General features: G+C 39.8%; 2 protein-coding genes across 2 annotated transcripts; one reads left to right on the top strand and one right to left on the bottom strand.

Annotated features, from left to right (window-relative positions):
• The first annotated feature begins 25129 nt into the window (after positions 1 to 25129).
• On the top strand, positions 25130 to 97001 carry LOC133010710 (uncharacterized). Its single transcript, XM_061078329.1, has 5 exons — positions 25130 to 25387; positions 32340 to 32461; positions 38759 to 38806; positions 89434 to 89639; positions 95301 to 97001. Exons 1-5 carry the CDS (start codon positions 25330 to 25332, stop codon positions 95521 to 95523), a joined length of 657 nt encoding a protein of 218 aa, XP_060934312.1. The 5' UTR covers positions 25130 to 25329; the 3' UTR covers positions 95524 to 97001.
• A 25425-nt stretch (positions 97002 to 122426) lies between these two features.
• lmo4b (LIM domain only 4b) lies at positions 122427 to 130072 on the bottom strand. Its single transcript, XM_061078483.1, has 4 exons — positions 129942 to 130072; positions 128073 to 128313; positions 123658 to 123754; positions 122427 to 122588 (listed from the first exon to the last, which is right to left on the bottom strand). The coding sequence occupies exons 2-4, from the start codon at positions 128306 to 128308 to the stop codon at positions 122427 to 122429; spliced, it is 495 nt and encodes a 164-aa protein (XP_060934466.1). The 5' UTR covers positions 128309 to 128313; positions 129942 to 130072.
• Between the last annotated feature and the right edge of the window lie 14107 nt (positions 130073 to 144179).

Raw genomic sequence — 144179 nt, 5'->3', positions numbered from 1 at the left:
CAAATGTAGGTGTGTGAAGACAGTTTAAAATAACTCTGATAGTCGAGGTTAGTAATCAGATCTGTCGCCGATAATGTTTTAAAAATGGCTCTGAAAGCACAAAGCTCCTGTATGAACTTTGAGTGCATGATTTACATGATATAGTAAATCGACTCAAGGACAGCACACTAAACGAGGCGTTACCTTCTCCAACAGTGTGTTTAAATGTGGGGGGAGATTTCTGAGAAGTCTTTGGAGATTGAATTTTGTTAATTGCCATCATCCATCAAGCATAACATTCATAAATGGAATAGCCATTGGACATTTAAGATAATGCTGGACCAGTATGATGGATCACGGTGTTGGTGGTCGTGTTCAATCTGGTTAATGTCTGAGATAATAATTGAGCTTTAATCTGCCTTATTTTGTATATTCGAAATTGCCACTTCTCCTTGAGGCAAGTTGTTCTTGTGGTCTTCAACTAATTATTAAAAAAAATGTATAGCACACATAATATACCTACTATAATACATTGGCCATACTTTGTTACTTTTTGTAACAATTGCACTTTCATATTTTAGAGGGCAGGATTATAAAGGTATATTTACTTTTTAAATTTGGCTCTCACAAATCAGGGTTCCGTATTTATCTCATATAAATATGACATATAGAGTATCTGACAATTATTAATAATTAATGTAGACCCATTATAATGCACTATGGATCAATGTATCTGCTGTTAGTAATAGTAATTAGTAAGTAGAACATCCACTCCACCTAAGGCCTACTTAGGTAATTAAGATTAGCTCCTCACCAGCTACAACATTAATATGCTGCTTAAACAAACCGTACGTGCCAGTATTTGTACTTCATAGTTTAACAAGAAAGTATTGAAAATTTTGTATTCTTTCTTTTCCAGCTATAGTTGCGAGTTACTTTCCAGTATCAGATAAAAATGTTAAAAGCACAAAAAATACAATACTTATTGCTGAATACAATTAACTATACACATATTTAAAGACATATCATCAACAAGTTAGTATTGTAGTATATGTTGTATGCAGTGTTGTTGAACAAGTGCTTTGTGTAGACATCATGTGTTTAAAAGTAGACAATAGTGTTCTTGGTACTCTCCAGTACTACTAATATATGAACAACAATGGAGGTTAGAATGATAAATTGGAGAGGATCAGTACTTGTAAAACATGGACTACTTATGTATGCCTGTGTTGGGACCTGCTGCCTCCACTCCTCAGTACTTTTTTCTGAGTTGTGTGGTAAAAGTCATGTAATTGCCCAAAACTAACAGACATTCTACAACAACAAGTTCACTAACTGTTTCATTTAATCATCAGAGACATTGTTTGTTTGTGTGTTTGGAGAAAATCATTTTGTTATTACACAGTCTGGTCTCAACATGGTTGTGACTAGACTATGTCATCAAATCGGACAGGCAGCTGAATCCACTGGAGAGTGATACATTTTTGGTTGTGGACTGCTTGTAGAGTTCAATGCCTCTGATTTCAAGACAGTGTCTGACCAAAAACTAAAGTAAAACAGTGGCTACTCATTATGATGCCATGGTGCTTGCTAACTAATATTATACTTATTAATTTCATCATCCAATGTCAGACTGATAAACTGAAATTAAAGTGTAAATATCTTTCTTTCATTTTAGTTTGTATAAACAATTACCCTCAAACCAGGACAGTTCCTGAGTTGACTTTGACTCTATTTATCATCCATCTTCAAGGTCAAGAACAAAGTTACCACCACTGAGGTGCCCTTAGGCAAGGCATTTAACCCCCTCCTGCTCTTCCTAATGACCAACATCTCACACTGTAGATGTTTAAAATGTAATTATGGCTTGTTAATCCTGTGTAGTACAAAATATTCCATGTAACATTATGGTTGTCCTCCTTTTCTACAGATGTACATGGCAGCTGGTGTGACAATGTTACAAATTTGAGGGTTAAATAAAGCTTTTAAAAAATAAATAAAACTAAGGTTTATTCAATGCAGACAGGATCTTTGATGTGTTATTTAATTTAAACACTGTTGAAACAAACATGTGTGACAGGAAATAAAACAGAGTTTAGTTTTACAATATCAAAGAACTGGATTTGTTGCATCAGCTGTTTGTTAATCCAGAAGTTTTTCTTGTATGGCACATTTTTTATTAAACAATTCTGCACCACTCAAAGAATGTGTTAGCTAGTAAATACTCTACTGATGATTAAATCCACTCTGTAACCTTCACTGCATAACCTTTAAAAAAGCATTTAGTTATATCTGCACGATTACTGCATGTGCTTGTATATTCACGTCATGTTAGTAGTATTCATACAGTGTAGTGTTGGAGGTGAATTGATTGAATGGATTGATCATGCTAACATCTCTGGTGTTTACTAATTTCTCAAAGCATTGTTGATAGAAGGTTTTGCGGAGGAACGTTGTGTTACTTTTAATGCATATGGAATGTCATATTTACTCATAAGGGCTTGACATAGGGAGGGAGGGGCCTCCACACAAGATTATGCATAGGGACCTGAAAAAGCTAGGAACAGTCCTGGAAGGGATGCATCAGTGGTGTGTTGTAATGAACTATGAAAAGTGTTTATTTGTGCATTTTATCTATTTTAAGATACAGAACCAAAAGAAATCACAAAAATAGTCTATTCATATTTGTTGCATATTGGACAGTGATTGGCTCTAGATGTCATTAAATAATGACATGTCATTAAACTGTGACGGTTCCCATCGGGAAATGAATCTGTCTTTTTAGTCTCAAGGTAAAGTGACAGTGGAGGTACTCTGGAATGAATAACGTTTTCTTGTAACGCAGTATTTTTGTGGTATTGTTTATTCTGTGATTTGCTACTTATACAAAGGAGTAGGAGCTGATGTTTCTCTCTTTCTACAATATCTGCATTTAGAATAGTTGGTTAAATGATACTAAGATTTAAAAATGAAACCGGATGACCAGTACTCAGATCATAATGCAAGTTGTTTATTTAATGCATCTTTGTCTTTATGTTGATATTTGATTCATACTGTAACACAATCTATCAAGGCTCACAGTGGACTTTCAGCTAGTTTCACCTGGACTCTGACTTTCTAATTGATTTTTTTGCCAGGCTCATGGTACAGTGTAAGTAGTGGGGGTCACAGGTTACATAATATACACACCACCATCCTGCGCTCAACTGTCAATGTCAATAAATGACAAGCAGGTGGAGCTGTGAGCAAAGTTTAGCGCAGACAAACTCCATTAGCATAACATTTTATTCTATTTTTTTCCAAAGAGACAGACATTTGTTGTTGCTTTCTTCCTGAAAGGTTCCTCACAGATATACAGAGCTTACTACTGTGCGGCCTACTTCAACACAGCTAAGTGTGTGTAACATCAAGATCTTGCCTCTGCACTTACTCCATATCTGGCATCACTAGAGGCTAGCAGTCTCATTTTAATTGATGTTACTTCCACATCTCTGCTTCTTCCTGTGTATTCTGACATTACTGCTGGTTGGTGCTGTAAGTGACAACGTGGAGAGGCGCTTCTAATCTGGAGGTGGCAAATAATCAGAATAATTTGGGTGCTCTTTGTGTGTCTCTGTGTGAGTGTATATATATATATATATATATATATATATATATATATATATATATATATATATGTGTTTGTGTGGGGTGATGGCCTGTATGTACCACTTGTCATTTTTTCAATTACTCGAGCTGTGGTTAAATGTTCATTTTCAGCAGTCAGCCCCGGAGCGAAAACTACTGAGCCCCATTAGGTTTTACCCACAGCCTCACACTCATTAGTTTTCTCCGGTCAGACGAAAGTGAGGGAGATGCTGGGCCGGCCTCTCTAAAGAGGTCAGGGTGGAGTCTAGTGCTCTGTACAGCTGTAGGAGAGATTGTTGAGGAGTTTGCAGCCAGTGTCTTACAATAGGAAGAATGCTGTGAAGACTTGGGTGACCTTTTAAGACAAATCAGCGCAAAGTCCTAATTGACCTTATCTCTTCCTCCCTTTCTGCCTTTCTCTCACACGTGCGGGGAACCACTGACCTATGAGGGAAGTTGATAAAGTATGATTACGTTTACATCCCGATACCAGGAAAACTATTAGATATGTACATCCTCCCCACTGCTAATATAGGTACAGGGGCTTTTCTCTCGCTCTTGCACCTAGCGTGATGCTTTCAGAGCAGTACAGGCCTCATTAACCAACGTCCTCTGTCTCCATTGACCTGAGGGATCCTGTCTTGATTTTGTGCCGCTACGGCTCTGCCAGCTAAATGGAGGTTACTGCGAGATGGCATCCATTATTGAGGTATTCAATTCAAATGTCACCGGTTTCCACTTGGCGCTGTTTTCTCTCCCCTAATGTTTGCTCGGGGCATGGGGGAGGGAGGGAGGGAGCGGGACACCAGTTTTTGTGCCTTGTTGTCTCAGCACTGGGAAGGGGGGGGGGTTGTTTTAGCAGACATTAGTGGGGACGGATGCAAGGTGACACCGTTGTAAGTCTCACCACTTCACCTTGCACTCTGACACGTGGACGTTTGCTGGCACTCTGCATGGTTAGTATCCTCCCGAGCACAAGCCTCTAAAACAAGGCTGATTGTAACTATTCATCATCCAGACTCCACTTAATTGGACCAAAAGTAGATTGTAGGAGGGGGGGGGGGGGGGGTTCACAAGCCTCTCATGTGGGTGTGGACAGAATACAGTTCAGACAAGAGCTGAAAATACTTGAGGTGCTCACATGGAATAAACCCACTCTCTCTCTAAGTGCAGGTTACTTATTTGGCCACTACAGACTCAGCTCTCATTACCCAGTTACCCCCCTGTCACTGTAATTCAGTCCTATCATCCCTCAACCCAGTTGAAATTAACAGGTAATTTGTAAATGTCACTTTAGGTTAGACACCTCATTTTCTTCCTTTTCCAACAATCCAACTCCCACCGGCTAATTTTTCTTGTCTTTTGAATAAGATTTTCATTCACAAATAAAGTTATGGTCCACTAAATAAATGAGAGTAATTAATGAGAGGCGAAAAAATGTGACTCACCGTAACCTATTAGAGTCAATCAATGACACAATAACCAGGACTCCTTCAGTTAGCACAATGTCGTATGTCTGCTGAAATTCTTAAGACGTTCATTTGAGAAGTGAAATGATTCGTAATGAGATGGTAGAAGGATCATATGAGCTGATGAATTTATTTTCTGCATTCAAACACCCACCCACACAAACTCTCTCCCATAATTTATGAAGTCAGGCACACAGGCACACAGGCTTCACCTAAAGGGAACAGTATTGTAGATCTCTCCTACATTTACACTCACTCTGTTGTCTCAGACTGTCAAAGGGCAGCTCAACACTCTGTAGTAGTCAAGGCACATTTAGCCTATTTCATACATCCATATAATTCAATATGCTTTACATCATATAATCAAAACATTCAACAATGAGACACAGCAAAACACATTATAATGCAAATTGATTTGTTAGAAACTGTGTTGAAATAAATTAAAAAGGGGGAAAAAATGAAAAAGTAATGTGCTTAACTTTCTTTAGCTTGTAGCAATAATTTTGTGTACTCTCTGCCGGTTGCTTGGCAACTGCTCAAAGCAGCAACTAGGTGATAAACATAATGGAGCACTTAGAAGCTAAAGACAGATATTTGTCTCATGCCGTTGGTGGAGACCAAAGCAGAACTAAAGGGAGATTTTGTCTGATCACCAGTCAGAAAGGTGGCAAACAAGTTTATCATCATTTACTGGTGTAGTGTGCCTGGCTTGTTATTGCTCCCCCCAAGTTGTCACAAACAATAGCCCTCAATCAAGGTTGATAAATTTGACCACTAGTTTTTGAGCAGCCAATGTAATGTTTGTAAAGCTGTAGCTAGCTAACAAGTTCTCTGGAGCTGTATATCAATGCATCTGTTCATCCCAGATAAACTGGCTGCAACAGTTGGATCCTTCCAGTCAAACTTATCCAAGGATTCATGGCACTTCGATGACGAACCGCCTTTGTCACCGGCAAGCGACGAGATGTCCAGTGCTTGAGTATAACACTTCAACTCAACCATACAGCTAATGGTACGGATGGTAAAAAACCAAGGGGCATTAAAACTTTCTAGTTGTGTCCAACTTCAGCTTTGTTGCTAGGCAACAGCAATTAGGACAAGACAAGCTTATGATGCTGATCACGGAAACCCTCCATTGACCAGACCGTCTCCTCTCTGTCTATTGGGCTCATGAAGACCGCCTCCTTCTTTGGTTGCTTGGGTCACGTCCTCATAAATAAAACCTTCTAAGGACTTGCAGGTGACACTAGGCTAAATAAATAAACTAAATTTTGCAAAGATTGTTATAATGTACATTTGTATCTTATATAGACTCTTTATTTCAGACTAATACGTTATTAGATTATTCTTTATTGTAGCAACAGATTATTAAAGAGGATGAGCACATTGACAGATCTGTAGATGAAATGATCTTTCACAGAATCCTCCGCAGAATCATCATTGGATGGTTTCTGGTTTGATTTATGTGTGTGGGATTGTGTTTTATTGTGTATCCAAACAGAGATCATAATAGTAAGTCTCTGTTCAAATATGTGGTGGCATTTAGGCCTCATGATATTGACCAAATCAGATGCTACCACCATGTTACTATTAGTGTGACAATGTTTTTAGGACTGCTGTTGGTGCTCTCCTGAGATATGAAAGGTTTTGGTAATGATAATGAGCAATGCTGAGATGATGACTGAGAAGGCAGATGGATTCATGTTTCATTTCACTCAGCTAGAGGAGTCTAATAAGGAAAATTGTTCCATTAGCTTCAAGGCAGCTGATAGGACCAGAAAAACATTTTGGCAACATCACAAAATTGCCAAAATCCCAGATAATATCAACTCTCATTTGATGATATCGTAAGATATTGATGCATCGTCCAGCTCCAGGTGGCACAAGCTCAACAGTTTTTGTTAGCAATAACTCAAAACAGATAAAGTATCATTGGCTTTCATACATAATGTATGAGTTATCAAGGGAGCAAAATGTTTGAGAGAATTTGCATAAAGAAGCATGCTAACCAAGAATAAATGAGAATTAGGTCAGTTTATCTCTCCACGTTTTCAGTTTTTGGACTTCAAATGCATTTCTCATATAGATGTCTCTGAGCTGTTACTTGACCATCACTCAAAATAGCATTCAAGCTAAATCCCAATCAGTCAGTGCACCGGCTAAGTGGAATTCAAGACTGATTTTACCATGTGATACTCATGTGTCTCCAGCCTAAAAGCCTCTGTGTGATTGATAAACACAAGAATTGAGGAGACATTTAGACTGGGAGAAGGCTTCTCTCATTAAAAATATGGTGTTTGTAATGAAGAGGAAATAGAATTAGCACTGAGAAGGATGAAGGGGAGCAAATTGCTGTAAATATTGTAAAGACTGATTGGCAACCTCCTCCTCCAGCCACAGCAGAAAGTCATTATGTGGGTTTTGGATATAGGTTCCCCATGACCGCATATTTATTATCTATCTAAATAGAATCACTTACCTCTGATGCTGCCTCTGATAGCCAGTCACCACAAGTATCAGTTCCCCCGGTGCCTCTGCCGGCAATTTTACATAAGGCCAAATGATTATGCGTGCAACCAGACAGAATTGCATTTTGCTGTTAACTTGATTCCTGTTTTCCTATGAGAAATAAGCGTTTGTGGGGGGATTTTTTTCCTTTTAAGCGTGTAAATTCCACTCTGTTTGACATGCTCTGTGGTGGAAAATGAGGTCATAGGTAGAAAGTCACAATACTTTTTAATACGAAAAAGCCTCCTTGTATTACCGTGACTGCGATGTGGCTCTAATCTTCCTCTATGATCCCATATCTTTATTCACTGCCCCCAGTATGGTGCACTTCAGCTGTATTTTCATTTCTTCCCGTGCAGCCATCGTTCAGGCATTAAGAGTTATGGCAATAAATATATGTATTACAACTGGGGATGCGGCACAATGCCTATTCATGAAGGCAACATATGCAGTGCTTAAAAGCATGTATGCACATAGGTATTGGCCCATTTGTCAAGCCAGGAGAGCTAATTATCTCATGCCGTGCGATATTGTTTTCAAGCCATGCATTTCATTTTGCAACATTAAAACATACGTGGCGGAGGCAGCAGAATTGGTTTCCATGAGTATGAATGCATTACAAAATTTTGGGAAGGGATGTTGTATTAGAACTCCACAGGGATATCAGCATGCTACACCTCTTTTGGTTTGTCATTCATCTTCCTCCGTGAGGGTGGAGAAAGAACCAGTGGGTAGTGACGCCCTCAGCCAACTTGGCAGGTTAATGAAGGTAATTTGATTTCATACATAATGGCTGCCCATGCCACGCGGGGCTTAATTGCACTCTGTGTCTTGGCGTTATTTCGCGGTACCAGCCGAGGCCATGTATTTCCTGAAGGTTGTGCAGCGGCAAACAAGTTCCTGATTCAAGCGAGATGGAACCGATAGCTCTGTTTCATCTACTAATAGTTTATCTTATTTCCCAGGCAGCTGTGAGCTCTGCTGTCACAGTGTGGCGGCGCTGGCTCGGTCTTAGTGAATCACGCGAGTTCATTACTACATTGCAAACAAACACCGTGGTAGACCGTACAGTCCTGAGATGACTCCAAAGGAACATGCGGCTGCTAACACTGTCATATTTGCTAAACCTTAATTTGATATTATCCATGTGGTATCAAATTTTGTGTGACTTTGCTTTTTGGGTCTGGAGCGTTCAGTCGTCTCAGCCTGTGTTTCAGAACGTTTTAACTTGATAAAAGTGAATCCAATATGTTTTTTAAAAGCAAATACCTTGAAGATTTTTCTTTTGTGTACATCATGTGGCAAGGTTTATATATATGGGAGGTGCTGTTCAGAATGTGCCGTTGAGAAATGCTGTTAGTACCTGATTGTTTTTTGCTTTTCTTTAATTAATTAACTTTCCAAGCTCCATTTTTGCTGCAGTGTTAACTAAACATTGTGTCGACATGGTAACCCAAATTGGTCAATCTAAGAATAATAAACAAAATACTATAAAATAATTAGTGTCTTTAATAAATACACTAAAATACATGATACAACCATTTAAATGTTCAACAACACTTTAGTACTGAGCTCATTATTATACGTGTATGTAAATATTTTTTTCACAATTTTTTTTTCCCAGGACATATTTACTGGGTAAAGACAACATGCTTGTAAAATTGATATTTTTGACCACTGTCTATTATAAGGTTTTGTTAAAATATCCCAACACAACTATACTTTTTCACCATAATCAAATGAATACACCATTCTAATATTCATTACCCTATTATTGGATCCTAATCAGCACCAAGGTTCAAGCTATTTTCCTGAGACCTCTTCATTTGATCATTATCTACAAAGCCGTTGTAGATATTATAGGCCATATTCCTTTACTCTGCTATACAATCTAAATGGATCTTGTTTCAAAGCCTCAAGGACAATCTGTGATGAACTCGGCTAGATTGCACTTTCCTGCCTATCTGTATCTACAGGGACGTCTGTAAACATCATAATGCAAAGATTTAAAAAAATAATGTTGTGTTCCATGAGTTACGAATAAAGCTGAAGTTGTTCATAGCAAAGAAATTCAAAATATTATAAAAAATATAACACGGATTGCTCGAAGATCAGAACTGTTGTCTTAGTGATTACTTTTATATTTGTCATTGGAAGAAGTCCTGTTTTCTTCAGTTTTTTCATTGTCACCTCTTTACTGCTTCACATGAGCAGCCTTGTTATTTTGATCTTGAAGCATCTCTCCCACAGGTCGAAACCCACTAACACCCACTAACATGTGACTTTTGCCTGCAGTGGGAATGGATACGATGGGCATTTCCTCCGAGGTGAAATGACTCTGCTGCAGACACAGGTTTTAATTGGCTCTGATCGGCAGTGATGGAAACAAGACACCTGGGTGAACACACTAATTTGGTAAGACAGCGAGGTGAGAGAGCGCCTCAGTTTTTGATGCACTCGTGGCGTCGAACATGATGCGCCAGGGATAACAAAACAAAAATCCACACTCCACGACTGGCAATGGGAAAGAATAGCCTTTTCATTTCAAAAACCTACGCCTTCTTGCTAATGTTTGGGTTAAAGATGTATAAGAGAACTCAATTATCTGGTAAGACGTCAAATGTCAGTGGACCCATAACTACTATGCTAGGTTGTCACTGCTCCATCCATGGCCGACAATAAACAGTACTATGAAACTGTACAGCCACGGAAGGCTACAACACATTTGAATGATGTGGAAAGTTATAGTAGATCAGAGTCTCTGAGATATATTTTTGCCGGTGTTTTGTTTGGAGTTAAAACAAGAATTTGAAGCTATCGAAATGATAATGGCCGACTGGTTAATCATTCAAGTAGTATTGTGGCTACTGAGGAACAACATTAGTGTTTCCCCTTGTTTCATTTGAACCATTGCGCAATATAGATACAGATGCTGCAGACCTCATTGAAGGATACTTCTCACTGATTTATTTGTGGTGACCCACCACAATATCAACTATGACCGCAACATATTGATTTTTTTTTTCTTTTACTTTTATTAGTTGAAATAAGTAAAATACTTATTTGATTGTATAAGTGTACAACACATTGATTGGCTGAGCCCCTCCTTGCCCAGCTCTCTCTCCAACATACATCAACAGTCATAGTCTAACTGACTAAAAATAATAAATATTTAGTTTTTGCAAACAAAAATGACGTAGCCCACGCATTTGTTAACAGTGGGAAAGTGATATTGTATCATAAGTGGTCCTAGTATGTATTTTTCAGTGTTCAATTGTATGAATATGGCCCACAATTTGCTGGAGCTTTTACAGACAGTTGTGAATTAGTTTAAAGAGTGCTACTGTTGTTTTGGATTAACACTGAGGCGATGATGTTTGCAGGAGCAGAGCTGCTGCTAAATGAACATTTGTTCAACAAGTAAACAAGAGTTTAGAGCCAAAGCTGCTCATATGTACAGACCCATGTGACCTTCGACCCCCTTCAGCCAGGCTCAAAACCAACACACTGACAGTTAGCACTGGCTCATCTCATTGTCGGCTTAGTGCATAACAATGTTCAGCGAATGCCAGGCATGGAATAGAAAGCCCCTGGACTCAGAGCTCAGTGGATAAACACAACACTGCTGAAGATGATCATGATATCAAGCTAAAAGCCTTGATCCTCCTCACCTCGCTGCCTTCCTTTACTAGTGGCTGAACATCTGGCAATAACAATCCACCACTTTGTATGTGTTTGTGTTTCTTTGTGTGTGTGTGTGTGTGTGTGTGTGTGTGTGTGTCAGGCCCGACATCAAACCATATTTTCTTTCCCGCACACTTGTTTTATTTGGGTTTTGGCAGGTGTGAGTTTATCGACTATATTTCGACCCAACCTACACAGAGCAAATATATCCTACTAAACCTACAATTCCACATTTCAGTTCCTCGACATCAAGGCTCTGGCAGTAAAAAAAAAGTAGAGTAAACCTCATTTTCAGCTTCTCTATTGCAGGTTGAGGGTCATGGTAGAATGAACACGTAACAGAGCAGTCAAAAGGATTTTCAGAGAAGATTTTAACACAAAGTATCTCTTTTCAAACTCATAGTATTACATCATACAGAACACATTTAAGGGTAGGGTTGGTCTTTTGTTCATCTTCACATACAGATAACCATCAATAAGTAAAGAAGATAACCCTGTGTCTGTTGCACTCACAGGACAGTAATAAACAGAAACTATAATTTCATTGGATCAAATGAAATTATGTAGCCTGCTCTTGCTAGCTTCTCCAGGATTACCAACCCTGGCTTTAGGTCAATAAAACAAGCAGAAGGACTATGACAACTATGAAGTATTATAACTATGAACCAAATTTACCTTTTCAACATCTGGTGATGTTAGAATGATTAGAGTGGCAAGCAGAAAATAGTAAGTGTTTGATAAATGTGATTAAAAAAAAAAGTAAACATGACAGGGGCTTTGCAATGGGCAGCAGCTTTCACACTGGTATTATCTCCTGTTTTCTGCAGCCAAGTGAAGTTGAAGTGGGAGTGTTGAGTGGGTTGTTGGAATCAACATTCTTCTTTTTAGTTGAATATCACCAACCTGAATGTACACGGCCTAAAAGAAAGGGCTCCACGGTATAATAATAATAATAATATTAATCAAATTGAAAATTTCATTTTCTTTTTTTAATGAAAATAGTTTATGTCCCTTGCAGATTTATTTTCTGGGAATATTTCAGGCACATGTTGGACTCCTGCATCTTGTTTCAAGAGGGAATATTACTATGAATTGTGCAACAAAGTGCTTTTACGTATTCTTATCCCATGCATTAGTTTATCAATTTTTTTTGTTGTATTTGTCTGTATAGTGGGCAATGTTTGTGTTTAGTATTTTCCAATCATTCTTCCTGAATCTGAATTTGAGTCCTTTGCTCTGTGACTGGGTGATCACGTCAGACTGTTTTTCAAATATAGAAACTTTCCTTTTATAAGGTCAACATTCATGGTCGTTTGCCTCCATAATCTACCATCAAGCCAAAGTCCACTTCTGAAAATGGCTGATTAAGATTTTGATCAATCTTGTGCTTTCGGTGAGACAGACTTAGGAAATGCCATCAGAAAATTGCATTTCCAAATGACATTAGGCGGCCAGTTGACCATCCAATTCCATGTGTTTTTATTGAGATGTTAAGATCTGATATCATTTGGGTCAGAAAACTGGCTTTTTTTCTCTAAGTGAGGCAATTAAATTTCCTTGATGGCCTCTGAGAGCACTTAGCTTAAGAGAATACACTTCTAAATCAAAAAGCTTTCAATCATCTAAAATCATATTTGGTAGAAATCTGCCCCCGAGTGTAGTGTCAGATGCAATGCGGTTGAGGATGTGACAGACTCGTGCTGAGACAGGCGATGTTGGGAAAGGTTATTGTGCATGTCTCTGTGAGCGCTGCATTGGCTGCGACATGTTGTTTGACGCAGTGACTGTGTGACTTCATATCAACAATGAGACGGGACGAGAGAGGACTTAGCCAGACTAAGACAGAATATATCACAGGACACAAATAGGAAGAAAGATGATCGTGGGATGCTGATTTTATCACATTTTTTGTTTCCCTCACACAGTTCGACAGTTGATACATTACATTAACAATGAAATAGTGGAAGATTTAAACAATAATCCAAACAACAAATGAGATTGAATTGGCTCTAAAACATGTTACGGTCACAAGCTCTGCCATGTATGGATAAAGTAGAGGCCATACAGATTTATATTTCTGACAAAAATATACAGATTCTTCACTTAACATTGCAGGATTTGACCAATCACTGTGAACATCCCCACTTTTTGAAAGAGTCATTTGAATTATTACAATAGAAGAACTAACAGCTAACATAGGAGTTCAAAGTTATGATTTACTATTTGCAGTTTTGAACTAGTTCCGCCAATTATTTTGATTGCTCCAAAATTAAATGGGTCTTTCCTTTGGTCAGGCCCCCACTCACCACACTCAACAAGTACAGACACCAAATGTCTGTACTTGTTGAGTTATTCTGCTGAGGGAAAATCGAGTACTTATCATACCTAGTGCAAAACATTTGGGTTAATATGAAAATTATACTTATTATCACACAATGAACTTTTTTTCAAACATTCTAGTTGTTGTTTGTGCATAAACACCGCCCTTTAGTGTTATTTATTATTGTTTCACTGTATGGAGCCCCTAAGGTGACATGGGAAAAGAATAAATACACAAAAGTTTCCGGTGCTCACCAAAGTGAGGGTGGTGGTCTGACCAGGAGGAGACCATTTATGTATGTATCGATATGGGGTACTCTACACTGTGCAGCTGTACACCTGTGATGCTATTGGATATTTTTGCAGTATGTGTTTTCAGCACTTTGCAGACGGTCCCTTTCCGCTCATCTCGATGTCTACTGTGCATAAAGACAAATCGTTTTCCTCCTGATCCGATTTCTGCTTGTTTGATGAAAATAGATCTGTAGCTGGTTCTGTACATTCATCTGATTGGAAGGAGGGTTCGCTTGTGTTTTAAGGACATTTTGTTTATTTGTTATTAAAAACACTAAAAACTAAGATTTTAGGTTTTTAGACCTCTAAAGGGCTCCGTCCTACCTACGTGAGTATTGTTATTGTTTTTGTCCTTGCTCTGCTTCAAACTGATTTCCCCCAGTGGGCCAATATGACATATTACGTGTATACGTTTCCATTTTTAAACAGCATTTTTCAATAAAAACAATATTCAGGATTTTTTAGCTATGTACTAAAATGGATCTGCCTCCATACTAACACAGCTGAAACAGTTAATACTAATCTGGCTTTTCATGAATTAACGGTCATTTACAGACTTTTTTTTACTTTTTAGTTAAACTTACTGAATCTGAGTAATTTGTATCCTGGGAACTGAATCTGTGAACTGCTTTTAAAAAAATTTGGGGGGCAAATTCAGTATATCTCTATATATAAATATAGATATATATTTTGACTTAAATAGTTCAGTGCTATAAATTCAGTGTTGTTTGAATTTCAACATTAAGAGAACATTTCAAATTAAAGTTTTCAGGTTCTTACTTTCTATAGTTCTGTCAGTAAAATAAATGTATTATCTTTTTGTGACAACATTATAAGTTATATTAAATGAACGTAGGATATAAAAAGCTTTAGTTAGCGAAGGTGAGAAAAGGCAGAGAGGCCATCTGGCAAGTCCGGAATTAATGACTTCATTCCCTAACTACCTGTTCACTGGTTTACCATTCTGCTCTATTTTACGACAGCTAATTAGGCAGGTTTTATAACCAGGTTTACTTAACTCTGTCATGCAAGGATAAATTACCATTTTGCACTTCTCACTTAATCATTCTAATTACCCCAGGCAATCTATCAGGCTGTCTTCAGGGTATGAATAATTGGAAAGATTATTAGATGAGAGTCTACGCTGTATATATCAGGATATGCAGCGTTTATGTCAGAATTTGTTCACGCTAAAGTTTGAGGAGAATCTGATGGGAATATAGAATATGAATTTCCGCAACATATTAAAATACAATCCCTCATATAGTGGGATGTGTAACCACTTCACAGTTCTTTGCAGGGATCATCAGCGAGAGACAGAAGGCTCGCTGAAATGGAGGTTTACACATTTTAATGCTTATGTGCATTGGGAATGGGTTTGGGAGGAGCCGGCTCTTTGCTGACTTTGTCCTGACATTCATTCCCACACTATATCAGCAGCGAGAGAGGGATGCACCAGGTGCCCCCTCCACACAGATCAAAGAGGGGTGTGCCATGCTGCTGTGGGCTTACTTGAGAGACTACCGACATGAAAATACCACATCCCAGTCCTCGGTGGGGGGCCGGTCTGTAATTGTGTCTTGTCAGACCTCCAAAGTCCCCCTCACAGCTTCCTACCTGACATTTTCCTCCAATGAATTTATTTTCCGTTGTTTGGTATTTTGGCAGTGGTGCCACTTGTGACCAGATTTAGCTCTCTTCTCCAACCGAGTGTACTGCGAGCCGGTGATACAAGTGTGTGGAAATTGCATTGCACTTTTTTTGTGAAAAGAAAATGTTAACCCCATCAGGAAAAGGTCACAACGAGCAACTGATGAACGGCCGGATGCATCAGTGTTGTAGACTTGTAATTCATCTGGTTACAGGGAAACATTTAGCGAGAAGAGGACCTGCATGGAATTCTGAGTATGATAGAGAACAGGCATATCGGTGATCCATCTCCAGAATCTAATTTACCATGAAGCCATTTCATGTGATCAACTAAAACAAAGAAGAAAAACATCTATGTGGTATTTCACTGTAAAAGTCACTACTGCAGATACTTGCTTCATCAAATATGACACACGATTTTGAGCTCTATCCAACCCAAAGGAATTTTAAAATGGCAAAGAAAAGTATGTGAACACTTTTATGTATACATTTGCCTTCAATTATTGTCTTGAGATATTGCCAGATCTTCATCTAAGTTTCAAAAGGAACAATTACAGTCTATCACTCATTGAAGTGGGGAGGGGCAGCAAGGTGGTGTGGTGGTTTGCATTGTTGCCTTCCGGTGTGATCGAGGTCTTTCGGTGTGGAGGTCGCATGTTCCTATACGTGGGTTTTCCCCAGGTACTCTGGCTTCCTCCTACAGTCCAAAGCCATGCAGATCGGGGTTTGGTTAATGGGAGACTCTTGTCTGTTGGTGATGTGAGAGGGAAATGTTGTTTGTCTCTGTATTTTGGTGACATGTCCAGGGTGTATCCCACTTCTCACAAACATTTGAAGTTTTCTGTTCTCAGGAAGCATTCCTACAAGACGTTCAATATAAATAAGAGTTGTTGAAGCTGGAATAAATAATAAAGTCATTTTAAAGAGTTTAGATCTCTATCAGTCCACCATCCGATAAACTATTAATTGAGATGATTTAGTTCTGTGGCCACAACCTCAAAGTGGAAGTCGAGCTAGAGTGATCAGTGAGGAAAAAAGCTAATGGTTAGATAGGGATGAGCGAGTACAGCATTATCTGTATCTGTATCTGTATCTGTTAACCATATGAATTATCCGTAGCCGTACTCGGAGTGGGCGGGGCCTAACCCGGAAGTGGGTGTGATTTAACCCGGAAGTGGGCTGGTTCAACATAACTTTCTTTTTTAACTTTGAATTTTTTTTATGATTATTTTATTTTTATTTTCTTTTAATTTATTTCCACACCAGGTGTGTGTGTGTGTGTGTGTGTGTGTGTGTGTGTGTGTGTGTGTGTGTGTGTGTGTGTGTGTGTGTGTGTGTGTGTGTGTGTGTGTGTGCGCGTGTGTGTGTGTGTGAGTGAGATGCGAGGGACGTTCACTGTCTCCCGGAGAAATGAACACTCTGTGTTTTTAGTATATAAAGACGTGAATTATATTCGTTCACAAGTCATACAGACTGGTTTTGTTATTTTCACTTTACATTAACACTTAAAGTTTAGTGCAGTGTAATTTGCCGTGATAATTAAATGCCAGTGTGATAATAAATGACAATTTCAAACCATACAAACTGTCATGTTGTACTGTATTTAATAGAGGTTTACTTTACTGTAAAGTAAGTGTAAATGTAAAGTGAAAATAACAAAACCAGTCATTATGACTTGTGAACAAATATAATTCACGTGTTTCTATACTAAAAACACACACACACACACACACACACACACACACACACACACACACACACACACACACACACACACACACACACACAGTCCCGATGCGCAGTGAACCTGAGTGACTGAGAGACAGAGAGCTGTTCTGTGAGTGAGTGAGCAGAGCCGTGTGTGACGGGAGGAGCGCTGTGACGCTGTGTGTGAATTTTCATTCAGTCCGAGCACAGATAATGACTCCGATTACTCGTATAATAATCGTACTCGGCAAAAGTGCTTTATCCGTACCGGATACTCGTTTCAGCCGAGTATCCGGCTCATCTCTAGTTAGAAATATTCACAGCTTAACTTGATTTAATTTAATTTATTATTTAGAGTTTTTTGTCACAAGTAAGATCTCCTTATAAACGTTAACTTTATATTCATTTTGTCTAAATAGGAGGCTACAACACATGGAGTCCTAATTGTGTCCCCTCCTTCAGTTTAACTTTGCTGGCTCCCTGACCAGAAGGAGAGCCTGAGCAGGCAGCGAACACTGGGACTGTGTTCATCAGATGAAGCTGAAATTACTGCTAGAAAATGTGAATAGAGACAGCTCTAAATTTTTTTAAACTGTCTCTGCTGCCTGGTGCAGGCTCACACAGTCATTACATCTGCAACAATTTAATATAAAGTCACCCGTCAACAAAACATTACATCATAATCACTACAAATTAAAGAAATCCAATAAACAAGACTACCATCCACCCGCTCCTTCTTTGACTTGTACTGGATTTGATGAGCTACATTACAGCACTCTTTCAAACAGGAGAAGCCAAAAGCAGCTTTTTGTTTTCAATTTGTGAAAACTTGTGCCATTCGTCAAAAGCTTTCATGTTAGTTTTCTGGGTCATTTGGTCTGAGGGTTAGGGAAACTCCCCAACACCACATTCTGTTTTACAAAGGAAAAGGCAAGATTTTGGACTCATTACAAAACGTATTTTTCAAGTACAGTGCACAATACAATGAGTGCAACTGAACTGCAATCTCCTCAGCCCTCCACAGCCATCTGACAGTGTAACAGTTTGGCTGTTTACCAAAGTTTTGTTCAGTCTAACGTGTGGGGGTGTTGCCACTAACCAGCTGACTGAGTTACTGCAGCGAGTCGATCCTTCGCTGACTCCCATTCCTCTCTCATGATCATTTTCTCTGACTGTTCACATCTTTTCAGACCTAAGTCTTTCTGAGCTCAGCATCTGTGACAGCCGTAATTCTGGGCTGTTTGACGGATTTTCGGGAGTTCGGGAGACGCTGAGAACTCGTTTCCACTCATCATTCATTTATTTCCTCTGTGGTAGCTGAACATATTAACACCAGCCTTCAGAAAATAAAACACTCTGACTAACTCGGATAGACTCAACCACAGACGGACTTGAAAACACTTGCCAGCAACATTAAGGATACAGACAGCCCATAATGCAACACTCTGTAAAAGACCAGTAACTCTTGTATTCTCTAAATTCAAAAATAATATCTAATGTAATGGATATGTAGTTGTCTAATCCTTAAAAATGAGATGACTCCTCTTTTCAAACCAAATTTTAAAAAATTGGGGCCAAATTGTGTCTCTCTTCTTTTGTTATTGTTCATTTGTTAATGTGCTGCACCAAAGTTTTATAATGGTAACGAAAAAGTTCCTCCTCAACTTATTTTTATGATTCATAATTTAATGATATTTAATGGTATTTAATTTAATTTTAATTAATTCAACCATGTATTTTATTTTATTATCTACAGAGAATGTCTGAATGAGCCGATGTGAGAACACAGCAGGAGATCCTCCACAGGAGTGGGGGGGTTGATGAAGCTTCTAACATACGATAGACGCAAACCTAGAAAAAACTAAAAGAAAACAAATATGTCAAAATGAAAAACAGGACACATAAATGTCGAAGACACAGACGAAGAGTTTTTGTTGATGAGGGCTGACGCAGGCATTGATGTGCAGTACACTTAAACATTGGATCTCCACAGTTACCTTTACCTCCTGCCTCCTGTCTGCTGCACCACTCACCTGAACACTACAGAGAATTATGTGCTGTTTTCAACAAGCGTGGTTCATGTGTGAAGGACAAACTCCGGAGAAAGACTGTATTCAATTTTGCGGACATTCTCCGGAATTGATGTCTGAAAACGGCCTATGTTCTGTTGAAAAGTGCTATATGAATGACGATTATAATAAAATTAGAATAAGAATAATAATAATTGCTATAGTAACTCTGGTTTTAAAGAATTTGCTGTAGGCCTAAGTAATACGAACCATAAAAATAAAACAGAAATGTTGAGTGTATCAGCTCAATGTCAATGATAAGTTCAGCACACACACACACACACACACACACACACACACGTCTCAGACAGCTCAGTGCTACACCACTTGCTTACTGTAGTGCTCCTTGAAATCTCCCCCGTGCTAACATGCTGTATGTTGCTGAGAGGACTGAAGATTAGCATATGACATGACAGATTACATTAAATCACGTCTGCGCTGTACTTTATGACATTAGCCTCTTAGCCCAGGCATAGATGCATGCAAATGCTCCCCCAAACCCTCTTATTTAAATCTGCTGCATGACATGGCACCTTTGATATGATTATTAGTCATCTAAGCGACTTGACTTCACCCTCATCAGATGGGAGATGTCAGCGAAGGTGAGAAATGACGGCTAGATGAACATGAACCTTGACAAGCTGCGGTGGAACACTGAAAAGCACAGGTCTGACTGGTTATACTATTTGACAAAGGACGTTCACGTTGAGGGAGGTTTATCTTCATTTTGTTTTCCTCTTAAAATATCTGAAACCAAAAAAGTAGCACAGACTTGTGAAATATCAAGAAAGAAGAAAGTTGTTGAGAGTATTATTGTTCTTTTCGTGCTGTCCAACTCATTACCGACAGAAGTCAGTCTGTCTCCGTCATCACTGCGGCCCAGATGGCTCTCCAATCTGCCCCGTGTAAGGAATGAATCATCATAATCACACATAATCTGCTGTTTAACACATGGCGTTTTGCTTCAATTTTTAAAAATTATACACTACAGTAATACATAAATCAAGCTCTTCCTTTGTTAGATCCTAAAGTGACACAGATATTGTGGGCTATCACGCGGTCAAATAGAATTCAGCGTTCATATTTAAAACCACAATCCTTCGTCAGTCACATCCATGTTTGCATATTGTGATGCCCAGTCTCCTACTCTTTGGGGAGGTAGGGAGTGGAGATCCTTCTCTTCAATTATTCCCAGTGTCATTGGAGAAGCCCCCAACACCACTCTAGTGTCTTGTCTCTGCTCCGTGGTCTTTAATCTTAATTATAAAGCTATCATTACAGCATGAACCCTGGGCTGCCAACAGTGGAGCCCTGGGCTCATCTGCTCTGAATCAATCAAACTAAGTTCTGCACTAGAGGACTTTTTCCTCTTTTTTTTCAGTCGGGTCATTTTGTTTCTGCCTTATCTCATTTTCATAATTATGCTTTTCCCTTCTCTAATGGAGTGAGAATGCTCTACTTCCAGAAACTTTACATGGAGCAGTCTGAATATTCAAACTGCGTTGCAACCTTGAACGTCTGACCTCGCTTCAGAACTTTGTGATGGTGACGAATCCAGAAAAATATCCGTATTAGTTCCCTGCATTGATTGTTAACAAAGGCTTGTTAATAGAGGAGGCTGAGACATGAACAAAATAACTCCTTGGGTTTATTGTTTAGGAGAAGGTGTTAGATATGGAGTTATGTGTCTGCGGAACGCCCTCATTCACACTCAAATTGTCAGCCTCTGCTCTAAATCAACGCTGCAAAATTGGATGAGTGAGAGAAAGTTGGCAGTAGTCAATGACAAATTCTCTGAAACGCAGCTGACGTCTTAAAGCTGTGATCAAGTGGAACGATCAAAGACGCTCAGCACTCCATTGAGAAGGAGCTGCAGTGTGTGTTTGTGGTGGCTGATAGAGGGGGGTTGTATAAAGTCAGACTGAAATTTAAATGATTTTCTTCCTAATGAAATCTGCCAAGATACCCTGTGTATTTGTTTACGTTGATAATGATCTGGTGTCAGTGAGCATAGCTAATATGAGACAACATCCATACCACTATACATTTACAGATCACCTCTGCTATCGATACGCCTTCTGTTTAGAGCCGATTAAAGTTCAATAAATCTTGCTTGGGCCGTTTGTTTGAAAACTCCAGGGCCGTGCTTTAGTCTGTAGGGGCAGGAATGGAGATTTTCGGAAACGATGACGTTGCAATTAACAACTGCTTGCTTACTGGGTCTTTACATTAGCGGCATTAGCCTCGGCTACCAGTCTAGAACCCAGCATGGATAATCCTTTAGAAGCGTTGCTGACCTTGTTGTATAGGTTACCAGCTTACATGCATAAGAGACAACCTATTTGTTTGCATACTCATTTGTAGCCTAGCTCTCTCTGTAACTTACAACTGAAAGCCCAGTGCATGTGAGCATGTGGGTCACATGACAATGTTGTGTTAGTTAGGGAATAAAAAAACTGCTAAGAGCCAAAACTTTTGTGGACAGATATTGTTTTAGTTCTAAAACGCAATTTTTAATAGTGTGGAATTAGCCTAAAAATACTGCAGAATAAATAGACCTTGGAAGTGGACAATGTGTCCCAGGGAAAGGCCAGCTCTCAAATGTCCGTCAGCCGCTGCCAAGGGAAACGTCCTCCCAGGGGCATGAGGCTCAGTTTCCACAGATATGTCCAGAAACACTTTTGTCTTCTTTTGAAAAGTGAAAATGTATATATGCACAATGGCTTCAGTATCATTGCATTTTCTGTTTCCTTTTACACTCAATGAGAATGTTTATAATATCTGTGGGAGTCAGAAAATCAGAAACAATTTGTTCTGCAGCCTCTGATGTGAGACTTTTGCTAATGACTGGATGAAGTCATTAAAAGTTGGACATAAGTTGTTAGTTTTTGAAAATATAGTGTGTGCAGCATAATTCTGTATTAGCAGCACCAATCTTCTTTAGGATTCTAGTCATATTTCATGAAAGATTCAATATCCATGTACAGTTTAACAGATAAGTCTGTGAACTTGTGAACTTGAGTCGACGACGGAGAAACTCAAATGAAATCTAACACAAAGAAAAGCTGAAAGTCACATCATTCATCATTAAAGACGATGAAACAGATCAAAGAGCCGATGAACAGCTTTTCAACTTTGAAAAGGCGCTGCAGGTATGGTATAGCTTCCCACTGTCCATGCCACGAGTACAAAGGGAAAAGAGCCTGACAAGTGAGCATATGACAGAAGATTATGTCGAGGTTCATGGGTCAAATTTCTTTAATGCGTAAAAAACCTTTGAAATACCTTTTTTATTGCCGTCTGAGAGAAAGCGAATGCCTCATTTTAATGCCATTGAACGGAGGTCCTCATCGGCTTTAAAATATGCAAAGAAGAACATGCTAACATTAACCACTGCCTACATTATTTATCCTCTTGAAAAGTGTTTTATCAGCACCCGGCCTGCTTTACTTTAGTTTTAAATATTCAAATTAGGGCGAAACTGAAATGTCTACTATGCAAAACAGCTCTTTTACATTTCAAAATTAAGCTCACAATTCTCACATGTTTGGTTAAAGATGGCCTTGTTAATTGCAAATTCTGCAAAGTTGTGACTTTTAAAGATATTGCTGAGGGCTTAGCTATCCACAATGATCAATATTTTTCCCATGTGGCTCACATTTAATGAAGAGGCGACGAGTGTTCATCTTATACTCACAACGGCTTCTATGACATGCTCAGTTTTGACCAAAGACAAGCTTTACATGATGGATGGATGGATGCATGCATGGATAAATAGATGATCCTTCTTCTATAGTGCTTAACTAAAATACTGTATAATATTGTATGGTCTAACTAATGTTAAATGGCAAAAAATACTATTTTTAGCACCGTTATTGAAAACGAGGTTGAAGTGTGATACAATTATGTGAATTCTCAGATTACTACTTGATGTAACATGCTCATCACTCTCCATAAATGTAGTTCCACTTTGAGCACTTACTTCAGAATCTTTGTTGGACGTTCCAGTGAACTATAGTTGTAAGTGAAGTAAAAGCAGTGAATTTTTTAGTGTAAAAAGAAACATGGCGTTAACAGGAACACCACAAGGTCACAGACTAGCAGATTAATCTCTCACAAGTAACTTTGTGTCCATTTATTCGTTATTGCTGGTTGAGTCTTCCCCTGCTGTGGACGTTAGTTGCATGGCAGGTGGTTTTAGAGCGAGAGGGAAAAGCTTTTACTGTGGTTTACATTGGCCATGTATCATTGGCCTTCCTAAAATCCTAAAAGCCGTTCCTTGCTTTTTAGCACCAACCCCCCCAGCTCTTTATTCCCTAACACCCATCACAAATTTGGTCTGGTATGTGACTGCTAATTTATCCTTTCAATGTATGATACCCTGTCATCTCCTCATTTGTCCCTGAGTGTTTCTAATCTGAGATAATCCCAGTCAAATCCTTTGATTGTGTGTTTGGACCTGATCCATCTCGGAAGAAGCTATTTTAATGGGCTTCATGGCACTTGGTGTAAAGTCATTTATCTAGTGGATTGGATGTGAATGCTTGTTTTAATAAGTGCTCTTCATGAATAGTAGGAGACGTGCCATTTAATTATACAGAGTAGACCTATTCCATTGCTACAACTTCTCCAAGGTTTTTTTTATATTTGGAGCAGAGTGCTTTGATTTAAAAAAAGAGAGTGTGGGACTTTAGCTGTGTGAAGAAAAGCCTGTGAGATGGTGCGGTTTTAAAAGAACTGGGGAAAAAAACCTTCCTTTCAATGTCAGTAAACACTGACATTGAAAGGAACATTAACTAAAATAAAGAACCTTTGACACTTAACACATGTTAACATATTACAAACAATCATGTCACAAAAGCAAGGCACTTTATTAAATACAGGGCAGTTTTATAGGAAGAGATTTACAATTTATAAAGAAATGGCATAGCAGGTTTTTGTAATTCAACTAAACAAACCGACTGCTGTTGTTTTGATTTGAGAAGCCAGATAGACAGGTGTGCACTTTGCTCTGATTACATGATACCTATAGATTTCTTTGAAACGGTGGGTTCGATTTTACCAAGAACTAAAAGCGAGCTTCTCATGTGTCGGTTTTATCAGGTGAACGAGGCAGGAAAAAAAGTTTGTATTTTTCTGAAATGGTATTCAGGGTTAAGTATCATGTATTCTCATGTACAATTGTATTGTCGTGTGTGCCATACACCAGTGAAAGATAAATTTCCATGAATGCAGGCATTACTGGATAACAAACGTTCACTCTTGAATCTTAAAATGACTGTAAAGTAGATTGTAACATTGATTTTAAAAAGTGATAATAAGATAAAGCACAGGATTTCTAGTGACAAGATCGACCTTTGCTTATTTCTGTACATAATATGTTTTAATTTACTGCAGCTTATACAATACTTGGTGATTTTTGCCACATCGCCCAGCCCTGGTTTTAAATGTGACCACATAGAGTGATAGGGAGACAAATTTCCACAACTCGGACAACATGGGGAAAGATGTGTTGGGAAATTCCAAAATCTGTTATTCATTTCCCAGCAGTGACGGTTTGTGATGCAACAGTTGTTTTTATGTAAGTATGACACTCCATGTTTATGAACCCTAAACTTTATACATTTTCTCCTCTGTGGTGTGATACTATTATAACTTTCTCCCCCAGAACATCTATATTTAGACAGTTTGACAGAGAAAACATGACGCCTAGAGCCAACTATTTTCTTTTCTTCTCTATCATTGGGTTTCCTGCTCTGACATGCCCCAGTGTGCCGCTGTGATTGGCCGCTCACTTTTTGACTTCCTCAAACAGAGTGACCAGCTGACGGTGGAGTGCAGGAGCAGGAGGTATAAAGTTGTGAGTTTCCGTTTTCACACTTTAATTTGTCTTCAAATGTCTGCGTAACCCCGGCAGGAGAAAGAAAGAGGAATGTGAGCAGGAAGTGGAGGAAACTGCTGGGATCTGGAAGTACTCAGGGTGGGTGGAAGAAGTCGTTTCTGAGCCACAACAAAGAGTGAAAATGGGCAGCGAATACCAACTACTGTCTACAGAAGGGTCCTGCAGGAGTATATTCATTGGTGAGTTTTACGTCTTAAAGTATTTCATGAGCGACATGCTGTTAGTTATACTTTGACAACAGCGTCAGCGGTGGCAATGTTTTCCTCATCTGGACATGCCTACTCTACCTTATCCAGATGTTGCTGCACTGAGGGCCTCTTGTCAACATACTACACTCCCTCCTAGGAATTGTGAGGAATGCTACTGGGGCTAAAACACTTCAACCTCCTAGAGTAGAAAATGAATGTTGTTTACGAATTCTATACACAGGTTTTCAGCTGTAAACCAGGAATACAAATTATGTATTGTTGTTAAAATAACATACTTATCGCAAGATTTATTGACCCTCAATAAAGGAACTTTCCAAGTTGTCAAACTGCCAAAGTTTCACAAAACAAGCTGCGAACGTCACACTGTCTCAGAGGCAAGTGACATATACTGAAAGTGAAAGTAAGAGGAAGCTTATTTTTTAATGTCTGCCTGTTAAAAATAAGCCTTTCAGCAACTGTTAATGCTCCGTTACTTGTTCATTCACATTTTGATTTCATAAACAGGATAAATACATAGATAAAAGTAATTGTAGAAAAGTTTGGGCACCCTATGAAATTAGTGCTTGTAAGCCCTTCTATCGCTCTCCATTAGCAAGTAATGGGGGTGTAAACAGGAGGGAGGCAGTCTATAAATAGCCAAAACCTTTCATACCTTTAATCTAAAATTTCAGACTAAAAACAAAACAACCTCAACAAGACATATGATTTCAGCCTAACATGGTTTATTGACTAAGAAAAATGCATTATCTATTAATTCCATAAATTATTGTCTATCTGTCTGTCTGGATGTAAAACACATATCTCAAGAACTGTTCATTTTATCAGCTCCAGCATGCTTCCTGTTAAAGGCCCAAGGAAGTGCAGTGTCACATGTGGTATGATATATTATTATAACTTTTACAGGGTCTGGCTGAGACTCATCAACTATGTGATGTTGTGATCTACAACCACGATGTGTTCACAACAATGGGCGTGTTCACAACAACAGCAACAACACCCTGATTCTCCAGTGAGGGCCTCTGCGTATTGAGTTGAGCTTCACTGAACTTTGAAAAAACAGGTGAACAGCTGCAGGGTTCTGTGGACTGAGTGCTGCAGGCGGCCTTAACTTCCCACGACTCTATTTCTGCAGGTCACTTTAACAGATTCAGAAAGTAAACTGTAACCAGCATCGCCACAGTTCAAGCAGCCAGAACTGAGACTGCATAAATTAGAGGCATTGCAAGGGATAAAACTACTGACACGTTTCCAGAGATCCAGGCCTTCTCCCAATCACGATAACAATAAAAAGCTGCTGAGCCCCTGGCCTGCTCCATTAAAGATTTGTCGTTTAATAAATTGCTCAGCTTAAATCTCATAATGATATTTACCAACAAGCAATTTGCATAGTAAGCTGTGTGTAAACATGCTCACATTAAACAGCACACATTACATGTGTCTTGCACCACTGATGATGCATGTTGTTGTCCAGTGACCGGTGTCACTCACAGCGGCGCTGACCACTGATGGTACACATTTTTTTTATTGACCTCTCGAGTAAAGTGCAATACTAAACTGACTCAACATAGGTGCACTAACGTTTGGAGAAAAACTAGTCATTTCTGAATTATCAATAAGTTATGGGGAAATACACTGTAACAATATGAACATGTCTCTCAAATATCATAGAGGTGAAATCTATAGATTCAACTCATTACCTCCAACAAGGAGTGGTTTTTATCTGCGTTTGATTGTTTGATGGCAGGATTATGCAAAAACTGACCGGACCAATTTCCATGAACTTTTGTTGAGGGGTGGGAAATGATCCAAGAAAGTACCCTTTAAATTTTGGTGTTTTGAATCTATATTTGAATCACTTTCTATAAATTGCAAGACAGGGGATATTTTTCAATATTTCTGTTGATCTTTAAAAGATCTTGAAGAGAATCAGGCAAGTGTAGAGGACTGATATTTATGTGTGTTGGAAACTTGGTGCAGATCCAAATAAAATCTGGATCTAGTGAATTTAAACATGTTTTTATAAGGGAACTGTTTGGCCTTACAGAGTATGTGCTCAGTGAGTGTCAATCTTGATCTCATTTAGTTGTGGACGCTATAAACCCAAATCATAACAGTTTCAAAGTGCATTTCTTTGTGTCCAGTCACGTGAGGTTAATTCACATGAAGGAATTATTACTCTATTGCTTGTTTCCTTTCATATAATTTAAAAGAAAGGTTGTGCATAAGGAGAAAATAGAAGTCGGACATGTGTTTTGCACCTCAGTACGTGGAACATGTGTCTAATAATCTGAGCCATCGGTCCTCATCATCTCTGTAATCTCATTTAGTGACTTGGATTGTGTTTTGAAGAGAAAAACAAAAGGTGAATTCTCATTGGTCAGCAGAACACTAATCCCTGCTTCCATCTAGAGGTGCTCGAGCCCTGCGCTTGGAAGTCGACTGTGGTGTTAGCTTACCATTCTCCCAACCCCCATCCAACCCCACCCCCCATTGTAGCCAGATGGCTGTCACGCAGGCGGTTCCTCGCCCAGACCATGCTGATTTCCCATCATTCTTTTGTTAATGAGGTCGTTAGCAATGCAACAGACAATTAAATTATCCCAATCTGGCATTTTCCTCATTGTCTTACTGTATAGTTTACTTGTGGAGTGTCTCAAACCGGTCATGTGCCACTGCTCAGTGTTACCGCTTCTGTTGTGACGAGGGCTTCTGTACTGTTCTGTACCATTTTGTTCCTTATTATTCATGTCAGTGTTACACTGTGCAGCAGTGAAAGTGAAAGCCAGCTCCACCAAGTCGAGTATAGTGTAAACAGCTCTTGATGGAGCTGGTGTTAGTATTCTCCTCTGTGATAGCGGGAGATCAGTGTCGTCTCCAACTGACAAACTTTGTTTTAGTACATTATCAGCCTGTATGGAAACAACACAGCCCTGAGCCGTTGTTGCACAGAGGAAGTTTTGTTTGCTGTTAAATCGTGCACAGAGGGGGCGACTTCAGCCCGTTAGTCGAGCGCTCACCTTCATGTGAAACGCCGCCGAACACTGACACCGCTGACAGTTAATTATGGGAGTCACAGATCATGCAGACTTGTCAGCTCGGCTGCGATTGACGTGCCGCATGTTTACATCTCTGTTGTAATGTTGTTCTCTAGTTATTCTCACAGCAGCAGTGCATCCGTTATTTAGTTCCTGAAGTGCCTTGGGGCTTGCCATAATGACCGTAAATGCAGCACAGATTTGGAGGAATGAAATGTTAAAAACGACTTGTGGGTATAATTGGTGAACCTGCCATCACGGTAGCTTTGGAAATATTTTTGGTCAGGCTGCCGAAACACGCCGACAGCCTGTTAACTAGACCGTCATAGTCTATAGGTATGTCTGTACATGGCTTCATTATTTTCCTCAAGCCCCTCCACACACACACACACACACACACACACACCCGCAACACACACAAAGTAATAGTGACAATGAGTGAAAACCAACTAAATCTGATATATTGTTAGACAGGCAGACGAAAAGGAAGCAAACATATACATTTTGACACACACTGGTATTTGGAGAGTGCCTCACAGAGTCATTTCCATTTCTTGGCCAGGTGGTTTGTGTGGGTAACAGTCTGGTAAAGCAAGTGGCAGCCAGATACCACATATATATCTAAGAATGCCTTATGATAACATACCTACTTCCACAAACGTGTGTCTTTCTGTCAGTCTGTAATTTGGTCATACTGTATGTGCGTCATTGCAACAACATTCATAGAATCACTTCCTGTTTGGAAATTTGGCTTAACTGCAAGAGCACAACATTTGTTTTGCAATGCTTTATAGCGAGCTGAATTAGAGCTTTGATTTCAAAAGCTGTGAACTGGGGTCTGAAGATTGTGTCGATTGCTTAACAGATCTCTGATAAAGCCAATATCCAAATACCAATTAGTTTAATCATTCAAACATATATATAAACCACACATGTGAACAGCAAAGTCATTTTCATTAAAAGAAAAAACATTATAAAATCATTACGGCAGATAAACCAGGCAGGATGAACACAACGTTTTCTAATTTAAAACTACACCACAGACAAAAACATCTGCAAACGATGTCCAGCACACAAACAATAAGAAGTGACAGTATATTGAGGAGGACTCACTAATGACAAGGAATAATTCTGAAGTAGCTCCGGAGCATCAACAGACGACAAGAGAACAGCCCATTCCAAACAGGCATGTTTAGAAAGCACACTGCACCAGTATGTAAAAAATACCTGATATTTAACTTGCCAAAAATTAGTAATAAGAAATAAAAGTGAATCTGCTTTCACTAGTTTGCAGCTGTTGTCAGATATTAATGCAAGCAGAGATATATGCCTGGTCAGTAATAAAATCTGCTTACACAGATACTGATGGGTTACATTAAAAACCCACCCTCTGATTAAAAGATTCCTCAACTGAAGATAGATTTTCCACCTGAAGCAATGCGGCTCACAGAAAGCCCCCAAAGAGACAGGCGCTTCTGAGGCAGCACTTTATCCCCCCCTCAGACGAGCCCACACATGACAGCTAGCCCCCACTGATGAATCCCAGTGTTTTATGGCATGAAACCAACAAATCTGGCTCCCAGCTACTGTCCAATATTTAGCGTCAAAGCGCCTCATCACTGACGATGTATTGCTGTTAAATCAGAGATGCTGTTTGCAGCACAATGGAGCATGAAACAATGGATGCGTCTTGTGGCTAACCCCTGGCCTTGGGCGAGGACGACATGCCCGGCAGCGAGCACATGATGTATTCCACCGCTCGCGTTTTATGTCCGTTCCTAATTGAACCAGGATGGATCCTTTTACTGCTCGACTAGCTTGAGTTTAAAGCAGCTATTTTCACTTGTGTCAAACAATGTGTTGTCATCAGCAGTTAACAACTCCTGATCCTTATTTTCACCCGAACACAAACACAGTCTCACATCAGGAGACTTCACACATTTGACTATTTATTAATGTTGAAGAAAAGCTGATGTAGAAAAATTGTGAAATATCCACAACAACAAATCGGTGGAAAAAGAACGTACCCTGCCCAGTGCCTTCTGGGATATGCTTTGGCCCCATGCAACCCTGCACAGGATAGATTTTGATAAGTTCTCCTTTTAGGGTTTCCTTTTTTGGTAACTATGTGACTTTTTCTTTGTTAACTTGTAAATACATGTAAATATAATGAATTCGTATCCATGTAAACTTTGAAACTTGTGATAAAAGAGGGAAAAAAACAGGATAGGTCAGACATTTATACATCGTCCATCGTCAACATTCCTGTTTAACTGAAACAAGTTTCATTCTTTTCATCAAAAGTATTCTAAACCAGAATAACTTCACCACATTCTCTGTGAGGATTGATGGTTTGGTGTGTGGCACTTAAAGTTGCACAGATTCCTTCTAAAAAAACAAAATGGGTCAAATGGCCTGTATCCGTATTGTAAATGTTTTAGCGTCATTAAACGCATTGTTTTGGTTTTATCGCCCATGACTCCACTGTTTTCACTGCCCTCCATCAAGCCCTGCCGACCACACTGTACAGAAATGCCAGACAGACAAACTAGTGACTAGCTGGTGATTACAGACCACAACAGAGTAAAAGGCGAGTGAATATTTGGGACATTTTACCGGGTAGCCAACACAATAACAACTTTAGATGGTGAAAATCTGACAGTGTTGTATTTTCAGTTTATTGAGCTGCACTAAAAGGGTTCCAAAGAAAAATCTACCAATGCACCTTTATAAAAGTGTACTGCTCTCAGCGCCTCAGTGGTTGTAGCTTGAAAGATTCTTGAATGACACATATGCTGTTTTAGTTTCATTTATGTGGTCGCTCGTCTCTTGATCACTGTAAATCATTTGTGTGTGTGTGTTGGATTGGAGCTGCCCAATGGAAGTTTTAGTCCAGCTGTTTACTGGTAGGAACACAGTCTTGTACCTTTTAAGCTGCTCTAACTCAAAACAAAGCAAAGTCAAACCTGTACAAATGCTGGTTTAAATGACTCAGTCAGATGTTTCCCACTAAAACAGCCTATCACGTATCAGATCATAGGGTCATAAAGTAGATCGGCCCATCTCTGATTGCTCTATGGATGATACAGGCTGACAGCATTTACTTTATTGTGTCATCTCTGTGAGTCAGATAAGACGTATTTTCTATATTGCCTTGAGCTTATCATGAACAAATCACAAGTCCAATGTAAGCCATCATGCCTGTTAAATTGAATCTTCAAAAAAAACCTTCCTTAATGCATAGATCATTTAAATAAAAATGAAATGAAAATGTGCAGTTGGTTCTTGGTATCTGGACAGTGAAAATACAGTCTTGTAACGTTCTCTGACATGTGGACATCCAGTGTCTATCTATTAGTAGAAAGTAGTTTCTACACAACACAGTATTTTATTCTATAAAACACTAGATATAGATCCCGGAGGGTCAAGATTGGCAAAAGAAAATATTCCCAATAATGACAGGGAATAATAATAATAACAATGCTAATAATATACTTCTTATAATCATTATTAATAATAACAATAATATTAATACAATAGAATACTGAATCCTTTTACTCAATATCTATCTATTTATATCTATATCTATATTGTCTCACATTTTCATTGTTCTCTTTATTGTCTGTAATGTCAAACTGTTGCAATTACTTTTAAAGCCCAGAAACACGTTGTCACTCTCCCAGTAGAACCAAAACAACCATAGAATGCTCAGGGGAGCTGTGCAGTGTGTTTTGAATGCTGTGATGGGAAGAAAGTTGCAGTGAGGGAATATTTAGTCTTCCTCTAAAGCAAATACACTGATACAATGACCAGTTAACAATGTCCTCACGAGCAATGTGAAATCAGTGCTCAACCATTCACAACCTCTATCTTCTCCTCTTCTGTAGAAACACCAGATTGCTTTATATGCCGGGATGTTGAACTTCAAGCCAGTGACCCGCTGAGGAATTTCTGCGACTGCAAAAGTCTACTTGCCCACCATGCCTGTCTGTCCACATGGATCCAGAGGGTAAGAAGGACTCTCCATGTAGGGAATCTTGATATTTAGAATAACTGCTTTTATCTAATCAGCCATTTGTCAAAATATATAGGGGTATTAACGTCTGTGTTGAATTTCAAACAGTCTGGTGAATAAATGTCTTTGTCATGTGATCATTCCTTATTTAGACAAAACACTGCTGTTTGCCTCGAGCTAATGAGCTACCTTTCAAGTAGCAATACCAATTAGTTTTAATGAGGGTTGCTAACAATGATAACACGTCATCGTTATACAGTTGAAGCACGGAGGCTGAAACAGTGAGGAGAGCCTCGTAATGGACTGGCAGGAATCCAGAAAGCCATCATGCACCTGACACCTGTCACCCACTGCAAAATAGCTCATTAACATCTGTAGTGCTCCTCCAACCAGCAGTTGTACAGATGTGGCGGTCACCGCTGTCGTTCTGTTTTCACAGCGCAACTTCCAAAACATCCCTAATACTGTTCTCTCAGTTCATGAAAAGTGCATTTCTGTAGGTGGTGTACGTACATTTCTTTCTGTGCACTCATGATGCTCGGTCGCTATTTGTGCTACTTACTCTTCTACCATTAATTCCCAACAACTGCTGCAGCTGCCAGAATAGAAAATATGTATAATTACTGCTGTATACCAGAAAAACGACAAGAACAAAACACAAGCAAAAGCCAAAGTAAAGTGAAGAGATGTGTTGGTGTGTAACTATAAATTATGGGAAAAGTTAAACCCCAGCTGAAATTGTTTTCTAAAAATGATTTACCTGGACAGATAATATTAAAACACTGTTCATGTTTACATCATGTAATCACTGCTCTGCTTAGTATTGAAGAATATAATATGCCATATTCAAGTTCAATGAACAGGGGATAAAAATTGTAATTTAAAAATAGTCATCAGAGTGGCGAATCCAGAAATAATTGTCAACTTTACTTCTTAGTTCTACTTTTTTTTTTTTAGCCTTGTTTACCTTTACAACTTTACTTGGCTGTGATAAACCCTGTTAAGCACAAAACACCCGGTCAACAGCTTCACCAGACACTGTTGCTATACATTCCCCAGGAGTAGGTGGAAACCAAGGCAAAGCTGAAAGGAAAGTTATTGTATCACCTTGATTTGTCAGACACATGACTGCAAATTAATGCTTATGTGGCTTCACATATGACGCTAGTGGTTCAATTGCTAATTCCAATGTCACAACCCAGCTCAAGTCTGAAAAATCAAATGACAACCAATGCTCAATGCTGTGGAAGCCATGAGAGAGAGAGGGAGACTGACTGAATGACACCAGCTTATATACTGCAGCCAGACCAGGTGAGGTGAATCTCCTTGACCACCAAACTCTTCCCATCAGGCTTCTGCAGGGAGAGGCCATCGTCAGATAAGCAGTAAGCCAGTTCAAGGCAAAGGCTGAGAGTTGTATAATATGTTTTGTGGCTGCAGATGAGTTTTTTTCATGTAAAAGAAAAAACAGACCTTGATAATGTCGTCGGGTTTTTTCTGTTCTGGGTCCTGGAGACCACAAATCTATTAACTCAAAAGCCTGAGTTTCAAACTGAGGGCATAATTCAAAACATGGGCACGGCAACAGACTGGGAGGACCTGACAAAGAGACACATTGGATTATGGTCAACACAGGCTCTAGTGGGGAGCTTGAGCCATTCTAGGGACTTAGACGTACAATATGCAACTTTGTGCATAGGCGTCTCTTAATCAAAGCTAGAACAAAAGACTTAGTTTGATGACATTGTGATGCAGTGTGGTATCATGGGAGTTCACCACGACATGCACATGAAAATCGAAAGTATCCGACGTTACTCAAGTTTAAGGGGCTAGCAGCGTGTTTTACCATTATCGTACGTAAATATAGCACAGCCAGACAAAGCCACACCCAGATAGCATATGGATGTTGAGACATGGGACCAAACATGTCCAGCAGTTGAACTGCTATTGGGTTTAAAAATTAAAATTCTTTCAATTGAAGATGTTATGATGTATTAATAATAGGGGGGGGCTAGGGTTAGGGTTAGGGGTTAGGGGTTGGGGGCAATCAACACAATTATCTCCTTCAATTTAATTAAATAATTATTATAGCAAATCCATGACACTTACTGTCTTCCCACTACATCTAAAACAGTATGTCCACAGAGATGGCTTCAATCACTCATGTGCGATTAAAATATGTTTTAATAATTAAAGCTGGTTTCAGCAAAAGAAAAACTCTCAGAGCAAAGTTTATTTTTTATGACACATGCATATTTCATAAGGTTTCAAAGTTGTGTCTCAACATTTTGTCAACACCGTCATTAGGCAGTCACTCTGAAGGATCCATTTTCCTATATGCAGAATGCATCCGTGGCAGACAGGGTCAAATATGGTTTATAGTTTGAGAGTGTTTAAATCTTAATGGTAATATTTCCTGTGTCACCAAAAGTCACCACCATCCTTGTATTCTCGTGAAGTAGTTTGCATCGAGCATCAAGCTGAAGAGAAAATGGCTGCTACATCAACTTCATTTGTTTTGTGAATAAAATGGCAATGGTGATGACAGGCAAATTACGTTGACATTCAATGGGATGTTTTTTGAGTAATTTGAGTGAAATATAGAAATGGATTATAAGTTTGTCTGATAATATATAAATGCTACACACAGAATGGTGAAGATGGTTAATATATAAATAAGATGAATAATATTGAGAGTGTTCTTTTTGTGTTTTTGTCACCACTGTCAGATATGAGTCAACTCCGTCAGGTCTACGTCACATCCATCAAATTAATATTTTGATTATGTTTCAGTATGAATTGTTGGTCATATGTGAAAACTTGTCTCCTAACATGTATCAATCTTATTAGTTTTTTGTTAAGGGTAAAGTTAAAACCTCTATCATACTCTCCGATAAAAAAAACACAGATAAAAATCTTTATAATATAAACATATATACACATTGAAAGTAATTTTCTTGAGGGCTCTGTCAGCCTTGGTGAACAATATTTGTTGTACTATTTTTTAAAGGTCGAGCATAATGTGAATGAAAAGTAATTTGTGTTTTTGGTGTCTGATGGTGTTGACACAAAATAGGTGAGGCAAGAAAATAGCAAATGTGGCCCAAAATGTCCCAAATCAGATGTGGACCTTTTTCTTATTTCACATCTAGGTAAAGTGTAATCTGGGGTAAATGGTAAATAGCAAAAAACTAATTTGATCCACCTTTGGTTGACACGCGGTATTGCTATGGCTTACCCTGGCCCAGATCTGGCAAACAGGAGTGGACCACCCAAGTGCCATCATTCCATGTGGTGTGTGGGCCAGATGTAGAGCCAAAAGTGGACCAAAACTATTTTAGTACGTGGGCAGGTAAAGTGAATATGACGCAACTCAAAGGTGACCAAAATAAAAGGTCCCGAATTGGGTTCAAACATTGTTGGAAACATTTTGGATAATGTAAATACACTACGATACAATACATGTCATATCTTTAAAGTCAGGATTTTTGTCATCATTATTAAATTGCTATCTTGTGAGTTGTGCTTTATGGAAGTGAACCCCCAAATTGCTCGAGTACCCCATTGACTATGCCAAAGAGTAGATAAACTGAAAATTAATCTTAGACTAGACAATATCTGCACTTCCTTTCAGAATTGCTGCTTTCACATGTTGGTTTCAAATGAGGCACACGCAGTGCAAGTGTAAATAACCGAGATCTCACTCTGTATCACAATGTACTGCATCTGTGTGTTGCTGTACTGTGCTGTGCACAATATGAGTGGGTTGGTTATTGTCACATGCAATTATAATCAAAGATAATGTGTCTGCTGTTGAAGCGTTTGCTGTGGTGACGTCCACTCTGGTGAGCTTTGGGTCTCTTCGGATCCTCCACAAGTGGTAGACAACATGCTACAGCAGACCTTTCATCTGCACCACCCAGCTGTCAGAGTGAAGAGCCACTTCCATTAAGTGTGTGTCTCCCCACTATACAATTATATACAGACACACACGCGAGGACACACATACACACACACACACACAGTGAGCCGCGCTCTCTTGCTGTGAGTGTGTGCTGTTGCTACAAGACTACTTTAGTTTTTGTGTGTGAGAAACACAGACAGAGAGAAAGAGAGCGGGGGAGAGAGAGGGAGAGAGAGTGCGACCTTTCAGAGTGCTCAGGGTGGGGAGCCCCTTTCCCTTTTACGGAACAGAAATCAGCAATTGACCTGTCACTTTTGCTCTGATAGCCATCTCTGGAAAGCAGGTCATGCACATATGACTAAAGTGCCTCTTAACCGCATTTTATGAAGCCAGAAAATGTAATCCAATAATGATTTGACTTGCGAGAGAGAGGGAGAAAGGGAGGGAGGGACAGAGAGCCAGCTGGGAGTGATAGCATGCACTGTTACCACTCCTAAAAGCAGCTCCAACTAAAAAAATATGGGCAAATTCCAAGTCTTTATTTAATTTCAGCCACAACAGTACGACACAGATGTTGTCACTAAACAGCGGGCAGACTGAACTCAAACACAGCAAAACAAGCGCTGGTATTCATTTCTGTTGATACATACTTCAGCGTGTTCGCAGCACAGGGCTCTCTGACTGGTCATCATCGGCGCTGAGGCAAACCATACGCTGTTTTTCGAACTGCCTCATTTGTGTCCCCCGCCCCACCCCACCCCTCCCAGCCCACCCCTCCCATCCTTCCTCATTCAGGTTCCCAAAGACAAATAGCATGGCACAAAACTAATTAGTAACCAGGAACTAGTTAGGAGATGCCCTTTTAAAAAACATGTCCTGAGGCAAGATTTAAATATAGGGACAGAGTCAGTGACTGAGCGTGCCTAGGAGATCCCGGCCTCCAGGCGCGGCAGCACTATGACCCCTGACCCTCATTATAGGGAGTGCATTCCTAGAGGGGTGAAACCCCTCGCAGCACAGAGTACAAGGGCATGGGAGGACTGTATGGCTCGTACCACACCAGCCCAGCACAGCCTGGTGTGTCTCACTGCCCAACCCAACAACAGGCTTGAGAAAATACAGAGCAAGGGCGCAGGCTTTCGGAAAATAATGGTATATGTTCAGTTACCCGGCAGATAAATACATTCTTAATTTTTATACATTTGGTTTCACTCTATTGAAGTTAATGGGAATGGTATTCTGCAAGAAAAAATGCTCTAAAAGATTTTGTATTCCCATCCATCTGAAATAGAATATATAGTCGTTAGAGGGGCGAAAAATAAGTGAGAAGAGGAGCAGTGAGAATGCTAACAACTTGCTCGCTAAACATAGCATTAATGCAGTAGAGAGCGAGGCACTGACCAAGGTGTGAAGAGATGGAAAACATGAGAGGATGAGTTTACATGCTCACGTGTGTTAGATATGTTTTTTCCTATGTGATAAAGTGTGTGTGTGTGTGTGCTCGTGTGTGTGCTTATGTATGAACAAGCATGCCCTTGACTGTGTCCACGCCTGTGTTTCCCTTTAATTACATGCGCACACACACAAATCCCACACACACACTCTGTCTCCCTCTCTCATGGGTTGTTGTTGAAAACAGACTTGGTTTACATTCATTAGTTCAACACTCACAGCAATCAGGCCACAGTGCCAGGGGCAATGGTCCTCTATAAAATCACATTGCCTAATAGCAGTGTTCTATAATTATATACCATTAACATCTATCAAAATGTGCTCCTACATGCCTCGCATATTAGCAGTGGATCTGGCACTTAGTGTTCGAACAAATGCAGCTCTTGTTATTAGCATCTTCAGTTCGTTAGCAGCAGCTTGAAGATTATTCCCAGCGTGTTGTTTGAGTTTCTCTGTGAAGTGGAACACTTAGTGTATGCATTAAAATAACGTTTAGTAATGTATGTTTAACTATTAATTACTATAAAGTTCACTGCAATGTGAGATCGCCTTGTGTTTCTTTTTCTTAAATGTCTTATTTGGGCTTGTATTTTTGTTGTTGTGTTTTCAGTTTTTTTGTGATCTGTTGTTTTTGTTGTTGTTATTGCTGTTTGGTTGCTATGCTTTCTGAAATCTTGTGCCTTTCTTTTTTTTTTTTTTTTTTTATCATATTGTTTGTCCAGCATGTTTATTCAGGTTTGTAGTACTTTAATTAAATTAGCATTATTATGCACAATGCATCTTTGTGTTAAAATTAAATGTGTTTTCAAACATAATTAGTTTATTGATCAAAACACAAACAAACATGTTGTCATTTGGCACTAAGTGCAGTTTTAGATCAGTTTGTTTGGTGGTTCACTTTCACTAAATTACTTTAAAATATTGTTTCTTTACAGGGATACGGCTGTGAAGACCGACTGCGATGTATCCTCTGCAAAGCCAAGGTATGTGTAATGGTGGGTGTGTGTATGTGTGGGTGTGTGTGAGAGAGAGAGAATGTTGTGACAAATTTGATGATAAATCTGATGATGTCTCATTCTTTTAATCTTCCTGTGTGAAATGTAGGTAGTGAGCATTTAAACAAACACCCTTTAAGTCATTAAACAATGGCTGCATCTCACAAATCAGATTTAAACAGAGCAGATCCATAATACTAATGAGCAATCAGGTCTTTGTTTTGCTCTGTGATTTAGCTGATTTACCAGCAGTTGTGTTGCTTATGAGCTGTAAGCTGTCTTTTATTCCTTATTATTGCAGCAGAACACTTGCTGTGGATAAGGAGCGAGAAACATTACAATATTTGGCAAAGGATACAAGCCATGTAATGACAAAATCTGTATTCATTTCATGAGCACAAATTAATCATGCTTTCCTTTGGTACATTCATAATGCAAATTTCCAATCACACATTTTGTCTTGTATTTGTGGGTGTATTTGTTTAAAATGGTGGAGCCGATGTGTCATCACAGATGGGGTTGCATGCTGGATAAGGTGGCCACATTACTAACCATCTCAGATTAGGAAGTGTGCTGTTGATGTGTTGTATGTATTCATGCTTGGACTGCGGGTCAAAGCATCACAAGCTGTCCACCGAGTGTTTTATTCATTGTTGGCTCTACAGCAATGGGTTGAAAATGTGATTTGCTGTCTGTTCTCGTGTATATGTATGGGAGAGATACACTCCGTGGAAGAAAATGTCACAGTTACTTTGACAACAACCTTTCAGGATTTTCAGATATTTTAAACATGAAACTGGGCTCACACACCTAGCGCTTCACACACCGATCAAAGCTCAATGAATCATTTAGTCAGTGGGAAATGTCAGATTGTTTTTATTCATCTAGGAATTTGTATTTGTGTTTGTGTCTTCATGAAGGGTCAAAGAGCAATTGGTCCCGAGTTATGATATTGTTTTCTTTTACACATGACAGTGTGTCGCTAGTTTGTTTCCAACAGGGGGGTGATGATGATAATGTTGTTATAGTCCAGGTGTTTAAAGTTGAAATGAAGTCAGTTTCAGTGAATATAAACTATGATGATTCCATGGGTATTGTGCATAATGGATAAAACGATGTTTGGACACACTCGCAGAAACAGCATTTAAGATTAAAGGTATGGTTGGGTATTTTGTTGTGGCTGACTGGTATCTGAAAGCCAGGATAGCTAGGAAACTCGCTATGGTGCCGTGAATTCAATCACACATCCTATAACAGCGGATAGAGATCCACATAGCATATAGGTTCATGTATTTGAGGGAGACCCATCATCAGAATCAGAATCAGAATTATTTTTATTGCCACGTATATTTGCATATATTGGAAATTGCCATGGTGTGGTTGGTGCACTGTACATAAAACAAAACAACAATATATACATTAAGAAACAATAAGTTATGGAGATAAATTATTTGCGAGGGGGGGGCAGAGTCCGTGTCATGCAGGGGGGGGGGGAGTAAACACATATCATGCTGTTTACTCTGTATTTCAGATGGCAACCTAGCTACGCTCAGTAGCTTTCCAGCCCACTTTCTAACCATACACTGTAGATTACATGAACAACATAACAGAACCTAAATTGAAGCAAAACTTTCTTGATTGCCCTCTGGTCGCTGGCAGCATAGTATCAAAACGAAACACGCCCTCTTCCATGTTAGTGGAGAAGACATGGACCAGACTAAGAAGTCCACGTCAAATATTTGTTTGTGTTTATCGGCAGGAACTAAATACCGTTGGTCCTTACTGCCATCACTATTGCACTGTCTCTGGCTCGAAATTACATTAAAAGTGCAAGATGGTGGCAGGTGTATCCCCAATATTTTGTTTGACCTACAATGTGGAGAAAGATAGCTGCGGCATCCATCTTTATATACAGTCTATGCTTCCAGCTAGCTTTCATTATTCAGCCTTGCTTGGCTAGTTAGCTTTCTATTGGAACAAGCTCACTAGTTCAAGCTCACTAGTTCTAGCTCAATATCCAACATTACATTAAATTCAGGTGTTTGTCAGAATCACAGACTGTATATGATAAATGACGCCAAATATCTGGGATACAAACACTTCCATCTTCGTGCATTTGGAGCCAGAGTCTCCCCAGAAGCGATCAGGGTTAGAGCAATGATATTGAGGTACTGTTGACATTCATGCTTAATATATTTAGCTCTAAATCAAACTTCCAACCCATTTTTGTACCATCAAACTTACCTTAGTTGCTATATTTAGGAACATTTTTATTTGATGTAGACTTTTTAGATAGGTCTTTGTCCCATCCACTACCATGGAGTTTTTTTTTTATTGTACTGCAGCCAGCCTCTAGGAGGTATTCAAGTCGTAATAAATGCACCTGAAACCCATTGCTATTGTTGAAAGTGTCCTCTATTAATAAGAAAAAATAGAACAATACAAAAGTTATTTATCAACAGTAACCATGGTAACAATATTCAGCAGGGGTTTTTGCAACCCCTGCTGAGTCATTGGCATTCTTTCAGTGCTATATTCTTCGCACATTATAGACAAGAAGTGTGACTCCAATAAGGGTCCAGATGGTGATGATTAATGACCAGACTGTCAAAACTCCCAGCAACATAATTTCAATAACTTCAGGTTTCCAATTACAACATGAAGAAAGGCAATTCGTGCCTGTTTATAAGCTAGATTAAGGTAATTATCATTTTTATCCAAGTAGACACAAACTCTGTGGATATACCAATATTTTGTTAAAACTTATAGCTTTCTTAATAAAAAAACATTTTAACTTCAGATCCACGCTAAGCCCAAAACATTCTGCACTATCATACTGAACCAAACTTTACTGATTCTGTGCTGCAGATTGTCTGGACAAAATGGTGTCATGGTGTATCAAGAGAGATTGTGGAAACACTAGCAGAAGCTGTCGTGCTAACCTGCAGACTGTCCCCTGACCATATTAATGTGAGTCAGTGTTGTTTAAATTGAGGCCATTTTCAGTTTCGCTGCCAGTATTTGGCTGCAGGCAAACACATTTGTTAGGTGTTACAACCAACTCTGCTCCTCTTTTACCTACGAGGGGACATTTCTTACACTTTTGCAGCATCTCCAAGTGTCTGTTGCACTTGTCTTCGTCCATTATACCAATGACATCGTCGTCAATTATTAATGGCGAGCAGTGAATGTCTGAGAGACATCCCACTGAGAGGCCAAACAGCCATGAACAGGGGTTAGTGGCAGGACTGGTGATCGCTGCAAGTGGCAGCTGTGCCATTTGCAGAATGATTGTTGGGAAGCTTCTACTGTATATTGATATGAAGTCTGCTACAGTAAGTTAATGCATCAGTATAATAACATTTTAATGTCTGCGGTGGCACAGTCATTTAATATTTGTCCACAGAGAAATGTATATGTAGATCAGCAATGACTGTAATGATGATAGTGATAATCATTTGGTCCTGCGCCGCTATCACTCTGTTATGCATTACTGCAATCACCCTTGGTTAACATTAAGAGGCTTTAGCCATTAAGACTTTGAGCAAGCAGTGCTCATCATCCAGAGTCTGGTTCAATGTGCCATCCATTTCATTTTCTACCTTCTTTTGTGCTGTTGATGATGTTGATGAGGCTTTTTCCTGCATGCTGTTTTCTCTTTTTGCAACAGGGTCTCAAATGTGGGCCGTTTGTATGAGTTATGCTAATTTGTTGGGGCAATGAATGCATTAATTTCATTAGCACATGGCCTCAAAGCAATAATTACCAGAGTAGGTGTGTCACAAGCAATCATGTTAAAATTTGCCAGTTAATTATTAAGATTTTGTTCTAAGGGGCCTGGATTTGACATGAGTCGCCGAGGGGGGGAATAGAGAGAGAGGAGAAAGTTAATACATTCCAGTGGCCGGGGCTAGGTGCTTGTTGTTGAACTCAGTGGGGGTGGCCGTGGCATTGTGGGCCTACTGGCACGGTTTTTGCATGTTGACAGCTCACATTCTGGACTAATTACTGCAAATAGCAGAGGGCTAGCTGGTGCTCGGTCAATCCAGGAGGGTGTAATTATAAAGAAAAGGAGGTCCAGAGCTGCCTAATGGCCTCTGCTCCCTTTGATTGGAGTCCGGTGGAGAAGGGCTTGGTGAGTAGTTGTGAAGGAGGAAGAGATTTACAGCTCCCTTCCTCGGCCCTGATTAGCCTTGTCCGACACAGAGCTGGGGTCAGGAGGACAGACTATGCGTCTAATGATGCACGCTTAATAAAAAATAGAATAGTGATTCTTAGCAGGAGTGGTTTCTCACCTGATAACTGCAGGAGCCATATTGGTGTAAAAGCCGGGTCGTCTTTAATGCCCTTTTGATTCTGTGTCTCACCTCTAAAATATTGAATTTGAGTTGAACATTTCTATCACAGAAGACTTTATAACATATAAAAAAAATTGGCAAATCAGAAATTTGGTTTAATTGGTGAGACTACAAACAATATTAGATCAGTAACACAAGAAACTGACTGTCAAAATCTGTAGAAGAGGCTCACAGTTTTTATCTTGTGATTGTGGTGATTATGAAAGAAATCATATTGCCAGTTATTTTAATCCATTTCATGGCAAAAATGGGAACACTTTAATCTTATTTATTCATTGCTTGAAAATGTAAGTGTTTCTGAAAATAAGCCCCAAAATTTCAATATGCTGCAGGCCTGGTTTTAAACAGACTGAAAGTGATCATGGAAAATATATTTTATCATATTTGTCTCTTACAATTGAGTCAGTGTAGAATTGTTGGTGTTTATACTTGATGTTAAAGTAACTCAACTTTACTGTGAGGATGTGGCAAATAATGACAAAAACATAATTATAAAATGTAGAGTGTAGTCTGTTAATAATGTTAAAACACAAAACTGATAGTTAACATTTTCCCTCCCCATGTTTTATCATTGTCAGTAACTTACAGACGGATGTACTGTACTGTTCTAAACTGTTTCTACTCTATGCTAATGCAACTTTAAATCTCCTGACACCATTTTCAGACCTTCTCCGCCCCATGTCTCTCAAGTGTCTCCTTAAAGGTGGTAGCATTTACACTCCCGTACCCCTCCCAGAAAAAAAATGTTAATCATCACTTGATTTTATATGGAAAGCAGATTATCGTTGATTTTGATGAATACAGCAGCTGCCAGACTCTTCATTTGACTAAAAGCAGGACATTCTGCCGAAGCCTCTCATATGTCACTAAGCCTCTGTCAGGACAGTGCTGTGACGGGAGATGACACATGAAAGGAATTCCTCCTCATAGCTTTCCCAGGACAATGAAACATGGCCTTGAGGTAGTATGTGTGTGTGTGTACTTTTAAAGATATCTTTGTAAGGACCATTTTGAGCCTTCAACCTACAGAGTGAGGACATTTTGGGAAAGTGAAGATATTTTTGTCTGATCCTCACTTTCCGACCCACTTTTAATGGGCTGTTTGAGGCTTAAGACTTGGTTTTGGGGTGCAGGTTAGAATTAGGTTTCGGTTTGGATAAGGGTTAGGGTTAGGCCTTTAGTTTTGATGGTTAAGGTTAGGGTAAGAGGCTTATGCGGTCCTCAATAAGATAGACATGTGTGTTCAGTTCAACAAAGGACACACAACAGCAGGAAATAGTTTTTTCTGCAACTCTCTTTAAAAAATATTTTTTATACAGTATTGTATAAACTGTATTAAAACTGCAGTCATTGTAAGTCATTTTTCCAATTTTTTTCAAGAAATAAATGTTAAAATATGTGAGATTGCTTTTGTCACCAAGCCTTTGTCTTGGTGTTTCTCATAGTAATGGTTGACTGACATTTAGGAGCCAGGAGACATGTTTTCGGGGTATGTTGTTAACATTGTCATAATCATACTATAAATCTTACGTTTGCTGAGGCCTGTCCACATACCATTGGTTATCAACTGTTCAAGTCATCCCTATACAGCATTTAGTTCGTTCCTTTCACAAAACGTAAACTTCTTGGCTTAGATCGTTAGCGAGTAAAACTGCTCTGACATCTAAAGTTAACCTCTGATAGGTGCCAGAGCTGAGTCACAGAACTATGCCCTCATGGTTTTACAAATGAAGTGATGGAAGACAAACTCCATGAAAATGAAGATAAAACCTATTGTGGACGTGTGAATTGGCTGCAGGAGTCATGGTGGACAGGATCAAGTAGCCCTCAGAGGTGAATGTTAGGGACAACAACCTTCCATACCCTGAAACATGTCAGGAAGTGGAGGCTGGCAAACAAGGCTACTAGCTTGTACAAAAAAATAGTGAAAGCTCCTTTGTATAGCTTGCTACAATTAGTACTGCAACAAAAAGTTGTTACTTCAACATCTGCTTTACAGACGCTGCACTAGTGTATATACTTATACTAAATATAATTTAACCGTCTCTCCTTCATGGGTCCAGTTGACAGCTACTCACCAGTCAATCTGAGACACAGAAAAGAATGAATTGCAATGTCCCTGGTCTGTAGTCTATGTTGTATCTTCTTTCCCTCATTTCCTGTCATCACTCTACTGTAACTATCTAATAAAGGCATACAATGATCATCCAGGCCCCTAAAAAACATCAGTAACAGCGAGAACTCCAGCATTGATATACACTATACGTTTCAAAGCAAAAAACATCTTATATTTGAATTCAATAGTAATCTTGGTCTAAAATGTCTGTATTGTGCAGACTGAAGAGTCACGAGGTCAGCAGAGTCTAAATTACATCTTGTTTAGTTGGACAAGGTCACAAAACATTGCAGGATCAGTCTGTAGCCATTACTCCCAGTAAAAACTTGGGGTTCAATTCCAATCCCACCTTTTGCCTTAGAGTGTCCTCGCCTGGTTAGTGGCCCTTCAGACCAGTTGGGTAACCACTCGCTACTCATTTCACACAGCAAACTGGGAACTTACTCCTACTACTCTTATTTAGATTCTGCATCTAAAATATAACTCCATTCAGAGGGCCGTTTGGAGAGCTAGGTAACCACTATTCCGAATTCCCAAAACAAAAATGATATACCCTTGCCTACACAGCTGCATGCAAACAGATGCGTAGGCCTGAGGTGGGGAAATGGGATTTGGCCGTGGACTGTTGATAATTTCAACCTTTTTATTTAATATCCATGCTCTTCTTGCTTTATGTGTTCCATCCCCAAGCACAATTCAGTTCTCGTTGGGGGGGGAGTCCTAAAGCTGATTCAATTAAGCTCTCCTTTAATTAGCTTTCAGGCATCCAAACTGAAAGTGATGGAGAATTAATAGCAGCTTCAGTTGTTCTCCCCGCTGTTTGCAACCAAGGAAACATCCCCAAAAATGGAGGCAACGTCTTTATGCCCTATTTTCCATGTATCTGTTTTGCTAGTTTGATAATACAGCTGCGAGGACATGTGGTCACTCTTGCTGTGTGGTCCCCACTCTTGGTATGCAATTCATCTCTTTGTCAACACCCTGAGACGCTCGGTGCAAACTTTTGTACCCACAAAAACAAAGCAGAGGCCAAACACAGCTCTGCTTGAGGACAGTATATCTTACTAATTTCCTACTTTTGCTATAAGAAGCCTGCAGATTTCAAATGTTTACTGCTCTCCAAAGCCATTAAATCCATCAATTAGTGATGAGAGATTAAAACAGTCTGTGCATTCCTATTACAGTGTGTTCTCTCTCATTTGTTCTGCTTCGAAAGCACATGTTGTACAAATCAAACCAAAGCCTTCAAAAGAGCTGTTTTTCTGTCTGACAAGTAGATCTCCGTGGGTATGGCTCACTCTTTGTCCAGTGAGGGAGAAATCATTAGCAGATGGCATTAGTCTTTAGGTAGCTAACAAAAGATGAGCTGTGAAATGGCAGGAAATGATGACTGCTAAAATTAAGGTTTGAAGTTCACATATCATTAACAGCCATGAAATCAACTTTTCCTCCGAGTCTACTTTCCCCCCAGAGCCTGCCTTTGTCTTCAAACAGCGCCAAAGCAATCATTACGCTCAGACATAATGCACCATAATGACAGTAATTTCAGTATCAAATTTTCAAATGTTAGGCCGTAATTCATTGTGGTTAAGTAGCTTATTTGTAATTCACATTTTCTACCCTTCTTAGCAGAGCGCTCCAGGAATGAGACGTCTAAAGAAGGATGTGCGAGCGCAGCGTGCGGGGACATTTGAAAGCCTGTCTTCATTTCACTTGGTCTGTGTAACATTCAGGGTTCATTAGCTGTGAAATATATATCTGTCACTTTTTTGTTTACATATTTCATAATGGTATTGAGTTAATTTGGTTTTTCTAATTCTTTGCTTTGACATTTTCGCCAAATTCATAATTTGTACGTTAGGTTAATACGTGGTAAGACTCAGCTACATTAGTCCTGAAGTAGAGGATGATTTCCATATCAGAGTATGAGCATCAAAATAGACATTCAGGTTCAACTTCTCTCATTTTGGCCATTTGGATATGCACACAGAATTGTTCCATTACATTTCCTACTATTATGTTTTATAATTTGGGGCAGACACGGTGAGGAATAAGGTTTTTTTCATTTTGGGAGAATCGATTCATGCTGTGTAAGAACCAGACTACTGCAGACCAGAATTTCTGAATTCATCAGATCGCCAAGCGGTCTGGAGCATCTGATCGCTCCTCGCACCCCCCTGTGCACTGCAGGACAAATTCAAACAACTAAGCTGAAAATCAGTCCGACTCTAAAATGAGTCATGTGACTCAGAAATCGCATTAAAATCCGACTGAAATCACAAAGTGGGTGCGCTGACATAGATCTTTTGGTTTAACAAACTGCTTGTAACACCTTGTTATAACCTCCTCAGGTTGGTCCAAAGCCTATATGATGTCAGACATAACAGAATTAAACAGTTGTCATTGCAACTAAAGCAATTTAAAATAATATAAGAAAAATAACAGAAAGTGGAGTGATTGACCGACCATCACGCTGCTCCTGACCACCAACCTCTCACATGTACAGCTGTTCTTTGATCAACATTTTCCTCAGAGCAGACCATGCTAGTGAGGATCAGTATTTTCATTATAAGGGCCTCCACAGCCATTATGCACCGAATCTTTTGGTTCCAAACCGAGCGGTAAATTTTGAGAGAATCTGACACCCCTGCCCGAGGGTTACAGCAGAATGCTAACGAGGCCACCGCGACATTTCCATCACCATTCAGTCAGTCGCACCATACATCAGCTCGGCGCTGAGCATCTCCCAGCGACGCATGAAGTCACTGACAATTTCAGACATAACACTTTATTCGTATCCCTTCCATCTCTGCCGTGTAATGAATGAGGCCAGTTAAACAGGATTTACGATATCCTTAAAACTTGATTGCTTAGAATTTGAGAATTATTCATAAGACTAAACATCATTTGTCATATCGTGAATGCTGTTTTGGTGGGAACAAATGGTTTTGTTGTAGTTTTTCAAATGAACTCCTTTTCATCGACTCTTTAAATGTGCCATTTGTATGCATATATGTCCATGCAAAGGCTGTAATTAAAGGGAATGAGGCTCGGGTGACAACTCACAATCAAGTTTTCTTCATAATGCAATATGCCACTACCGAGCTCAAGTACCAGCTCTGGATGCAAATGATTGAGAACACATACACGCATTGTGTTACACCGCAACTTTACCTGAAACAAAGAGTGCACTGTTCTGACTTGACTGTTGCTCTGAGGTGTTAGATTTTACTTAGCGTTAAACCGTTGACCTCTGTTTTTTTTTCTTTCTATTGAACAATACACTTAAGAAATTATGTTATCTCCCCTTGAGTTACGTTTCCTTACTTCCAGCATGAGAGAGAAAGAGGCATCCTCGCCTTGTTACAAAGATTACTGTGCTCACTTCCTGAGGCAGTGTGACCATGCTTTGTGTGCGATGCCCAGATCATCTCTCAATTACACAAGGATCCTGAGGCAGAGGGTGGGGACCCAAGTGAAGGACCAGTTATGTCCACACAAATGCGGTGTACACACACACACGCACACACTCACACACACACACACACACACACACACATGGTGCTATAGCTGGGAGGCATGGCTTACCACAGCCACAGCCAAGAATGAGGCCTCTCAGGATAGATTTACACACAAATAAAACCAGTCTTATCTTGGCCCACATGTGAACGAGAACTGATTACACGGTCTACATTTCAATGCTCAGATTAAATGGAGTCAATTTCCGATGGCCTATTTAAACCAATTTCAACCTGAAAACACAATGAAACCAAATCGGATGCTGCTGCCCTGAGACCTCAACTAAGTTCAACTCTCCACTGAAAAACTGTTTACAAACTGCTCTGCAGCATTTTGTTATATTTCAACATTTGCATTATAGATGATTTCATACTCAAACTAAGAGCCAAAATGAAATTAGTTTTACTTTTTACTTGACTAAAATAATTACTTCACTGGAAATGCATTTCGATGAGATCCATTTCTGTCCTTACACTAAAGGCCAATTTACGGTTCTGCGTTTTTGAAAAAACGGACAGATAAGACCGCCCTATCCGTTGTGAAACGCCCTCTCCGAGCGCCTCTCCGAGCGTTTCGTACACGTCTGATTTTTCTAACTACACGTCTTTATGTCGGAGAGCCGACGGACAGCTCTTGGCTGTGATTGGTCCGCGAACGACATCATTTCCCTACGACGTCATTTCCGGACCTCAAACTTTTCTGTTTACTTCCCTGTGTCACAAAAACCCAAACACAACTACGATTCTACGATTAATGTGACGTGTGTGTTGAGCCAGCGGAGTTGTCCAGCTGACGGTGGCTCGTGAGAGCACTGACGGCATGTGTGCACGGTCACAGACGGTTAGAACGAGCTTACAAAACGGCGCTAGCAGGCTAGGCTAGCGGGCTAGGCTAGCCACCATGCTAACTGCGGTGGTAACAGTGCAAGAACCCGCCGTCACGACTTTAATTCCATTTCTATCATGACACTGTTTCTATAATACCGCCAGGTTAGAAGTAAACACTGGGTAGTAGTTGTTAGTGCCGGGAGTCCCTGCTGACTGTGTGTGGAAGCTGGGGGGAGCTAGGTCCGTGTAGCTTCTAGCTACATGTAGCCTCAAGCAGATTCAAGCTGTGGAATCAGCAACACAGTTCGGAAACAAGACCGGGGAACCGCTGCGCTAAGAAACGATTACATCAGCATCTTGATCCACTGGGTGTCACTTTATTTAGTTCTGTTAGTTGCCATGGTTCAGTGTGTGGGACGCAAGCTAACATGTAAACAGAGACACGTGGACTTCTTCTTCCCAATTGGGGTAGGCTTCTCTGAGCTCGTCTTCCGTTGCGCCACCTATGGGTTTGGCGGTGAATTTTTTCACGTACGGAGAGGTCGGAGAGGTAAAAATCAAAAAGACTCTTTGCCCTCCGCTGAGACCCCTCCGAGAAACGGAGAACGTAGAAGTATATAAGAGCCTTAATTAACTTTATTTCAGACACTGCATAATATTTTGCCACTTTTTCTCCCTCATTATTATCACTTACTTATTCGGCACACACGTGCACGTCAAGAATTAACAGGTTGCAAGTATTTACATTTAAATGTATGCATTTAACTGCCAGTCTTTAACAGAGAGATTTAAGGTGTGAGAAGTAGTCACAGTGAACGGACTAATTCTTATTACTACTTTTGCCTATACATGTTAGCATCTATATATAAAGATGCTTGACATGACTGGCTCCCTAAGCTAATGTGTCTTGATCGGCCCCTGGTGGTTTGCTGCAGTAAAGGTAATACATCCCATCTCCTCCATGTAAGTGGATTGGACATTGACCAAACTAAAAAGTAAAAATCCTCGTTTTTTTTCTCAAAGATGTTCTTTTCTCTTTTTATCAATCAATCAATCAAATTTTATTTGTATAGCCCATATTCAGAAATCACAATTTGTCTCATAGGGCTTTAACATGGTGTGACATCCTCTGTCCTTAACCCTCAGCAAGAGTAGGAAAAAGTAAGGAAAAACTACTAAAAACCCTTTTAACAGGTAAACATACGTAGAAACCGCAGAGAGAGACACATGTGAGGGATCCCTCTCCCAGGATGGACCGAAGTGCAATAGATGTCAAGTGTAAGAAAACATCATCGGGATTAAAGTTTTTAGCAGCATCGATGAGGGTAAACATTTTTCAATACTATATGTCAAGCAGTCCTGCTGCAATCATAGTCTCTGGTCAGCAGCCAGCAAGATCACGATCCAACATCAAGATGGGATCCACTATAGTCCACAGTCATTGTCCACTGGCGCCAGTTGTTCTTATCACACTGTTGTATTTTCAAGGGTTCATTTTCCTGGTAATTCAGTTTTTTTTATTAGTTAATTTAGGCTATAAAAACGGGGTGAAATGTTGTGATTGACAGCTGATGCTGACTCATGATTGGTTGTGGGCGTGTATCGGCAGCATCTTGATACTGTGGTTCTATCACCGTTCACTTCTTCGCAGAATCTGGCACCAAATTAAGTCTTTGGCGCAAGATGGCACTGTAAATATCTAGATATTTTGGATTCACAGAAGTTGGGACAGGTCGTCCGTCTTCATATACAGACTATGGTCACAGAGACAAAATAAGCCTGTGGACACTTAACCCATTGCTGTAAATGAACTGTATTCAGTTAGCATTTTTATAATCTGTAAGGTTTCTAGAAAGATCATGTTGAATGTATGAGCATTAACATAACTCGCATCATGTTGTAAGCTGCTGTGTTAACAGTGAAGATGACAGGAGGATGTGGTCGAGGCCTGTGACTGGATGAAGTCTGGGTATTGTAGTTTCTGTAAAAGTACAACTGTGAACTTAAAGCTTGTACTGACATGACACATTAGATTGACTCATTAAAACATCACAGGTATTTATTGCACAGCCGTAGTGGGACATGTTAAAATACCACTAGCATAAGATTGCCACTTCAAATATGCTGTGGTCTTGTTTGATTGGAAGAGTTTGGCAAAAGTCATTGTTGCTCAGTTGGTACACAAGTCACCCACTTCACAGGGTCACTCTGATTGTTAGAATATTAATGAAACAACCTTCACAGATGGAAAGTCTCTCATTGCTTCTTCGGCTGTGAAACTACAAATGAGGGAATATCTGTCTTTTCTCTGTGCTTTGATTGAATCAACAACCGTCAAAATCTGATCGACTCTGAGCTTCAAACGAGGAGGTGAGTCTGAGGACTGAACAAAGAAAGGGCAAACTGCAAATAATTTAATTATTGGGTTTACTGTAAATCACTTATTATTATTTTTTTTTTATTATTATTAAATTGATCCCATTACAAACTATTTTATCTTTTAAATCAAAACCTACCTTGTGCATTTAATTCACTGGATAGTTCAAAAGTTATTCTAAAAGAAAAACTCTTTCTTATCTATTAAGTATTTCTTAACTGTGTGTGTGTGTGTAGGTGACGCATGGCTGCTGGCACATGCGTGGGTGTGTTTTTAAAATCCCACACAGCCATATTGCGATGCCTCAGCAAAGCCCTTGATTAGTTGTGGTTTTATGTTTGGATGGTCCATTTAATTAGGTTATGTACGAGATAAAGGCCGGCTAAAAGTAATCACAAGGATTATTTACTCTTGTTAATTGAGGTTCCATCTTAACTCCACAACTAAAGGTTAATGTTCTCTTGGTATATTATTTACTGCCCTCACTCCAGAGGCTTGCCCACACCACACACACACACACACACACACACACACAGTGGACGAAGGACAGTAGACTCCACAGGTACAGAAGGAGATAGGAAGTGATTTTGTAGCAGGATATTGACAGTCGGTGATCCTCAGATATTTAACGGCCCTGCTGTAAGCCTTCAGGAATACTTTACAACCTTTATTTCAATAATCTTACTTACTGGCTCAGGTGCGGTGCTCAAGTTTCCAGGAGCTTTAGGTGGGTATAGCCCGTCGTCACTCCTGATCTCTCCTTTAACCAACCACGGATAATTCTCCATGCACATGTAAATGTTAGAGCGAGCTTTAAAGTGAACGGAAAGATAGATTTGAAGTGACATTGTGTGATTAATTCTGCCGCTCTCCAAATGACCCTTAGTTCTGTCTTCATAGGAAAGCTGTTTTAATAGTCTTTCAATAGTGATTAAAATTACAAAAATATGAACCTGTAGGTTAATAAAAATGGTAATTTAACTAGTATCTGATTTAATTGACTCTGAAGAAGTACTTAAACGTGTTTGCACTCTGGAAAATCTACATGGCTCAGCGGCAAAGAAATTGGAATATCCAGCTGTCAAGATAATAAATTTGACTATTTCATCACTATAATCTTCCTACAATCTCCTTTTGTGCTTTTCTCAGCTGCTCACTGCTAATGTAATAAATCACCTCCATATCTGGAATTGTTTCATGTGTCTTAAAGTAATTGTAATAAACTCAACGGAACTCAGAGTGTGTTGATCCACCGGGGTTCTTAACCTGTGTAGTTTTAAGATTTGGAAAGTTCAACTCAACCTTCCACCTACATCAAACTTCTGCCAGCTTTCCATAAGAATATGGCAGTCAGTCTGTCAGTGCGTGGTGGGAAGCAACATATGGTGAAATAAATAGTTTACAGTCTGACTTGAGGGTTCATTATAATGCCGCCTGTTTAGCATCCACAAGCAAACAATCCATTAAAGGTTTATAAGGACTCTAAAGTTATAGCAAGTTTAAATCAACGTGATCGTAATTAGGCTGTGTGTTCCAGCCGATATGAAGTGCCTTTGTTGTTGTATTTGTTTACATCTCATGTGAGTAAAATTCTTTAAGAGCTATAATTTTCTGTTTAATATCTTTATATAGTCTTTTGTTTATCCTTCTTCAAGTTAAATATAGTTTATTCTAAAACAAAAACCCTATTGATTTGCATACAGCAGATATAAAGTATGTTTGTTTTAATGTTTAAAAAAATATTTCAAATTCAATGCCGTCTTTGTTTAATATTTCTAAAACTCCTCCTTGGGAATGCTCAGAAATGTTTCGTGGAATCATGACATTCATTGTTAAAAGGTCACAGATGAACCTATAATCAATTTCTCTTTTATTTTCAATTCTTATTTATATGATGCCAAAAATATGCTCCCAGGGCTATCACTTTTCTGAGGCTGTTTGTTAAACCGCAGCGTAAAAAGGATTTATCTTCTTGACCCATGACACAAAGACAATGAGCAGCAGAATAGTGGTGTCCTACTGGGAGGACAGTGGGCAGACACACCCAGCCGTCCTCAGGCCTCCTTGTAAAGACAGAGTCATGTTACAGGTGGAGACCCATTACTCTGTATCAACTCTCACTGCCTTTCTAAAAAGCTAGTGCATGTGTGTCGGTTGCAGAGATTACTGTATGTCAGTGTTATATCTCTGGCTTGTTTTGACGATCGTGGTCCTCAGGTTTCCGACAGTACACGACACCATATACCTGCAATTGCAGTGGCATGTAGCTTGCCCCCCCCCCCCCCCTCTAAATACCAACACAGTATCAGCCTTTGCGTGGAGACTTTAGTAATAAAATGGTGTTGCAGAACTCTTCACTTTTTAGGAGCCATTTGCCCCAGGGCAAGGGCTAATGGTTTACTCACTCCCCGACAGGCCCTCGGGCTCCAGGTAGTCTCACATTGTCAAGCTGCTCTCATTAACTCCCATAACTCCTGGAGAGATAAGCGTCAGACAGTCACATACTGGAGGCTTTACAAGTGGAAGTGCAATACACTGACAAACACGTTTACAAGCTAAAATACACTCTCAAATGTTTGCCATCATATAAATAACTATATATGCTGTATGTGTGTCTGTGTGTATTAGATCAGAGGCAACCTTTCACAGATAAATTGCTATTCAAACTGCAATTTTGTAGTGTTTAATTGATCTGTATATTATACAGGTATTGAGCATGATTTACTTTTGCACGTGCTTTAGATCTGTGTTTTATTTTAGTAGTGAGAGAACACTTTGAAAAATAATTAAGCTTTTTATAAATATATAATTGATTTACTATAACACATGTCTTGTGTATGTATACATGCTTGTATGACACAATATTGTATTTATTGACCATATGTTTTATGTGTAAAATATTCAAAGTAACTCGTAACTATAGAGTATGATGAATCTTGTTCAGTGATTAATGCAACATTTTACTCTGAATTGTTGAGGTGTTGAATCATAAAATAGCATAAAATAGAAACATTTAAGTAATGTTTGAAAATCTACTTAAGTGCTGTACATGAAACACACCTAGTTGCACTCTACTGCTTCACATTAGCTCTGTTTACATTAGAATACTGTGCAAACAGTAAGTGACTTATTACATTTCAGCCAATAATGTATAAATAGTTGTAATCAATACCTATATATGAAAGATATTGAAGAGGACCTGACATGAATATATGGTGAGAGAAGTAAGAGCCTTACTTAAACGAATCAATGTATTATTATTGCCACATGCAGACCTTTTTGTTTCAGTGAAAGACATCAGTTAGCATCAGTGTGAGTTCTAAATATGTCTGACCTAAAAATGTCCTGCGTTCTCTCACACTCACCTGTTCATACCCTTTCTCATTTAATCTTGGTCAAATATGACAATCTCTCTCTTTGACAGTGTTGAGTTGCTGGATCATCACTCAAAGAAATATGCAGCCAAGCCCATAGGACTAAAGAGTAAATTATAGACTGCTAAATCAACATTTGTTCATAAGACATGGTCTCAGATAGAGACTTTGTTAATCTCCTCATCTATTTATAAACCTTACTCACATTTAAATTGTATGTTCTGATCTGCAGATCCGGTGAGAGTAGACATCGCTGCTCAAATGTGTCACAGATAAAGACGACAAAAAATAGTCTTGTAAAAAAATTAAGAACTGCGTCTGTGTGTCAAGGTTTTGTTGAGACAGTCAGTGTTGAGTGAACTGTACAGTCAGTTATAAGATTGTAATGTTGTTGCCTTTTATTGGTTTGAACTGGGGATGCTGAGTATGTGTCCACATTATTTCTATTTTTAAAATAGCTGATTTAACCAACATGCAGGGAATTTACATTCTTCAAGTTTGCACATGTGTGGTATCAGCTGATATTTAGAGTCACTGATTACAAAATAATAATACAAGTCCCTTGACATTTCCCCTCAGTACATAGTTGGCAATGTGGAGAAGGTTTAGAGACAGAATTAAAGTTTCCATTTTATTATATGTTGAGGGTGGTAGGGGTATGTTAAGGGCTCATGACCTCAGTATTTCTATAATTGGCAACACGTTTGCTTGTTAGTTTTATTCTTTTTTTTTTTGTTCAACACGGTAGTTATTTTGATGATTTTTTTACAGTTTAAACATGAAAATTGTATAGTTCCACAGGAAACATCATTAACAACTTACCAGGCTCAGGCTATAGCTTTCTTACTGATGTCTGATACTCCTCATTGAAAGGAGGTTATGCCTCCATCCAGATAATGGAATGTTAACCTCTTCTGTCCTATTTTGAGGTTGAATTACCTTCTGTTAATACATAGTAGCTGCTTTTAATGCTATTTGCATTATCTGGTTTATAATATTCTACTGAAAGGTGCTAAAAATGTGAATAATAATCATTTTTTAAACTGTCAAGCAAAAGGGGTTAAATGTATTAACTTGCCTGCATTCAAATTTCTAAATCATGAGGGCTGGTAATGGAATCATGTTAGCAACTGCAGTATTTACATTATTCTTTAATTGTATCTGTACTTCAAATTCGTAATCCTTTTTTGGAAGAAGCGAGAGTTGTTAAGTAGGGGATCTGAAACTCCCTGACACCTCCATTCACACACTGATCATACAGCATAATTTGCAGTCAAATAATTACATTCACTTTACAATAGAGGGAAGTTGTTAAAAATAATAATTTAGTTCTCTGCCTGTATTGATGCCTTAAAATCTAGTTCCCATATTTCAAGATATATGCAAAGACTAAATTCTGACAAGAATATGTGCTCTTGCAAGATCCATTAAAAACTCTCAGATCCAGAATATGAATCCAATCATTATTTTTAAATTGTCAGTGTTGACTCAGAAAAGGTAGAAAATAATATTTCTTTAATAATGCAGCTGCTTAAATGAAGACCTCCAATTCCTCCATCAGGCTCTACACAGATGTGTCGCCGCCGCCTTCCTGTCGACTAGTCTACAGGAATCTTTTCTGAAAATAACACTGTGTAAAAACAGCATTTGAAAAAAAGTTCAATTCTGCAGCCATGCAACACATTTTTCTCTCTTCTCTTCTTCCCTTTGCGCTGTACTTGTGCTTGTTGAGGTTGAAAAGATTAGGGGAAAATAGTGCATCATAAACTGGCTGCAGGCCTCGGGGCAACAGTGTCTGCTCTAAAGCTGGATAATCTCGTATCAGTGTGGCATGTTCATTTAGCTTAAAAGATAGGACCGTTTTAGAAGCACCTCCTTAGGTTATTATGAAGCTTTTCATTCTCAAGATGATAAACTCATTCTGGCACCTGTGTAATTTACTAATGACATATGATTTTAGCCTGTACTGACTGTGAGCCGGTGAGGAATTATAGTGCACTGCAGAGCCTCTGCAGATATGCCAGCCGCTGACACCGAGGCAGAACCTGCTCGGGTTGTGTTGTAACTTCTTTAATTAGGTGTGTTTACTCCGTTTTTTTTATTTGCAGAGATCATGGAAGAGCCTAGGGAAAGGTAGATTTAATTAAGGGACACTGATGAAAGCACACAGCTCTCACAATCTCCAAAGTGTTTCCTCTGATGTTGCTGCAAAATATCCTGATGACAGGTGGTGCTGGGGAGGAGTTGACACGGCTGCGAAATAGAATGATTTGGATTCATTCTCACCATGTGTAGGTGGGAAGGTGTTACAGGTCTTCTGCTATATCACAGATCCCCATTTTGCTGCTAAATATATTCCATTCAAACACACAAACTGAGAGTCAGGAGAGTCGGATTTTTAGGAGTGGAAACATTAACAAATGTGATTGCACATAAAGGAATTGTGATGGTCGGTGAGATAGTGGAAATGTACGAGCAGCTTTGCAATTAGCAAGTGCAGCCCTGCCACATTGTCAAATGCCCTCACGCTCTGTCTCTGCGATAATTGTCACAGCCCCTCTCTTTTATTACAATCTGTCATAGAGTCAACCACATTCATTATGAATTCTTATCTGCTTGTGCTTTAACATTTACCAGATGGCACGTCGGTATCAAAAGCTAATAATGATGTAGTAAGGAAATTAAGACTTTATCAAAAGCTACTTAATGCCGGAAAAAAGGAAAATCAAAATGCTCTGATGCATCAGTTGATCCTTGATGATCCCATCTGTGCACGTGTAAAAGGTAAATCATCCAATCTTATAGTCGCAGAATATGCAAATGACTGTGAGAGCAAAGCTGAAATGAGATTAGGTTTAGTTTAACTAATCTCCTTTGGTCAAAATTTAAGTACAACATGAAAGAAATCCCATTTTACACACACAGATTTAATCTGGTTTTCTAGTCTACACAGAATCCACTGGTAGAAAACAAAACGTAATGGGTAGAGTAAAATACAGGGAGCTTTAAACCTATGAGACAACTTAACACCAAACCAATTCCCCTTGCCACAAGCTGCAGGTGCACTTGTCTAATTAATACATGCGCAGAATATCTAACACTCCTGATAATAGAGCAAAAACAAAAGGCTAGATATTATTCAACACATGAAACCATGTGACTTTAAAGGCAGTCACATGGACCGTTATCGTAGTGGCAGCTGATCATGATCATGGTGGTGGATCTTGGTGGCAGCGTTTCCTTACTCTTGTTGGAGGTTAAGGGCTAAAGGATATCCCACCTTGTTGAGCCCTATGAGACAAATTGTGATTTGTGAATATGGGCTTTACAAATAGAGTTTTTTTGAATGATTGATATAGGGTATAAACTGATTTAATTAGATTTTAAATGCAGCTAGAATGACATTCAGTGGCGTAAGCCCATCAGGTCCTAAATTCACAACATCCACATTTTTATTTGCATCTGCACCAAATACACTCATAAATATCAGCCCCCTAAACATGCCTGATTTTTTCATTAAGATCCATAAATTAGTTTTTCCCTGAGAATTCAGTGAAAAATCTCGCAATATTAAAGAAAGTCTAAAAAAAATCCTAAATCTGCCCCCTGATCCAGACCCGCACCAAAACTTAATGTTTGGGACTGTGGTGAAAGATCTTTTTCACCATCTATTTGGCAAGACCCCAACTCACTCATGTAAGACCCGCCTGAGACACTTGGCTTACAGGCAGTGTGGACACTCTGACCTGATAACATGGGTGCATAAAATTGAAGAGGAAGACGTTTGCAAAGCTCAAGTATCGAGTGTGGCCCGGGTGTGAGCAGCTGAAAGAACTTATATTTAATATTAAACATCAGTTAAGGAAGTGTGGAGGATCATCCACAGTTACTAACTAGTTTATGAAAGTAGAAGAAAATAGAAATCTATATTTTCTCTACCTGCGGGTGAGTATGTCATGAATCTGTTCTATTGAAGGAATTAAAGTAAACAGGTAATATGGATCGAGGTTGTCAGCTTGTACCGATAGCAAATTCTATAAGCAGCAAATCAAAATGGGAGCAGATAAGGAAACATTAGATAGATTATATGTAAATATATGATGAAATAAAATTTAAAATAATGTCCTCTCTTATACAAGCCTATTTTGAGTCTGTCATACTAACTGTGATACTATCATTAATCTTATCTAAAATACAAGTAAAGCTGGTTGTTTATATGTCTTTCCTCTTGAAAAGTAGGCCCTGAACACAGGGAGAATTTCAGCAATGCACAATAAATAGGAGGGAAAATGAGGCTCATGGGAACTGGAGCTATGGTCCTAGATTTTCCTGCCTTAGTGGCATCTTGAATAGTTCAGGAGTTATGTGCAAAAGTTGTGGAAGATAATGTCTGGTGACATAGACTTGTCACATTTTTCATCCACTACTATCCAGTCGCATTGCATTCTGATCACACCTCCTCAGGCAGATAACTATTTCCTCAGGATTAATGTCCCAATTTCTGCATCCTCCAACACATCACAGTTAATGACCTTGATTTAAATCACAAGAAGGTATGTCGGAACTCATATTACTTCCAAACAAGAAAATAGATCAGCCTTTAGGTGTTGTTTTTGTCTGGCCCTGTGCTGTGCAACTTTTGCCCTGCAGCTATCTGTGAGATAGGCAATCGCCTCTACTACAGCTTTGATTGATTCAGTGCTGGTTTACCAAGCTGGGACACCTCGCTCATGCATTCGCTGTTTGCTATTTCAGCTTGTTCTTTTTTTTTTTTACTTTCAAAGTCAAATACTTTTTTTGCATTTGCTGTTTGATTGCAGACGCTCGAAATAGTTTGACACACTGAAACATCATGTAGGTTATGTGGCTTTACAAAAGTGAGAGGTATGAAAAGCTCAAAGGAGAAATTAGTGCTACTTTAAAGCTTGTCACATGTTTACCAAAATTTCCAATAATTCCCAGCATCCAGGCTAAGCTGATGACAACATCACAACAATGACAAGAGTCAAGGCAGGCTGCTTACAGGCCTATAAATGATTTCAGGCTCAGAGGGGGGTGAATGCTGAAATGTGACATTCACTTTGCATACACACCACCCACTCAAAAAATACCAACACACACACGCTCTCCCTCTGTCTCTCTCTTTTTCTTCACATCCACAGATTTCCATTGAATGGCTCTCTGAAGTTTTTTTAAGTCTAAATGACACCCTGTATTGCTTAAAATAGTATAATTTACACAGGTCTGAACAACTCCATTAGAATCACAAGTTGTGGCGGCGATGACACTGTACTGATTGTTCTTTAATTTTACCTGTATTGCCGTTTACAGCAAGTTAATAGAATAAGTGTTAAACGGAGTCACTGCCTTGAGTTTGAAAAGGCTGTTACACATCAGTTACATTCTTTAAATCCCCAATACATATTTATTTAAGACTTCAAATGCTTAAACAAAAACTTATAGTACAGTTGCAAATGTATTAACTATATTCTTCTTACAATTTCTACAGTAAATACTCATGGGCAATGCTACAGAATCAGTTATGGAGGGGGTGCTTTCACATATGAAGTCCCATCCCATCCTTTTTAACAGTCATTTATCCTGAGGTGAAGTTGCCCTGACCAGTCAGATATTGTTTTTGTTTTGATTTAGTTTAGGAGGATCACAGTCTCTTATGAATGAGGAGGTTGTTTGTGTGCGTCTATGAGCTGCAGTTGGTTGACAGGTGGGAGAATTCACGGTTTTATTTGAGCAGTGACAGAGCAGCTTAGTTTTAATTTGTGTGAGCTGCGACTCTTCTATACAGTTAAACAGATTCACTGTGTTGTTCCGTTTTTTTTGTGCAGCCCTTGACCCCACTATGTAAAGTAAAAGCTGTATCCAGAAAACTGCATACAAACTGGTGGCAGAATATGTAACATGTCATCTTTACTGAAATTATGATGCATGTCATTTTTTATATTCACAGATAAAAGCTCATGTCTGTTTCCATTTTAGTTGCAGCAATAATAGTTGAGCTGTGTTGCCATACTTGCTCTTCAAGTCAGAAGGGCAACAGGTGTAACGAGCAGCTTTATCCAGTGCTCTCCTGCCGGGAGACTTAACCTCTGTTGAATGGTTTGAAGCAATTAGAGATTCCATCTCAACTTCTCAATCATTGTTGACCAACTTGACACGAGTAGGCTTACAGTTTGTATACAATGTAAATAAAACGACACAGGTTGCTTGGATTATCATATATCGTAACTTTAAATAAATAAGTAATATCTTAAAATGTGTGTGTTGCCCTAAGAATCTAAGCTTCCCTTGAGAGCATGATATCATTTCCAAGATTCAATGACTTCAGCTGTATAATAAATTCCAATGGAATCATTCCATCAATGGAGTCACTCACAGGGCTAAAGTAAATCAACCATGGATGTGTTAAGAGGTGGTCAGCGTATGACTGTTCCAAATTGTAAGCGGTTATGAAACATATTGGTGGTATATGTCTCTAGACTAAACAAAGTATTGTTCCATTTGCAACTGAACTAAGTTAAATAGCTCATAGTTCCCCTCGTTGACTCATAGTGTATGGAGAGTAGTGGCTGGCTAGCATTAGCAGTTAGCTCGCAAGCCTCGGTTGTTTACCAAGCCCTGCAAGTAGTCACTACATTACCAGGCTTATAGCACTACATGTGTTTCAAGGACACCTGCCATTACTGTACATGCATCTGCCATTTCCATTCACAAATATCAATTGAAGTTTCTGTCAATAAAACTCAGACCTCTGGTTTCTGACTGACAGGTTGAGGCTTAATGGGCCTAGAAACCAGCTTGTTTCCAACCCAACACTACATGGGCATGTGTGTACTTTACACACACATGCTTGGGAGGTTGGCTTTGTTGAGTTAATACGTCCCCTTAGTGGAAAGGGTCTTGCATTTATCACACTGTCAGCATCGCAACACACTTTATTAACGCACACTGCTGTCACACTGGGAGTGACATTTCTTTCAGTTCTTCTACAGACGCGTTGTTTATGAACTCACCATGCTGCTGCTGCAAAATTATACATATAGATCTTATAGGTCAAATTAGTTTCCATGCAGTTTTGATGTTGCTCACTTGACGAGCGTAGAGCATTTTGTGTTCTCCGAAAAATGATAAAACCTTCTGAGTATGTAAGGTTTTAAATATATGTATCAACTAAAATGGTACAAGCGGAACCGCAACAGGTTGGAGTGCCGCATGTGTGACGAGTCAGAACACAGGCCTACAAAGAGGATTTGGTTTAGAATCACTTCAACCTCCAAGTGTGAGGTTACTGTATCATAATGCTGTCTATAGAATGTCAAGTGTTACATCAGATCAGTTGTGGGTCATTTCATTAGACAATCTGTTGTGTGAAATTATTCTTGATAATGGGCATCTTTGTTGAAGTTCATTAGATGCACAGATTTTTCTTTTGTTAAGCTCTCATAGCTGGAGACAAACACATCTGGACTTGATCACTTAAGGCCTGGGGAGTCTGACTAATCACCAGAGTAACCCAAGTAAACTATTGCAGATGTTAGGTAATTGCAGAGACAGGCTCTCCAAATAACTTCATTTAGATTTGCAGGAGTTACTCTGCCAGTACGAGGGGTGGTGGGCGAGTTGATAGGTGGCTGACCTCTCTCATTTCCTTCTGCTCAGTGCGCTGTTAGCAACCTCAGGCTGTGAAGGGAAATGCTACTATGGCACATCAACGCATGTTTAAAGTTCTGCGTCTATGTTCTAATTTAATTTAAAACACTTCAAAACTGGGTCCTGGTTGTTAGGTGAAGACTATGTGCTGACATACATGGGGGTGATTTTGAAAGACCAGCTGGCACAGGCAACAGTAGATATATATATAATTTGAAATGCAAGCTGCAAAATATCCTCATTAATTGTGTAAAATAGGTTTCTCTCCAAAGAAGTGACAGGAGTAATGTAATGCTGGGCTTCATGGGTAGATGTGCTGGCTAATTGGCTCTTTAAAAGAAGGTTAAGGCATTTTAAAGGCCTCAAATTGGTCTTTTCTCCTTCAGAGCAAGTTTGGAGTGCCAGAAATAATTAGGGCGGTGCTGATTGTTATGGAGTCCATATCACACTAAGGCGAAACAGACAGCAGGGAGGATGCCAAAGGAAGCTTTATGAGTCTCATTTGAGGTAAGCTGAGCTGACGCTCATTATAAACTGTACATGTTGTTTGAGAGATAGTCAACAATACAGATTACATAACTATCTGGGTTTTTTTTTTAAACAACCATTTGCAGTTTGTATGTCATTATTAGTGGAATTAAATTTCTCTATTGTACACTGTTATTGTATGTGTGATGTCTTAAGTCGTACAGAGACCTAAACACAGACTGAAGAGAAAAGATGGCATTGTTTACTGACATATATAAAACTGCAGGGGGATTTTCCAACAAGCTTACAAACCATTTTAACACTTTATAAGGTTGTGTCCAACATATTAGCAAATAGTTGCTTTACATCGACAGACACTTTATCGTGTTTGGAGTGAGGTGTCTGACTCCACAACAACTGCAAAGCATTTAAGTTGCTTTCAGAAATGCACTGATCTCCGGGGGTCATCTCCTGAAATCTTCTGCAGGGGCAATTATGTGACAACGCAAATGTCTGAGTCAGTCGCAGCAGACATTCTCCATATATGTTTCTCCTTGTAAAGATTATGATGGGAGAACACTGCAGGATATTGTCCAGAGGATTCACAGCGAGTGAGTGGGTGTGTTGATGATGTTGCTAACACCAGAGATGCAAAAACGAAAAAACAAATACACAAATATCTCAGGATGTAAACAAGGGTGTCATACATGTGAACGCCAACCAAGAAGTAAACGCGGAAAGACAACAAGTTTCAAGAGCTAGTGAGGCAGGACAACGCCAGTGTCGATGCGCTGTAAACAGAAAAATATGATCGTCCTGCCTCCTTATGCCACCCCTCATCTGAACGCTTCAGATATTGTCCTGCTGTGAACTTGTCTGACAGAGACTCTTCTGTTGCATTCTTCATATGTGAAAGGCAATGGAAATTTTCACGAGTTCATGTCTAGAAACAGCTTTAGTCTCAGTTTAGCTAGTTTTTAGTCTCCACCAACTCTTGAGAGATGGTTTGTTATACTCCCGAGCTAAATGCTCCGAAACTAGTCCCAGCTCTTCTGGCTATCTTTGACTATCATGTTTTGTATTGTTTGACAGATCACGTAGGAATTGTGTTGTCGTGGTGAAGGTGTACACAAAGAAATATGCCTGAAGATGTTGATAATGTATTTCAATTACAGTTCTATGTTATTACATAAGTTCAATGTTAAGGGTCACATATAATGAAGTGTTTTCTATCATGTTGAGTTAGTTTGAATAAAGTGATTTAATTAAATACCAGCTCATATAAGTTATACATAAATTTATATATACATTAAACACTATTTATCTAATCAAATCACTCTCATGTTGTTTGATTGATTCATAACCAAGATGAAAGAAAACATATCAATAAATGTGACCCTTAACATTGAACTCATGTAATGAGTTAATAATAATAATAAGAGTATAATAAACTTTATTTGGAAAGCCCATTTCAAACAAGAAATGTAGCACTAAGTGTTTTACATAACAGATTTTAAGAAAAAAAAACATGTTAAATGACATGATTTATTCAATAATTCATAAAAAATGCATAAAAATACAGCACCTTGGAGCGTGGTTTACAAAAGCTGCATCTCTGATCTTGTCTAGGCTGTGGTTTGGAACTTGCTGCAGATGATGTAACATATAGTTAGGCGAGTCATGTTAATATAAAATATTGTTTTAAACTAACAATATCAAAATTGAAGATACAATCGTTGTTGTCCTTACCTAGTCAGGTAAAGGGTTGGGCACACAGCATTACACATAATTACGCAATAGACTGATAATATAAGTAAGCATGCTGTAGATTTGTCAGCTTTAAAGTTTGGATTTAATTCAAACTCTTAAATCACCACAAAGACTTAAATGTAAAAGTTAAATTTGGAATGAATTGAGCTAATCTGAATTGATATCTCTGTTATTTTCTCCACAAAAATCGTCCAAGATTTCCTAATGATTTGAACCGACATCTGTTGCAAGGATGAAGATGAGACATTAATCGTCAAAAACCCCTCTGAGCCCTCACCCCTCTCTTGCAGCTGTTCGGGGACGTCCACATTGTGAGGCTCCGCAGCGCTGACATGGAAACATGGCGAGCAGTCGGATGTCCTAGTAGCCTCATTCTCCCTGCTAGCAGAGCATGTCCCAACCGTTGTCAATTTATCAATGTATTGTGCACTAGTGGGCACAGTTTGAGCCACCATTAGGACAGGTGCCTCCATCCATCATGGCCAAGTCACTTACTCCACCTTGTCAGGGGAAACTAAATGGAGCTTTGGAAGAAATGTAAACAACTCTCAGTGGACAATCAGAGGAGCCATCTCAACACTTCAACTGGAGAAGTGAGTACAGAGAGAGTTCAGTCTGCCATTAACATCCAGAGGCCTCATGTGCTCATGCTAATTTTTGCCCACATATGTCCATTAATTCATTGTTTTGTTAAATCCAGACACTTCTAAATTATTGATTGGGGAGAAGGGGAAAATCAATGGAAAATATGTCTTATTCTCCAAGATGCTTTGAGTGGGATTTATGTTTAATAGAGTGAATTAATAATACAACAATAATAAATTATGGTAGCATGTATTCACTGTACAAGGGAATCTAATTCATGTGTGAGAATTTACTGCACTGAAGCTTGCTTAGGGGAGTTTCGTCTTGACATTTATATTCTTTTGAGGCGTGCTCTTATACGCCCGCGGCTGAACTTCATTAATTTTCGTTAAACTGCCGTACATTACAGCCAGAGGTGAAGCGGACTGGGTTTTAATTAAAAGACAAAGAGAAATTAGAAGTTGTGGCGGGGGTTGCACAAAGCTGTTAATCAATCCTGAACAATCAGCCTCAGAGACAATGGCAAAGCCACCACTGAAAGAATAAAGTGAATAGAGAGCAGATTGACCACTGTCTCCTGTCTGAATCAACATTTGCAGCAATGATGAAACCATGAAATCTGCTAAATCGGCTTTATTGTGTAGGTTACACTGCACCTTCACATCACTCCTGCCCCTCATGTTAAATATTTTCTTATTTAACCCACATTAGGACAAATGAGAAATATGGAAACATGGAGAAGTAGTTTTTTCACAGATTCAAGTCATGAGATGAATAATTAGCTGCTTCAGTTTCACGGCCCTGATATTGCACATGCTCACTGTACAGGGGACAGATAACAGAACTATTGTTAATGTTAACATGGCAAGTCAGAATTTGTCCTACAGGTCTGTTGTAAAACAGTAAAAGCGGCTTGTTATGAGGTCAGAGGACAAGCCAAGACATAGTTATTTTTAAGATCAAACTCCATGAAAGGACAAAAAACAGCTGTAACCTGGTTCAAGAGTAGCCAAAGCCTTCTATCATGTCATGTATTCCTTTGTGCTTTTATTCATTTCCACTCAATTTTATTTATATAGTGCCAAAAACTATGAGAAAAACATCAGTGGACCACACCTCTACATATTAGGTCACATATTTCTCATAGTGAATGGTCCCAGTGGACCCAAGGGCAGTTACTTTTTTTGAAATGACCAACCCAATATGTGAAATGGGGGAAAAATAGATGTATTGCTTCAATTCTGATTCAGTATTTCAATTCAATAGGCACAATGGGCTATGTTTACCTTTCAGGAGATTTAATTGAAACTTCACTTCCTTTTGGTATGTAGCATTGTTTAAAAAGAAACTACTCTTTTAAAAAATATTCACTGAAAGAGAGAACCACCTCAAGCAGCTGAAGCTGGGATTCTCTATGTCATTGTTTCCAAGAGTATCTGTTTCTGTCCGTCCAGAAGGAAACACGGCCCCAGAATTGTAAAACTATAATGGGGCCAGCAAAGTTTCCAACTGGACAACTCCGGTTGGTGGTATTGTGGAGACCAGGGGCATCCGAAGCAGAGCTGATGCAGTTTCTAACAAAAATTAGGTCTTGTGGATGTAGCCTAACAGCTTTTGAATTCATAATCCGTCAGATTTTTGGAAGTGGTAGCATCCTCAACTTTAGACTTTGCCTGTAGTTGCTCTAGATAATCCACCAAACCCGCTTGAAGAGGGAAAATAGGTTAAAAAGTAGCTCAGCTTGAACATAAATTTGCTCATTTCAAAACAGAGAACTTATCTAAAAGTGTTTACATTAAATGAATGAAGCCAAATGTTACAAGGAGAGGAATTGAGTATGATGAGAGGTACGAGGGAGCAGCAAATTTAACAAACCTCATGATGAGCACTCCTGTTGATTAGCTCATAAGGTCTCATGAGGTCAGTGAAAGCTGTTGCACACGTCATACATGCTGAATGATCAGAGCCCATCAGAACGCAATAGGATCCACATTCACCCTGAGCAAAAGACATGAGAGAAAAAGTATCACACTTATAATCTAGACATATTTCACCTCATTCTGATATATTGTGATGAACTGAACTCAATTCAGCATCAAAGTAATTATATCTATTATATTCAAACAAAACGTTGTAAACCTTTGGCCATGCTAATCACATCTTCTTTTATCCCGAGTGAAGACTCTAGTCGGCTGTTTCTTTCCTTTCATATGTTATATGCTTATTATCTAATTTTCTTTTGAAGGCCTTGATTATTCCCAGTCTGAAAATTAACAATAATTGCTGCCCTACCGCTTACAAAGTCTGCTGAGGAGAAGAATAAAAGAGAAGTCTTTTCAATGGTCAATCAACAATGAAGTACATTAATGATTATCTTACATTACAGTTTCTTTTGTGCACAAAACATGGTTCTGGGAGAATTAAAATGTCTTTTACCCTTCCAATTATGCATGAGATTTGTATGGTTATGCTGAGACATAATATGAACAACACGCATAAAATAGAATTCACATAGAGCAGAGTGCTTTGATCACATACTGTATGCCTTGAGGAGTTTCGCCTGAGAGTCTTTGATGTGAATCAGTGCATGAAAGACAGGTCCAATTGGCCTGGGGTGACCCTCACATTTGCACTCTTTAATCATGTGTTCCTTGTCAGGTGTAAAAAAAAAAAAAAGATCCCTCGTGGTTAATAATTTTCCCCCCAGTATTTTATGAGGTACATTTCGAGGCAAAAGTGTGTGAAACAATTTGCTTTTCAATGTAGTTTCACTTATGGCAAAAATACTCTCCTGATTGTTGTGAGAGATGCAGTAGAGGACAGAGACAGGATGGGAGGAAAAGCCCTAACAGTTGTTGTGCTAATACCTTCATAAACACTGGGATTGTGGCGCCTAATTACCATCATGGAACTGAAAGGTCAGTCATAGCCTTTTTTAACCCAGCTACCAACATGGCTCTAGGGATATTGATGTCGCTCTGCCCATCCCTCAGTCCAACATTTTCGACAGTGAAATAACTCGACAATGGAGATGGACTGAATGGGCTATATTTGGTTTAGCCATACCTAAGACGATGAAACAAAAAGGATTATTGTTCCCTGACATTTCAACTAGTGCTACCAGCTGATTTAAATTTCCTTCTATCCAACATTTTATACCTTGATACAGTTCTGTAAATATGCATGAACCTTTCCCCCACATCTCAATTTTTGAGCTGTTATGAGTAGCAAGCTGCAAGTATTTTCTTGTGCTGAGAGTATTTGGTTGTGTTATGGCGATTTCAGTTAAATGTTGTGTTGTGAGTACGCGTGAACCATTTCCCATCAACAACATCTCATTTTTTTAGCTGTTATGAGCTCAATGCACTGCAGCTTTAGAAAACATGAAAATAAACAAAACACATGCAAAAGGAGAAAACATATTTGTCAAAGTAATTGGTGGTGTGAGTGTTTGGTAAAGTTGCTGTTTGGTAGAGTTGTGACTATTTGGTCATCCATCATTATTTTAAAGACAGAATTGGTGACTTTCTGCAGTTAAACAACGCTAAATCAGAAGTCATTATAATTACCCCCCTGTACCCCAGTGCTAGTTACATTAAAAGTATTTCCTCTAGTCTATTCAATAATCTTTGCAAAGAGGCCAGATATATAGGTGTTATCTTTGACTCTGATTTGTCGTTTGATGCGCAGTTGACAAAAGAGTTGCCGTCATGTTTTGCCCAACCGAGACAGTTGAAAAAGATCAAGTCTTTCCTCTCCCCTGCAGACCTAGAAAAGGTCAACCATGCCTTTAGTTCTTCCATTCACTACTGCAATGCACTTTATTCATGCATCAGTAGAAGAAACATTGAAAGACTGCAATTAATTCAGTATGCTGCTGCCAGGCCTTTAATGTGTACTAAGAGAAACGACCACATCACACCAATCCTCGCTGCTCTCCATTGGCTATCCTTGAGTTATAGGATTGATTTTAAGATGTTACTGCTTGTTTTTAAAGCTTTGAATGGCGAGGCTCCAGCCTACATATGTGATTTGTTAACCCCCCATGAGCCTGAACACTGCCTGAGACTCTCCAACAAGGCCCTGCTATCGATTCTGAAATCTTGACTGGTCACTAGAGGTGACCAGGCCTGCGCTGTCCGGGCTCCTTACCTCTGGAACTCCCTGCCTGGAAATCTTAGTCAGGCAAATGCAGTATCTTTTTTTAAACCTCTTAAAATTGACTTTTATCAAAAGTCCTATTTTTAACTGTTAAGATGTGATTTAAACAATTTCGATTTGTTTCATATTGTTAGATTGGGTGAAACTTGCATCTTTTACTATTGTAAAGTACTTTGTAACTTTGGTTTTGAAGGTGTTGTAAAGGTATTATTTTGTTGTGGTGATTCGGTCATGTTTGGGGGATTCGGTTGTGTTTTGAGTAATTGGTAGTGCTGTGAGTATAGAGCATGAGTTTTAAATGTGTTGAGCTAAATGATACTATATAAATACGGTAACTAGAAATGTTAATTTTATTGAAAAGTATTATTTAACATGATATAAAAAATGCTTAGCTTTAAAAACTGGAACAGAGACTAAATATTGAGCTATATTGACTAAATTCATACCTCAGTATTTGATTATGTGGCCACTTGAACATGACACTGGCACATTTTGACCTAATAAAGTTGATTTGAGCAAACGGTTGCTTATTAACACACTTATAGTCTCAAAGCAACATTGGTGTGTATTCATTTGGAGCTGTTGGAGAAATAAAGCGCAGTGGGTTTATCTGAGCTTTCTCGCAATCTGAAAATGTTAGGAGTTGTGAGATTAAACTCAAATCTTAAAATTGTGGGCAGTCCAACCAAAAAAACAAGCTGACAGATACTGAATTGCTAAGGCTAAGAACTGCTGCGTGGTGATAACTCACTGTTCATGATCATTACAAGTGAGACATACACTTTACCCATAGGCGTTTCATCCATTGTTAACAAAAAAACAACATCAGTCCAGAGTTATTCTAATTTTAATTTAATTGTACTGGTGTTTATTGTACTGCCGTTGAAGCATCGGTAATTGTTATGGACAATACAATCCAGCCACAACACCACAGTCAGGTTCAGGTTATCCCCCCAGCAAGATGCTTGGGAAACCATGGTCCAACAGTCCCACTATGACCGGCACAATAAAGTCCATGAGAATGTCTCCAGGAACAGGCTCACCAGGGTCTCTTTAGAATGGGGCTCTCCGGGGACATTCTGGTGGCCAATTAACCCTCAGCTTGACCATAACATCTTGAATACACAACACCGGGCATCTCCTTCTCACAACTGTGGCCTTTCTTTCTATGGGTCATGGTAATACTACAATCACAATGTCCAGTGAGTTGGCAAAAACATATAGGCTACATGGAGAAGTAGTGCAAGGCTCTTAAAGCTTTTTAAATACACTTTTCAATTACACACTAATAATTGTCTATATTCGTCTCCGAGTCTGACTGAAAGTAAACACAGAATGTAGCCCCTTGAATTTGCTATTGTGGCAAATTGCATAGGAATGCAACTCTGTGACCAAACAAGCAGCCCCTTGCTACTACTTTATTTAAAAGCAGAACTGTCAGCAACTGACAGAGTCATACATATATGTGTTTGTGTCTGAAACTGCATCAATCGCAAAAATAATGGCGCAAAAATGTTCAGTATCTCTGTATGTGGGTCAGTTGTAATCATCAGACAGGTCACACTGTTGTGTTTTAGGATGAAAATATTGCCCAAGATCTACGTTTGACATGTGTTTAGAGTTTCAGTTTCTGAATGAGTGACAGACTGATGGTTCTTGTGTCCTGTTGTAGTCATCATTTTAACCATAAACAGGTTTTTCATACATTCTAATGTTTCAAATACAAAATAACCACAGTGAGTAAGATCTTTTCACTGCTCTTAACTTGTACAGCAGGCAACAGTTTGTGCTCAAATTAATCCCAATCTGTTGGCTGAGCTTGGACAATGGACACAAACAGGACAAGCCTTTCTTCTGCAGGGCTAATTGCCTTGTCTAGCATAACACTATTGTAGATAGTGAAAATTCTGTAGCTGGAAATGTTTTTTCTGCCCTAATGCTGTGTGCACAATCTGTTTATATAAAGACCCACAAAAAAGATCCATCTCTAAAATGTCTTCTTATTATTGAATGTGAAATATTTACGACAGTTAACTACAAACTACCGAAGCGGTTTAACCTCTCAGAGACAAATGCAACTGGTAATGTTCCTAAACAAGAAATCTGTCTTTGTGCAGTTAGCCTTGCTTATCAGACTACCAATTTTATAGCAACACTTTGTATAACAACAAAAACTTGGACATAAAAGCAGCTTCCCTAACATCACAGCAGTACAGCATACCAACCATACCATAATGCTGACTCTCTTAGCTCTTGCTATTTTTGAAAAGATAAGCATCGATGTTTTTAATAGGCTCCCAATCACTTCATGTGTAACAGAAACACAAGAGGGTAGCTGTTCATTTTTGTCTTCATCTTATTTGACCTTGTTCTGTAAGTGGCAATTTGTGAGACATACCTTATTTTTCTTAAGCATTCGTCTGACATATTTTTCTTTACATTACCACGGTAACCTGTGAGGCCCACATTTTTATAGGTGTAGGTCAGGAGCCATAGAGGAAGAAAATAAATCTCTGAACTGAAACAGCAACAGAGAAAATACAGAACATGATGTATCATATTTTATTCCCTCCAAAATCATTAGTACATTTTACATTATACTTCGTTTTTTTAAATAAAAACCTTACATCTAGTGGCTTAATCTTGACGCTGCAAATTGTTATTTCCCAGTATATGTATGGACATTCCTGTGTGATTTAATAGGCTCCTCTTATTTCTATATGGAGATAGAATTTGAAGACAAACAGGATTTAAGGAAACATATTATCTCTTGTCCCTCTCTGAATACAAAGGGCAGACCTTAGTGCTATCACAAAGAAAACAGCTTAGCAGCAGTGCATTTGTTTTCTATTCAGAGAGAAGCACTTTGTCTTTCCAATCGTTACCTGTCCGTGAATCAGTTGCTCCATTAAGGAGAGCCTAAAGAGGGAGGTGCTGTCTAGGGCTAAATTGCAATTAGTCGGGCTGCAAGTGAGGCTGGCACCAGTTAACGTGGGATATTGGAGTGCAAGGGCCCCGTAATCAGGCTTTGGTCATGTAGAACAATGCATAAAATTAAATTGACATTAATGAATACTTGTGTAATGAAAATGGAGGAGTAGAGTTAATTGCATGTTACAGTGAGTGCAATGCCCAGATAACCTTGTGTCTAATGCTATTCTTAGTCTGACTGCCAAGGCTCTCACCGTGGCTCCTCTCGGCAGGAAGTCATTAAAGCTAGGGAGTAGATAATGCCAGTGTGCCGAAACCCAGAGTAGCTACAATCTTGCAAAGACTTTCTTTCACTGGCTTTTTTTCTCCTTAAGTGGGCTATGCTGAAGTCATTTGTACACAGTCTGAATGAAATTAAAGGTCACCAGTGCTATGCATTTATGTCTAGATGGGCCTTTAGAGTTGGGCCTACTCACCCACTGGGGCTGTCAGGCTGGAGAAGAAAGGAAGAAAAACCTTCGGATGACAGAGGAGTAGGATATGTGCCACAGATAGACTTGAAGCAATTGAGTGACAGCTGCTCGGGCTATTTCATAAATTAACCCATGTGGCGCACACCTTCCATTAAGAAATCATTCCAACAATTAGATGCTTTGTTTAGAATTCTATACATTTCACTGAAAAAAAAAACTTCAAACCTTTAGCCTACTTATTGTAAAAGGTGATGGTTGGTGATATAAGAAATAGGAAAGTCTAGGATAATAACAGAATATGCTGCACTAAATTAAATTTTCTTCAGATGTTTATTTTATGTTGATAGTTACTATTACATTATACTTCCAAAGATGTTTCATATTAACCAAAGAGTAGTACTACAAAAAATGTAGTCACTTGCATGAAAAACTTTCAGTCTAAAAGCTAGTGTCTTTGTCTTTTCTGATTGGAAAAATGTTGATGTGATGCATTGAGTTTATGTATCCAGCACAAACCTCACCATTGTGAGAAAATCACACTACAATTTTAGGAATGTGTAAATTCCCAATATAGCCAGGTTTCATTAGTCAGTTCCCCAGTTTATTTATTCCACTTAAATGCTAAGCAGAACATTCAGTCACAATCATAGCACAATTCGACACATATGGACATTTATAATGAGAAATTAATGATGCATGAATATTTACTTTGGTTTAACAGGAGAAATAACATCAACAGCTTTTAAAAACAAACAAAGTTTAGAATTAATAGATAGTAAAATCATTTTAGAACTTGAAGATACAATTATAACATTTATATTATACAATAAAAATTAAGTAACTATCACCAGGAAATTAGTAGGAAACCACTAATGGTGTTAACCACATCATTCTTGTGTCGATTTGGTAACAATAAACTAAAAAAAAAAAGTCAAGGGTTATGATTTTACAACCTAAAGCTTTTGGAATTTACTTATTTCACATACAAATAAAAAAAAAAGGATATATTTTGCATTCACCTGGCAAAAAGGCCAATGAGAAAATAAATAAATAAACATCACAGTATGTGCCCATTAGCAGCAGCTTCCCATAGGGAAAATAATAGCTTTGTATTAATATACTATTGTCTCAGCTCATTAAGTTCAAATGCATTACTAACATCAAATCGTCACAGTAACAATAAATAAAGCTATGGCACCATTATTTCAATAGTTCAGCTGATAATTTCTGGTAATTGCCAATTTGTTTACTTACAGGTCTTTGCTTTAAATATATATATATATCAACTTTGTTTGTAGGGTAATGGTAGAGGATCTGCATGTTGATCACCAGTCATATAATGCCTGACAGTATGTGTGTGTTTTAATTTCCATGAACAAGTCTTATCTTGTACAGATTACAGAGGCCTTGTTTCAGTGGTGGGAGGCAGGATGTCACAGTGCAGGATGTCGGCCTATTCTTCACAGTTCTCCACTCCATTTTCCCAAAGCAGAGCATTTTCAGTGACTTAACAAGGCGTTCTCTCGGAGGAGAGTCTTGATCCAAATTTGCTAACATAATGTTACAACATGTTCTTGTTTTACATTGATCACTTTTCCAATGTCAGCCACAAACAAAAATATGTTTTACCCTTTAAAACATGTATGAACTTCTTGTTTCTTATGAACTGCTAGTACTTGCTTGCTTAAAATGACATAAGTCAGCTATTGCTGTAAGAACTAAATATAAATATCCATCTTACCCAGTTTACCAGAATATTTGACAAATATATTAGGTGGGTATTGGACAAAGCTATTCCCTATGTTATACATATGGCATTTAACATCACATAAGGTATGAAAGCTGAATAAGCAAATCAACATTTTTTCTCAACACTTTATGATAAATGTGTTTACATTGCTAACATCACACATTTAAGGCGAGACAAGTGTTGTGGCACAGCTACATCTGACACTTCTTCAGTTGGAAATAAAGAAATTGAAAGTCCTGACAATCAGCAGGGAGGCCTCTTCTGTTTAGTTACTAACTTTTAGTGAGAATTTAGTAGTTAAAGAAGTTTACAGATTCTGCGCTTCAATCACCCTGATTGTCACATAAAGTAATTGTATTGACATGGTTACATTAAAAATGATATGACTCAACAGGCCCTGGAACACAATCACTGCTACCTAAAATATACATTTGAGCATTTTAAATAAGAGTTATAATATTGTATCTTTGTTTCCAATTGACACATCCAGGGCGTTAAAATTTTTAGCTCACACAGAACAAACAGCCAGTCGACTGTGAGGTCTTTTTGACAAAATGTGTATTGGATCTGAATCGCTGCCTATATTCCTCAGAAGTGTGTTAGCTATTTGATGCCAGTTTATGGTAAAATTGTGTGATAGGCAAATATGAGCCTACAGATTTATGAGGCAGGCGCTACCTTTAAATGTCCCACTTGTGTCTCCCAGTGGAGTTAACAGGAGGGTAAATAACACTGACATTGACAAACCTCTTGTTTAACAGCTGCACACATGCATCAAATACATCTTCAAACAATAACTCCAATATCTTTTAAGGTTGGAATACAAAAAACGTGTATTTTAAAGATGTATGCACTCTGTCCATACGCTACACGGGTGAGAGTCTTCTGTCTGTTACATCTGTCTGATGTAATATTTCATCCATTTTTGAAGTTGTTGTCAGGCAGCCTATGTACATCAAAGGGGCCCACTGGAGGTCTTTACATCGACAGCCTGCTGGTGTCCAGGTTGTTTTTAATGGGGTCTTCACAGCAGGTACCGGTAGGACCATTTGTGTTGCTCAGCCCTTTCCTCAGACTCCCTGATGCTCACAGGTTTACTTTCCATATCGAAAAACTAAAACAATACCGAGGTTTTCCTTAAGGGTTTTGTGTTGGTTTTGATCAGGGCGCTACATGTCAGGTCATGGCCGAGCAGAACATGTAAGATTTTCTTATCCTATCGTCACACTAGCTTTTTTGAAGGCTGCATGTGATTACAAATCCTCGGCAGTAGCTTGGTTCAATGACAACATGACAACACTGTTGACTGTTCTATAAATATTAGAGCTGAGAAAATTAGAGCTCAGCCTTTCTACCTCTCTATGTAATATAGCTACAGGCCTCACTCTCAATATGAGCAGCTGCACTTTGATCCAGTCCACTGCATATTTTCTTTTGCCCGAAGCCCATTTCAGAAATGTCTCAACTTATGCTGATCTGGATAAATAGATAAATCCAAACTGATCACGTGGTTAAATTGTTGATGTCAACTTATAATTTCTATATATCAAGTAAATTAAAAAGTGGAGGATTAAAGTCTTCATACGCCTTCATAAACTTTTCGCAGTGCATTGACACCCAGGGCTATGCTGGCTTACCTGTCTGAAAGGGAGCAATGAATAATTTGATCACATTTTTCATTTCACTCGAGTGCTGAACAAACAGGAATCTGTGATTAACAGTTTTAATTAGGATTCTAACTTGACAAATTCTTACAGCCTCGCAACGTGCCTTAGATGAATAAATCACTGGCCTGGGATCATCAAGCTGCCTCCTAAGTGAATGTGCCTCGAGATTACTTTGTGATTCCACAAAGTGTGAGTCAGCCAAGATTGAGTGTGTTTAACTAATCCTCTTCCCACCACATGTCAGGTGGGGGAAGTTTATGTCCATTCAAGGACCTGACTACCCAGCTCAGGTATGGGACCCCCATGCTTCTCAGCGTTTCTTCTTTGACTCTTGAAAGCTGGATGTCAAAACTGAGTGGACCCGGTGTTAGTTATCCTCACAGCGTGTAACAGATCTGCACACCTGGGCTGTGAGGGCACTCAAAAAATCATGGTGTAACGTTTGAGGGAAAATATTAAAATGTCAAACTAAGGTTCATGTGTGTTCATGCAGCTCGTCAGTAGAAATGATGTCCAATGGATGTGATTGGGATAGAGAGATACAAGACTTTATATTTGTGAAATTTTTGTTGCTCATATTTTAGTTTGATCAGTTATTTTTATTCGTTGATGGTGTAATGTACTGCATGCTGAGGTCACAGGACCACTTGTTGCTGTGACTTGTGATTGCTTGTCATAAAACTGCCAAAGCTTCTGATGACTCAACAGCATGTGTTGATATAAAATAGATGAGAAGGAACATCTACTGTGGTTGGAATCAAAGCTAACACTAGTTGGCTCGGCTCACTAGCTCCCACTGTTCAAGTGGAGCATCCAGTTTCCGAATGAAATAAATAGCTTGATCCCTCCCAAATGATGAATGAGGTAAGTGGGTCGACAGTCAATTAAAAAACTACAATATCACCATTTTGGTAATCCCATTACAAACATATGTCATACAAACTAAATACAGAACAATTGTCAGACAAGTATATAATCCTAATCCATTTGCTGATCCACACTGCAGAAAGATTTGTTTTTTCTTATTGTGTTTTTTGTTTATTTGGTAGACCCGCCTTTAAAACACCTTGTTAAAACATTATTTTTGAATTTGAACTTTAAATCAGTTATTTTCAGAGGTTAATTTAGAAGTAAATTCATCTTCCACATTTTCAAAATAGCTCACATTAGTTGACGACATATGATGAGGATGTAACTGTTAAAGTGGCGTTTAGAAAAGAGAAGAGCAGTGGTCCCAAACAGCATCCCTGGGGGACACCTTGATGTACGATCTTAGATTGTTAAATACCTTTTGTGACTGACCAGATTAATAGTGTCTCCGTCCGTTAACTAAAGATATAATAACAATAAACATGTATTTTAAGTTGTTCTATAGTCTATTAAATTAAAAGCAGCATGAAAATAAAATTAAAAAATACATTAAACTGCACCAACCACTTTATTATGATTAGACCACTGATCCATCATCTGCATTATCTGAGGTGAATTTATTTTCTGATAAATAATGTGCAGCTTGATCAAACCATTTTAACTAAATATCCAAAGTAGAGGGAGAATTTGCTGACCTCACAATTGCTGGCAACTTAAAATGTGTTTCTCAATTTAGATTACGATCATTGAAATCCTACTCATAAAATAATTTTCATGAGAAGCTTCATAAAGCACTTTATTTTGACTTTGTCCTTTAATCACTCTGCATTGTGGTTTTACTCTGCGTCAACTTTAAATTTATAGCTACAAAAAGAGCTAATTTTTTTAATAGGAGTTTGGATAGAGTAATAAATGGAGATATACACCATCCCTCAACCCCTGTGACCCGCCCCATACCAAATATAAACATCAGTAATGTGCACTGGTGTCTGAAACTCCATTGTGAAATGTTAAATTTAAATCTTGATGATATGCATCGTAACTATTGTAATCAGACAAGCTTCCAAGCTTCGCCTCCATTATTAATTGTCCAAAGCATAATGATTTATTGGAGTCCTGCAGAATGATTATTAATTTTCTGGTTGATTATACCTGTGGGCGGCAACAACACTGTTCTGCATATAAGCATCTGCTAAATGAAAAAGTATTCTCCACATAAAAAGATGTCCTTGGAGAAACAGCAGCTCATTTTTCCTTTAATAAAACATATGTAAAATTGCTTTTGATTAAGGATACCGTGGCATGCATTCACGGGGGAAATATGTAATAAACATTATCTGATGACTTTCTTTGTTCAAAACTTTATTCTGCATTGAGCTGACTCCAAGTAGCTCTTGTCCTCTAGAATCATTTGCATGCTGTAACTTGGGACAGCACTTAAGCGCTGCACCCTAAACTGCACCTGCACTGCAACAAAAATGTGCAGCTCTTCTATATCACTGATGTGACACTGGTAGTTTACATTCCAAAGGAACAGAGGAGAGCGACAGGAGTGTGTGTACAATACAAGCTGCTCTCAGCCAGGCATGTCTGGGTACGCCTGAGCCGCAAACAGCAGGCCGAGTTCAAACCTCACGTCAAGAATTGCCAGGATCTCAACACTTAGAGGAATGCACAGGTGCAGACACTCTGCAGCAGACAATCCCAGCTCGCACTTGATCAATTTGACACTTAGCAGGGCCGAGGCCAATGGCAAGTTCCTGTGCGATTGTGATTGGGCCTTGTGCAACAAAAGAAAGAAGTCCACTGAGCAGTTTTTCCGTGCCTCTGGTCTTGCAGTATCCTGGCCTTGTAAATCAGTTTCCTCCGGCTCATTTGAGGCATCACAGCTGATGGTTGTGTAATAACACTTTTACTCTGATAGGCTTGGCATGGATATCCAGTGGCATATTAATCCATCCATGTCAAATGAATCACTGCTGGATCACATGCTGCTGCTCTTACCTGCATGCATCCACTTTCACACATCCACCTTGCTAATATCAGTTGACATGTTTTATCAGGCATCACCTTCCTATGGAAGAGAGCACATTGCATGTATTTATATGATTGCAAATGTTCGATTTGCAGTTGCTTCTATTAATATTCTGTTCGAAGCTTTCTCACAGTTGGAGACAGATATAATCTCTGAAGAGAATTTCTGAAGAGCTCTATTTGCGGCTTCATTGATCACAAGAGATATCAGTGTCCCTCAAAAAGCATTTCCCAGGACTTTCATTAATGGAATTAAATTAAATATCCAATTAAAGTGCTTCACTCATACAATTAGAGAGGAAAGACATGATGCATTATTTTACTGATACTGATTAGAGATGTTGCTTAACATCACAGGAGTCATATCCTAAAGTAGATATAGTATATTTATTTGGAATATACTATGGTTCACCCCCCTCTCCGGCCAACAAAGAAGGCGAGGCAGATTAATTAACAGACCTTTACAGCCAATGAAGACAGGTGGCAATAATCCTGACAAGAGACAGATATGAAGCCTCCCATACAAAACCAATTTCAACAGCACTCCATTTTTCAAAAGCTCATCAGGGTGAAGAACGACAGAGTTGAACCTGTGTGGCTGCAGAATTTGTTTTCTCTCTGATTGCCTTGTCAGGATATCTTATCCGATGGCAGATGACCAAAACCCCAACCTTCACAGACAAACTCGCCCTCCTTCCCCCTCTCTGACACACAAAATGTTTCACACAATGCGTTCTCTGTCTCTCCCTCTCTCACACACTTATACACACCCTCTCATGCTGTCGCACACTTTCCCACAAGGAGCCACAATTGACAAATCCTCCGGTGCGCCTGTCAGTCTTTTTGTTCTCATTTGGGACATTTACAATAACGGGAACTGACTTACAATTTGTAATATTTGAAATAGAGGGAGACAAAAATAACTTTATCATCTTTACCCAGTGGCCTTTTGTGTTATTGGCGGTTGAAATGTCAACTATCACTGGCAGATTTTATCAACCATAGCCAGCGAGCTAATTAAGGTTAGCTCCAAGAGTGGGTTGTAAACGTTGTCTCCTGCTGACTCATTTTGATATGAAGACTTAGTAAAAGATGATTTAATATACATGTGATGGCAATATACATACATGATCCAACCAGTTAGTGATCCAATCTCGAAGACGTGGGAATGATGAAACAGCATTGTTTAAATAATCCAATAAGTAAAATGCATGTGTGTGCATTACTAAGTTGTAATACTGAGCATTGCTCAAATCTCCTCTTAGCCCAGCATTGTATCTGGGGGCTTATGGTTCACTAACAGTGGATGAGGTATTTCTGAATTGGGTATTTATTTATCATAACTCATAGATCTACAAATGTCAATAGCTAAAGATATGCTAACGTTTGGCCTTCCAATAACACTGCTGGTTCGGTATTATGGTAATTCAATGCACATGCTAATGTTTGTTGCATACATTTGAACCAATAAGTAAGCTAGCCCACATTTTCACAGTTTTTTATTCTAACGCCCGGGCCACACCGGATGCGTGTGCAGTGCATGAGTCCTGCGTCGCTGATCTGCTTCATCTACCGCCGTCCTGTTGCTCACACAGGCAGCGTGTCAGAAGCGTGCAATAGAAGTAGCATGTATCCTCAACTAAATACTAGGACTCAATAAACAATAACAATAAAAACAATAAAACCTTGTTAAAACGAATGAATGAATTTAGTCAACGAAACAGAAGAGCGCTTTTACTTTTAAAAGGGTACAGGAAGTGTTTCAAATATATATATTTATATATATATATATACTGTGTATATATTTATAGCCCGGCCTGAAAAATCACCAACCTTCCAACCGCTTCAGATACCTAATTTTCTCTCACTAGAACCCCATGCACATTGTTTCAGAAAAGATTCAAGAATGGTTCCACCTGAGACAGGGTTCCAAATTGTATGAACCATCTATGAGCTTGTCAAAACCTTTTTTTACCGATGCTGGCGTGTTCTTTCTGACTGCTCATTGCAAAACAACAACACCAAATGTGTGCCCTGTTGGAAACTTGCCACAAGGAGTCCTGGCAGAGAGGAAGTAACGGTGCAGGGTGTGGCTTCATTTCATAAAGAAAGAGGGTGACAGTGCTGCGTACATTGAATGGTTTGAGTTGCGTATTGCAAATTCTTTGGGTAGTGACAAGAGGCTTGTGGTTACCTAGCTAGCACCTACTTAACCTTGGTTATATGTTAGAGTTAAACTGCAAACTGCATGAATCTCACACCACCACAAGTAAAACAGAACATGGGGTAATGTTGGTAAATTGTAATTTCAAATCAGGGTGGAAACACATGTGCTGAAACATCTTTCTACACAACATGGGCTTCCATTCCAGGAATGCCACGTCTTTGACACGCCGTGCGAGTGCAACTGCTTCCCAAGCAGCACGTCTGTTACCGAGGGTAAATATAATATTAAAGCAAATTTAGAGCCACAGAAGCAGGGTTAGCAGATAATTGTTTTGTCAGACTGCTTCACAATCTACAAATAGGTGTGGTTAGCAAATGTAAAATTTCACGTCCGCATAACACAAAGTATATTCCTTATTTACACTGCATATTTATTGTATCTAACTGAAAAAAATTGATTTACTTGAATCAGATGCACTCCTGACTAGATTTTTTCGATGTATGGCACTCATTCTAACTGTTTATCTTGGTTATTGTCTCAGGTATAATGAGGTTATTTATCTGAATAGAAAGGACCCCACTCGGTCTGCAGTGATACATTCAGCGGCACATTACAGTAATGCTGCTATCCATTGGCAATTAGTACATAATATTGCTCTGAACTTTCATTAATGTGATTGAGCATGTCTGCATTAGGGACATGCATATGCAACATTCTTTCCCTTCCTTTTCACCACTCCAGCTAACCCTCCTCACGAGAGCCTCAGTGGTCGATGATAGGATCCACCCTGTCCAAACACCGCTCCCTCGGGGACATTAATTTCCAAACAGTCCCAGGCGTGAGACAAAAGAGAGAAAGCTCACTGAGCATGAAGAGGAGGGAGTGGAAAGCACACTTCTCAATTAAAAATAGTCTCACTTTTTTCTGAGGGTGAAAGTATAATGGCAAATAAATTTTCCGGAGATTAATGTACAAAGTAAATATTTTAGTGTGAGTACTTATCTTCTAAAAAGTCAGAGGATGGACACCCACTCACTCCCTTCCCCCTGCCTTGCTCTACCAGTGTGTGTGTGTGTGTGTGTGTGTGTGTGTGTGTGTGTGTGTGTGTGTGTGTGTGTGTGTGTGTGTGTGTGTGCGTGCGTGCGTGTGTGTGTTGAAACAGCTTAGATGCATAAGGAGTCTAATGAGAGAAGAGATTCCAAGCTGCCTGATGGGGCTCATCAATCACCTTTCTCCTTTGGAGGTGTGATGCCGGCCGGGGGAAGGGGCCACGGAGGGATGTGTGGGAGGGAAGGCATCAGGCTTTTAATCTCAATAAGTTAATAGACTTTCTGGTCTGGTCTTTCTAAGTAGAACTTCATCACTGTTGTTAGCAAACAAGCAGCATGTACACGGGAGACTGTTGGAGGAGCTCTTTGGCATTTTAGACATTACACAGTTAATTTGTGTTGCACCTGAAATTAGGGGATCCAACTAAAGTTAGTCGATACTCCAATAACCAGTTAAGGGTTAAAGTACTGAGACTTTTTAGGAAAACAAATCCAGGTCTATACTGCAGCAGGTATACGTGGTACACTTAGTAGAAATATGTGGTTGGTAAATATTTTGGTAGCAGTTCCTGCTGAAATGACAATAATTCCAAATTTAGTTGAGGCATAGGCCTACAGTAGCCTCATAATCACTAATTAGTAAACCACACAGTGACATGATTTACAGCAAGATTATAAGAAATAGGAAATAAAGTATTTGTAATCATTAGTGCACTGCAGCACATCCAGTGTGAGGGAACCTGGATGATAGTATAGCAGAGTCAAGGCCAATTTGGGAACTTAGACCAAGATATTTAGGTCTGTTCTCTTATAACAGCTAAATATATTGTTTGATAATAGAAAAGGTAAAGTATCAAACCAAACCACAGTTTAGACATGTTTTCAGTGTTCTCTTATTCAAATGAGTCGGAGATTAAGTTTATTCTCAATTTCAAGAGTTAAGGTTAATTAGCTAGCTGTTTAGCATAATTTGCGAGCAACGTGTTATTTCAGCTAGCAAAAGTGGTACTCTGGCTAAAATTGAGAGGCCTGTCACTTATGTCTGAAATCAAGGGCCCATCGTTTCTGACATTACCAAATTCAAGTGTTATCTGTGACTGCTTTCACTGTATGGCCTACAAAATGTCCTCGAATTCAAAGTTCAACAGGGGTGACTGTGGTGTAACATGTCATTTTTCATTTTTTTTAAAATGACTCTAAAACCTTCACATTGTCATTGGTGTTTTAAATCAGATGGAGTGTTACAGTCATTGAAATAGCGGGTCAAACTATCTGACCACCACTTTATGAGGATAACAATGTACTTGTCCCTTCATCCCCTCTGCTGTACTTACGTGGCATCTCATCTTCATTAATTATCTCCATGCTGGACAATGTATGTGGTAGTTGTGCTTCAATAGAGAGAGGGTGTAATGTGGAAAATATGCAGAATGTATTTGGGTTGACTGTCCGGCGATTAATAATGATTCTGTTTGGATAAATAGTGCCCTACTTTCAGAATCTGTGAATCTAAATATTCCCAATGGGCTGCCGCCATCCTGTATTGATTGATTGGTTTAGTGTTTAAAGGTCATAGTCATAAAACATCAGGATGTAATTAACACACTGTGATTTTAAACCAATGGTGAATGTATGGCGTGTTGACTTTTTAAGTTATAGCTCGCTTCTCAGTGTGGTGTTTGAACAACCACATGTTATTTGAATTTAAGATGAGGTTCAAATGTAATTTCTGATGAGACAGTGTTCCTCACCAAAAAGGGGCTGGTAAGTCTGCCAGACCTGTGATACATATCCTCATATAGTGTGTCTTTAATCATGGTTTCCGTGGAATAGACGGACCGTTGTGTCTCCGTTTTTCCTTTTAGCCATTCGCCTACAAAACACTAAAAACCTGAGTCCGTGCAGAGTCACGTGGAGACAAGACAGATGCGACGGTCTCCTTATGGTTACTCCACCGTGCTTCTTCACAGATAATTCATTCAGTTGAGGGAATGCAATAAACATTTTGAGTTGCTTTTAACCTGATTCAAACTGGCTTGACCTTGAAATGACTAGAAACTGAGATTTAATTGATGGATGTGATGCTAACAGCTTCATTTAAAATTAGCCTTTTCAGGATTGTCACCAAAATGTGTCTAATGGCTTTCAGTCGCCAAAGAAACATAAACTGACCAACACATTCAGGCCCAGTTTTTAAAGCTTGTGTTATCATGGTTCCATTCCCTAAATAACAAAAGAAAGCCTTCAGTGTGTGACAACACATTCCCCCTGTTGTTACCTTGGGAGTTGAGTCTATTCATATTTCCTCTAAGATTGAAAACAGGTGTTTTGGTTTGTGAAGACATTTATCTGAATGTCTGAGATTTCTTTGGCAAATATGGATGGAATAAGCTTACAATTCTTCTGTGTGTGTGTGTTAGCCTGTGCACCGACAGAAACATGGAAGAAACTGGTTTGTTATATGCAACCAAATTCAAAAGGAAGATATATAAATTGAACATTAGCTTCTAAATTATATACACTAATAATCTAATAATGAATTTGATAGGAATATAATTTCAGATGTAATAATTTCTGAATTCTTAGTGGCCTTGTTTAAAATGAATTAAAACAGTTTTAGAATGCACTGACCTGACTGTGATCTGCAGCCATAGCTTGTCAGGATAAATGTAAAAACCAACCAGAGTATTCATAATGTTAAATAGACAGGATTCTTCAAAGAAAAAAACATTTTGACCAACATGGCTACGAGTTTCTCCAAACATATTATGTGATCTATGGACACAAAGAGGTGTTTGGTTTTCATTTGGCTCCACCACTGATCTTCCTCGAGGGGGAAAAACAACCACAAAAGAACCCGATATGAATTGGAAACCACAACCCAGTAATATAATCAGAGCAACTAAAATCAAAGGAGGCAAAAGTTCAGGATCCGAATGCAATGAAATGGATCAGTTCCTTAGAACCTCCTGACATAGCTCACTTGTGGAGGAGCAAGCCTCGACAGAAAGGGCTGAGTAATGAAGATGGATGCATTCTGTTATCAGGCAGCCACTTACTGGGGCCTGATGTAACCTTAAACACTGAGGATAGCTCAGTTGCACAAAGAATCTAATTAATGAATAGCAGCCATGAAAGAGGACAAGGCAAGTGTGCATTTGCAGATGAATTCCAGACACTAATCAAACGCTGTTCAAGTGGTTTGGTTTGTCTCCAGAGCATGGCGATATTTGGCGAGGGTTTAAGGCCGTGTTTGCATGCTGGCTTGATGACTGTGTGCATGCTTTAGTGTTTTTATGCATGGGCCTGCGTGCATATTGTATGTGTTCTAAATGCATGTGTGTGTATGTGTGTGTGTGTGTGTGTGTGTGTGTGTGTGTGTGTGTGTGTTTGTGTGTGTGTTTTTATGGGTTTTTCTTCTCCTGTTTAAATGTTAAGTGTTTTTGTACAGCTTTTAAAAAAACCAAGCCCGAGGTTAACAAAGGACAGAATTTACCGAGCAGGTGTGCAGTTGAGTTACTGACTTTGTTTCCCTGATAATGGGTTTGACTGCTCACCATTGTACATTCACACCAATATTATTAGGATTTCTGCATCTGGAAAACTTGTCCTGGTGGCTCCATAGCACAGTGTACGTTTACTGTTTTTAAGTGAAGGAACACATTACGCATTTAACCAGTTACAGGTACAGTTTGATCACTCTATTGAAATGTTTTACACAGAAATAAGGAGTTACAAACCCACTGAAAAGGCAAAAGACTCCTCACGCATTGCCAGTTGAAGAGTTGCCTTTCTGTTTTTTTTCCCACTGGTGAGTCATGTATGACATCTTGCCAGTGTTGCATGTTCTATCTATCCTGCATGATATAAAGAAAAATATCGCTCTTATACATTGTTCGCAAGAGGTAAAAAAAACATAGAAGAACCCAAATGTGCATTTATGTGCCAACACCCGAAAGTTCATTGGGCAACATAAAGATGCGGGAAAAATGCAGCGTCAGCATTTAAAATTTAAAGAAGAAGAAATTTGTGTCCATTACTTAATTTAAATCATCACACATAATCTCCCATTTCATTCAGTTTCTTCTCGAGAAGTCCAGGAAACGCAGGATCATCTATATCTGGAGCATTTGCGAATATAATACCGTTGACCTGGATCTCACAAAGAGGATTCTCCCAGCCTCATCTGCTCCCACACATTTAAATTGTAACTGCTTGTTAATTAGTGTTGCTACCCCTCTGATCTGGCTACCGCCACAGGATGCCCCCATGTAGCCCACCCAGTAATTTTATGAGCCAGTAGGTGGGTCTCTCCTAATACTAATACTAAACTTTATTCGTATTTTCAATACTCAAAATTGTACTTTCTTTATTCTTGTTGTTCTGGGTTTGTACCATCATAGTTGATTGCACTTATTGTAAGTCGCTTTGGATAAAATATAGTTGAAACTTCTTAACTATATTGTTGAATTGGTGAATATGGTGGTCAGAGATTAGAAAAAATCATCTTCGGTGTCGTCACTTTCACTGTGGCTTATCTCAGACTCTTGGTAACCTGGCTGCCCTAGAACGATTATTGTATAGGATACTTGATAAGTCAGAAGATTGCAACTTGAAATAGGAGCTGTACCACTCATATGTCTGTCAGTTCTGACGCTTCCACTTTACAAATATAACCTTTCATCTATATTGAATTATTACCTGATATACATCTACTCGAGAGACAAAACCCAAATGTTGACAGCTATTAGTGGGTTTTTTGACCAGTATAGTTTGTGTAAAATAGAGCAGGTAATCTTATGATCTAATTTTAAATGTTTGTCGTAAATTGTAAATTTTTTAAAAGAATGGAATCTGTACACATCAGAGAAAGATCAACTCCACACTCACTTAGAACACAGATCAAAGCACTGTGTGTTGTCAAGTCGTTAATTGGGCCAAATCTTTTCACAGTCGGGGAAGATTTCAACAAGACAACGAGTTGTCATAGCCTGGTTCCACACCTCCAAATCACTGCTCACAACTGCTGTTTGTAAGACAGTTCAAATAGCTCTGGTGTTGGGCTCATTAACAACTATTTCAGTCAGTTGGAGATACAGTCGACCACAGATTTGTAGGAGGGACTAGGAATGGTTATGTCATCTTCCTTCATAGCAAGAGCTTGATCCATAAAAACAACCATCAATAAACATGAACTGCAACAAGCCTGGATGAGGTTTTTACAGGTGTTATATTATTTGTTTGTTTGGTTTAAGTTATTATATTAGGATATTAGACTTATAATCAATACTTTTATAGCAATACAAATCAAATGAAAAAATGAAAGAGTCTCAGCTCATTGTTTACCTACTTTACTTCACTCCACAACCTGCTCAGCACCAAAGAGCAGACAGACACACTTCATGACAAGCTGTCATATTCAGATATTTTCCTCTGGAAGACCAAAAACTGCTAAAACAAAGTTTACACTCAAATTAACTTTCAGCAGTTTCCCACAAACACCACTCAAAATTAATGATAATGTTGCTCTTTAATAGCTGAATGTGTAATTAGTCAATTATCGAGCAGCCGCTGCCGCTGATTCAGTGTAAACAGGAGTTAATGTCAGCAGGGCTGAAGTGTCACTAGGTGCAGATTGGTTGGGGACAAAAAATAAACCCTCTCAGCGAGACATCTGATATAATGTCAGACTGACTTAGCCCTGCATGAAAAAACTCATTCATTTAAATTAAGCCCATGCAACAAAACACTGGATGTGCCAAGACTCAAGTCAATTTTTGCTGCAGCATCATCCGTCAAGGTGGTCAGTCAAAAACATGCAAGCACAAATTCTTACAAGCTCACTTTGTAAACTTGACCTGTTTCTTCTTATTCAATCGTGACTGAGTTGATGAAAAATAAAACAACTCAGTTGTGAAATCCGGTCTCAGGGAATTGCAAAATGAGTTGCAGATTTGTTACCTGAACTGAACTTCCTGGATCATAGTTCATTACATCACAGATTAACACATCCGCAAATACAGCTGCCAGCCAAGCATCTGCAAGCATGTTGCACTTTGGCACTAAAGACAAATGATATCAGGTCAACATGCTCACGACAGTTATAATATAATGATTGCTATTGTTATCATCTTAGTTTACTAAAATTAGGTATATAATTATATAATTTCATATTTTTGGTTAGCACTGTGGCCTAACAGCAACACGTTCTCTGGTATGGATATGGATGGGTGGTTGGATGGACTTTCAACTGAACGTGGCATTACCTTTACAAGTATTTGATGAAACTGGAACAGTCCTGATCGACTCAATAACCAACACCACAGCTGCAACTCCCCATTCTGGTCCTGGCTTGAGTTTCTCTGCATCATAAACCAGAACCAGGTTGATATGTCTGAACATTCAGATTGTGGGAACTCATGACAACTTGTGTTTTTCTCCTCTCATCCAGTACCAGCTCCAGTGGAGTTCTCCATGGCGCTCGGTGAGCTTCCAGTGGCAGACGTGGCTCGTGCTGATCACAGGGTTTGCTTTGCTGGGTCTGGTGCCGTACGCCGTTTACTGGATGATGACCTTCCTCAACAGGCCTCCGCCTCCCCCCACCTTTAAAGTGGCTGCTGCCTCTTTTGGTCTGCTGACGGAGATCCTGCTCATCAAGTGAGTAATGGTATTTCGACTCCGTACTTATTAGCCTTTGTGTACTTGAAGTAGTTGAAGTGCCCTCGGTCTGATCTTTGTATAACTTGGCGAGCGCAATCAGAATGCTGATGATTATGATTAACAAGATGATGATGGTCTTTCCACTCTGGTTGTATTCTGATCCTAGATGTGTTTTCATTTTCCAAAAAGCAAACAATATTCTCAAGAAATATTTCATTTTTATGTGAGTTTCACAACAAGGAGCGGTGAGCAACCGTGTCACCCAAATAATCTGTGAAAACATGTTGTTGTCCGACCCGTAACACCCCCAACCCCTCTTGTTTTCATTTAGTCTTCTTTCCCATTTTGATATTGCTAATTGGAACAATGCCTGCGGTTCTGTAAACCATTAGTAAATGAACAGCCTGTTTTTTATTAACATCTACCTTGTAAATAATACATTAGATTCCTGGCATAAACAATATCTACTCTGTGATTAGAAAGCTACATATGATGATTACTGTAATCAGATTACTGACACAGGTTATGTAATCTGGGATTGCCTAAAGCAGAGACTCAATCAGGCGTCAACAGTCACAAACACCTACTGCATGCAGGGCCAGCGATAGGATTCTGGTGGTTTAAAGCAAAATATGACACCAAAAACCCTCTTACTGATACTTTACTTTAATAACTGCCTTCCCCCTCCCGAAAAGATTAAACATGATTTAAAGATAGGCTGCATAGGTGTGTTACATGTATGTAGCTTCCTGGCATATTTATTTCCCACATAACCAATGCCTATTTATCCCAAAATATTCGGGGCACAATATGAAATTTATTATGATAATAAGTTAAAACAGAATCACAATGTTGCATGAACATTGGGAAGCCTTCATCAATTATTCAGATGCTTGCAAGTCAAGTTATGTTTTCTATCATATTAAGAACTGATTATTTGTCAGCTGCAATGTTTCATCTAAAATTCACTTAGTATTAATTTATCACGGCCAGCTCACCAGGTTAGAATTAAATGTAGCAATGTTCTCTTACTTATTAAAAATGTGAAATTTGAATTTGAAGAAAAGCACCTCATTCGGACAAACATACCTTCATCATTAATTTTCATGAGTAACCCTTGTTTTTCTTCTTGACTTTCTCTTAACTTTTCTCTCAAGAATCGTTTCTGTAATTTATTTGTACAATCACAGTTGTATAGGAGATATTTTTTAAGAGAAATAATACTTCTAGTAGTATTTTGGAAACTAAAAGCACATCTGACCTTAATGAACTGAGTTTTGGGAATTAAAGACAAGCTCCCCTGTTTAGAAAGTGAGGTAACCCTCCAATCTCCCTAAACTCCTCTTTCAGGCCAATAGCAAAATTAAAACTTTGTGTGCTTCATCTTTGCTTCCTCCAGTATTTGTCTTAACTAAATCGAGAGGCTGTTTGTAATTAACTCTACAAGTCTCGTAACTTTTTTTTCCCCCATTAACCGCCTTTGCAAGGAATGTGGCTAGTGAACTGGTAATTAATAAATATGGCTGCGCTGGTAATGTGCTTCTGCATCATTATGTTGTTGAAGCCCTTATCCACGCTAGTAATGAGCTGTAATTTTATGACAGGAAATTGGTTTGTTTACAACAAGTTCAGCAGCCACAGCAGACGAGCTGCGTTCTCGGCACATCTTCGCTGCAGGTATTTGCTCAATGTCTGAGTTGAAAGAGGTTCAGATATGTTGTCATGCTAACAGTCATACTATTAAATTATAAACCCTGTTAATGTCTGCGAGTCATTAAAAAGAAGAAGATAGAATGATTATGTTGTTTTGAAACATTAAAGCTTAATAATACCATGCCTTTGATTAAGTACATTATGTCAGATTGAAAACAAACAGTCATCATATAATCTAAATACTGTGCATTGTCGGCTGTAGTGTGGAGGTATCCCACTGCACCAAAGGGGTTTGCTGTCAACTGATGCTTAAATGATTGCTGGTACAGTCGGACGGTTGGTGGGTGCCCTTATTAGGATTGGTGGGCCCCACAGACTCATGCCCCATGGTGCCTGTGCTGCCTGGGACGTGCCAGCCTCCTGCTGCCCCTTGTCAGGGAGCATCTCAGTCACTCTTCAGCCCCAGGGGGGAAGTCCTTGTATGGCACAATCCCCTTGTCTCTCACCAACACACACACACACACACACACACACACACACACACACACACACACACACACACACACACACACACACACACACACACACACACACACACACACACACACCCTGTGAACCTCTGAAACACGGCTTTCAGACAAAGATAAACAAGTGAGCAGTTGGGAGAGACTGTGTTTTGCACTGGTGGTCATTTGCACTGGCTCTTGATGAAAAGGTAACATGCTGTAATGACTGTCTAATGGCAGGAGGGTAAAGCGTTTTGTTACCACCCCAGTGACTGAACCTCTCTGTAACCTGTTGTCAGTTGCTATGGCTACAACGTCTCAAGTTTCACGGTATGCATATGGAAATTAATTGCAGGACATGATCGGTCTAAATGTGATAAAAGATGTTAGTTTACCATATCTCAGTATCCTGCTACTCATCTATACTTTACCCTAGCTGCTACTAGACTAATACACCCGAATCTTGGACTGAACTAATTGAGGCCAAGGAGGGGTAATGGTGGGATTTTGGTTTAATCAAGAAAACAGGTTTAATTAAGAATACAAACAAACTGTGGAAAAAGAACAATGTCCTTGGTTTCGCTGTATTCATTTTGATTTGACCTATTTTATCGTCATTGGTCAATAAGGGTATTAAAGGAAGGTCATGCTAAACAGGAGGAGTGCAGTTTAAAGCCTATCAGGCAGTGAGTATTTGAAATAGTTCCTTCCAAACTTCCTTGAAAAAAACCCAAGAACACTGATTAATACTAACAGGTAGTTTGTGTCGTCACAACCTGATTTCTCTTATTCGTCAGTGTCATAGAGCTACAACGTTGTTAAAAAACTTTGAATCAACCTCAGTGAGACACGTTGTGTCAGCACTTAATCCTTCTCATTTCCCTCCATGTCTATGAAACCCTTCCTTTCAACATTTAGAACCTTCAAAATAATCTTTTCATCCCTCCTCCTCGTTTTGCAGGTCTGTTACTGGAAAGATTCACGAAGTCACATGACATTTGTCAGGCTCGAACTGCCTCTCCGAAGGCTGCCACACAATATGTGCCCTCTCCTTCCTTTCCTGTCATGTCAGGAGTCGCGGAGCTGAGACAGTGCCCTGACCATGCAGCTCTGCACTGTGAATTTTTATATGCCATTGCCTGGAGGTTAGAAACTCTCATTATGCCGTGTTAGATTTATTAAAATAGATTATGGAAATGTTAATTAAGTAATTAATTACATTATTTAAGCAGCATTGACAGATAAGGGAGTGTGTATGTGTGTGTGTGCGGGGAGGGGGGTGTCAGGCTCCCTGGGTGGTTTAAAAGGATGTGATTGGTGACAAGGGACACTGTGGAGATGGCGTCTAACCGCTAGCGCTGACATGATACAAAGTGGCCTACACTGCTCTCTCACCTCACGCTACTGTCTGCTGCAGTTTGCAGAGCTGCCTCAGGACGAGGCGCTCAGCTGCCTTTTGCAGATATAAGTCTGCACAAGCGTACAAATGTGCTTTTTCTGAAGTTGCAGCTGCACATAAGTTGAGAGAATTGGGAAGCGAGAGCACAAAATACACATTTTGCACTTTACATTTTCCTTTGTGTGATCATTTGAGCAAAGCATTAGCTGTGACATCTGAGCAAAGGCCTCAAACAATTTCCAAGCTGCTCCAAGTGAAAACACAGGAGCGCAATTGTAAGATGAATTACCCACGAGTTGATTCTATGGACTCTCTTATCTGTTGACACTTTAGTTACCACAAAGCACAAGAAATGTGTTTTCCAATTCTCACAGAATTGAGCTTTTCTTTATCCCATCAAACCTATATTAAGGGAGGTAAAATTGCTCTGATCAAACTTGATAAGAACAAATGATAGATGTTGTAAACAAGCAGAAGGGTTCAATTCCGATCTGAGGCATCGATTTGCCTCAATAGACAATTATTTTGTGGACTGAGGTTATGCATCCAGTCAATCTGCTGCTTTTGTGTTTGGTGTCCAGTGTATCGCTTCGTAGCAAACAGCTCCTGAACATGTTGAACCATTGAAATACTGTTACAGAATATTCCAGATGGAAAAATACACGTTGAAATAATGAGGTTCTCCATTTCTCTGGTCATCCCCCACATTGCCAGGCAGAACTGAAACATGTCGGTCTCAATGTTAGATGGCTACTGTTTGAAAAGAAAATTACAGTCCACCACATATCTGTTGGTGTGACCCAACATGAAGAATCTATGAAAAAATATGTCAATATATATTTTGTAATTTCTGTATAATATGCAGAGACTGAACACCGGACTAATATTCATCAAGTAGCCAGAAACTTGACTCCAAATGATGCTGATGCTAGTCCAGCTATACATCAAATGTCTGTAGAGCCCAAGGAGAGCCTCTAATATATGTTCTGCATGTTTTGTCCTCCCAACACCGTTGCACATTTAGAATTATTTAAAACAGAAAAAAGCATTGAAGCTAACATTATAGGACATTTCTGCTTGCTGTTTTGGTTTTATGCCTTCACTCCCATTGTTCTCAGAAACATTGTTTCAGCTGTTTACAGAAAAAAAGCTCCGATATCAATTCACCATAGTGGAGCAGCTGCAACAGAGTCAGGTATTGCTTCTGTGGTTGGTGGAGACCAAAACATAGTTAACATGAGTGAATATTGAACTGGTCATAAACTCGACTGGCTAACTTCTTCGCTATATCAGCTAATTGGTAATAACGTGTCATTGATGTGTTTGGTCGTTGTTCTGTTGTCTCCAATCTTCTACAAATCTGTCAAATATTGAATAGTTTTGAATATTTTTGCCTGCAGAACGAAATTGTACCATTTGGCTTTACTTTCCAATATGTGTCCAAAACAATGATCTTTATCATAATGTGAATATTAACTATAAAGACATCAATATACTGCCATAAAAAAAAGAGACATTAGACATGAATGCATGGATATTGGAAAGAAAGGCCTCAGTTCCTCACTTGGACAAAAGGAGGTGGTCAGTTGAATTTATTCATGGAGGCACTTTGTTTCTTTTAAATGTGTCTGGTAAAGCACATTAGTATAGTATGTACATGTTATTGGTTGGAGACAGTCTTGACTTTGATATATTTTTTCATTCCATTGCTGCAGGTTGTCTTTCATTTATATTTGAAGTGTTTAAACATCAACCTCAGACATCAAATGTTGTTCTGGACAAAGCAGCTACATATATTTGTTATATTTTATTTTACTCTTGGCCAACATGGCCTCTTCCTAAATATATGGAGGGACTTGACCTGTATGGTCACATCAAGTCAGGAGGCTAATCAGCGCTCAGAGGTTCCCACATACACTAAAAGCCTTGGTTAATGGGAGAAGAGGGATTTAACGAGATTAGGATTATGTTATTAAACCAACACAGTTATTTGAGATGAAGTGTGAATGCACCTAATTGGACTTGCATGACAGAAATATGTGGGATGACTCCACAAGTCTGTCCTCTCCTGATGTGTGTACCTCGGTTGTGTGTTCTCAGGTGTCTGTGGAGCTACCTAAGCAGTCGTTACCGGCAGGCTGAGCAGAGCTCCTTCACAGTCCGGGCCAGGAGCTCTGAGGAAGACAGAGCGAGCCTGGGCCATCGGGATCAGTCCGAGGCCACTTCAGCAGCGGCAGGTCACGCTTCATCAGCGGCCGCACCCAGTCAAGTGGACGCGAGGAAAGTGGATGTGTTGGAGAGTGGCTATCTCAGCCTTTTCTGAACCACTAACAGGAGTTTACAGAGTATAGGGCCAGAGTAAATCCTTTGGGTATTAGATGTGTCTAACAGCCATTTAAGGAAACACATCAGTTTATCCGTGTTATTAATGAGATTTTACACTTATTGTAAAGTCTCAAATGTTCTTGTTTTTCTCAATGTCAAAACTTTGCACTTTATAAAGTGAGTCTATTCTCAGATATTGCAAATTGAAGATAAGCAAGAAAGTGCACGAGTGCATGAGTGTGTTCAGGCTCAGAGAGGGAAAAAAAAGGCTGAAATCTCTCTTTCCTTAATGATGCCCACACAGAGACAATGGGGCGCCGCTCTGATTAGTGTCACCTGTCCTTGTGCATCTCATCAGCTCCATTATGGCTCCATCTCCCATGCTTCTACTGCTAATTGAATAGCCTGTAAAGTGGTGACAAGGACGGGGGCGAGAGCAACGTCTGTCCCAGCGCTGTTGCAGAAATGAGAGTAAAGCTTCCCAGTGAGACAAGAGCTACTAAAACATAAACCATTATCATACAGATGGAGAAAGTGCCAACAAGTAGCCCTCATGTTATATTACCATCACTTCATCAACGCAGTATTTTCATATGGAACAGCTTTCAGTTTCCATCTACTGTTTTGTGGGAGATGCAGTGCTGCACTTTTTTGCGCTATATCAGACAAGACGTTCACATTGGACGTAGCAGCAAAACGCTCAACAATATTTTCATGTTATACTACAGATGTTGATAACAGTTAAAGTACAGGAGCCTCTGTATTTGTTATTATTTAAGCAAATCCATGTGAAAACCAAAATCAAACATTTCATTATCTATTGAATCATTATCCACTGTTACTGATGTAATTAGTTTTTATAATATGTTGAAGGATCTACATTTTCCCAGAACTGCTGAGCACTACATTTTTAGTAAAGGTACATCCTTTTTTTCTAGGGGACTAATTTCAGCGGCGGATTAATACACATTTGGTGCACTAGCAAGTGTTTATATGCAGCACCATATCACAAAGGTGATTAGACCACATTAATATCTTTACCACTTTCTGTGTTTGCTGTAGTAGAGCTCCGTATGTGTATTGGCAACCATGGCCAACAAACTGAATTGTAATTGATCGTATGAATCAAACTTTAACGAGGCACTCAAGAAGAAGATAAACTGAGTCCCCTTTCTAAAACGTTGCATCCTACATTACCCATAATGCAAGCAATAGTTTCTTTTTATTGGCCCTTCATGCTCAGTAAGTGGTTGTTTGTGCTGCAAGCTATTTGTTTTAAATCTGGAATCGACATTATACAAAGACTCCACTGTAAATAACTGTGTAACTCCGTAAATGCATTTCCATAGCAAACGTTTCTGTATATTATATATGTTTAATAATCAAATGCTGTGATTTTATAAACCATCAATAACTTTGTTGTTCAAAAGGTTTGGAAGCAAATAAAATGTGGGGCAGGCCTCAATGTGATGTTAACACTGAATGATTTTCAGGTATTTTTGTGTTTAGTGAAAATAAAATATTTCTGCAAAGTTCTACAAAGAAAACCCTGCAAAAACAAGCAGTCTTTTATTTTGAATGGACAAACAGAAGCATCTGTGATGCAGGGCTGTAGTGTGGGTGCCTCTCCTGCCCGGTTGCTGCCCTGCTCATATCTGCATGTGCCTGAGGCTCAGCTAATGTTAAAAGATCCTCCTCACTCTGCTCTGCTCCTCTAGCATTGTGACCTGCAGGCTTATCCTGCCCAGTCCCTCTCTGTTCACCTCTCGGTCTCAGCCAAGTGACTCTCCGTCGGGCACCACCCTTAGCTTAGACACTTTCTATGGTCAGAACAGAAGACGCACAGCAGCATCTCACTGCTGTATCTGGTAAATGCCACAATAACAGGCCTGCGCAGGCTTCCCAGTGTCCCTATGCCTGCATGGTTCCGGGGCTTAATGTGTGCGCGTGAGGGGCCAGATGGACACTTTCATGAGTGTATGAGTGTGGATTATTCCGCCGACAACATCTGGGGCTCCACATGGTACAGCAGACTGCAGTAAGACAGGCAGGTGGGCACGTAGAGAGTGTGCCCCTCCAGTGGGTTCTCTTACATCTATACCCACCGACAGGGCGTCGCTGCAAATGGCAAACCGAAAGGTTACAGGACCATCCTGCAGGACAAATGCTCCTCTGGATCCTCGGACTCCATGTCCTTCTTCCTGTGCCAGCAGCAGCCTACTGTTTCCTGCTCTACAGCTCAAAAATATAGTCTTCATTGTGTTACGTTTATTTAGAAACAATTTGGGGGCGCTGCGTCTTGCTCAAGGACACTTCGTCATGTGGACAAGAGGAGCCAGGGATTGGGTAACCACTTCTGTGATTAATAGCCCACCTACTCTACCATCTGAGCTACAGCTGCCTATGATATGAGCATGGCACTGCCACATTATCACATTATGTTCTGATTCACAGTCGTCAGTGTTCATCACCCAGTCAAACATGTGCATCACATGACCATGTAGCTGTAAAACTGCATTTTACTTGTGCAGTAGCAATTAGTCAAATTGTTGATTAATTAAGGGCAACAACATTGAAATAACAAGAACAAGATAAAAAATATTCAATTAGAAGCAAAGGATGTTATTTAAAGTATCAGAAGTAACATTATAGGCTACTCAAAATTCAGACTGGCTACTATTGTACGACTGCATATTGTTATTATATTAATGAATTATTATAAAATACATTTTAATGTGAAAGGGTTCCAGTCGTAGTAATGTTTTCTCATCCTTTCTTTTGAATGTAGAGTTTTCATCTGTGAAAAAATTATGAACTAAACTAAAGCTGGCTCCAGATCCCAACAGTACTTAAGTTTTAACATTACTGAAAATAGTTTAAACTGTTATGACAATTTCCTAAATAATGAATTTTTCTTGGTAAATTCCAACATTGTTCTCATAATATTGAGACTTTCATTTTTCAATTCTGACTTTAGACTTTGTTTTTGTAAGATTATGACATTATTGTAATATTGCGATATTTTTCTCCATGTGATCCTAATACTTCGTTGTAGAAAATAAACATAGAAGAGCAGAATATTGAAGAATAGGTATAAAGTTGGCCAGATTAAATCCAGACTAAATACAATAAAACCACTTTTAAATTTAACTTGACTAAATATACCTAGTTATACATAACCGTCAAATCAAACAAGTTATGTGGGTGGCCAGAAAGAGTGGAGGGTCAGGGGAGGTTGGTCCATTCTTCAACGTCATCACACTACACTACAACACCTCTGGAGCAGACGCCATTATAACGGCATCATAACACTGGTACAGTATGAGTTATGGTCACAAAATGCTTATTTATTTTTGTAAAATAAACAGTGAATAGTGTCAACTTTTATTCACAAACTGCACTGGGCATGCTCAAAAAACTCAACCCAAACTTATCAATGCTCCACACTGGTATTCGATTGAACTCCAGCCAGGGCCTTTGTGAAATCAGAGCTCATTAGACGAGTCCATCTCATAATGAGTGGCCAGATCCACCAGGAGAGATAAAGCTCCCGCTCAGCGCTGACTGAGACCCAGTCAAACACACCCGCAGCGCCTCACACCACATGTGAACAAGCTATTTGCTTTGAAGCACCAACACACAGATTTGATTCAGCGAGTCAGAGTGCCAAATGTCCTAGGTTGTGAGTGACAGGCGATCTGCTTTAGAGTTGGCTACCTGTTGAGGAGGATTAAACAAAATACAGATGGTATTTACATATTCAACAAACAAAGGCACTCTCTGTTCTGATGGACACAAACGTGCTTTCATCAAGTGGAGATGGTTAAAAGCAGAAAGCAACAGATTCACTGATGATTAACTATAACACATCAAATCTTTACCTTTCCACAAAAGATCAAAGTTCTGATCAAGACTCTTCATTCATCCTCATGTGTTCCGTATCCCTCTGCAGCTGATGTGTAAGTCATACATGACTATGTATCTGGCCTGCGATAGAATCACATATGACCCTGGGATCACCTCTGAAGGACGAAGGCTGCTGAGTGTCCGGCCGTGTAGCCGGGGCCGTCAACACAACGCGAGCGCGGCGGACTGATCCACCGCGGGTCGAGTCGAATAAATTAAGTGAATTACCAGCTGCCTCGTGCGAGCTCGCGGGATGCAGGGTGGCATGAGCACGCCATTACAACAATGATAAGGATATCTGCCTGGCCTTGTGTTAAAGGAATTACACATTGCATTCAGAGCCTTTAAAAGAGTCTGACAGTTTTGCGCACACTGGCAAGTTAGTATGACATGAAAATGTGTGCGGCTGCAGAACGGCTCGGCTGCTGCCCGGCCGGAGTCGGGGGCACTGCTCGGTTGGCTTGCTGAGGAGCAAAAAAAAAAAAAAAGAGATGTGCTATTGTGTTGCAAATGGGTACAGCGTTGTGCTTAAACAATGCATTAATGTGTCTCTCTTGAGAAGATAACATCACAAGATGCACAACAACACAAAATGATGTCCTCTGAGGTTATTTAAAGCGATATGACATCACATCCTGACATTGCAAGAAGTCCTTACTGCCTGTCCAACTGCTTTCGTCTGCGGCTTTGATAAAAGCAGATGAAGGATAGAAGGCTGCGTCTGAACCCCAGCCACCATACGCTGGAAGTCCATTTACATAATTTTATGTATATCGTATTCTGGTCTGTCCTAATGTTTGAATGTAAACTGAATTGAAGACTTTATACGCAAACACGGGACAAAGTGTTGTAGCTTAAAGACGGGACACGTGGCAAGGTGTCCGATAACTGTGTCTTCCACCTGTAATCTGATGCTGTGCAGAGAGGAGGGATCGGCCTCACTTCCCCGGGGTGATTTATGATTGAGGACATGCTAATAAAAATATCAAAACTATCTGAGCTCTGGTGGGGGAGATACCGGTCCACTATGTACATCATGCCTGACAGGCCTGTGCAGGAAATCGCCTGCTCGGTGATATTATGCTCGTATGGGTGCCCGTTGCCCTGCTCTTGAACACAATATGCAGCTGTTTATTTGTTTTTTCTGGGAGGGTCAGTGGGGGAAGCACTGCTCACACAAGGTGACATTTACGTGAGCATGTGCTCCTCCTCGCCTGACAGGTGAAGCAGCTTGAAATCATCGTCCAAAAGAGTCGGATTCAGACAACTGTCCTAGGGCAATTTCACACCCCCCAATTTAGTTACGTGAATGAGTTATCGTGTAACTAAGAAGGAATAAATGAAATAGTAGCCACAATCAACATGCCAGTGACAAGTGCACAAGTCAACAATCAACAATTTTAAGCATATAGGAGCCTGATAGCAGAAGAAATAAAGGACTAAGAGGAATTAGTATGAAGCAATTAGAGTAACGATTGTTTTATGAGCTGGCACATAATAGCGTGAGGGCGCAACAGATAATTCCTTCCATAGTAAATGTAAGTGAGTAAATCCTTTTGCTTTCTGGACCACCCGATTCTTCCAGAGGGGGGCATGGTCCATTTAGCTGCACTTCAATAATCTTTTTCCTTCCCAGACGAGTCATTGTACCAAAACAAAAATTAAAATGTTAAAAGACTGTTAAAAAAACGTTTTAAGGGGAGTTTAGCTTCAAGTAAATACAACTGTGTTATTTTTGTTTCAATGTAATCAGTCTTTGCATCAAATTTAAATGTTGCACCTCTTTGCCGTGTATGATGCTGCTTGTCAGGAAGAGCTTTTCCTCCTTTAAAATCTGGTGACAAAAATGTATAAGTTCAATTTGATTTGGAGCTGCAAGGCTCACCTGCCCTATAGGACAGTGACTTTGTGCTATCATGTTACATATTACAGCCAGTGGCGCAGGACAGAGGAACAAGCTGCCCATACTGAATAAACACTCTCCAAAATGTGTCTCACGAAAGGATTCATATCCAAACTCAGAGGAGAAACCCATTCCAAAATAGTTCATTAAAAGCCTCCAATGACTGCATGAAAAGATAAAGTGCTGTGTTAACGTCTCACACAGATCCCACACACTCGCATACACTCGCATACACGCACACTCTCTCACCTTTGATGGATTTATATGGAGTATGGGGCGTGGACGCAGAGTAATTTAGTATGTGTTAAAAGCCGCTGCAGGGATGTAGCCTGTAATACTCACTCAATTCCACTTCCAATATCACTGTTTGTGAAATCTCAATGATTTTCTGTCTCGGTGTCTTGCCCGAGCACAAAATCATCCACAGAGTACACTGTCAAAAATGAAAATGTGGTGAAACGTGAAATCCACTGCAAACATCAGCCACATCAGCGCCAGCAGAGGCAGCGATGTTGTCAAAATGTTACACTGATGCAGTTTTAGGCCTCGATAAGTGAATCAAACACATTGCTGTAATAATTTGCTTGTTCTGAAGTGCTTGTAAAACAGCAGATTGTTCAGTTCGGTGACCTCATCGTGCAGTTTCTCTATGTATGGTAGCAAAACATGGATGTGTTTTTCTTCGTTGTCCTGCGCAAACGACCCTGGTGCTTGGGAAAAGCCATTCATAACTCTTATCTATGGAAGTGGAGACATTCATCTGTCTTAAAGGGCCATGTTGTGTTAAGTGTTTCCTTGTAATCATAATTTTTTTCCCCCTCATGGGCAATCAGTAAGTCAAGACTGTCAGATGTCAGAAGTGCATTTGCCAAACAGGAAAGCAGCTGTAGACATTTGCCACAAAGGCCATGTTTAATTAAGCGAGCAGCAAGATTTAGTGAGGGGAGGCGCTCTGCTGGAGCAACTTAACAGCCTCCGAGTGTCAGATCGACCCCTCTCAACATTACACGTGTTTGTATGATGCAAAAGTTCTGTTTCTTCTTGTAAAAGACTTTTCAAATTGCCTGTGTAAATTAAAGGCAACAGGGAGAAACTTAAAGCTTCAATCCTGTTCTTTTATTTCGGTCTTGCTGTCGGCTCTGGATCAATACTATCCGTTATATCTGCTGACAAATCAGCAAAGCAAAGTCTGATTGAAAAGCTCAGGTTGTAAACAAGCCAGATCAGGTCATCTTTTCACCATGAGGTTTAAGTAATATACAGTATGAAGATCGTAGATATGTCTCCACTTCCTCCCAATGTCGAGAAATGAGGCCAAAATTCCCAGGATATGAACGGCACCATGTTGCACCAGTAACATCATTTGGAGCCAGATTCGTCAGAATAGCGATGTGAGAATGGTGCGGTGGCAACGGGCCAATTGCGAGTCAGTAATAGCTGTTGATCATGATGTTTCACCCCATTTTTATAATGTTAAATAGCTAATAAAATCCAAGCTAACTGGGATAATTTACTAAAACATTACTTCTAACTAATAGATCGAAACCATCTTTGAGAAAAAATCATTGGACTTTTTAGTCTATGTCCCATCCACTAACATGGAGGAGGTATGGTTTATGACCTATACTGCAGCCAACCACCAGGGAATGATCAAGACACATCAGCTTCACTTCTGTAGCTGTCATGTCGTTTGTCTTTATCCAGTCTATGGTTAAAACAAATGCAAATATACGTTCAAATACCTTCAAACACAGTGCACATGTCTTAATGATAATACTGTATAATTTTCTTCTTTGTTCTTGTGTCGAACACTGGTCTGTTTGACCCCCGACCCACCAACTTCCTAGACAGCTAGAATATAAAAAACACACATGCTGCATCATGGCGACACACACTCGCTGTAAAATATTGAATAACAAAAAGACATTCCATAAAGCTTTTCCTGCGTTTGCGTTCCTTTATATCACTGCCTGGTGGTTTACAGCATCCATCCACTGCATCAATAACAAAACTGGGTAAATAATTACGCACACAGTCCTTGTGGAAAGTGCAATCACACACACACGCATGAGAGATTGCTTCCGGGTCACTTCTAAGACAATGCCTCAAGCTGTAGAGACGAGACAAAAGCTAACTTTGGATTTGTTGTCATGGTTACAGTAGTACACGCAGTTGTGTTTACTTTTAATCCGCGATTTTATCATCTGTGGGGTCGAATCCAAAATGGCCCCTGACACTATTCTCAACAGCACAATTTTTTTGTTTTTCCCTTATTGCGTGAACAGCAGCAGCATAGTTTGCTGAATGTGAAAAAATATATTAATTTCAAGTATCTCAGCGATTGATTTGATTTGATTGTTATTTGAACCATGAATATGATGAAGGAAATATATTTACAAAAAAATAGGATATGGAATAAATTCTAATTATGCTGGAATCATCCAACGAGCTGCAGAATGGTTGAATAGACTTTCTCCACAACATTAAGCAGCTGATAAACAACCAACATGAGTGCATCTTTTAAATACTATCAACACCCCTGTTAAATGTCTCACCTTCAGCTACTACAAAACCCACACTTCTCTGTTTTATTTTTTTTATTTCAGACCCAGTTGTGGTGTGGACTCGCTGTCTGCTAACGGTGCAGGAAAACATTCCTTCAAGACTAATTTCACCCAACATGAGCTGCTGCACCCTGACACTGGCAAAGTTACACTTGTGTAAATGTCAAGAGAGATGTGTCCTCCTTTTGTTTGCTGCAGACTTTGCCAGCAGCTCATTTCCTCCAGGAGCGCATTAACAAAGCAGTTAATTCTATCATTAATTAAAAGGAATCACAATTCAGTGAACACTTCAAATTAATCTATTGAGATTTGCTCTCACACACTGCTCACATTCTATTTTCTTTGTCTCATCAAAGAAATTGCGGCTCGAGAGGCATGTTTTTTTTTCTGTGTCATTTACGTCAGTCTGGTCCTGTGTAGCTCTGTCAGCAAAGCATGTCCCCAACACTGCAAGGTTTAATAGTTTGATTCCAAAGGGATTCATCCATGCAATAAATGAATACACTGATAGTGATAGCAGGGTGCTAACACAGGAGGGGTTTGGCTGAAAAAAACATCTGAAAGAAATATGATGTGGATATCTTAGAGCTAGATTGTTAAGATATACAATATGCCTACTCACATATACTACTATACGCAACACTTCTATTATTACACATGTTACTACTGCTCCCTTCATCTCTGGCGGACGTTTTCATGTGTATAAAAACATTGATACACCTATAACTCCATTTATGTTAAACACTGTTTTTGCTGTTATATGTGCTCTGTTAAATCAACATTTTTTGTGGTAGTCTCTCTTCTCACTCTCGTGAAGGGTGAAGAGCACATGATGCCGCACCTTGTTAATCTCTGTGAGACAAATTGTAATTTGTAAATATGGGCTGTAAAAATAAAATTTTAATTGGAATATCCACAAACTGATTTTAATCACAATTAATTAAGTGTGATTGCTATTATTGTACCCCCTTTGTTAATATATTACCCACGGTGGCCTCTGGAGTTGTGAGTTCATGTGAAAATGATGTAGAAGGAAACATTTTCATAATGAATCCAACATTTTGTCGACAAAAATGCAGCTAAATAGCTTCGTAACAAAACCAAAATGCTGGCCACACGGAGCTGTTTATCTCCTCAGTCACTGGAGTCGGGTTATAAATACCTTGTGCTTGGCATCGCCACAGTATGGAGCTACTTGGAGGGTGATGAGGTGCTAATTAGCAACTGTTAGCAGAAGTAAAAAACTACATCCACGGCAACATCTTGCCGTTGCCACTGAACGTTCCGCTGATGATCCTTTCTCCACCGCTCGCAGACACCGAGACTTGAGAGATGTCCCTTATTAACACTGTGTACAAGAAACAGGCTTTTTTTCCTTCCTCCCAGGCAAGCCGGGTCTGACAAATTAAGGCTGTGGAGTCATTAGATTAAGATAAGAACTTATCTTTTACTCTGAGACAGACTTTTATCTATTGTATTTTCCTTCTCTCCCATCTCTCTCGTTCCCCCCCTCTTCTACCCCCCATTCACTGTGAGATTGTTAAAGTAATTGGGATGTTATGTGACCAGAAAGGCCAGATAAGTTTTTAACCCTGTCATGGATTAACCTTTCATGACTGAGGTAGGTCACAGGAGGTGCAGTTGGAGACATGTTAAGACTCATTTAAGAGAATCTTGATGTGTTATTGCTCATAGACGGCTTGTTTTTTCGGCAGGTACATGTGCCAGGAGGTCTGGATATGACTCCTGTACGCTGTCAGGGGTTATTAAAGCATAAAGTGTATTTTTGGGGTCACTGAGCAAGTCTGGTGCGGTGTCTCCATCTCGGAATACATCATTTGGAGACGTTCAGCCAGGTTCCGTCACGTGGTTCTTTGAAAGCTATTTTAAACAACCTTTTAGAGTTAATCACAGTCACGCTCTGTTGAACTAGTTTAAAGAGAATCTGCATTGGGAAAGGAGAAAATAGTAGAATCTCTCTGATAATTGAATCTGGAGCAGGATAATTAAGGAAGTAGGGCTTTGAACATCAAATAAACAATCACCATCAGATGCTTCATTTTTGTCTAAGAGCTTAGTATGTATTTTACCTAATCTGACGCTTCTTTACTTTGCTGCGTTATTAATATCTGACGGAAGAATCACAGCCTGGAGCAGCGTGATTAGAGCTCCGAGATCTATTATTCTTCAAAGCAGAACATATGAAAACCACCTGAAATGAATGAGTCTGACCCCTATGGTAGCAGCCAGTGCATTTCTATGATCCCGGTGTGTTTAGAATCCTTTGTTTTAAAGGTCACTGCACCATCTTGTTGATATCTAGACATTTCTTTGTAGCGCTAATTGTGTCTACATACTTGACCACTTTGTCAGACAACTCCGCACTAGAGCCGAGAATTCAGAGGAGTATATATGCTGCTTGTTTACTGCGATCAAGATAACAAGGACAAGTCTGTGAAATAACGAAGGCCGTGGCTGATGCAGAAAACACTGTATTTTCCATTTTAATGGTTTAAGCGTGGAAGCTGGAGGAGAGATAGCTTGAAAAATGTAACTAAAGGATCGGATTCAGTGGGATCCAAATGGCAAGGGTAGCTGTTGGGCATGATGACGTGCCTTTGATGTGAGCTATAACTAGCTTTAAGCTCGGCTCGGGTGCATCATGGCTGCATCCTGACTGATGTGAGTATTCCATTTAGATGAGGGGCACTTTGTCGTGCCAGCCAACTGCACCTTTAATTTCAAATTCTCTAATGTCTCAGATGGGCTGACATTAAAGGCCTAGGTCATTAGTGTATTGTAATGTTTGCCCACAACCGCGTGAGCTGGACTGTCATCTCTTAGAATTTTGTCACATTCATCAATGCTGTGCATAACGGGATGAGAAAGTATTTACATATTGGATCAAAAATGCCAGAGGAGAGCATTAATTATTGAAAAACTGACAGAATCAAAAGAGCAGCTTTTTTCCTCTTCATAGTTTGTTGTCTGCACAAACTGAAAGCCACTCTGTGCCCAGTAAACACAATTATCCCAATTTTAAAGGCATCGCAGGCTCTTCTTTTTGTTGAGAGAACATGCTCGACACAAAGGCCACAGCTTCTTCTGTCACCATAGTCAAATGAAGGTTTGCCCTTCATGCTGCACTTCTCCAATAGGCTGTAACAAGCATCTGGGGGGGGGGGGGGGGGCGGGGGGGACATGGTACAGCTTCTGGAGAGCCACCTACTGTACAGCCCGCATCCTTGTTTGTGTGTCAGGCTGCTGATGTGCTTAGTGGCTCCTGAATAATAGAGAGTGCATCCTATTGATCACTGTCATTAAGCGTGACTTTGTGCTGACTTACTTATTGAAAATAAAACACTGTGCTAACAAGGAAGTGCATGGACACAACCATGCACATTGTTGTGCACATTCCTTCCTGGCCAGTGTTGTTTCTTGGCTGTTGTAGGCCTGCACATTAGTATGATTTAAGATATATGAATTTATGGAGGCCTTGAAATACGTTTTTCTGCTGTCTGATAACAGACCTATGATAGATTATGTTTCTTATATTTAAATGATGACTGTTTTTATAAAGCTGAAACAGCTATATTCAAATTTTACTGCAGTAGATGAAGAAGACTATGTAGTATTATACCTGACTTACAGTCGTGGCTCTGCCTACTAGAACTTTTAGTTTTAGCTGTAATTATTTTTATTTTAATGCATTTTCCCTTTGGGGATCATTAAAATTTCATTTTGATCTTATCTTTGTAATCCTAATCTTAAAATCAGTTTTTGCACAGAAGATGTTGTAACCTGCTTTTCCACTGTTGCAGTTATCTGTGTCTATTTTATACTTGATGAGTGAGTCTCAAAAAATATTTTTTAAGGTGTCTCACAAACCAGTCATCTGTTTAAACAGAGCCATAATGGTGGATAATAGAGTTTGTTTTACAACACTGCCCCAGAATATACAGTAAATTATATGCATAGGCGATGGCGACAGTAAGGACTTGAAAATGCAGACGGATACATTTTACTGCATTTCCCCCCCGTCCACAGTGTCATCCCTTTAAGCTGCCAAGAGAGAGTAGGGGGGTGAATTCATGAGGGTCTTCTGTAATAGGCTGGCATACGCACAGGCACAGCCTGTGGAACCTTACAGGCTGCTGAAGCTGGTCTTGGCATTGCTTTTGGCAGCTATGTGGTTATGTGCTCTTTCGCACTGCACATTCTTTCTGGAAAAAAAAGAAAGTTTTAACTAGCTGGTCCTACCACTCCTTTATAAATGAGGCAGCCCTTGGCATAAATAGATCTACATGTTCATTTGGTGTATTAAGAGAGACACACAGTTAAAGAGTGTTCATTACAATTGTAAATTTCTGCCCTCGGGCCCTTAGCCGAGCGCTAGATTACATGAGGTCTATGCTCACGGACAGCGCCTGGCATCTGATTGAGGGTCCAGTGCAGCTAATTAATTTCATTAGAAAGTGAAGTCATCTTCTAGCAGGAATTAATATTTGGAGCGTCATGTTGCTAATTTATTTCCAGATTTAATTAGCTCAGAGAAGAAATGTTGCTTGGGCAAGAGGACTTTTTAATTATCAGCTTGGATAAATTTGAAAATGTTGATGCCTAAGGGTTGAGTTAATTAAAACCTGCATTATTTTAACTTTAATTAGCTCCCATCTTTGTTTTTCTTCACCATATGGCCATGTCCTGTAGTCAAATTTAGTTAATTAAGCTAATTAAGCTAATCATTTTAATTACTCAAGACAATGTGATTGGATAGAGGATGACTACAAGTTTATAGCCAAGTACTTGTTTTTCATTAAGTTGAAGGGACAGAGTTATTTCTGATTGCAGTTGGCAAGCATAGCAGAGTAGTTTGAGAATGTGACAGCCTCTGAGATATTAAAGCTGAAGTCTAATTGCATTCCTTCGTAAAAATTTGGAAAAAAAATCTTGTCACTAGCCCGACTCTTTAAGAGGAGAAATGGTTTACTACAACGTCTTTAAGCTTTCTGCTCGTATGCTGATGTCGGCCCCTTGTACTCCATCAGATTAAATAATGTCTACACTTATACTCACATTTAAGAGCCCCGGCGTCAGAACAGATGCTCAGTTCACTGGCAGCAGCACGTGGGAGACACAATAGCAGATATCATGATCTGCAGATAAAGTCATTACTGGTCCTGATAGAGTGTGAAACATGTGAAGCCCCCGTATCCAGCGTGTTTCTTTTGACCTCATGTAGGCTATGAGATTGAATTGTAATTGGGAAACATAGCTGAGTGTGTGTTTGTTGGTCGCGTAGGCTGCTGCCCTTCCCCTCTATGACCCTGGAGTGAGGGGTGGCCAGGCTGTGGGTCTCTGCGAGCTGCTAGCAGCTGTGCATCAGTCTGGACACAAGCTGGGCCCATCCAGAAGATAGGCCTAGCTGACAGATGCAGAGGCTAAACCCAATAATGAAATAGTACTGGGAGACATCATGTCCGTGGTTTCCATCATTGTTAAAAGATTTTGGTAGCGAGTACCCCCACTTAGGTAATTTGTTTCCATGTATAATCCTATTGCTCACTATTAAATTAAACCAACTGGTCATTTCAGTTTGGAGCCTATAAATAAACTGGTTGCTATGTGCACGGGCAGCATGTGGGACGTCTCATCTGATTAGAGGGGAAGCACTTAATAATTTGAACTGAAAAAGGTGACCTTCAGTGTCAGGTGACCTCAGTGGTCTGCCACACATATGGCCCGGCAATAATACTAATGTCTGCTCCTAATGTATTTTTACAATCCCGGTCCAGGACCACTCTCCACAAATTGTTTGGACAAATGTTGATGTGTTATGAGAAGGCAGAGTGTACTACACTGGAACTGTTTACATGGTCAAAAGCAGTAATGTCCTGGTCAAGAGAGATGATACGGCCTTCTCTGTTTTCATCAGCACGTGGCTGGTTAGTTGTGTGTGTGTGTGTGTGTTTTGTGTGTGTGTGCGTTCAGGTTTGGGTCAGCTCTGGAGGGGAGGGGCCCTTCAGCCAACTCATAGTTGCATTGTAACTTAGAGTGCAATATGAGAACAGAATTAGTCACCGTGTCTCCAAGAGGCATTCGGCCACTTCAGTAATGACTCTGTCACCACCTGTGTACTGTCAATGGTCCAGTCTCTCACTGCAGCCACAGAGATCCTCACCTCACCTCTGGACCTCTGCTGCAACACAATCAGTCAAATCCTCAATCAGTCATGTATCATTTAAAGGGGTGGTCGGAAATACATTTTTCATTAAATTAATTTTCATTAAATAAAGTTGTCTGGAAAAAGAAAAAAACCATGTGCGTGGCCCTCGCAGGACTGTAACAAAAAAAACAACCAATTATTTCATTCAAACTAAATCATTCACTGGTGCACCTGTCTGTCGCTAACCGACCTGCCAGCCTTTTAGCACCCTGCCCCTGCTCTCACAGCTCATGACCGGAGTCTCCAGCCGAAGCAGATAGTCAGAAGTTAGCAAGAGAATCGTGGAAACATCGTCTTCTAACAGTTGTAAGACAGTGCACGTTCATGCGTTCCCGGTGCAAAGCTTTAACAAGACTTTTTGACTTTTTCAAAGTGTAGCCTGCCGTTGCTAGCTTTTCAAGGATTACCAACCCTAGCTTTAGGGAACCTTGAATAGGAAGCTGACAAGTAATAATAATTCCGAGCAAACACCAAAACACTACTGACATGAGCTGAGTGTACACGTCACTAAGGGCTCTGCTTTAGCAAAGAAGCTCTCTAAAGATGTAAACCTTGTGGTGGGGTGTGTCCAAATCCACCTTTAAAGACAGAGAAAAGGTTGATGTACCAGATATATGGCTGACAAGGATTCTGCTTGATCTCTTAGTTAATCACGGGTGTGATTTGGCTGTGATATGCAATCAATCAATCAGATCGCTGGTCGTGTGCTTGTACCTTGGCAGATGAGTGTAATGTGTAGACACATATTAGTAGTAAGATACTGCACCACTGACATCAGACCGGGTTATGTTCATCAAGAGTGAAATCACTTCCCGCTGCCTAATGTTAAATGCACCAATAATGCACCCGACCACAACTCATTTCAACACCAAGGCATCCATGGGTGCTCAGATTTGCACAAGTGCATTTGTTATTTAAACCTCATGGACGCTTATGAAGAAGAAGGCCCTTGAGTGCCCCAATGTTTACTCTCATACTAACTCTCAAGTAGATACTCGTGAGATTAAGAACAAAAGCTGCTAAGTCCATTAGGAAGGTTAAATGTTTGCATACATGTTTACCTCGTTACCACTTCTGGCCACTGCTATGAAGTTTACATGATAACTTTTTAGCTGCCTTATTTTGTGATTTCAGTTTTTTACAATATTTCTTCCTTTACTTGCACTGTAAAGAACACCTTTGATGATGTAAAATGCACTTATCTTGCTAAAAATTGGTGTGATAAAAAAAGTAATGTGTTTTTTTTTTTTTTTTTATATATGGTGACTATAATGTATAAACATTTTACACTGACAATTAGCTATGTCACAGACCCAATAAACATAAGATATTTAATATCAATCATTTTCAGGTTTCCTTCTTTCTCACTGTATAAAATTAAAATAAGGCCTACCACCTAAAAAAATTGTTAATTTCAGTATAATATCCTCATTCTGACCCAATCAAAAGCCCGACTTGCAGTTTGGCCCAGGTTTGACCCAGTGTTCGACATAAGCCCTTCCTCTGACCAGGGAGAGCTCAGTGCGAAGCAGCTTAATAGATTTAGATGAAAGGAGGTAGAGTCGTAGAAGCCTCAACCAGAGAGTGAGGAGAGCATCTGCTCAAAGGCCACCTCCCCACGCCCGGATCACCATCTCCAGAAGAACTCAGGCATGGAGCCTCCATCTCCACAGCTCCACACTAATTCCAGTGCCCCCGCCACACGCAGGCTAATTAAGGCCATGCATTTATTTATGACTGAGCTCATTAAACAGGGAAAAAGATGGTCGCCGCTCTGAAAACACATTAGTCCCCGAGGAAACTGCCTGTGAAGTCGCTTTCCTCGGGCTGTTTCAGGTCGCAGATTCTGAATCTTTGTGACATATGAAGAAACGACGAGCTGCAGTGCCTAAACATTTTTAAAACAAAACATCAGTTTTGAGGCGATGAGGTGATGGTAGAGGACACTCTTTAGGGAAGCTATTTGACCGGGTACCATAATTACATACTTTAGATTATTGACCATGGGATCAAAAGATATTCCACTTTCAGGTTCAGAGCTTTGCATTTTTATTTATGAAAACTTTACATTCATATGTGCAACCTCTAATATAATGTGACAACTGCAGCAAAAATAGCAGTGATGAATCGACATAAGTCAGATGATCTCAACCTTAAAAAACACCACATTTCCCTCTTTTATACATCACTGTGGTATTTAAGTTAATTTAGGACTTTGGCAGGGTAGAGCTATGAAATCAAATAGAGGATAGTCCTCAGGTATATTTTCTCTCTCTGGAGTGTTTGTCTTTCTCACTGTCTTTGTGCGTGTGTGTGTGTGTGTGTAAAGGGCATAGACAGAGAGATCTAGCGCAGATCCTTCTCCCTTCCTTGTAATTGCAAAGATAATGCCAAATCATACAGTCTTCTGCTGAGACAACTGGCAGCTTGATTTAGTGCTCTTTAATAGCTCTAATTTTGCACCGTTGAGCTCCTCGTCTGGACTGGAAACAGAATACCATCGCTTCATATTTATTATTAACAAAAAGTTGACGAGTCACCAAAAAACACCATGAATCCGACCCAGTTGCTGTTTGGTGGTGGCACAGTATAAAACGGACTTTCCAGAACTCATGAAATATTCCACTGACTAGAAAATGTCACAGACTGAGGATGAACTGAGCCAGGGTTGGATGGGCCACAAGTTTGAGAATATAAAACATCTCAGTGCGATCTCTGTAGCCTCCTCTGCCTGAAACTAGCCGTTTGAGGCTACATTAGCTGCTACTAGTATAACACAGAGTTTTATTTTAAGTTGAGATATCTATAAGAAGATTATTTGTGGTTTTAAGAAACAAAACAAAGTAGTTGTACATCTCCTCTTTGTGTCGTCTCTGAGCTTCACTTCTGATTGGGCGACACACAGCCAGGCCAGCAGATGTAGCCCTATCATTATGTAGCTTAGTAAAACTAATTGGTATTTGCTAATTGTTCCTGGTCTTTGTCTCTTCTCTCCCCTCTATTCCACCCACATCTCCTCTCTTCTCCATTTTGCACCGAAACCGGGTGGACAGGGGTTCTGGATGGGGGGTGCTGGGGCACGTCTCTGGGAGGTGACTATATAGTAATGACATTATGAAATCATAAAAATCTTGATGGCTTGTTGCTCAGTCAGAGTTGTATGCCTTTCTCCATAGATTGAGCTCTGATACTTTCAGAGAATTTACACAGAATCTTCACCTGCTTTATAATAAACAGGAACGTGGAAATCTCACAACTAATTGTGGGAAAAATCATGTGCCTTGTAATGCATAATCTAATAAACAATACACAATAAATCCATTCTAACATGCAATAATAAATAGTTTTTGTACTTATAGGCACTATTTGTTAAGATTGGACTCTTGGGATATTCATTACGATGCGCTTGCACTGATGCAGGCACAGAAGGGCTGAAATCAATCCACAGCATACCCAGTCGGCGCTTCATTTTGGATGTCTAATAAACAACAGCATTTGGTGACCTTTTGGTGTTCTTATGGGGGATTTAACCTCCTGCTCAGAGCTGCACCATGCTGGTGGCTCCAGCAGACAGGAGCATGATGTGCACTGGAACTCAGATGGGGACTCTTTCTGCGGGCATCACAGGACGCCTGCACAAGAACGATGGTATCACACGTTGAGGTCCTCTGATTCAACGGACAGTGCGAGACCCCGAGCCTGCCAGTGTTTTCCTTTGATCATCTAGTCACAGACGGTGTGTAGGAGTCTATTGTGTGTTTGCGTGCGTGTGTGTGTGTGCATGCATGTGTGTGTGTATGAGACAGAGAGAGTCGTGGTGGGTGGGGTGTAGGGGCGAACTCTCCACTCTCTGTAGGACTCTGTGTAAGATGCTTTCAACAGCAGGCAAACTGGTTCTGCACTTATTGTGAGAGGAAGCTCTGAGTGTTTAGAGTACTCAGCCCACTTAATGCATTATTATTGTTACTACATTCTTGAGGAGAATGGGGGAAAATGGAGCAAGGAATGCTTTTCAAGAGTCAAACCAGTAAAAGGAGAGGAGGTGTGTGTGTGTGTGTGTGTGGGTGTGTGGGTGTGTATGTGTGTGTGTGTGTGTGTGTGTGTGTGTGTGTGTGTGTGTGTGTGTGTGTGTGTGTGTGTGTGTGCGTGTGCGTGTGTGTGTGAATGCGGGTAAACATAACATTAATGTTGACTATCTCATTCCTTTTGTATTTATGCTCATTTTTTTCAATAACATCACATAAAAGCCGCCTGCGCCCAGATGGCATGTTTTTAATATTCTCTAGCCGAACAAACATTTACGTCAATGGCTCCCATTGATTTTGTGTATTTTATTTTTAATCTGTGAAAAAGTTGACGACATTACTTGTTTACCAATGTTCTAATCTTCTAGAAGTTCTTCCTGATTTAACATGTGAAAAGATGGATCTATTCATGAATTTGTTGTATCAAGAAACACTGCTGCATGTTAAGAATTTCCACTCTTAGTTAGTGTGGCTTTAAGAAGATAAGAGTCCTGAGGGCAGGAGTTTCTCTTACTGCATTACGAGTACATTTCCACTGCAAAGGACATCTGAGCGTAAAGTGAGCCGTTTTTTGTCAGGAGGTAAGGAGCCTTTTAGCAGTAAAAGGCAAAGCTTCAACAGGGCTTCTTGCACCAGAGTTCACAGCATACATAATGGACAGGATAGAGTTACCTGCTACTTTAGACCAAACACTGCCAATAATTGCCTTACCAATATTTGCATGTCCCTCTCTGTGTTATCGAGCCCCCTGCGAAGTAACTGAGCACCCAACTCAAGCCCTATTTTAAGTTGTTTGCTGATTCCACAGCGAACTTAAACAAGACAATTCTGAACCACAATTCATGCCATTCATTTATTTACCTTTTTTCAGGGGCTTTAGGGGCTTTTCAGGGTTCATTGACAGCTGGGATTCTGGATGACTGAAGACACACCCATGCAGTAGATGCTGGGTCTAGACCGGACAGATGTTAACTGTTCCAGCAATAAGATTTAAATACATGCAGAGTATCCCTCCTGACTCCAGTCCATAGTAAATTCCTTTGTATCATTATATTTAGACCTGTAATAGGTTTTAATTCCAAAAAATTAGAAAACAGTTCAGTCTTAGATGAATAGTTTGCCCAGGTTTTGACAAAATCTGATCACGACTCGCCTGCTTTCTCTGATACACTGTAGAAAATAGAGGTTGATACTAGAAAGGTTTTATGAAATATTCTAGGAAGGATGAGCTGATATGGAAAGACCAATATTGTAAGGTTGTGGTCATATTTTGCAGTACTAGCTAACTGCTATGTTAGCTTTGTGCTAAGTTTGTCACTGTGGCTAAAGCATAGGGCTAAAGTTAGCTAGAGCTCAAAGATGTGAACATGAGTGCCAGCTACTCATTAAAATGCTGATTGTTTTTTAAAGGGAATAGTTCAACATTTTTGGAAACTTAGCTTTTTTCATTTCAGGCATACTCAAAAGATTGACACCGCTCTTGTTGGTTAAATAAAAGACGAAACAGACAGTAGCTGGTTTGCCTAGCTAGCTTAGCATAAGCATGTTACGATTTGGCGCGACTAGACTGTCCCAATTTGAAGGCTTCGACAAATGCTACCGACAAATGTTTCCCTCCAGCCCGAGAAACAAAGGCTCCAATGGGTGGATCCTTCCCGTTTCAAAATATCCCATGATTCATTGCGCTTCAGTGACAAACTGTTTTTAAAGAGATAATGGCGTCAAAAAGAAGTTTAAATGTAAGTAATCAACCGAACAACTAATGGTACATCAAAAAACAATCAACTGAAGAACAATTTCATCTTGATCATCCCCTGCTGGATGGCTACAGTATCAGTCATAAACCCTAAAAAAACATGTTTACCACCCACAAACTGAGGTGTGCGTCTCAAACTAAGTTTGGACCTGAGCGTGGTACGGTACGACCACTGTTAGCTGCTTAGTTGCTTCAGCTAACAGATAGCTTTTGTGTCTCAAGTGCCCAACATCACTGAATTGAATATATTCATTAAATCCTGATTATGTTTGTTATGAGGACAGTGCCACCTGTGGTGCCAAGCTGCTGTTCCACCAAGGGATTTCAAGTGAAAGGAACTTGTGGTAGAAGATACTACAGGCTACAGAGTGAGAGATTCATATTCAGTAGAGGCTTTTGGTTCAGTACATGAATGTGGAAGCAGACATCTGTTGCAAAACTAAAGAAGGGAGTTGTAGACAAAAACAACCTCTTCCCTGCCTGTAAGCCTTTATGTTGTCCATAAATCGGTGAATTGTGTTGAAGTTATTATCATAAAGCATCTGGAAGATGTTATGTATACTATTTCCGAAACAGTGAAAAAAAGAGAGTGAACACTGGTTTGGCAGAAACTGTCATTTGAATAAAATAAAATTCATGATGACCACAACATCTACTCTGCCATAAAAACCTCCCAAACACACCGAGGTAAATGATAATGAAAAGCGTGCCGCAGAATGAAGACATAAAATAATTAGAAATAAATACAAGGTGACTAATCATAAGTAATCTAGTTGTGGTGCATCAGGAGACTCCCCGCCATGAGCAGGAAGGAGCTGGAGTTAAAGCAACATGATTTCCCTCAGGCAGACATGCCATTTAAGTTTGCTCCATTGTTGTGGGTGAGATCCATTAGCTCTCACTCGTGTTTGCCACGTCAAAACAAATACTAACATATGGATTTTATACAAAACATAGGTGGTTTTGAAAAATAATTTCAGCAAATCTTTAAGTGAGCAATTTGGATCTGTGCGCACACACGTGTGCAGCTTATGTATATTAACGTGTGTGCGTGGAAATGTGTGTTTGTGTGAGTAAACAGCTTAATGGAAGCAAGCGGATTTCATAATGGAAAAGGCTGATGTCAGTGTAGCACGAAACTGTGTTGTTCTGATGTGGATTAAATGGAGGTCACTTAAAAAATCAAGCACAAACTCAACTTAAAGGATAATTCATTTTTAAATATCTGATACTCGGAGGCTTCTCTGGCCTGAGAGTCAATTAATAAGCAGGTGAGAGTGGCATGCATGTTCGGATTCTCTGGTTATCACCTCAGAAACATCAGCCACGGATGACAAATCATCCTAAAAGTCCTTAAATCGAATGCAACAGTTAAGCTAAATGGGGATGAAGGTTTTGAAGCATTTTGCAGTCATCTGAGTATTAATGCTGACTGCATTTGATGACGTTTCAATAGCTATTCCCCCCAAATTCCAGTTTTAAGTCGTTTCGTTGAGCCTCCAGCCAAAGCTCCACTTGAATGTCACATGAAAGAGTAGAATTATCCCTTGAGATTGTTTCTATTTTTTTATTTTTATAAATCTGGCCGTATTGTTTTTATGCATTTGCAATGAGATTCAGCTCCTGGAGTGAGGTTGTAAAGTTCAGCACTGATGTCTCTCCGTGACATGTTGAGGGAGTACGGGGATGAATTTAAAGAAAACTATATATTTGTATTGATTTAGTTTGTTAAAAAGGCATTTATCCTGTAAAATTGAATACAATTTTAAATGATTTGTTTTCTTTATGTTGGTGCCTCTGTTTCCTGACCTGATGAGTCTGGTTTTGTGCTGTTTACTAGTCGTCATTTGCATCAACTGTACGTAAGGCCAGAAATCTGCATCTGTTATATCGGGATGTTTAACTGCATCTATTTAGCCATCATACAAATCAGCATCAGACCTCTTACAACCATCTAAAAACACTAGTAGAGTAAGAGGACCCTTGTCTTAACATGATCTTGAAATGTGTATCATATCTGGAGCAGGTTAGACTTGTTTAAGTCAGACTCAGGTCTGTTAAACAATGTTACTCAGCCACAAAAGTCAACATCCAGACTTCTTTCCAAACTATGATCATATTACACTCCACTTTGAAGTAAATAGTCATGCACATTTCAAAAACTGCTACAGGTCTAGAAATCCCATTTACTGAGCTGGGAACAAATTATAATTCTCTCACTTTGTCCATTTGAATCTTCCTGAAAGCTTGTTTGTCAGGTCAACACAAAGCATGTAGAAACTATATTACGTTTACTTCCACCTGCCTTCGACATGAGCAACGGTCTATATGTGACCTCCTTCAAAACCTACCTATTTACTGATAACTTTTATATCCTCTTTGGTTTCACTGTTCGTCTCATTGTAATGTTTTCACGAGTTGAATTTCCTGTCTATGAAACGTACAATATACATAAACACACAGGTACCTTTTATACATTTAGGAATCTAAATGTGGAGGGCTTTGCTTTGGGAGATGGCCTCAGAGCAAAACAGACAAGTTTCTCTGCAGATATGCAACATTTTTGAAGCATTAAAATTCTGACTTAAAAAGGTCTGTTTACTTTTTTGGCCTCTTTCCTCTTTTGTCTGAGCTGATTTTTGCATGAGAGTCTGATCCCGTACAGCACCATTGTTTCAGCGACAGCAGCGGCTCATGAGGGGGGCCCCCCCGACTCTGCAGATAAGCGCATCAGCCATTACCGGGTCCCTCCTTCAAACCCATTAGGTCTTGCAAGGACTTCAAACACCAATTTGTTCTGCAAATAGCCCATTCAATTTGTGGCTGCCAAAGAGAGACACCTCTCTCCCTCTCCGCAGTAATTGAATCTTCAAAGGGACATTTTCCTATATTTCTGTCAGGTATTAGAGTGATAAATAGAAAACGGTCATTTGAACAGAAAGAGAGGATACATGTTTATCCATTTTCAGTTAGACGCTCATCATGCGCCTCGATGATTGCGAGGGTGGAAATTGAATGGCGGCGCTGCAGGATCCTCAATAGAGGATTTTCAGTGGTGAGGCAAGTCACGCACTGATGAGGCCTTTCCTCATGAAAGATAAATTCTTGGGCACTTGGCTAATGGGATCTTGTAGTAATTACGTAATTCAGACATAAAGACGCCGCGGAAATGGTTCACTGGTAAAAACAAGGGACTCGACAACATTGTGACACTCATTTTCAATAGAGATGCACTGTATGAAGTCTACTTCTCATCTCATATTAGCCAAATTTGAGCAAACAGCGACCTTGAGCACTGGTTCTGAAGCTTTACAATGAATTTACAGAGGCTTTTAAATCTTACATATTTTTATTAATTAAATACACCATACTGGAGCAAATGTCTCGGAAAATATCACAAATAAATTTCTCTTTCATTCAGCATTTATATGTTGGTGATGATCTCTACATTACTGACTATGAGCAAATTTCTTCAGTTTGCCACAGGTTCAGGTTTGAAGGGGAGGGGGAACTGGAACCAAGTGTGCAGAGTTTGAATGTACTGTAGCCACGCCTGGACAACGACATTTACATGCATACTGTACATACATGGTAGTTATACAAATACACCTAGTGTTCATGATTTGTTTTCCACAAAAAGCAACAGATTTTTTTTTAAACCCCATCTTTTCTATACATATACCACCAAAGAAAACAAAAAACATTCCCCTTTGACAACACTTAAAATATATAAAGTGAAAACACCATGTTGTTGGGAAATGAAGATAGAAAAGGAAGAGAGGAAAAATGAAAAGGTCCCGGTTTTCCCCACAATGTCTACAAATATGCAGAGTTGAAAAGCCTGCATCTCTTTAACCTCATTAGTCTTTTTCTCCTTCCCTCACTTCAGTCACAACATCCTCCTGTGTTTTATTTAATTTTCTCTTCCCGAAGAGTCCCCTTGGAGTCTGATTCGTCTCCGGTCTTTTTTATTCCAAGGTCACGAAGTCCTCAGCATCCTGATTCAGGTGCGGTTAAGTGCAAGTATCCACCCATATTTGGGGAAAAGCCAAGTTTGAAGGCTGAGCGTTGGGGTGTGGGGTTGCAGAAATAAAAGTCAGGTTACTTGTAAGATGGGTGGAGGATTCCTTTTAGGGCAAAGGGCCTGGGAGCACAGCTAAAAGGCTGGGGTGTTGCTGATCCACGCTGTCTTGGGTGACAATGAGTAAGGGCTAAAATGAAGGCACACATCCTGCTTCCTGCACAGCTCCCGCTTAACACACCTGAATAGTGGGAGATAAAAAAAATAACAATTAAAATTTCTGGGCTGTCATTAAGGGCGTCAGTTCACACAATGCCATCAATGTTTCACTGTGATAAATCAACTTTCCACCAGCTTCACGGTTTAATTTATTGATCAGCCAGGCTTCGAAAACCATCTGGTGTCCTATTTACTCTGCCTTAACTTAAAAGTGCATTCATGAAGCGACTCTCTATAATTAGAATCGCGCACTAACATAACTGCAGGAGGTGATCCTGTGAAACAGAAAAATGCCGGGGAGTAAAGACAATTATCTGTCTGGGCTCCACCAGCATCCAACTTTTTCATCTTTCTTGTTTTTTTCTTTTTTTCCTTCATGATTTTAAGGGCCGATTTACTTTTCCCTTCATCCCTCAAATCACTAGGAGGGCTTCAGTCTATTAGTAATTGCAAGCTCCTACTTGGGGGCTAATTAAAGTGACTGACGCTGGGAGGGTCTCACTCCCCTGGGTCAAAGCAGCTCTGTATGAGAGAGGTAATTTGTCTGTTCTGAACAAAGAGATTAGAAAGAAGCTGGGAAGAAAGCTTAATAAATGAGCATCAAATACCCTATGCCGTGAACGCAGACAACACCAATTATGTCACAGCAAAATTGCTCATAATCAAAACAATGGTCACTAGATAACCCCGTGTTTCTGTGACTGCTTAATTTTCTCCTCTGCTAAACCAGCCTCCACACTCACTTTATACATGAGGTACTGTATATTGATTTTGGGAGCCGCTATCCTACTGCAAGTCTGTGTTGTTTCAGGCCGTCCACCTTCTGCTCTTGCGCAAGAGACAAGACCGTTAGTGCGACGAAGTGCGTCAGCAGCCAGGTAATTCTCGTTATTTCACTCACAGAGATAACAAAAGCATCCAGAGACTGTTCCCACTGAGCGATGTGTCTCTGTTTATTTAATAATTCTCTCTCTGCTATAATTAAAGCACCAGGGCCAATATTCAGATTGCATTTTAGCATCAATAATTCAGCAGTTTTCACTACAATTGATGTTAGCGCATAAATAAACAATGAGGCCTCATATTTACTATGCCAGCCTTGCTACAAGAGACATTGGGGTGGGGGGGTGGGAGTAAGGACTTAAACAGACATTTAAAATTAAGCTAGATAATGCAACAGCTTTCAATTTGAATGTGAGTAGCTCTAAGAGCTCTAAGAGCTGATTTGTAAAAGTGACAAGCCCTTAAAAGGCCCGTGACATGGAGGAAGGGAGGGTGGGGTGCAGGGGGGGGGGGGGGGGGGGGGGGGCTTAATGGAGTTCTACCTCTCTTCTACTCACAAAACCACTCAAGGTGAAATGCATGCTCCCAACAACATAATTCCTCTTTCAGTCAGACTCTGACACACTCCAAACACCTCCCATATCTCTCTGTGTGCTGTGTGTGCAGACAAGGTATCAATAAAGCTCCTTGTTGTGAGGCAAAAATGATTATATCTCCTGCGGGCAGAATGAAGCTATCCTGAAGAATGAAGTTATCCTTCGTATAGGATTAGGCCTTCTGTTTTGCTTTCACTGGAAGCATCAAGATCAAATCAGGGGAAGCCATGGTGACAGCTTTCATGATATACTGGCTGCTGCAGCTTGCGGTCTGTGTTCAACCTCAGGTCCTGGATACATATTTTTGGCCTTGGGAGTAATAACTTAGCCCAGGTGATCCCAGTCTTGTTGATGGAGTAGTCAAATGCAGTTTTAAACACTCGCTATTAATGGCAACGTGTCATTTTTCTCCACAATTGGAAGTCTGGCTCGGGACAGTAGATAAATTTAAGATGAGTCAAAATATGTATCTGCTCACAACAAACTGAGCGTGAGGACAGCGCTACAAAAAAAATCATTTTCACATGTTTTGTGCTGACGGTTAATACAGATTTTCTGAGTGCATGTCCTCCAACAAGAATGATGGAAAAATCCATTGGCTGTCTAAAAATAAAATTCATCTCTGCTCTGTAAGATTTAATATCTGCTGCATGCCTTGCAGTGGAGTTGAATCGACGACATCAATATAAACAGGGTGAGAAATGTTGGCTTGAATATTACAGATGTTTTTCTTTTCCTGCAAATGACTCCAAGTGACTGATGACAAGCTTTACTGACTTGTTCTTTACTTTGAAGTCACCAGGCTTCAGCCCAACAAACAACTAAGAACTGCGGACCCCCCTCACTCCTGTCATGATTCACCAGTGCAGAGAAAGCAAGGGTACTGGGAAGAAGGTGGGGAATCATACCTTCTGGTCGGGCAGTAGCGGGTTCGTCTGCAGTGAACTCAAGTGGCCGTTGATGAGTGCTGTGGGTCTGTCGTGTTCACAGAACAGGCTGCCATTGATGTAGTGGAACCGGTCCCCCGGGACGAGCCGGTTCCGGCAGGTGGAACATGCGAAACACTGCGGGAGAGGGGGCAGGAGGAAAAGCAATGACAACCGGGACTGAGGACCACAAGGCACAGCTCAATCCCATTATGTAATAACACCTAAGAGCAAACACTTGTGAAGGGATACACACAGACATGTTCACATTTATGTGCAGATGCTTGGTTAGAGTTGTAAAATTAAAATAAAATTACTTAACAGCAATTTGTGGCTTTCCCTGATAAATAAAACGAAGATTTATCCTATAAATTGGCAAGAATTAATTAAAAAAAATTATTTACTAAAGTACAAAGTTATTTATTTATTTGTCATACCAACAATTGAGATCAATGCAATATTTCATTTATTGTAACATAAACAGTGTTTCCACTCAGGTTTTTTTAGGGGGAGGAAGCCAACCCTTGAACATAGGTAGTGCACATGTGTAGTAAACAGGCCGTCAGAGTGAATATCAGAGGATAAAAAACATGTAGTTCAGTCTTCCCCTTTCGCCTTGAGCTACGCTGCAGAAACTAGCTTGCCTTCGCCGATGATTACACTTCCTGTATCTTACGTTTAACATTAACGGCAATCTGCTGAGTTTTGTCATTGTGATTTTACAACTTTACAGCAGCAGAATTGATAAGTAAATGTCTGAAGTGGACACATTGATCCAATGTGACAAAAAATAGCATTTCTCACATTACAGAAGAGGAAGGGTCAAATTTAAGTGTACATCAAAATAGTTGTCAATTAAATATCTATCGATTAAGTTTTAGATAACTCAAATAATTTGATTGATTGACTTGGTCTGTAAAAATTACTAATCTAGTAATTTAAAAATCCACCGCAGTTTTATTGTGCTACTTAAGCATTATTTAATTCTCTTATTTCCAAAACAACAAAGCTGTTCAGACTTATAATACAACCTTATTTATCCATACAGTCGCCATTGTGTACAACCATCCAAATCAACACATATCCACGTATTAGTTTTATAATTAATTGTTTTACTACAAATCAAATGCTCCAAGTAAAACAGTGTGTAATGTTTTTATTTTTACTTTTTTTGGCTCAGGGCCATTGATAGAGGACTTGAGTTTACCTTGAGATGGTACACGTTGCCCTGTGCCCTCATCACCAGTTCACTGGATGGAATGGACTGGCCACAAGCGCTGCAAGCTCCGCTGTTTCCAAATAATCTGAGAGAAAGGGAAGAAAAACGAAACGTTACGATGGAACCACTGTATGCATCTGCATAGATTTAGCCTTGTGTAATGGACTGTGGCATCCCCACTTTTGACTGCCGAGTATGTGACTGAATGAAAACTATATTTAGTGCCACGTTCACTATCTCCCAGCTCCATTTCTAAAGTGAAGGGAAAAACACACAAGAGAGAGAAAATTGTCAGAGTATCAACAGAAAAATGAATCTTGCAGTAGTCTGCTCTCCTCAAGCATCTAGCACTGAAACTGCATATTACTTTGGGTGCACATTTTTTGCAACCTAATAATAACCTGGAACATAAGCAATCAGGACCTAAGAGGATTTGATTGTACATCCAGGTGGAGACATAGTGCTTTTGCCATTAGGACTCCTGTGAACACTCCGTCAGTGCCGTGTTTCCATTAGAAACCCGTAGCTACTCGGGTTGATATATAATGTGCATGGGTTAACCTTTTCAATCATGGTGTCAACACTTTAGATTTGCTTCTGCTCATCTCTTTCGTCCCTAACCTTCTCTCTCTCTCTCCCTCTCTCTCTCTCTCTCTCTCTCCCCCTCTTGATAATGAAATGCTTGCTCCAGCTTCCCTTCTATCTTCCTTCTGAGTCCACAATTTAGATTACTTCATCTCGGTGAGCAGCAAACTGAATGAAATTTCGATTTGAGCAGAAAGTAATTTACTGGGATCTGGACCCATTTGTCATCATATCTCACCGGGTGTTTGCTCTATCACTGCACTTTTCCTAAGCAATCAAATAAGACCACGGCATCTGACATGCTCCGGAGAGAAGGGGAGAGAGGGAGAGAGGGATGGAAAAAGAAAGGGATAGGGGGGGATTGGTTAACACTGGTGTGTATGCATCAGATAAAGTTGTTTGGCAAAAAAAAAATGTACAAGAAAAAGAAAGAACAAGAGGAAAGTGTTTTTAGATTTTTTAAGGCAATAAATGCTTCCACCAACCCCTCCATAACCCATGCAGTGGTTAGATATATTGACAAACAAACACGCCAGAGCTCTTTGCAAAGGGACACAGAAATGGCTTTCAATAAGACAGCCTCGGCAGAAGCAAATTTTGTCTTGGCATCATTTGGAAGGGCTCCATCAAAACTCAATTTCAGAAACTAATTAACTGGAGACTGTCGTCACAACACTGCCAATTCTCCGCTTTCACTGGGACAAACATGATAGTGGAAATGAACATATAGGCCCTGCTTTAAGACTCTCGTGCAATGTGTGTGGAGAAGCAAGACTTTCCTGCAAGGACATTTCGGCATAACAAAGTGGCCTCATTCGAAACTCAAACTTCACTCAAATTGTAAAAACATGTTCCTCTTGTTCACGTTGAATTTTTCAAAACAGTCCTTTTTTGGTTAACCAGAGTGGGAAAGCTTTACCAGGTTGGTTATTTTTACCAGGGGATAGGCTCTTGATAGTTTTTGATTTAAGGAGCCAAAGCCTTTAGGTGCTCAATTAAGCAGCTATATCGGTTTGAACTTGGGCTCTAATGGCCTCTTCTGCCAGTGAACTACAGCACAGAGGTGAAGTAGACACCCCAGGTCAGTATAATTAAGGCCAAGGGACTCTTTAATTGCAATGACACATCTGGTTTCTGCTTTTCTCCTCCTAAAAAAACAGAGCTTCCTAACATCTTTCTGGGGGATGGATTTATCTTGATTTATCTGTTGTCTTCCCCTTGTGGATGTGACTTTGCTACAACCAACGCTTTTGATTATATTAAATAACAAAACACAAAAACACATTTAGAGCTGTCTGTTGTCTATATAGGCAATGACTATTGGATTTCATTTCAGCACTGACTGCCAGGTGAAATATAGCATGGCTTGCTGCTAGGCTGTCTGGTAAATGCAGACCTCATTCACCAGGGCCTTTGAGTAGGGTAAAATTACCCCACAACAATGATTTCTGCAACACAGTCCATTAAAAATGCCTCTCTACATCAGCAGCCAAAGCACCTTAAAAGCACTAGGCCATATTGATACTGAAGCGGAGCTTTGCATAATGGCAAGAGCTGCATTAGAGAAAAGGGTGGAGGGGCCAGGGACAGGGTGGGGAGGGGCGGGGAGATTGCAAGGATGAGGGAGGGTGCACATGGATCTGTGTTGTGCATGTGTTTTAGGGGGGAGGGGGATGAGGAGGTGTGGGTGTGTGCTGGGGTGGAGGGTGGTGGTGGCGGCTGCAGCAGCGGTGGGGGATCAGCCAAATTACACTTGGTTAATTCAGAGTAACAGATCTGGCCCCAAGTGAATTGAAGGCCTTGAATTAATTCTGTTATGACAAATCAAGATAAACGTTTCCCCTAAATTGCATGCGATTTAATTAATTTCTGAGATCCCAGTTTTTTCCTGGCCTAATAGTTCACATTCTCTTGTGCTGTCATAGTGCTTGAGTGGGCAGACTTCAAAGTGATATTAAATAACCAACTATTAGATTTACCTCACACGTTCTATTGGAAAAGTGCCATTTAATTACCTTGGCTTATTCAATTAAGGGGACAGCATTCTCCCTGAATCCAGCAGCCACAAGTAAATTAATTCTCCTCTACTAGCAGCCCACAGAAATAATATTACCTACAGCTTAGTACGACATGATCCCGACCACAAAACGCAACTTTGGCTTTTAGCCTGACATGAAAGCTTTTGGTGGCAGCGCTGCATGGAAAACAGAGCTGGTGTTTGTCCTGCGATGTTTGTGAATACTCCTACTTGATTGATTGGGAGATGGGTATCAACCCGGGCCAGGCATACATCCCATTATAGCCCTGATGTGATGCATTCTGACTTGCGCTAAATCAGAGAAGCATTTTCATATCAGATGTATGAATGGAAGTTTGGGCTTACAGCAGAAAATGTATGACATACGAGCAGTTTAGCAAGTCTATTACAAAAATGAGTCTGCCCCTTTAAGATGAAGGGGAAAAAAACTGCAGCAAATGGCCTTCACAATAATCCTTCTTCTCTCTCCGTCTTTCTCTCTTGCTCTCTCTCAAAAGCCAATTTGGTTAATTAAATGTTTTGTTTGCAGTGTGGCTCTCATTCATTTCGGACACGTCATTGGGAGCGGATACAAGCCAGGGACCCGATCTCATTAGATAAAACCCATCAGGACTAAAGGAAATGGAGGGGGACTATAATTAAAGCATTTAATTGTGTAGACTCACTGTCAGATGTTTTTTCCCCCGCTCCTATCTTTATCTCTGCAGAGATCTCATGGTTCCATAATATGCGTTTTAGCTCTTCCACCAAGCATGCTCTCATTACAAGTGGAAAGGTGTATCCACATTTTCCCCTCTTCTAATTTTAATTATGTTACAGTCCCATTATGAATGAAGTACCCCATTGACTTCCTCATCCTTTTTATGAGGTGGGTGTGAGAGCGCGCAGGCACACTTTAGATTTTGAATTATCAGTGCATATTTAATAGCAGTGTCGCATGTTGACTGTAGCGCAGGTACATCTTTTAGAATACTCAAGTAAAAGAAATGAAGTGTGCCCAAAGTGAGATACAATAATTGACATGTATTTCAACATATACCAGCAATAAACCTGAAGACATAAATGTGAACTGAATTGTTAAAGAACATTTGTTGATAAAAAAAATGTAATCGATACAATTCTTTTCCCTCAGGGTGTAAACTGGGCCTTGTCCTGTCGTCCTGCATTATGTCAGCACCAACTTGCGGTTGAGTGTGCTGCACCTACAATATTTAAAAAGCTTCTCTTTGCTAATTAACTGGTGCTTTACTGTAAGGTTAAAAAAGACTGAAAAAAAGAAAACCAACAGCGTTCGCAATTCTGTAAAGCAAACAAATCCTACACGACTCATTTTCTGTCCTTCAGTTGACCATGAACCGCAAACAGCACAGACATGCAGATGCCCTCCAACACAAGTCTATTACTTTGTGCTCAGTCAACACGCCTGCGTGTTAGACCACTCTCAGGAAGACTTTAACAATTACTTTAAGAAGCACTGATGATGTTAGAACAACGAGACGCATGTTCCCCGGGAATACACCCAACCTGGCAGATTATTGCATGACCAGAAATTATCATTTTTAATTTAGCCCCGTTTGGTTTTATTTGATTTAATACTATTACTACATATATTCCAGGACTTTTAAAAGTAAACGCATCTGGTTTCTGAGAAATGGAACTTTCTTAAAAATCCACTTATACTTGTAACATATGAACGGAAATGTCTTCAGATAATCTTCGGTAATAACATTCAATAAAATACAATTTGCTGTGTGCATGCATTCTGAGGTCTCAGTCTCACCTGATGTAGTCGTTTCTACAAAGGATCATGCCACTTTTTGTATAGCACGACGTGCCGATTTCACCCAGCTGGGCCTGGCAGCAGGAGCACTTGAGGCATCGGCTGTGCCAGTAGCTGTCCATGGTGTAAAGGAGGAAGCGGTCTGCGATTTTCCCCCCACATCCTGCACACCGCTTCCAGGACAGAGAACCCGTGCCCACCGGCGGTGGCTGGCTGCTGCCTCCGGGATTCACCATTGTCCCTATAAACACAAACAGAAGAGATGATGAAGACGACGGTCCCAGTGATGGTGCGTGTCACACCCAGAAGTCTGCGGTTCAGGATTTTACCTGCTAAATTTAGTTTGGTTCACGGCTGGGGTTAGGACCTGAGATGGGTCACAGCTAATCTGGAATCCCCATGTTAAAAAGGTACATATAAATCATGCGAGCCACACTCCACAAGTGAATTAGTCAATTATCAAATCTAAAATGTCAGCCCCTTGGAACATCTTCTTCTGTCAGTGTGGTCTTTGAGCAGCTGCAGCCTGCAAATCATAGCAAAGCTAAATAGCTGATCTCATTAGGGGAGCAGTTCCGAGTTCTGTTGTGCTACAAGTAATTCAGCAAACTAATCTGCTCTTGTTCTCCGTGTTATCCCTGTGCCGTTGCCTTCACCGGTCCTCTCATGATGAACGTCTGTAAAGTGATAATACCAGGGGCCAGAGGAACAATTGTGCTGCGCAGGCTTTTGTTGAGCTGTCCGGAGAAATTCTAAACAGCATAATACTTTGCTGCACAACTCTATACTCTAATGCACTTTGAATAGCTGGGGAGGGGGCTGCTGTTGCTCAGCACAAATGGAATGGGCGGAAAACAGACACTTTGACATGTTGAGTTTACCAACACTTGATGCTTGCTGGGCCTTTTGACCTGAGCAGCGAATATGATCTGCCTCGTGACGGCAAAACCAATATTTAACAGCGCCTTTAATAGGGACTCGCACTACAGCCGCGTTTCACCACAGACCTGCTGTAAGGATGTTATGTGGTCTAATCTGAGGAAATGCAAGGAGTTTGTTTCACCTGCAAAATTTATGTGGGCTTTTTTTAAATGTATCCTCTCCAATTTGGTGAGGCAGACTACATGCCTGGATAAAGCCAAATCTTTGTGAAAGGCAGGTAGGCTAATTAGAGTTGGGGGGGAGAGGTGGTGGGAGCGGGGGGTGTACACACAGAAAAGCATTCAGTAAGCCCATTAGCGACGGTGGCTCTTAGGGGACAAACCATAGTGCTGATTAAATCTGAATCAAGAAGGCGACCTGAAAGTGACTCCCTGGATAAACAAGATCGTCAAGTTTCATTCAGGAGAGGAGCTTTTTTTTTTTTTTTTTTGAGGGAAGGAGGGAACATGCGGGAGAGGAGACGGGAGACGGGAGAGGAGTGAGAGAGAAGGGAGACAGGAGAGGAGTGAGAGGAGAGGAGAGGGAGGGGGTGGCTTTTAACTTAAATGGTTAAATGGGCTAACTCAAGTAATTACACGGGCAGGCAATTTGGGCGCAAGTCATGGAAATAGGAGAGAGGAGGGAGGAGGGGGGGGGACATTATCAGGCTGCCATGTGCTAGAAGCTCCAGTGCGATGACTGCTGCTTCTTCACGGGAAAAGAGAGGAAATGTAGCATCACATTAGAGAACGGGGGATAAGAAGAAGAAGAAGAAGAAGAAGAAGAAGAATTGGGTTACACGGGCTACACACATGAGCGCTAGCATTCTTAGCATAAAGACACCAGTAGAACCGGGGAGGCTAGTTTCCAGAGGGAAGCGGCTATAATTAGAACAGAATAAAACACACTTGTACAGGAGTCGCAGCCCTGACAGAGGCAAACACCCACCTCGCTGGAGTCGTCTCGGTGTAATGGCTGCAAAGTTCACCACTTGAACCGGGAGCTCCTCGGTGAAGAACAGGTAACAGCGGGAAAAGTGCAGGTAACAGCGGACACACGGCCTCCAGCTCCGCGCTCGTAAAATGGAGTTATCAGATAGTATTTCCACTGGAGTTTTTTTTTTTTTTTTTTTTTTTTTTTTTTGTTACTGCTTCACCGCTGTCGTCTCGGACAGAAGAAGTCCTCCGCGGGACGTGCCGACGCCACGACGTCCTCCAGCAAACACCGGGAAGTGTCCGTGGCTGAGTGACCGTCCTCCGCTGCGCTCTGCTCCGGGTCCCGTCAGTGTCTCCGCCCGCTCCCGCTTCTCTACTCCCCGCATGTGTGGCTGACAGGAACCAACCTCCAGCTGGAGAGGAGAGGAACAAACACCCCCCTTTAGCCGCGTGACGAGGGCGCCGCCGCAGCCAATCAGCGCGCAGCCCATTGAGCAGGAATCTCGATCGCGGGCCAATCGGAGCGCGGCCGCCGTGTGGACGCGGACGAGCCGGAGGATGGATGGAGACGGAGGTGAGGAGACGCACGAGGAGACGGACCAGGGAGGTGAAGGAGGAGAGGACTGCTGGAACAAGAAGGAAACAAAACAAAAACACAGAAGATGATTAAGAACTAAGATGATTTATGATCAATTCTTCTTTCACTCTTTGTAACTTCCGGTGATTAACGATTGATAGAGTATTCCTCTAGTCTTTACCGCTCATAAACAGGGGAGTTACTGGCCGTGATTGCTGATATTCATCGTGGTATAAAGTGACGGATCGCTCCTTAATTCTGCTTGCAATGGTCTCCTGTGAAACATGCATAAATACAAGCTGCGTGGTGACATCCGCTTGGCCACATTCATCTCATGTCTGAGTTCAATTAGTTGACATTCAGTAACTACTTAGTTTACCGAGTATGACTGCAACCTCTGGGAAATATCAAGGCCTAATAGCTGCGTAGTGGCGCCATCGTCTGTCACTGGGAGTAATCGCAGCGAGGCCCTTCCTGTCGTCTCCAACCTCATTAAGCCTCAGGTCATTGGTTTCAACACCTATTAAGGCTAATCTGCAAGACCTCGATTTGGCTGAGATCATTTAATTAATTCAGCCTTACAGTTTTATTTTTTTCCCCCACCATCCTGTGCGACATCAAAGACAAGATAAGTTGGAAGCAACTGAAACAGATTTTTAATAAAAGCAATGTGGTGCTGACATGTTATTGTGCAGGATGCTGAAAGGGATGGGGATTCTTCTTTCATCTTCAGCTTTAACAAGAAAAAAGGCCTTGCAGTGTAAATGGTAATCGGTCTGTATTTATATATCCCTTTTCTACTTTTGATGCACTCAAAGCTCTTAACAGTAACATTTTTACCATTCACCCATTCACACAGTGCACCACTTTCTCCATCATAAACCACACCGGTACTACAGTTGGCACATAGGATCGATTATGGTTCAGTATACCACAGTATACCACAAAGGACACTTCAGCACGCAGAAAGGAGAAGACTGGGTTCAAACCTGCAGACCCGCTCTACCCCCTGAGCCATAGATGCCCACTAGACACCTGTCCTGTGCAAAAATGGATACATTGAAAAATAAGTGTTGCTATTGGAGAAAAGTTGCTTTGGAAAAAAGTTGCTTGAGATTCACATTAGTTTGAGTGGTTTTACATAACAAAACAGCTTCATTATAAGATGCCTCTGGCTCCATTAGAAAGACATCAGATGTGTAAAGATGATCTTTTTCTTGACTTTAATTGTTTAATTATTCCTGCAGCTCCAAAGAGACTGTGCTGCATCGAGCTGATTTCCCTTTGGCAAAGCCAATGCTACTCCACCATGGTTTGAGCCACATTCTCCTGACACCCTCATCAAGTCGCTCAATCGCTAGAACAAAAACACCACAGAAGATGGCGAAGAATATCTTTCCACCAAGGAATGATTAATTGATATAAATGATTAAAACAGAGGGAAATTATGAAATGAATTTGAAAGGGGGCCTCACAGGAAAAGCTTTGTTTGTTCCAGGCCTGTTTTAATGAGCTTTTCATAAATGGGCAGTAGTTGAAGTGAAGAGGAGGAGGAGGTTGAGGGGTCAGGGAGATTTGGGGGGTTGGATGGTGGGTGTGTGTGTGGGTGGGTGGGGGGGGGGGGGGTGTTCCCTCAGAAATTGATCATCTCTTTTCTCCGCTGAGATCTTTCAAGTCCTATATGGCAGTTTCCAAGCAGCTGTATAATGAAGCAGACCAGATAAAACACACACACACAGCGGCACACAACAATATGACGGCACACTATTTCTGTGTTTAAACAGGGACAAGAGAGCGTCAGATGTGGCTCGCAGCGTTGATACTCCCCACAGGGGTGATCTCACCGAGATGAAAAGGAGACCACGGTGCTTCATAATGAAGCTTCTTATCCTGTGGGAAAAAGCAAGAGAGCCACATTCAGCATGGCGGTTAACTTGAGATTGGGATTCACTGTGTGTTTTATTCTATTAACATGACATGAGCAACAGAGAGGCCACTTTCAATCTGCAAGTTTACACACCACAGGCAATCTCCTAACTAAATAACCCGCAGGTCACCACAACATTCTCTCACAGTCATCTCATAGGATCACATTGGATTGTTTACCACAGATACGAGTGGCCTTGTCCTGAGTATGTGCTATAGCATCACACTCGCTTTACTGTGTGTGTGTGTGTGTGTGTGTGTGTGTGTGTGTGTGTGTGTGTGTGTGTGTGTGTGTGTGTGTGTGTGTGTGTGTGTGTGTGTGTGTGTGTGTGTGTGTGTGTGTGTGTGTGTGTGTGTGTGTGTGTGTGTGTGTGTGCGTGTGTGTGTGTGTGTGTGTGTGTCTTTTAGAGAGAATGATAGTTGAGCCAACTGATGAGGGAAGATCAGAGTTCAGATAGAGATGTAGTAGATCAACAGATAGAGAGGACCACTCTATGACTGCATGAAGTATGGCGGACTCTGCTGAAAGATCTAGAGATGAAATCTTCTAAATGAGCAAATGGCTACTTGCATGAAAACACATTAAAGAATTAGTTTGATACTTGGGAAATGTTGCTTAATCCCTGTTTTGTTAAGAGTTAGGGCATTTTCAAACCTGAAATTCCCAGCCAAGCTTCATGTGTTGTTTACACTGTTTACAGTTGATCCAGTTAGTTTTCACATTGTAATTGAGGGATCAGAGTAAAGACTTTTGTATGATATGTGACAGGGTGGCTGACATATGACACATGGGCTGTGTCTACGTACGTATACTTGACATTGATTGGTTTAAAAACAGGTCTGTGTCCATTCAGCTATTGTAGTTACCGACCTTTTTGAAAAAAATGCATTTCATTTCATTTGAATAGAGAAAATTACTAAAACAGTTCACTTCCTTAATTTCGTTGCCCGTGTAATATGGTATTACTACCAGCAAAATAACTTTCCTCTTCATTGACTGCAAGCAATCTTGCCAGCTGCTTCTTCTTCTGTCTTATTCTACTGTTTGATGCTCTCTCACCTGAAATTGGTCCGAAAGTCTAAACTATCCTAAAAAGTGACCACGTCTTTTGGACAAACTAAGTTTTGGTCCGAGTAAATTGATACCCGTCCATGTTTGTAGGGTAAATATGAAGCTAACACCAGCTGCCAGTTATCTTAGCCCGGCATACAGACTGGACAAAGTCGGGAACAGCAGTATTAGTTTTGTGCTTGTGTGTTGAGTCCCATGCAGGGGAGTTTATTAGATCAATACACACAAAAAAACTATTACATTTGTACAGATTTTTAGCTTTTGAGATAGGTAGATTTATTTACTTTTGGACAGAGCTAGTGGTTTTCAGCCTGTAAACTATGCTAAGCTAGCCAGCAGCCGGATAGCTTCATATTTACTAAACACTGATGAGAGGTATCAATGTATTCATCAAACTCTCAGCAAGAAAGCATTTTGCTATAAAATATTGTTAATAAGTTTGATGCAAAATACACATACCACAACCAACTTTTTTCAACTTTTTGTTTTTTTCTGCTGTGTGGATGCTCCAAGAGCACATTCCATTCAGTGGGCCTACTCTGCAAATAAAACACTCCATTTCATGTTTATGGGAGACTACAGTCATGCAATGTGTCACTGAAATGGCATGAAAATAAGCACATTCAGAACGACTAAATTAGTGTAATCAAACCCTTCAATCTGAGTTCAAGGCTGTGTTGCCTTGTCTTGTGGCGTGTGTTCTCTGTACTCCCTCCTCTTTTCCATGTGGTTCAGCTCCACTTGGGTTACTAAACAATGAAACAGTCAGGAGTGTTTTGCTCAATATTCCCCTCTCAGAAAACGTCTCACTTCATTTATTCGGTCGTATTGATCTGGTTCATTTATCGTTTGTAATTAAACAGAAAGCGAGTAAGTGAATTTACTATTAAGTAAATAGAACCTAACAACTCAATAAATACCCCCTGCATATTAGTGGATTTCTTTAAAGCCTGTGCTGATAGTTTGTGTTTTCATCAGCTCTGGGGAGAGTAGTAACTCTAAAAGATATGTCAGGACCAATACAGTGGTCTAAAAATTAAGAGATAAAATAAGAAAGGAAGTCAAACTTTGTACTTCAAGTGATTTGTAAATCTAGCACTTATCTGAGCTGAGCTCTACTTGAAGTCAAAGGTCATATGGACACAAAATAAATAAGTCACAAGAAGATTTCACAATCATGTGTTAGCAGTTTTATGACCTTAAAAATATTGTTTAAAAATCAGAGATTCTTAGAACTATTATGTGGCTAACATACTATAGAGTCTTCAGACTGTGAGACTCATTTGCATCAATAGCTCATATTAACATCACTAACCTATCTATAACAGAATGTTCTTATAAAGATACATTTAATTATACCCAGTCTAGGTCCGATCAAATTGTATTTGCATTGGGCATATTCACAAATCCCAGTTTGCCTCATGGGGCTTTACAATGGGAGTGTGACAAGGTGGGACAGCCTCTGTAATTAACCCTCGACTAGAGTGAGGAAAAACTTCCATGTTACCACAGGCCCTTCAGCAGCCTATAGTTTTCTAAAGTTGTGAAGAATCTGTCAGCAGGGGAGATTACCATTTATTTAAACAGAAGCTCATTTCCCTGGAGCCAAGAGTCGATCCTTTAACTGACACAGCCAACCGGTCTTTCACAGAATAACTCAATCTCAAAAGGGGTATAGTTTGTTGTTGTTTCTGACACAATATAGCACAGCCAACAATCACCAACCTTTCATCCTCCTAATGGTATCCCACAGGGGTCAACTATAGGCCCTCTTTTATTTTCAGTATTTATTGATTTACATGCTGTTATATGTACATGGCAGCAATAAATCTGAAGCTGTCTCTAAGTTCCCCCCCTAATAAATCTCTCCAAAACGTAAGCACGTAGATGAAGGATTAGATCGCAGCCTTCTGGTGTAGAAGGTTGTTTCTGAGTATGTGTTTGCTTCATCCAAATCTCTTACTTAGGCCAACAAGGTCTGCGTTTTTAATAAATGCTAAACGCTATTGTCTATGAAAGCTGCTAAGATGTACATGGACTCAATGATCATGTTCCATTGGGTCACAGGCTGGTCAAACCACTTTAAAACCTCTACAGTCTCTGTATAATAGAGCATTCAAAATCCTTGATCAAAAGCCGTCAAACTATCGCCATTGCCATATAAATTTTTTTTGATTTACTCAATCTTGAAAGGGTAATCAATTACACTAATTTGTTATTTATAACATGTGGCACATCACAGCCCAATATTATAAAAAACAGGCAAAAGTCAAACTACAAAAATTGCAATAAAAGGGGACTGTGGTAATATTCTTCCGGGGTCGGTCATAATACATCATCCACTGCTTGTTTTTGTTAATTTCTACATTCACTTCACTACAACACTGAAATGTAATGAGGCATAGACTTTTAGTTTACATTGTTCGGTCTTTTTCCCTTTGAGTTACTGTGTGTGCTGTGTCAATCGCCCTTCCTGGTTTGGCCACACATGGAAGTTTGCATTCAAGTCTCTCTGCTGGAAAGCATTTTTGGGGTCTATTTTAACCAAGACCATGATCTGTTCCTGAACCTAACCTAGTAGTTTTTTGCCTAAACATGACCGAACTCTGTTTGAAAGCTGAATCCAGAAAGCCTTTGTTGTTTCATTGTAGTTATCTTTTTTTCTACTTTTGTTTTCCTCTCCCTTCGAATTTTCCTAGGCTAGTTAGCTGAGATGGTGTCATAAAGAAACCAAACAAAAGTTTTCGGCAAAATCTCGAACTATTCCCTTTACCACAACATGCCTAGTGCCCACCTTGTAGTATCATCATCTAGGGTTGCAGCAAATCAGAATTGCATCTTTATTTACATCTTTCTATCCTTTACAAAGCAAGACACTGCTGTGTGGAACATGATACACTGAAATCTAGGCTCATTTTGGATCTTTCCATTGCTGCAAAAGGACAAATCCGAAGCCTGAAGGGCTTTACTCAGCTAAACAAGATATAAATATCTACACATGGTGAAGCAATTGACAAGGTTTAACACAAAAAGGAAGTAAATGGGAGATGTGTCCACAGAGCAGAGTTACATTTTAATGGACTATATTGGTCATCCTATCCTTCACATGGAGAACTTGGATGCCTTCCACTGTATTTAAAAATATGCTTTTATTTCCATAAAAGTATTGTTGTTTGATACTGTGAAACAATGAGGGATTTACTTCCCGAAAATAATTTGTATTTAAAGCTGCAACTCAGGATTTGGGCTTCAAAAGCAAACTCTTCTTGTGAAGCTTTATAATTAACCCATCTAGTCTGTCATGGCATTTTCATATGAATATAATGGTTTTTGATGGATCAGAGTGCACATTTTCAAACACACCAGGAGCCCTTGACAGAACTGAATGTGCACAACAGAGCCTGAAAACATCTCAGTGATGGGGAGGGAAAAAAATAGGATGTGAAATGATGAAATTCAGAAACCAAATGACAGAGAAGCAAATGCAGCCCTTCCTTTAAGTGCTTTAATCTTTGGATAATTACTTCTACACACACATTTCAGTCTCTGCATGCGCACACGTATAAACACAAACAGAACACCATGTGCTTTCTCTAACAACACTGCTTTAATGAAATGTCGTGAATCCTTAATGAGTCTCAGTGTCTTGTGATAAATTTCATAATTATTCAACCCCACACAACTTGAGAGGGATATTCATCAGTCAAAGCAAATTAGTAGGGATCCATTAGGGTTCAGTGTCTTGTAGGGACATTCACTTTATTAGCTCCTTACACCATTGCCATAATTGAGAGCATATTTCATTTGGCTCTAACCCCACTTTACTGAATGGCTGCTCTTTCCCTTTTTTTATTTACAGCCAAGTGCTCTGTACTGCACCGTGCATACAACAACTGTTGTACATCACAATGCAGTGAGCAAGGTGATGTTGTTCCCTCGTCCATACTGGGCTTTTTTCATCTTTGCCTTCTCAGAATTTGCACATTTTTCTTTCAATGAGATACAGAGACAGATCTACCTGGTCCATCTTTATTGATTCATCTAAAACTTGCAGTGAAAGAAGTGTTGAGAAGAACTGATATCTGCTCCCTTTTATGTGGATTGAAACAAGCCGCTGATGAAAGAGGGTTTTGTCTTGTTGCGAGGAGGCTGTGGTCTGAGCATGCCGTTCCTTGTAGATCGGTGGGACACGGCAGAGGGGATAATTTCTTTAGGATGACTGATGATGGCCTCCACCCACAGATGCCTCTCTTGTTTGTCTTAGGTTAGTCGTGGGGTTCGCTTCATCCTCACTCTTTTCCCCCCTCTTACTCTGACAACCTGCAGACATCTCAGATGAGTGACATTCCTCCCTCAGAGACGCCAAGTCTCAGACATGGAAGAATGGAGAGGAAAGGCTTTCTGTTTAGTGTAGAGCCATGAGAAACTGATGCTGATGAGAAGCACTTGATAGTGGATCTGAAATTGAGTCAAGAGTGGGAAGCAAAAACGAATGTGAATTAAAGATTTTTAATTTAATTATATATTTTAATACAGATTTCAGTTGAAAGATGGAAAATCATAGCAATTTTGCAAGAAATGGTTTATGACAGGTTTGACTATTGTGTTACAGATGCCTTTTCTGAATTCTTGGTTTGCTGCCCTTGAGATTATGAGCCTCAGTGTCCCCATACCTCCTGAAACATCAGATTTAAGGGTTTTTCAAAGAATTACCGGCCAAACACAGCATAGATGTGACATGATCGAAGTTGATTGCTGTTAAAAAAACTAAGAAATTGTATAATAAGAATTAGCAGGTTTTACAGAAGCTCACAGACAAATTACAAGAGAGAGATGGTTGAGATTGATTGTGTTGTGATACAGGGACTGCAGACTTGTGGTCTTCTGCATGCAACACAACGTAGCCTGATTACTAACATTAAGTAAAAAAAAAGAGACTCACTTCAATGGTTATATGGCAGTGTTGTATCAACCAGTAGCCACATTGGTTGTTTGTTCATACGTAGCTTCACTTGATGAGTACTTGTGGATGTTTGAAATATGACTCTGGACTCTCAGGAGTAAAAGGTGAACGTTAGCATTGTAGGACCTCTTTGAGAGGATGGGTCGGGTTAGGGCTAGGTTAGCTTAACCCTGACCCAGGGTGGATCCTTGAGTGAAGAGCTGATATTGGTATACTCCATTTTCCTTAACTTTAACCAAGTGGTTATTTTTAAGCAACACTATGCTGTTTTATACCTCAAAAAACAGCTACAAAATCCATTTGATGGTACACAAACTCATAATAGGGAGAATAACATTGTCATTGTTTGTCATTGCCACGCTCCCTGGTCGTCTGGAACTGCACTATGTGACTTTAGTGTGCTGGGCAGTAATATTACCACCGGCTTTACTTTACAGCATACATCACACACCAACCACTAGAACAGGCAGCTAGCTAGCTCGCAGTTTTCAGTATGGAATTCATGACAGAGCCACTGAAGAAACCGAAGAGGGCATTGTAGAGGAGGTGAAAAAGATAAAGTGACAGACTAAGAAACAGAACAACTGTGAATATTAGAGGACATTTCCCTCGTTGACGAAAGATCAAAGAGGCCAAAGGATGCAGGACTGGTGTTGTTGCTATTGAACAAGTAAGTCGTAACTCTTGCTTGTTGGTTTCTGTCTTGTGCTGTTCTGGTGTTGGGCTGTGTGAGTGAAGTAGTTGACTTGAAGTTAGTTCAATGGGATTTGATACACATCGTGGTCGGACATTAGCCTATATCCGGTCACATTTGGGTAAAATCTCTGCCTTGTCAGTCTGTTGGGCTCTTTGGCCTCTGAGGTTGCTGTTTTATTCTCTGGCAGCTGGTCATCAAATGCATGTGTATACAGCTGTTTGCCTGGGGAGGAACCGACTGCAACTCGTAATTATGAAATTAAATCACGTATCCCACCTATGGGGGAAATCCTGAGTATAACCGAGAGCAAATTTAGCATTGCCTTGTTTTAAACCAGTTAAAATAATAGTAGCACAAATTGTCTTTCTCCCTACTCCTGTGTAATAAACAATGCAATGTTGTTGAAGCTATGTTTCAATCTGCAAGGTCGTCATTGAAATGCTGTCTCATAAATATATTTTATTATTACACCTTTAGCCTTGTGTGATGTGAAATTTGTACCCAGCTGGGGTTGAAAGAACGCAGCATTCACCTATTTGTCTGCTACTGGTCAGTTTAGTTCATAAGTCACTTACTCTGGAGGACTCGTTTCTATTTGTGTGCTGGCACAAAGCCTGTTCCTGTACAAATGTGCTCACAATTCAACCTTTCTCAGGCTGCAGGCTGTTTTGTTGTGCTTGGATCATTTGGTATTTTCATGGCTCTGTACAAACCAGTGTGCACCAAGGTGGGTGAAGTGGCACAGCTGAAGGTTGGATCTATTTTTTACCAAGTGGCACAGTGCAACTTCAGTAGCCACTGTGGTTTCAAAGTTTGCTTACATATGTGCCTGTGCTGAGTTTCAGGACCTTATTGGGTGTGTGCTTTAGGTACCAGTAAAAATATTAAATTGATGTATGATTTAGAAGTCAGGGTTTCAATTTGAATACAGCCCGCCAATACTGTATCTTTCACTGCAGCAATTGCAAGATAGAAAGTAGAAATACTCACAACTAACAAAGCACTTGACCAGGTATGTGTGTATGTATTTGAGTGACCTATATAGCTGTTGAATTTCATTGAACCAGTTTCAACTTTTTTTGCCAAGCAAACGTAGATGCCGGAGTCCTCTGGTTTGACACTAGTTTTTTTATGGCAGGACTGAAGACAGTGTGAACATGGCCTTCATGCTATTTACCGACAATCAATCTGAATATTTGACCGGGTAGATATATTTTGGGTTATTCTTTTAATTTGAATCTTGTGGACACCTACTGCCAAGGATTTTTGATTCCCGGTTCAGAGTAGTGGCCGTTTACATTGGTTTACACAGCCCATTACAAACCATTGTAATTGGCTGTTTTCTTGACCTGTGCTCTGGAGCTACACAATAATTATTACGCATCATTAGTGAGTCCTCCTCAAACTATTTAAAAATGTATTTATATATGTTTGTGTGCTGGAAGTTGTGTGTAGAGCTTTTTATCAACATCATCCTACCTTAATTATCTGCAATGAAGATTTTCTACGTGATGTTTTTCATAAATAAACAGAATTTTATTTATAACTTTTCACATGTGTGGCCCGTATATAAGTTTGAATGATTTACTTAACTGGTATTATTTTCCTACATTGCATTTCTGCTACTCAAGCAATCGACACGCACCGTAATCCCGCTCAGTAAAGGCACTCCAGTGACAAAGCAAATAATGTACTTTTACTTTTAAGATCAGCACCTGCTGTGAGTCCGATATGATAAATAAAAATTATCTAATTATCAACATGATCTGACATTGATTATGACTTGCAGTTTGACCCAGTTGCCAACCACTAGGGTTTATCCAAGGATGGAGAAGAAGACATGTCCACAGAGTGAGGGCACACTGCTCGCCCCCACTAAGTACTACAGAGCGCCATTGCTTATTCAATTTGTATCAATATTGAACGTATCACATATGTAAATCACACTTAACTCGGTATGTCACTCCCTCAGGCAATTAAAAATACACATGCCAAGTGTGAAGCCGATAAGATAACAATTTACGAGATATGGGTTCACATACAGACAGACAGAAATTTGTGGAATTAGTAGATAGCTAGGATAGCAAAGGTTTTAATCGGTTGTTAGACACTCGTGCTGTCATTAGTTTCATGATAGGCAGAAGCAGTAGGTATTTTTTGGGACTGGTAGGTACAAATGGCTGTCACATTGATACATTTGTCATTTTTCAAGTGAATGGTGTGTATGCTAAGACCCTGCTTGAAGGTGAAGGGACTTTCTCACTCAGTGAAAATGTAATTATTTTGAGTAATCAGGGAACACTGAATTTTCTACAGCAGCAGAGGGGCCCTTCACCAAGGCATCGCTGTAGTGACTTAATCTTATTCTGCCCACATCATGGCCACGTTTGTCCAAAAAGTCTCCGCTGTGGAGCTGACCTGAGTGGAAGGTAATAAAAATCAAAGTCGAACAAAGGAAAGAAATAAGCTTCATTCAAGCACACACACACACACACACACACACACACACACACACACACACAGAAAATAGCACCCTTATCATCCCTGTTTCATTTAGAGTTGATTGCTGTCGGATTATAATGCAATCACCACGCTGTGTGAGCCGTAACTATGGGAACTGGTTTTAACTGTTTATCTAGCTAGAGATCTTAATTTAAGTTTGAACACTCTGGATCACTTAGATGTGAGAGACATGGGAAATTGACAAAAAGGGGACAACAAAGAGAAGGGAGGGAACGGGAGCTGTGGAGGAAAATGGAGAAACAGACAGTTTCTTGTTCTTTCTGTTGTATTTCATATGCAATTTAATTTGTCTTTCAGAGAGAAAATCAATTTATGATGACAATCCGCGGGGCAATAATGAAAGCAGCCCTCGTTCCTTTGCCATGGGAAAGTTTCTGCCGGAGAATGCCACTAATCTTGGCAAAATGAATCATTCACACTTTATTTGGACATCTGTGTTAACCCCTTTGTCGCCCCCCTTCTTGTGACAGTTTTATTACAAGTTGTGCAGGTGGCTGGAGGCTCATAGGCCAGAGAAGAATGCTGCATGGAGGTGGTCCAACGTGTTGAGCAGTTGCTGAGTTTATAATAGTGTTACATTATTGACTGTCACCATATGTTGGACCAAGTACCTGAAAGGGTCTCTGGACAAAACTAGCTCATTTTTTTGTCTTTCCACAGTCTAGCTTCAACTTGGCTGCTGTCTGGTCAACAAAGATGTTTGACTTTAAGGTGTGAACAAACCCAGATTAAAGGCTCTGAGGCTCAGATTTAATGTAAACCCGAACTAACTCCATCCTAAATACAGGAAATTGCACACGCTGCCGCAGAATCCACACACAGGGACACACAGCACGTAGGTCTATCACCTTTTCCATTCCAAGAATTTCTTCAACACATGTTCAAGCTGCTCTTATTTTAAAACGAGCAAACAAAGCGAAACTAATAGTTAATTGATTTGATTTGTATCGTACCGGTGTCTTACTTTAATGTCGTAATCTTAAACTGCAGATGCTAACATTGTATATGATATCAAATGATTCAATGGTTACAGTGGTTGGAATTGTGTATTCAGTATCTAAAGTTCAAGCTTTAACCTTCATCTAAGTTCAAAACTAGTCAGCACATATTTGTTGTGATTTTTCTTGTCTATGAAAGTAATGTATATAGGATCACAGCTGAACTGAACAAGGGGCTTCACTGATTCCCTCAGTGACAGTAGTGATTCAGTGTAGTCTGAATCAAATAATGAAGAAAAAATAATGAAGATCTCTAACAGCTAATTGTAAAGAAAACACAGGTCATTATAGTATTGATGATACGTATTTTGTTCTTGTCATGGCTTATGATTAGAATTTTATTTAGCTTTTTAGCTAGAGCAGAACCATGTTTGCTGATTTTCTTTAGCTGACGCTAATGCCTTTAAAGTGCTGCCTTGCTGTGAGATTTCTGCTGTATCCGTGCAGCATAACCTGAAAAACCTGCAAGGTCAGTGATCAATAGAAAGTTAATTAATGAAGAGTACACAATGTTGTACCCATGATTGTGTCTTTCAATCTTTGAAATGTCACCAGAATTACATTCGTAAAAACATCAACATCACCTTTAATTACCTTGAATTTCTAATTATAAGCTAAAGAAAGAAAAATATTTAGCTCTGACTTAATTAAGCGAACTACTTATATGGAGATGTATGTTTTTATGGACTTCATAAATTGCTGAAGTTTTTCACATGTTTGTTCAGAATAGTCTATTTCTAAGTTATGATTCAGCCGCTGGCCATGGATGAAGATTGTATCTATTTAATTCAACTTTCATTTTCATCTCTGACATTTGTATAGATTCAGTCCAGATGTTTCTGAAGAACCGAGAAGAGGTTTAGTTTGAGTGCAAAATGAAGTGAGAGTTGGCAGAAACATCTTCAATACACATGTTTAAAGCGATGTGTTTAAACTGTTGAAGGACTTAATGAATTCTTTATGTGGCATGTTTAAGATAGAGCTGTGCACACACTGAACATAATGAGTTTCTATTGTCATTGACCCATATAGAGGAGGATGTGTCAGTGACAGATCAATTTGAGAATACATGCTTGTATTTGACAGCGTTGTGTGTAGAATATAGCTGCAGTATTGTTAAAGCTCTAAAAGTTTACACAGGAAAAGTTGTGCTGTGAAAAAGAACAAGGCTAAAAAATTAAGTTCTGATTACAATTATGGGACGTGACACTTAGCTGATTTCAAATCAGCAAGGCCAAATTTCACAAAGCCTGTCAATGGTGGCAGCAAGCTTGCCAGATCCCTCCCCAATCAAAAGTTTGCTCTATATAATTTTACGCAATCAGATTTCTCCACAGTCATCCAGTGCAATCAGGTAATCAGAGGGGAGCATTAACAAGACAAATGGGGTTTAAAAAGTGGGTGCACTCTGTTTGCAGGAACTTCCTATGGAGAAGCCCCCTCCCCTGCTTGATTACTCCTATCACCCTCATACAGCGCGACATCCCTGCCAAAT

Source organism: Limanda limanda, chromosome 9 (assembly GCF_963576545.1).
Source record: "Limanda limanda chromosome 9, fLimLim1.1, whole genome shotgun sequence".
In the NCBI taxonomy this organism is placed as follows: Eukaryota; Metazoa; Chordata; class Actinopteri; order Pleuronectiformes; family Pleuronectidae; genus Limanda; species Limanda limanda.
This window is presented reverse-complemented; position numbering and strand designations above follow the sequence as displayed.

Coding starts and splice junctions, on each gene's coding strand:
- LOC133010710 (XM_061078329.1), top strand. CDS start 25,330: ATGGGCAGCGAATACCAACTACTGTCTACAGAAGGGTCCTGCAGGAGT. Junction 32,462..38,758: donor TGTCCACATGGATCCAGAGG/GTAAGAAGGACT, acceptor GTTTCTTTACAG/GGATACGGCTGTGAAGACCG. Junction 89,640..95,300: donor ACGGAGATCCTGCTCATCAA/GTGAGTAATGGT, acceptor GTGTGTTCTCAG/GTGTCTGTGGAGCTACCTAA.
- lmo4b (XM_061078483.1), bottom strand. CDS start 128,308: ATGGTGAATCCCGGAGGCAGCAGCCAGCCACCGCCGGTGGGCACGGGT. Junction 123,755..128,072: donor TGTAGAAACGACTACATCAG/GTGAGACTGAGA, acceptor CCTTTCTCTCAG/ATTATTTGGAAACAGCGGAG. Junction 122,589..123,657: donor GCAACGTGTACCATCTCAAG/GTAAACTCAAGT, acceptor CCTCTCCCGCAG/TGTTTCGCATGTTCCACCTG.